Genomic DNA, 129,091 nt, shown 5'->3' with positions numbered 1-129,091 from the left:
AAATCTTTTATCTCTTACACATTTGATAGTAGTTTGAGTTAGGATGCAGATGTAAATTTATGTTCATTATCAAAATCAGTAATGTCAGTAAAAATTGTAGCAACCTAATTTTTATATATTGACAGTGTTGGGGAAAGTTACTTTTAAAAGTAATGCATTACAATATTACTCCCTAAAAAAAGTAACTAATAATGTTACTTAGTTACTTTTCACGGAAAGTAATGTGTTATGTTACTTTTGCGTTACTTTTTAAATCTGGGCAGGGCTTGCTTGTTTGTTTTTAATATAAAAAGTTCTATTTTTGGCAAATGTAAAAGCCTTTTTACACCAAAAGCCTCAGGCTTAGAGAAACGCAAATTCATGTCTGTACAGTAGGACGCAGAAGAAAAATGTCAAACCTCAGCAATAAAAAAAGGAAAACAAATGTTGGATCATCGAAGGTCGGCAGCAAAGACATCGGTTACTAAAATGGGATTAAATATATAAAGAATATTTGTATTAACTAACATATATATACTTGAGCTGAGAGTATAAACAGTCAGAGTGGTGTGCTTCAAATGACTAGCGCTCTTTTGTTACGCATTTGCCGCATAAACATTATACCGAATATTTATCGAACTCTTGTTATCATTTATATTGCGCAATAATTATTATCATCAATTTATCACCCAGCCCTACTGTCAAGTACTATGTCAGTACGCAAATGAGCTGTCTGAACTTGTTTACACAATGCATTTTTATATTTTGGATGCACATGTGCACCACTTATGTGCACCCCTGATTATAATTTTATTTATTTTATTTTTTTTAAGTGTACTATCCCTTTAAGATTGTTAGCTAATGTGCTAAGCCAAAGCCAATTTCAACAAACCTAAATGGAAAAGATTCTATAACATTTCCTTTAAAAAGGCGACCACCCTCAAAGTGATTCTATAATTTGCACATTGGGCTCTCCATCATATCGCCTATGGATAGTGTGGGCAGTTGGGATGTGCGGTCTGCAGAGATGCTACCAGCACTGCTCCTGGAGCCTTCTTTAAATATTTACACTCGGCAGAGCAGAGATAAGGCACAGAGATGATGCGATGGAGAAGACGGCCACCTCCACATGGTATGTATAGGGAGGCAATTCGCCATCAGTGTGTTACTGTGTTTTTATCTTGATTCTCACACACTAACATTGAGTCAGAGAGACTGATCAGGATAAAAGGTGTGAGATAGAAAGCGCGAGAAAGAAGAGAGGTGATAGACGGAGAGAAAGACAACAAGCTTTCGTGCTTTCGGTGACAAAGATGGAGGAAGTATAGTGATACGGCGGGATAAAAGAGGCAAAGATAAAAGTGAGATTAGATGCAAAAAAGAACAAATACCAAAAAACAGTCTGAACATGTGATTAAGGGCTTGATATAAAAGGAAAAAGGAGGAGAGTGTTTGAGGGGACAGTGTGAGGGAGTTCTAAATGTGTCAAATGGATGGATGTGATGCAGGGCTGTGTGGCCCACTCTCCTCTCCCCCATAATGCCGTGAGCATGGCGAGCACCACCGGGTCAGCCTTATAGCATACTAATGAGATTACAGCCCAGTGTGCCACATCAATAGAGCTGCACTGAATCCCCCTCACTCCATACATGCTAAACCAGAGATGCTCCAGCGCACTCTCACGGTTTCGGATCCATTTGGAGGAATTCCAGGCTGAATTTGTATGGCTCCCTTCGCCTAGTAAAAGAAAAGAAGACAGTGATGTTTAGCAGGAATGTTTGGCTAGTCATTCAGGTAATAAAAAACACAATTTCTGAAAGACATGGACTCCGTTTTTTTAATTGCGACTGAACTACGCAATACCTCAAGGTTTCCCGGGCCCTCCTGCACACAGTCAGAGACGACTGGATGAAAGCGAAAAGATAAATGTATTCCCTTTATCATCCAAAGTATTATTCCTTGTGCTAAATTAATCATTCTTTTCTCAAGGGGTCCGAATCTGAAAACCCTCTTTTCAAAGAGGACCTTTTTTGTGCCATAGCGAACCCCCCTCCAAAAACCCGATAATAATGGTGAAGGACGGCGGCCTGCTCTTCATTTCTCATCTCCTCCTCTTGCTTCTTCCATCTAAAGCCACATAAAAGGTGTTGTCTCATGCAAGAGCAAAGGTGTTAGAGATCAGGGTCATTTCAGTGCACGCGCCTGGATGGAAAGAGAAGCGAGGCTGAATGAGGAACAACAACACAGGCCGAGAGATTCTCGGGACATCTACAAGAGGGCCGGTCTAATGCAAGTGGACGTTTTCATCTCCGTGGCAGAGCTCCAGTCCAACCTAATTGGGACAATTCCCACTAGTGATATAATTTCATTCCTACCTCAGTGTGACTCCTATGATCTCATGCTGCAACCTCTTAGTTCTCCTCTGATTCCTCTTCCCGCACTCTGCCACGTCGGCGACCGCCGCATTGCCAACTGGGGTTTGATCTATAACCAAAAGAAAGTCCGGCATCTCATCTGAAATCGGCGATGACAAATTAATACACTCGTAAAACACAGCGCGGTGCATGAAATACAACTTCGCTACCGTCTTATCGTGGTAAGCTTGTGTTGTCACAACCGAGCAAGCAGGATTCATCATAACTAAAAATGAGTCTGTGTTTGCCTTCCTGTTTCATCTCACTAACATTTATGCTATGCTGCGAGTGACTCCACTGCGTTGTGAGCTTGCAGCCGTAAGCGCCCGCTGTGCAAGAACACTTAAAAGGATGTCAGAAAGTCGAGTGTGATCACAGGTCACAGATGAGAGGGTGGAGGGCTGTGATGTAAGTGCTGGAGGCTGGGGGGGATGTCGTCGACGAGGGGTGTTGGGTGAAGAGCGCCCCGGGGTCGGCTGGTAGGGGTCGCTCTGGGAATTGGACCGGCTGTACAGACAGGAGTGGCGCCAGGCTCTCCCCTGTGAGTGTGTGAAGCAGCAGGGTGCAGTAATGGTACAACCCTGTAGCTGCTAGGATCTGTGAGAATCCCAGTGACACGGAAGACCGCAGGGGAGGAGAGTCAGCCCCATGTGTTTATGCAAACAGATCAGTTGCCATGACTATCCAAGCAGCGGCAGATTCGCATGATGTCACCTTGGCGGCGAGGGGAAAACAATAACAGTGAAATGCGGCTAATTTAAGACCATGCAAAGCAGGACTATCAACATAACACCCACAAATCAGATTCGCTGGTGATGTCTTGATTAAACACCACACCTGTTTAAAAAGAGCAGTTCACTTTAAAAATATATTTTTCTAGTATATAAAAAAACTAAGTTCATGCTGCTCTTTTCCATACAATGAAATCATACAATAAGAGGCATACAAAAAAGCACCATAAAAGTAATCCATATGACTAGTGTATTGCATTCCAAGTCTTCTGAAGCCATAAGATTGCCCTTAAATTATTTAGGGCTCTGCAATAACATTGTTTATTGATCTTGCATATCCATTTTTATGTCTTGAAACCTTAAACATTTGTTTTTCTGTAATGTTTTCTACATTGCTGTTGCAGATTCTGCCTGCCAATTGGTCACAAAGATAACGTAATCTAGCTGGCCAGCATAAATGAGGTTTTGTCAAATTTGGAAAAATGATATTACAAATGTGATGAAGAATACAAACCAATCCGTGATGCTTTCCATCGTATGACATTTTCCAGCTAGAGTGTTTGTTAAATGATGCAGTTAAGTTAATTATAGCTGTATAATTTCAGCTTGTTGCCAATTTTCTTTTTGCAAAGAAAATATTTGTGAAGAAAAAATGAAAAGAAAACTAATCTAATACAGCAAATATAACAATGTATTGCCAGAATGAAAATGAATTTATTAATTATTATTTATTCATTCACTCATTATTTTAATTTTGTAATAGGGGAAGTAAAATGCTGGCATGGCAAGTCAAAATTATAAAAATGTAATACTCTCATGCAAGAATGTACTTTTAGTGAATGGTTAAAAAGCAGCATGAACATTTTTCATTTGTGTTCCACATAAGCAAGAAGTGTGGAACAATATGTGACCCTGGACGACAAAACCAGTCTTTAAGTAGCACGGGTATATTTGTAGCAATAACCAAAAATACATTGTATAGGTGAAAATTATAGATTTTTCCTTTACGCTAAAAATAATTAGAATATTAAGTAAAGATCATGTTCCTTGGAAATAGTAAATAGTACATTAGTAAATTTCCTATCATAAATATATAAAAACTTAATTTTTGATTAGTAATATGCATTGCTAAGAACTTCATTTGGACAACTTTAAAGGCGATTTTCTCAATATTTTGATTTTTTTGGCACCCTCGGATTCCAGATTTTCAAATAGTTGTACCTCGGCCAAATATTGTACTATCCTAACAAACCATACATCAATGGAAGCTGTATTAATCTAAATTAAAAACAAAACATTGTAACCTTATGACTGGTTTTGTGGTCCAGGGTCACACAGAGAATGAATAAACCAAAAAAATGCTAAAAATTCTCATTTTGTGGTGAACTGTCCCTTTTAATACCTGTGTGTATGAAGTCCAAAAGAATCATTTCTGATGCTCAGACACAACTACATGTAATATCATGCATCATACATGTAGTTGTGTCTGAGCATAACAAATGATTGCCCTGTTGACGTCATACAGCCTTTAAAATTTAACGCTTCAGCCTCTAAGGTACATGTGTGAGGAAGCAACTGTAGGGCACCCTGAGTGTGTTTTATTCCATGTCCATGGCCCAGTTTGGAAGGTGCAGGGTTTGCCCCGGTCAGGGCTAGGCTCAGTGGGAACCAGCTGTTTCAGACTCGGTGAGACAGAGGGTTAGCGATGGGAGGGAGCGATGAGCCAGTCATCAGGGCTTACACTGCCCAGCTGTGCCACCGAGCCTGGCAGACTCGCACCTGCCCTTAACCCGCTGCGCAATAACACCAAAGCACACACCTGCTTCTACTTTCCAGCCTCCTCTGTCCCTCGGTAGAGCTCTCTGGCCAATGAGGAAGAGGCAGGACTCTGTCTTGTCCCCCGGCATCTGACCCGCTGCATGGGCCTGTAGCAGAGGAAATCACATGCACTTTGACATTCAGCTGCAAATCTTTCAGTGTATATTTCTGATATAGACAGGCTAGTGTGTCTTACGGAGCAGCTTCCACCCCTCCATCCAACCCCCATTCTGGCTAATTCTCTCTGGCAGGGAGACCTGTAAAAATCAATATGGAAAATGTCCTGAAACAGCCAATCTAGCAACCATCTGCCCTGGTACTCCACTGAGACAAAGACCAATGTCCCCTGGGAAAGTGACGGAAGAAACAGACAGCACAACGCACATACAAACTCAATTACTTGCTACAACTAAAACACTCTTTCACATTGCAAAGTCAGGCTTACACTTTTCTACTGCCTGTCACTAATTTTAACTGAAGAAGTGTTTACATTTATATAAACATTGTATTTGGTGTGTGTTTGCAGTGTTACATTTCAAGCAGCGTTTCTTACAAACTACAGCTAACAAGAACAGATTACGTTTATATACTCATTTTAACAGGGAACAATAAACCCGTGTTGGCTGCTGTTGTGCTATCAGAACTTAAATGATTGAATGTAGCATTTGCTTTGTTAATCAAACATGTAATTAAATGATTCTTTATCATGGCATTTTCTCTCACTCAGTCCACAGATTATAGTAATTTAATTGCCATATGTCACTAATTCATTTAAATGAAAACTGTTCGATTTCCAAAGTAATGATGGCAGCTACGAATAAAACAAAGTCAGTTGAATTGTTACCTTCAAAACACACCACAAATACCAGAACAGCAACATACTAAAAATATCTGGTTTATAGATGAGGTGAGTTCTCAGTCATACACACACATACATATATATAGACCCTGTAGTGGTGTGTACTGTTTATGAAGAAAAAGATCTAATACTAGATCACTTCTAGTATTCTGACAGAAATCATTGTCACAAGTTTGTTCATGTCAGTTATTACATTGTTAAGAAATAACAATTTGGTTTACTTCAGCCAGTTTGGCAGGTTGCTGGTTTTTACAATAAAGGTGTAAATTAGACTTAAATGGGGAAAATAGGTTTTACAAATCAAAAAGGAGAAATAATCCATGCCGTTAACTTAAGACGGATAGAAGTGTATTCACATTTCACAATAAATAAAAGAATGTACAGTAACTGAAGTCATTATTTTAGGATAAAGACTGATTGACTTTTCATTTTTTGCACACATTACATGACTACTTATTATATAATTTAGTATATGTGACCCTGAACCACAAAACCAGTCATAAGGGTCAATAAAACATCACCAAAGCTGAATAAATAAGCTTTCCATTGATATATGGTTTGTTAGGATAGGACAATATTTGGCTGAGATACAACTATTTGAAAATCTGGAATCTGAGGATGCAAAATAATCAAAATATTAAGAAAAACACCTTTAAAGTACAAATAAAGCTCTTAGCAATGCATATTACTAATCAAAATATTTTTTATACATATGTTTATGAGAGCAAATTTACAAAATACCTTCATGGAACATGATCTTTATATAATATCCTAATGATTTTTGGCATAAAGGCATAAATCGATAATTTTGATTCATACAATGAATGTACTGTTGGCTACAAATATACCCATGCTACTTAAGACTGGTTTTGTGGCCCAGGGTGACATATGATTATTAAGCACTGTTAAACACTTAAATGTATTTACTTGTAGAGTCCATGTAGACAAAATCTAAGCACAACTATGAAGAAAACATAAGCATTGCAACGAGCCAAAGTCATTATTCAAAAAAATTACACTTTTTTTAGGTTTCGGTTATATGGATTTCAGGATTTAACTGCTTTTAGAAGTGATTCTGGCTTGCCCACAGGGATGAAAAACATCCTGATGAGTCAATTACCCTTTACACAACAATAACCAGATCAGTACTGCAAATCAATGCCATCAGTTGGCGAAATAGTCGCAATTACAGATGTTCTTTGAGGTAATTTGCGCAATCAGAAGAGCTAAAACTCTCATTTCTATGTGTAAATCCTCTTACTTCAGAATTAAAATATTTAAAGTCGCCCTGATCTTGCCTGTGAACCACCTAATCCCAGTGACTGTGGAATATCTGAGAGGATCTCCACACTTATTTCGGCATCTGCCTGTGCCAAACTATTACATCACAACGTCATTCTAATTTTCTGAACTACAGCTTCTGACTTTATCGGCAGCTCTGTGGTGTAAGTTACCCGTAATGTATTATTTCCAACTGATATGACTTCATAAAGACGGAGAATTGCTTCATGTTACAAACTGCAACTTCTACTTCTGTTTGTTGCGTTCTCTCTGGCCGTATGAGAGACGCCAGCTCTCTGCCGCTGCTATATAGCTCTCTAAAAATAGCTCACCTTTCACTGCCTTCTACGGCCTGATTGACAAGTGTCATGAGCCAATCGCGCTGGAATATTCAAATTACACTCCTCCTCTTTGGCCATTTAAGCGCCGCCTTGCTGGACGCCAGTGAGATCATCAACCCTATTTACCGTATATGGTCACGCACGGAATTGATTGACAACAAACCACGCCCCCTCAGTTCCCTTGGCTTCCTCTCGCTCGCGAGACAGCGAGCCCAGCAACTTGCCTTGGTGATCCACGGCATTCAAGAGAAAGGCTACCTGGAATTTATAGCGCAAAAGAGACAGAGGCAATGCGGAAATAGGTGGACAGTTCATGTCACCGAGTTTGCATCCCACTCCCAGGCTGAGGATCTGAGAGTTCGCGGGGATTGCAATTAAGTGACAAGAATTATTTTTATTTTCATTCCTTTTTCTCAGCGCGTAAGATTGCCAGCTTTAAACTACACTTCACGGAGGATTTGAAGCATTCTTTTGCATTTGACATTGGGCTGAGAAGAAAACAAATTATACCTGAGGATCAAAGCAACACTTTTTTTCTTGTGAGCATCAACATGGACGTGTTGGCGAATTACAGTATTTTTCAGGAACTTCAGCTGGTGCACGACACGGGCTACTTCTCGGCGATGCCGTCGCTGGAGGAGAACTGGCAGCAGGTGAGAGAGTTTGCGCGTAACTACTTGCACTGTTAGTTCGCATAAATAACCCATGCGTATTTGCGCACATGTATCTAATGGAAACATCCACAACTTCACAGTGCGCTCTTATGCCCAAACACGCTGTTTTCCTAGTCCAAATTATTCCGCGTAGTGGTTTTAGTGATGCAAGTGCTGTTTTGATTCTTTCACGCTGAAGCATGGCTAGAACTCCGCTCTTTTTATTTAACCAAGTGTCTGTTAGTTAGAAGACTAATGTATAATATGCTTTAAGGAATGAAATGCATATTTAGTACTCTTTTATGCTGTACACTCAAGGCAAAATAGATGTCAGTGACAGAATGAGACACGAGATGATTCATGTGCATTACAGGCTACTTCCAACTGGAACTGACTGAATGGCGTTTTGTTAAGGCGCACGTAATGTGGCTAGAAAAAAATAAGGGCTTGGCTAACAATAAGCGACTTGTTATTAAATAATGCATTCGCATCTGTCAGATTACTTCATGTTTTTCTGTCCGACGATATCAAGAGCAGTTCCCGATCGTCATGTATTATGTATTACCTCCGCCGCGAGGGTGCGCGCTTGAGTGGATGTGAGAAGAATGCATCCCTCTGCCTCTGAGAGCTGGTGTGCATCTGTATGACGATTTGCTGACTCTTTTAGTGGTAGAGATAATCAATGATAATAGTAGTGTTTTACATTTTTATGGCATCCCACTTAAGCCTTCTGCGTAATCTGGAAGTGATGCACATGTGCAAATATCTGTCAGGGTCATGTTTTTAAGTGATGTGGTCTTATGCACATCAATTGCTTTGTGTTCTTGGGCAATAATTGGTTTAGTAGCCCAAAACAGCAATAATCACATTTGGAAGTTCTGTAAATTAAACGGCAGCAATTTTATGTCAAGATTTATGATGTGAGGCAGGACGGACGTCTGGTAATGGATGTGACGACGGACACCTATGCACGCATGCACCGGCTGTCTTCAGCTCATTGCAATTCCATGTGCTCAACTGCAGGGAAATGCAGCGAGTGGTTATTTATCGCTGGTGTGTGAACTTGAAACAGATCTACCCCCACCAGCAATTCAACTGGCACTTCTGCACCAACACAAATATTATCTGGTAGAAAATGCAAATACAGACATGCTGGCATGAGTACAGAAGGAAAATGAAGGTCTGGCGATTTCATCTCGATGATTAGAACAGTAATATGTCATGCAGGAAGGCAGACAGGTCTGGTTCATTTGCTAATTCTGGCATTAATTAACTTAAAGCATCATGGTCATATCAAACAATAGCTCTTGTGTGTACATGGGGCATTAATTCCCTGTGGTATCGTGATCTGGCTGTCCAAGCATACATGGATTACACATGGATTTTGCCTACAGTTTACATTTCTTTGGCAACGCGTGTGAGAGAAAGTGCAAGAGAACGCTAGGAAGATGTGTAGCAAAGAGACAGAACTAAGATTAGCTTAACGGCCTAATGATGACTCGAAAGAAAATAAGCTGTTGTGAGCTTGTACAACCTGCAGATGTGTTCATATGCCACTGGCAAAGACCGTTTAGAGACAGCAGACTCACATTAGAAGAGGAGGGGAACAACCACATGGAAACAGAAAAAATATTTGATGACAAGAAAGGGAGCATGAAGATAAAAAAGGCCCATCTCTGTAGACAGGTAAATATAAAGGTTTTCTTTGAGTGACATCACAGTTAAAGTTTGATGCTTTTACAGGTTGGGATAGTTTTAAAGTGTAGCCCTAGATCTGCCAGTGCTAGGTAAACAGCACCCTTTGAGCGGGAGACAAGATGGATAGCTGTGCTCGGCCCCTTGCGAGTGGAGCATGAATCAGACCTTAATGGATGCGATATGGGTGAATTGAGTTTCAGAGCTCAGGCTGAGACCAGGGATGGGGCGCAGGGGCCATGGAGGGGAGGGTGACGGAGGTGATGTGCTTAGGGATGACGAGAGGTTGTCCGTCGAACGTGATGAAGTCCTCCCAGGGCCTGACGTGCACTGCATCCATTCCCCACGAGGGACGCCGGCTGCTGGCACCGTCTCCCCCAACTTGAACAAAGACGCTATCTCTCACTGTCAAGAAGAGACCCAGAAGAGAGAGAAAGGAACATAGAGGGAAAAGACAGAGCAGGCGGCTCGCTGTAATCACAGCTCGCCAATCTTTCTTGGGGCAGAGAAGGGAGGGATTATTTCGGCGGTGACCCGCAAACGAGGTTAATTCAAAGAGCGGCTGTTTGTGCAACAAGAGAGCCCCTGTTGGCTCTCACCCCCCTCCCTAAGCAGTGCCACCCAGTACGACTCTCAGAGCTCCTCACTGGAGGCTGGAAGAGCAGGTGGAGTGGCCTGGGGAATGAGGCAGAGGCAGTAAACAACACCATTAGAGGCAGTCAAGGCAGCCTGGCCAATTAGTAAGGATCACCTAAGAGACGGGTTGGGGGGCTGAGTCTGTTTGTCTGCATCCATCCATCTGTCCTCCATCAGCTAGTGCACCACGTGGGTCTTTGTTGGTGTGTCGTCCTCTGACAAGCAGGCCTTTTTGTGGGTCACAGCGAAAATGGGTCACTCTCCGTCTCTTTGTCTACAAACTCTGGCAGACCTGTCCTTACAGCACTGTTCTCATCGTCGTCAAGTGTTTTGTTTGGAAACTTTCCATGGGCATCGGTAACTCCAAATGACTGTTCTAATTTCAGAAGCATGGTTTGATTGTTCTGCACCTATCTCAAACCTTTTGTAGGACTACTACTGTAAGCATTGCAGTCCGAACCTATAAGACCTGGTTGTCCTGATAATCCCAGCAACATTTAAAACCTATTCTTTTTTTTTTTGTTCTATCAATAGCTTTCATGCTAAAAGGTTGAGAAATAGAATCTGAGATGTGGTGAACTTTTCAAAGCTTACTGGCAGCTAGAGGGCAGACGACTAACCCACAGAAACACATCACAGTCACTAGAACTGGAACACGTCTGAGCAGGGTCATCTAAGCCCCAGAGACTAGCTGAAGGCAGTGCAGTTGCAAACGTTGAGCTTGGTTGTCCCAGAGAAGCCCAGTTTGACAAGATAATGAATCGCACTGCTTGCATATTCTGCGCTGTAAGTTTTTGCATTTCACAGCCCAGTAACTTTTCGAAACAAAGGGCTGGATAGTTGGGTCGCTGGATGGGGGCTGGGAAAGAGGTGGTGAATCTACATAATTCCATTAAAAATGCATTTCCGTTGAGTTGGGCTACATCAGTGCTCCACACTGGGACTCCAGGAGCCCACCATCTTCACCAGCTTGTCCCTACGCTTTCTTGCTAATTTCCCCCTGCAGCCTATGGTGCAGGCAGTTGGCCATCCGTCCCTTTATCGCATTCCTTCACTGTCCACATTGAGCTCGCTCCAGCTGAAGGCATTCAAGCTTTCTCTGGGCAGTGAACACTGAAATGTGCATTATGTAATACCCTGAGGAACACAGCTGCTTTCTCACAGTATATCTTCTGACAGCACAGAGGATTCTCAAGCCCCTTTTCTGGTCTCTTTCTGCAATTGGTAAAGCTCCAGGACACCAAACTAATGGGCAAACACATTACCTTGTTGACGGCACCAAAGAAAACTCCCCTGAAGTTGTGGAGTGAACGGTAATATTGGGATGTCTTCAGAGACCAAGATACTGTACTAAGCTCCTCTCTATCTCCTGGGAGACTTGCAGGCAATGAAGTTTTCTTGTACTCCCTCAAAGCTTTGTGCTTTCTGCAACAGCCTGAATTTTGTCAGTGGTGATGTCCTCACTTGCTGACCTTACTCTGAGGGAAGAACCTCAACATTAAATCTCAAACCTGTTCTACCGGCCCAACTTTGAAGTGTTAACAGGTCTATCAGTACATGCTGATGCTCAGACATTTGTTGAAATATAAGGACTCCCACGTCAAGCCGTCACAAAGTTATCTTAAACAGATATGCAGTGCATCTGTGGAGGCTTGACTACTTTGAAACCTCCCTTCCCCATCCCACAGCTTTGACCTCAGTGGCCCCTGCTGAACCAGTCAACAGGCTCCATTAGTCACCATGTTGGCTATACACACTTTTGACCCACAATGGAAAGTACCTGTCACTCTTTATCATCCTATTACCGATTTGAACTTTTTATAACTTAATTGATCTCGTCAGCTGTTTGGTTTCCACTGAATTATCGACTGTGCCAAATAATGGCAGGGATCAGCGAGCAGACAGCGCTCATAAGTCACCACTATGTTGCTATCAGTGTGACATCATAAACCATCCTATTGTTCTGGGCATTTCCTGTATGCTGCCCCTGCCAGTGACTAGACAGGTAAAAATCAAGTGCTGTCTGGGTTTAGTATACACTTTGAATCACTGTCAAGTCATCGTCTGAGATTACAAAAGAGTTGTCTTCCCGCCTACCTGTATCTCTCTTGTGATTCAGATTTTATGGTGTGCAGTCATTGGGGAGTATGTGTGTTTACATGCACATTTGGTTTCAGTCGGACTGAAGCAATAGTTTGTCTTTTTAAAAATGGTATTTCAATGCTTAGTCATCAAAGTTAGATTATGTCATATTAGCAAAGTTGGACTAACAGACCTGGCTAATGTGATTGTAGCTCAGCTTTGTTCCAGCTTGTATACACATTAATCTACTACAATTTGCCTTAGGTCTTTGTAATTGCTCCAAAGGTGCAATGTGTATTTAATCCTTTAAATATTTGGTTACACGTTATGTCATGTATACTTGGACAGACAGATAAAGCTAGATAAAACCAGATACACAACTACTACTTGACTACAAAAAAGCTCAAATATAACTACGCATATAAATATTCCTAGTGACTACAGCAAAAGCGGAGCCCCAGACACAGCAGATCACTCAGCCCCCAGACAGCTGACAGTAATTAGGCAGTAGTGAGGGTACAGCAGGGTCTTTCATGTATAAGGCTGAACCAGGTCTCACTTTGATGTGGGGACCTTTCAGTCACATTCTCCTGTTACGTTTGAGTAAAGTTCATAGGTATGGCTGTCTGTGAAGCAACACAACAATTTCATGTTGAATTCCATCTCTTTGTTAAAATAAAGCTGTAACCACAAGCTTGCATGACAGGTCTGGGCAACCTAATAAACAACTGTGGAAATTGTGAAGAAAAAAAGTAATACCTGACTTAACTAGTATTCTGTGATTTTGAGATACTACATTAAAGTGAAACGCCTTTACAAGATCATTAGCATTTGAAGCGCAGCCCTAGCTCACCCTCATATACACGATGTGCTCTGTTTACCAAATATCGTACACCATGAAATTTGGCAATTGCTCTATAATTTATTCTCAGCGCTGAGGTAGATCAAAGACGGCATCAAACTGGCAGTTGGTAGGTTTTTGAACCGTCAAACATAGGTTTGGTGAAATGAGAAACTGGGGGATAATTGGCATCTCCAGAGAACACAACCTACAACAAAGTCAAAGGCTGGAATAAATATAAAAATAAATATAAAAATGTCATATGTTTAAAAAAAATCCCTAAAAAATGTCCCCAAATATTAAAAAAAGGAATATTATGGAATTATTTTCCATTACAATGTTACAGTAGAAGAAACTGCGGTGTTCTTTGCAGAAACCCCATGGTATAAAACAGAAGTGTTGGATGTAAACACAGTCAGGAACATTAAACGGGTAAGGAAATACACTACCAATCAAAAGTTTTAATGAAACTTTTTAAAAAAAATATTTTTACTATTTAAAATAACTTTCTATCTGAATACATTGTAAAATATCATTTATTCCTGTGATTTCAAAGCTGACTTCTTGCCATCATTACTCCAGTCAGATGATCCTTTAGAAATAATTCTAATATGATTTGCTGTTATTTTTGTTATGTTGAAAACAGCTGAATAGATTTTTTTCATGTTTCTATGATGAATAGAAAGTTTAAAAGAAAAGCATTTATCTGAAATGGAAACAGAAACCTTTTGTAACATTATAAATGTCTTTATCATCACTTTTGGTCAAGTTAAAGCATCCTTGCTCAATAGAAGGATTTGTTTCTATAATTTCTTTCCTCAAAAAATAAATAAATAATAATTATACAGTCTCCTAGCTTTTGAATGGTATAGTGTATAATGTTACAAAAGCTTTTTATTTCAGATAAATGCTGGTCTTTGGATTTTAGTATTCATCAAAGAATCCTCAAAAACATTTACTCAACTGTTTTAAATATTGATGATGATAATAATAATAATAATGTTTCTTGAACAGCAAATCAGAATATTAAAATGATTTCTGAAGGATCGCGTGACATACTGGAGTAATGATGCCTAAAATGTAACTTTGATCACGGGAATAAATTACATTTTAAAATATATTCAAATAGAAAACAGTTATTTTACATAGTATAACCATTTCAAAATGGTACTGTTTTTATAGTGCTTTGGATCAAATAAATGCTGGCTTGGTGAGCAGAAGAGACTTCTTCAAAAAACATTAAAAATCAAAAAGTTTTGACTGGTAGTGCAAGTATGAAAACAAGGGTTCAAAAGTGTTCAAAAGAAAACAGACCACTACTATAAGCTATGAGAGTTAAATATTAAGCTTGTGACAAGTTTCAAGGAAGCACTGTAATTTAGTTATGAGAAACGCTGATTTACTAATCAATATACTGATTATGTTAAATCCTACCCATTTCCAGTAAGCACTAGAAGTGATCTCACTTTCGATCTGGCCACGCAAGCTTTGAGGCTCTAATGGGCCATGCTTATCTCCACGGAGGGTGTCTGTTGTTTGTCTAACAGTGTGTCACCTACAATACGTAGCTGTGGGCATGAGGAAATGTGTGGTTACATATGCTGCTTAAGGAACTGCAGAAGATTCACAGCGTGCAGTTGATTCCACAGATGCGTTTTAGGGATTTCTATAGGAAACACTTGCATTGAACCAATTCTTTCTGGAGTAAATGGGTTATGACTATTTGACCCAATGGTAGTCCATGCTAAACTGAGTATACCTACCCTCATTCGGTTTGCAGACGGGGCCAACATGCTAATTATCCCCACGCCTGTGAGTGATTGCTGATGGAGGTGGTCTTTTTATGTAGGGATCAAGAGCTTTTCAGGGGCCATGATTGAGGAGCTGTTGGATGGTAAGGATGGCGAGGGTCATTTGTCTGCCGTCTTCTCGAGAGTCTATCAGCCCATGGAGATGAGAAGCAGCACTAGGATGGACAGAGAGAGAAAAAGACAGAGAAAGATGAGTGTTTGGAATGCATCTTTATGCATGAGGCCTGTCGTCCCCCTTGGTCTCGATGGAGAGGCAGTTTAGCCACTCAAGGATTTGATTAACAGGCTGAGAGGAACCAGCCATTTTTCTCTAAGTGCAAGTGCACACACACGCATACAAACTCCGACTAACAGCCTGATGATATCTCTCACACCACCCTGAAAAAAACACAGCAGATTGGAAATCAATATTTCCTCATTGCAAATGGTACCTCAACGCTATTTGAGACTGCAGCACTCAGTATTCTGCAAATGTAAGAGTTACATAAACCAGGAGGGCATTTTAAATGAATAATAAATATGGTATTTTGTGTATTCCTAACCAGCTATAAGTAGCCCTGCAGAATGTCAAGGTAAAAATAAAGAAACCGAGCCGGAGAGGAAGGCAGAGGAGGGAAGTGAAGGATGTCTCTCATGTTTATTCAAGTGTTCTTGACGTGAGATGCGGCAATGATGGTCCTGCACTCTTTCTAGCCTCTTCTGGCCTTCTGGAAATTCCCTCCACTGACAGTGTCCAGATGGGAATGCGCATAAGGCAAATTCAAGACTGCTGTTAGTTAGCCTGTCTAATGTTCATATTTTGTAGCTAGGGAATGAAAAATGCAAGCCACGTCACCTTATTTGACATCAACGTACACAGTATATTCTCACAGTTCTTTGTATCCAGATATCTTTCCATCAATGGCATATTCTCATGTTTGATATGCAGATGTCGTAACAACACTACTGGCAAATCTGATTCGATGCATTTCCTCTGGAGGAATTTGGATTCTTTTGTCTAGTGGAGATTGTGATTTCAGATTGGGTTTCAGAGTGGCAGGAAGTTCAGGTCTGAGTCAACCCAACACCTGCTGTCAAGCTGCCAAACAAGAGTAGTGAGCTCATTGTTTGTTTTGGTGTTGGTGACATACAATGAATAAGGACAGGTCACAAGGACCATTCAAACACAAAGACCAACAGCAGGTACTTTTCCACCAGGTATAAAATGCCTTAAGGCAGCGGTCCCCAACCACCGGGCCGCAGGACATTCCTAACCGGGCCGTAGCCTACAACATGAGTTTAAAAAAAAATGCATGCAAACTAAATAAACTCAATTTAATTCGCAATAATGTCACGTTTTTACATATATGCAGTTATTTGATTGCACGCATGTTGGCATTTTGCAAGGTCTTTTTCCGTACGTCTGTCTGTCCCGCCTTTACACTTTACATATTGGCTTCAGCGCTGCACAGCCTCAGCTCAGCTCACTTCACTTGACCAGTTCTTGGCGAACGGTAGTGTCACACGAAGTTAGCTAAACTGCTAGAATGAGCAACAAAAAGCAAACATCTTTAGAGAATTTTATTTGGAAGGAGTAGAGGGGCCAGATATCTCAAAGAAAAAGAAGGGGTCATTCAATCGGAAATATGACGAGTCATATTTAAAATATGGGTTCGCAAAGACCAGCATGTACCAAGTCCTTTATGTGTGGTATGTGGCGATAAGTTGTCAAACGAAGCAATGAAACCATCAAAGCTAATTCGACATCTAGGGTCCAAGCATTAAAGACAAACCCCTTGAGTTCTTTAAGCGTAAGAAACGCGAGCAAGAAGGGCAAAAACTAGTGCTTAAAGCAACCACATCGGAGAACGTGGCTGCTCTAAAAGCCTCATACTTAGTGGTTAGTCGGATTGCTAAAGCTAAGAAACCCTTTACTACTGGGGAAGAGTTAATTCTGCCTGCTGCTAAAGACATGTGCAATGAACTACTTGGGGAGGCTGCGGCTAAAAAAAATAGCTCAGGTACCGCTTTCTGCAAGCAAGTTGTTAGCGATCACAGTACAAATTACAGTGAACTCCAAACGAATTACACGAACTAGTTCGTTTACATTAATATATGAGGCATACAAAAAACAGCAGAAAATTTTTAATCAAATTAGATTAAATAAACTACACCAAATATGCCTTTTTCATGGTTTTACCATAACGAACAGAGCTTGGAACAAAAAACAAGAGAGTATATTTGTTTCAATCGAAATATGAACGTACAATACAAAGCCTATACATTATAAATAACAGTTTATCATTCAAATACATTGCGAATATGGAAACACTTGGATTTGTGCCGAATTACAGAGGTACGTGAGCCCAACGCCTGCTATTTTTAGTTTCGCTTTGTTTGAGTTACTTAACTTTATATATTTGTTTCATTCCTGTTCTGTTCTAAATACCGTTACATTTAAATGATTCGTTTTGGAGTCGGGGTAACTAACTTATAGCTATGTTAGTGTTTATAATGTTAATACATAATAATATTTCGCTTGATTTGGTATTATTTCTGATATTACACTTTCTCTCTACACATTCCGCTGCTCATTAAATGCGTTTGGAAAGAGTGGGTTAAGCAGGAAGCAATCAATGAGAGCGATTTTGAACTTAAAAAAGTTGACTGGTCGAAATATGTTAAGGACCGACACACATCCATCAAATACATCCACATAAACCCACGCTTGCTCTGTCTTGCATGCACGCACGCACTGTCACGATTTTATGCACTTGTTAATCCTGGATCTTTAAAAATCCGGCTCAGATTAAGCACTGGTGGAAACGGTAGGCTACAATTAATTAATTCGTTATGAATAAATTATTTAACAACAACCATCCCTCACCCCCCGCCGACGATGCCATCGTCCATCGCGATGTTTCACATTGGACATGGTCCGTGAAAAAAAAAAAAAAAGGGAATCAAACCGGTCCGTGGTACAAAAAAGGTTGGGGACCCCTGCCTTAAGGGTATGCTTTGTGACCTTGAAACAACTCCAAGTAAAAATGAGTGCATTAATACACATTGCCTGAGCTTGCTGATAAAAAGCCATTTGAATTGATTAAATTGCAAAGGGACAAAATTGTTTTTTAATAATAATTTTTTAATAATAATTTCGATTAATAGTATTCCTGTAGTTTAGATCAATCACAAATCATACTCACCCACTGAAGCATACTTGATTGGCCTTTTCTTAGATATATGGAAGCGGCATCTAAAACAAAACATACACAATAGTAACATGTAGACGCTTTGCAATGATACCTATTAATGAAATAATTAGAACAATGTACTCCATGCTAAAACGTGTCTAATCTGTGTAGAAGGTTTAATTATCAATATGGTTCTCAAAATCTCAATATCTAATTGTTCTGACTCAAAAGGAACCCATACTGGCAGACTATAATAATTCGTTTTTGTCTGCTCTCTTTAATGCTCAGAAATAAAACTGTGGTAGACATATCAGCACACCATTACAGCTGAAACCAAACATTTGAAATAAAACATGGAAAATATAAATTTGAATAAAATATTTTAATAATTACAATTTTTGAGAACCTATCATATCCAGTTTACCTTTTTTAATTTGGACTGAGCTATATTGTTTCTGTATTGTGTGTGTAAAAACATTTGTAGTCAATCGAAAATTCTCACCATGAGAGAAACCAAACATCTGTGTGCAAGTGCATATTTGCATATCATCTCTCTCTGATGGTCACATGACCTGGCGTCACTCCAGCCTCCTGTTGTGCCAGTGCAGTTTCACTATACTTGCTCATTTCCAGTAGCTATTCTTTTCCTATTCTCGATCACGATTCTTTCTTGCTCTCTCTCCCAGTTTGACCCTGTTCGCATTGACCTTTAAAGCCCAGCCAATGATTACCTTACAATTTGCATGATGTGGGCTGTTCCAAAGCAAAAATCAAAACAAGATCCTGCGTATCTACATACACTGTATGCCACAAAATAGAAGGCATATCATTACATTCATGAAACAATCATCTTATTATCTACTTGAGTGTTTTATGCAAAATAATGAATACTATTAAAATAGTAAAGCAGTAAAACCACGTCTCTGTGATGCTACTGTATCTGTTCATGTAGAGGTCAAAGCAGGTGTATGGCACTTATGTTGAGAGGTGTGTAGGCAGGGTTGGCATACATCACCCTCGCAGAGCCCTCCACCTAACTAACAACTCTGCTCAGTAATTACATGGGGAGAAAATAAAAAGGGCAGATGCCCCCCTGGCACCGGGCACAGGGCCGGTGTGTATCCAACCTGGTGGTGTGGAAGAGCATACAAGCCTGACTCTTTGCTCCAGCGAGCAGAGAAGCTTGATGCAAATACACTAGAGAGCTGACTTCGAGCACAGTTCAGAAAGCAGAACCGCCCCATCAAGCACAAACACAGAATGTTTGCGGTTCCTCTCCTAGAAAGTGAGTTTCTAAGTGCGTGTTACCACTTCCTCCCCATCCGCTGCCAATTCAGTGGAGGAAACCAAGCCCTTGTTTACCGATGGGATTCTCCACTATCCCCCCCACCACTACCCGCAGGCCCCCCTTTTCCTTCCCCCTGCCCCGAAAGTCACTCCCTCCACATGGACAACTGCCAACATCCTCTCCATTCATCAACCCAACAGCCGTACTGTTACAGTTACACTGGTTACAGCCCCTGATGATGGTTGCTAAGCTAGTGCAAGCACCATATTGTGTAAGCTTTATTTTAAGCCTTTTATTTTAGGGAGGCCAGACCCTCAGTAAATTGTGCCAGGTGCCATACTGTATACCTGATATAGCTCTGGCTAAGGATCTGCAGGCACTGCTGGCTCTCCTTGAGGCGGCTCTGAGCAGCTCTGCTGTGAGACCCACCTGTTCACTATCGCTGGCACTCTCCGCTTTTCCATCAAACTCAGATGAATTCTATGGAAGCGGAGTAAAAACAAAAATGGGTAGTTATGAAAGAAAGTTAATACGATTAAATTATTAGATATAGGGACAGTTTTACTAAACAGGGCCAAACAATTCCAAAACAGCGCCGATGGCCATGAACATTTTTGTGGGTGATTTACTAACAATGCGCAAATTAAAGAACACACACGCAACATGTCATTTACATATCGACCAACGCAATATTCAAAGCGCAACACATATCGAGAAATAAATAAGCCACAGTATGTTGAAAAGAACCGGAGGCCAAAAAATGAAGGGTTACAAGAAGATAGGCCTGGTATTGCGTGACCCCTCCAGGGCTCCAAGTCGTATTTTATTTCCTGAAGCAAATTAAAAATAACATGGCTTGGCAAATGATATGTTCGGATAAAAATCCTCTCCCTTCTACCATGCGATCTCTGCAGTGCCTCCTGCTTGCAACAACAATTCCAGCCATTTCAAGTGCAAAATAGTTTAAGACATGCTTTTTTGGGTATTAAATATCAGTAATTTGAGTGCAAAGGTTAGTAAATCGCGTTGCGAGATTCATTTGAATATTCTCCTCCCATAAATTTTGCGTCTGAAAGTTTTGCATATTCAAAAAGGTCAGGTGCAAAAACAACTGTGTCCACATCTTTTCAGCGCTAATAATAAACTATTTTAACGTTTGCATTGGTGCAAGCTGTTAGTAAAACTGTCCCATAAAGTCATAATTGTGAAATGTACAGTCAAATCACATTGTAAGATTGTAAAATATTGTATATTGTGGCATATAAAAAAACTATTTAGAGATTGCTGAGTCACAATTAGGAAATATACACCATCACTCAAAAGGCTGGGGTAAGCTTTTTTTGGGAAAGATGTTAACACTTTAATTCAACAAGGTTGCATTAAATTGATCAAAACTAATAGTAAATGGTCAGAAATACTTTTTTACAAAATTACTAAAAAGCACTTTTTTCAACATTGATGATAATAAATGTTTCTTGACTCAGAATCAGAATATTAGAATGATTTCTGAATGATTGTGTTATACTAAAGACTGCACTAATACAGCTTGCCATCACAGAGATGAATTAAAATACTAAAAAAAAGTATGATCAAAAATTGAGGAATCATTAATTATTCAAATGTAATAAAATTTTAATATATTACTTTTTACTGCATTTTCCATCAAATAAATCAGCCTTGGTGAGCATAAAGACCTAAAAACTTCAAACTATGGTACAGGCAGAAATGGGTTTTGATAGAATCCATTAAATACTTAAATTTGCGGCATCAATGTCTTACAAAAAATTAGCTGGTAACACTAAAGTTCCATTAGTTAATGTTAGTTAATGTATCAACTAAGATGAACAAACAATGAACAATTCATTTATTACAGTATTTATTCGTCTTTGTTAATCCTAGTTAATGAAAATACAGTCGTTCGTTGTTTCTTCATGTTAATTCAAAGAGCATTAACTAATGTTATTAAGCACAACCTCTGCAGTTGAAATTAACATTAAGATTATTAAATACTGCAGAAGTATTGTTCACTCTTCATTGTTCATGTTACCTAATGAACCTTGTAAAGTTTTACCGATTAGCTCAAAACAAAATGTCAAAGGTTGAAAAAAAAAGTGTGTTTGCCTTAAGAAGCTGAAACTTTGGATTTCTTAATTTGGAGCTGCCCTACAAACACAATAACCTCCCCGCCACGTCCACACTAAACTGTGCTCTCGTCCTGAAGGTTGTACAACGCGAGTCCTGCTGAGTGCTTTTGGGAAGGAGACAGAACAAACGTGCTGCTCTTAGTCCTTCCAGTTTGTTATGGCTCAGTTAAATAGGTCATGCGCTGAGGACCAGCGACCTTGGAGCATTTGTCCTGCTCATTGAGACATTCAGCCTCTTTGTTTTTTACACAGAGACAGACCCACTTTCCACCACTTGCACCCGAGTCTTAATCATCTCATTATAATTTATACAAAAATGGCTGCGATATCCATTTTTGTTAGTGTTACCGAGTTCTTTTAGCACCGTTTTCTCAAAGCACCTGGATGCTATGACAGCGCTCTCACCATCTGGTGCGAACGCAGTGAAACAGGAGTGCAAAAATGACAGCTATTGTGAGGTGTTTGCAGTCAAGAACGTAAAGTCTGCCTTCTCCGATGGGGAGGCTGAGCCAGTGTACAGCTATGTGGGTCGGCTGCTATTTTAATCTGTAATGTTGCCGGGAATACCTGGGGGAACAGCCCGGCTCTGTTGGAATGGGGGCTTGTCTGTGTGCAAGTGCCAGTTCGCGTGTGTACGCATAGGTATGGCGGGTTAGACCGTGCAGATCGGAAAGGTTGTTTAAAGATTTGCTTTAGTACCACAGATGCCTACTGGGCACCTTTCGTACCCTCTTAGGTTCAGTGGAGCAGGCGGTGTATATGTGTGCTTTTAGGCATGGGCCACTGCATCAGGGCAAACCCAGCAGAGACTAGCCAGCATCTGCGCACACGTGAACGCATCACGCTGGCGCTTCCGCTCTTACGGTACCCCCCCCCCCCCTCAGGCGATCCTTAGACAGGCCAACAGCTCAATTCTACATTTTGAGTGCCTGTGACTCATCTCGTGTGCTACGATATTCAGGATGAGATCACCCACTTTGTCAAATGCAAAGTGCTAAATGCGCTCAACTGCACTGTAGATTCCAGTAAAATGGTGAGGTAATGCCTGAGATCCATCCACCTCGTCCTAGCAACGATGCTGTCATTGCGTTCGTGACCTTGTGATAATCAGCAAAGGGTTGGGGAATTTTGGCAAGGTGGTGCCGGAGCTCCTGTACCGGGCTCCCCGCTGCGCAGACAGGTGTGACGGCAGCAGGGACACCTGCCGTTCAGCCGCCCCACCCCGTCTGCGAGCCCGGTGGCTTCAAAAACCCCAACTCCTGGGCGAGTGTGCCAGTCCCGGAGAGGTGCAACTTCGAATGCCCACATACAGCATGTGCACTTGGCAAAGGTCTCCCTCTCCGCAGTTTTCATTGTAGTCAGGAATTAATAGACTGCAAAGGCATTCATCAAGTCCCAGTTAGGTTTCCTTTTATGTCACTGTAGCAGTCTTGTCAGATGCTGGTAATTGGGTTCAAAGTGCCATCACAGTAAAAAGCTTTGTGGGAGTGAGTCAGAAGGGGCGGAACCTCGCCGTCTCAGGTGACCTCACTCTCGGCCCAGCTGCTCCAGAGTGCAGGGAGGAGGAGGGAGGGAGGAGGTGGGGGATGAGGTCATTCTTTTGCTGGGAGTGTGTGGGCTGGATTTGCGTAGGTGTCTTTGTGTGCGTGTCTGCATGCATGAACGATAGACGCTGGAAGTGATAAGGCTGGAGATTTCTGAGCCTACTTTTTGTGACATTATTAAAACAAACAAAAAAAATGAAATTCTAAGCAAAAAGCTTAGGATCTGATCTTGATCAATAACATGTACACAATGAGGAAAAGAAATAATCTAGTTTGGAACACAGAAACGTACTCTTTGTTTTCATGTTTTCGTAAAAACTTTGGTTTTATACAATTTCAAATGAAGTTTAAATGTAAAAAGTGAAAAACATGCTCATTTAAGAGGACAAAAATGTTACTGACCTATCTGCTCGCCTACTGCAAAACATCAATTTTAAATAAATAAATGAACACTAAAAGGACGCTAGTTTTACCCACACTGAGGGGTTTCATCCAGACACTGTTTTATCATCACAACAAAAAGAATCTAGCCATCCCCTGCTTGCTGTTTGATGTTTCATTCCTTACAAAAAAGCTTTTATGCATCAGTTCACGATCAAATGCTCCCTCCCACCTCACTCCATTTATGGCTGACTGGCAGAGTGGCAGGGCTTTGTGTCTGTTGTTAGAGAGATGAGCTGGGCTGATAGCCACGTGGAGAAAACAGGACGGTCTGCGAGGATTGAGACGTCACAACGCAGTGGCGGCTTGCCATTGTGTATTCAGAGCACGCGCTGGAGCGGTGTCAGATCATAGGAGGTATCGGTGAAGCCGACATCTGATTCGAGGTGCCTATGATCGATGCCAGCGTTTTAAAAGCTGCGCGAGGCTATTGTTTCATTGTAAATTCTCCCGTACTCGTCAGTAATGAGACATCAAGATGGAAAGGACAATTTCGCTGCTAGCATGAAACAAAGTCATAGTAGGCTCTCTGAGAGATTGCTTTTGCGATTTTTACTGCAGTCGTCAAAGCTCTAACTCTCGGCTCGTGACAGACGACATCCTCATCACTCCGGCTTACATACTTCGGAAGCATCCGGCAAATAGCAATACTGTGATTTTCATAAACATCCCCAGAGATGGGCTTTCAAAGACAGGATTTATGTTTACCTTCCTGGTGCATGAAAGCGAGAGGAATAGAGACTAGAAAAGAGCAAAGGAGTTTGTTGTCCCATAAAACACCAGTTGTGCGAAGTCTGTGTAATTACCACACTGCAGGATAATTATAAAGAGGACAGATGCAGGGATGAAAAAGCCATTTACGTGCACTTAAGTGAGCGATGGCAATTAACTCGGATGCCTATCCCGGCACTGAGAAATTGGGCTGGAAATCCTCGCAGTCAGTTATCACACAAACCAGAAACGGCCGGCCTTCCCTATCTCTTGGAGGTGAGCCTCGCGAACAGGCTCGAGCAAGTTGTTTAATTTTTTAAGCGGCTTTGCTAATCTGCATTCTTCATTTTGTTTTGGAGCCTTTCGTGCGTGAAAAATCCCCGCAGCACAAAGACTGGTGGGGGCAGCTGCCGGGTTGGGAGGGGTCTTGAATTCCTGTTATCATAACTGCCTTTGTCCATCGCTGCGGCCTGATCCAGGGGCTAAGTTGGAGATTGGACAGGTTACCATATCCATTCCCCTCAGGGTAGCGTGCCCGCGCTAGTCCGCACCGACTCCAGCCAGAAAATTTCTCAGTGCCGATCTTTTTATGTGTGCTTATCGGTAGGATTGCAGCCAGAGGATGGAGGCCCAGCGGGGTTACGTAACTTTTCTCTGCTCCAGTCGTAGCATCTGCAGCAAGGCATGGACCCCTGCATCCCATCTATGCAATTTCCTTTTCCATTTCCTTTCAGCTGGCTGGCCGAGCCGTCGTGCGTGCTACTTGCATGGGACAGGAAGCTCAGATAGATGTAGTGTTTCCTCTCCACGAGGGCTCCTTGTCATTGCTGTGGCATTTTCCTTGCTGCTCACATCCTGTGGTTTATTACAAAGAATCACCCAGGGTTATATATAGCATGAGGATACACTGACAATCAAGCATGGTCAAACATATGGGTGATGCACCTAAACAAACACTGGCCTGAAATGAAAATTCTGGTCACACTGGGTCAAAACTACAAACCGAAAATAGCTCAAATAAAGGAAATTGTAAAACAAAATTATTGTAAATAATTTAATAGTTAGATTTTTTTGTAATAACAATAACATTGCATTGCATTAAATTGATCAAAAGTGACAGTAAAGATGTTTACATTGTTACAAAAGATAATTTAAGAAAGATTAGGATATTCAATATAAATGTTTGTACTGAAAGAATCTTGAAAAAAATGTTACTGTTTTCATCATTGATAATAAGAAGAACTGTTCCTTGAGCAAATATCAGCATATTTGAATGAGAATCATAAGGATATTTTTTTAATTGAGAATTATCTGAAAGCTGAAAGCTTGTTAGGATAGGACAGTATTTGGTCGAGATATAACTATTTGAATATCTGGAATCTTAGGGTGCAAAAAAATGTAAATATTGAATTGCCTTTAAAGTTGTCCAAATGAAGTTCTTAGCAATGCATATTACTACTCAAAAATTAAGTTTTGATATATTTAGTGTAGAAAATGTCTTCATGGAACATGATCTTTACTTAATATCCTAATGATTTTTGGCATAAAAGAAAAATAATTTTGACCCATACAATGTATTGTTGTTTATTGCTACAAATATACTTGTGTGACTTATGACTGGTTTTATGGTCCAGGGACACAAATGGAAGCTTAAAACTTTGTTTTGCCATCATATCTAAAATATATTCTTACCTTCTTTACCTTACCTTCAGTTTTTTTAACTGCAATAATACTTCACAATTTTACATTATTACTGTATTTTTTATTAAATCAATGCAGCCTAGATGAGCATTAAAAACTTCTTTCGAAAACATTAATACATTTTACAGTCCCCAAACTTTTAGTGTAGATGTAAATACTGACTCTTGACTTAAAAAAATGCATTCCCTACAATAATTATGCACAAATATTTCAAACTTATGAGATTCTCTTCTCATATATTATTCCTATCATGTAAAAAATTGTTATTAAATGTTTATGTAACAGTTTCTTATTCCATTTTCTCAGCCAGATAATTAATTTTGCATCCTCTTAAAATACAATTATGCAAGGGCTTTGCAATGCAGCCTTTTTTTTGGCAGCACTGCTATTTTTTTCTTACTTACCAAAGACATTTATCAGTCCATTTTTCTGACTCTGTGGTCAATGAATAAGACTGGCCTCTTCACTTCTCCCCTGCTGCTCCTTGTCTAGATGTGAATTTCCCATGGTTTTATGCCACACAGCAGAGTTTAGAAAGCAGGGAAGCCTGACTGATAGTCCCCACAGTGGGATAGGCGTAATGAGAGCACCTGCTGGGTCCCTGGCTGAGGCTTCGTCCTGCAGAGAGAGACAGACAATGTTAGAGAGCTGACACAGTGAACCCGAGGTCCTCGCAATTTGAAGTCATGTGGGCTATTGCTTTGCAATGACATAACTGAGAATGAGAGAACCCAACCTTTTCACACCAGTGCCAGACTTGTCACACCAGGGTAATTTTAATCTTCTCTCCATGTGGCTTCCCACACGTAATGCACAGCGCAGAAGTGCCGACGTGTGAGGTGAATCCGAAAGATAGATCTTTACCATGAATCATTATTCCGCTCAAGTATGCTTAATGAATATAACAAACACATAGATCAAGACAATCCAATAAAAGCCTTAAATCCAAAGAGCTTCCCTCAAGAAGTTTTATGTTTAATATGAGGTCAGTAGGAGCTCATTTGCATGGATTTGTGTGAACTATCATCAACTTAATGGGCATAATCATTTCTAGTGCTTCAAATGCATTGCCGTGTTTGTCGCCACAACCAAGATAAGAGACTTTCTTGGTGAAATAAAGAGCCCTCTTTATGTCTCCTAGGGGTATAGACCTTTACCGGTGCCTGATAATGGGACTGCAGCTGAAATTGACTCCCTTGGAGAACTTGGCCTATTAGTCATGTCTGTTGCCTGTTACAGTATGGTATGTAACCAGAGATCTCTATACAATGCCCAGAGGGCCATGCATCTTATGAAACAAAACGCCCTCCAACTCAGCCCCCACTTCCAACTCGCTCCTTGACGGCCAGCTCTCTTTTGTTTCCTCGTGTTCTCTTTTGTCTCCATGTGTTGTATCCCCCCACCCATGTGGTATTCTCTATGCATTGAGTAATGAAGATTAGCCTGGCGTCCGTCACAATAGAGCCCCCCATCACTAGTATCCCTTACTTAGACTTCCCAATCTTATAACAAGCTGTTAACCCCATTTAAAAATGTCCCCTTTCAATCGGCTTGTGACGGGGAATAATCCCGCCCGACCGATTTAATGAAAATCGCTGTATCCTGATTAGATTACCCCAGTGCCGCCAGCCAGTGGCCATTAGCCGACCCCGTACACAGATAAACAGCAGCCCCACTCCGCAAATCCAGTTAAAGGAAGACGGAGAGAGGTTTTCTGAGGCTCAGCTCGCCTCTTACCAGCCTGCAGTTTTACTGCCTTTGTCAGTGGGATTATCCCCCATTTGGCACATCTATGGTGAGGACTCATTCAGGTCCTCCTGTACCCACTCCATCCATTATTCTCTCCGCTTGTTTTGTTCTGCTGAGCGTGATCAGCTATGGCATATCTGTAAGGAAGATTTAAGATTTTTGTGATTTGCAAAGAGCATTCATTCATTAGGGTAAATCGTAGATGCACTGATATTGAATTGTGAGGAAGATAAATGATACGTTTATTTTTGTTTATTCTGTTAATTATGGACAATAACGACTTAATGTCCAACTTTTTAAATCTATGCTAAAAGAAAAATTAAAACACTAAATGTTATGAATGACAGATTATATCTCACAGCAGATTATATTAATATTTTATATGGTTTGAAACAATTTTAATGTATAGTACAGTTTGGATTAGAAATAGCTCTTTCTCCTAGTATATATATGTGACCACAAAACCAATCATAAGGGTCCATTTTTTTTTTAAATTAAGATATATACATAATCTGAAAGCTGAATTAATAAGCTTTCCTTTAATGTATGGTTTACAACTATTTGAAAATCTGGAATCTAAAGGTTGCAAAAAAAAAAAAAAAAAAAAAAAAAAAGTAAATATTGAGAAAATTGCCTTTAAAGTTGTCCAAATGAAGTTCTTAAACAAAATTAAAAATTAAGTTTTGATATATTTACAGTTGGAAATTAACAAAATATGTTCATGGAACATGTTCTTTACTTAATATCCTAATAATGTTTGGTGTAAAAGAAAAATTGATAATTTTGACCTATACAATGTATTTTTGGCTATATACCCGTGCCCGTGGTTTTGTGGTCCTGGGTCACATATTACTTTCAAGATCAAAGATATATTAATGTAAATTTTACATATTTTTATTTTAAAAAAAACAACCAAAAAGCAAGGGCAAATAATAGGGATAGTTAAAGGTATAGTTCACCCAAAAATGAAAATTCTGTCATTAATAATTCACTCTAAAACCGTAAGACCTTCATTCATCTTCAGAACACAAATTAAGATATTTTTGATGAAATCCGAGAGCTTTCTGACCCTGCACAGGATCACAACTGACACATTCAAGGCCCAGAAAGGTAGTAAGGACATCGTAAAATAGTCCATGTGACATTAGTGGTTTAACCGTAATATTATAAAGCTACGAAAATACTTTTTGTTGCGCAAATAAAACTAAAATAATGACTTCTTTTCTGTGTCAATTTTCGACACTTGTTCACAAGAGTACCACATTACCTTGCATTTCTCTGACTGAAATCCGGGTTCTACATCAGCAGCACCACGCACTGTCTATGCAGTGTCAGAAAGCTCTCAGATTTCATCAAAAATATCTTAATTTGTGTTTCGAAGATGAACAAAGCTCATATGGGTTTGAAACAACATGAGGGTGAGTAATTAATGACAGAATTTTTTATTTTTTGGTGAACTATCCCTTTAAACATTCTTGTTCAACCAAATCATACTTTGTCATCTCACAGGCTTCGCATTGTAACACACAGCACAACCGCAACTTCATCTGTGCGCCTCTCCCTGCTACAAATTCATCAGGTGTTCTTCACAAACTTAACAAAGAGTTAATAGTGACTTTGTTCATTTGGGAACACGATCAAGGTCACATTATGTCCTCTACAATCCTGTGCTGATGAAGTTATTGAGAGCCGCCATAGTGTCTTTTCTGTTTCTTCACAGCTTCTTTGTCCCTTTTGTGACCTCTGTTACTGAAGTCTCACAATACTTTAAAAGCAAAACCAGTGTTTGTGTACACAGAAATAGCTCTCAGCAGCCCCATACAAGCACACCCAAAGGCTGATTGGCACCCAAGCCGCCTCTTCCATCTTTAAATGGAGGTATTCATTAGCTGCAGCTGCACCATGTCAGACTTAAAGTCTCCTTGTGTGGCTGGATGCAGATGGAGAAGTCGGCAGACACTGTCTTTCACTGTCAATCCTAAATTATTGAAAGTGTCCTATCAAGTAAAAGCTTTGATGGGACGAGGCAATGAAGTCTGGCATGGATGGATCTAGTCTAAAAGGATTTGCAAAACAACCAAAAATACTTGAAAGAAGAACAAGTAGACAACAACCGTCAAATGAATTGCTGACGTAGAATTTGCAAGAGACTGGACAACTTTTAAATATATAACTCTATACATACAAGTCAATGCTAGTTTGCTAATCTTTTGCTGCTAAGTGTGTCATAATTCTCTCAATAACACTTCTTTGCTTGTAGTAGCATCCATCTGTGAAGTAATCCTGCCTCTAAGGGTACAGTGCACTGATGATGTTTGCTTGTTATCTTGCATGATTAGCATTGCTCTTTGTTTCGCATTACATGCATGCTCACTCAACGTATTGTGGAGAAATGGGCCATGTGTCTGTAGAGAATAGGCTCAGTGATATTGCCAGTTGTTTTGATGGAGTGGACGGCAACTGGTGCGTATTTCCTGTTCCTGACCTCACGAGTGTTCTTAATAATAGCATAATAAAGCTGTCTCAGTTATGTCATGAACCTGATCAGGGCCCTAATGTTCCGCCAAGAGCTGTCAGCGGGTATAAACTCGTCCACAACTAAGGCTAATGAATGCTTTTTATCCCCGCACTCCCCCACTAGACAACGAATCTGCCAAATATTTTTATTAGCTTGTATTTTCTCACCAAAAATGGTTAGGTGAATGCAGCGACAATCCAAGATGACTAAAACCTTGCTATTCAGTGCAAAGAAATGTAACTAAATATTTGGCCAGCAGATATGTTCGAAAATCTCTGACTCAGATTCCAATTCTGTTTTCAAGTGCTTTGTCTCAAGTCCAAGTTGAGTCTCAACTTGGGATTTTGGAGGTGGTGAAATAAGATGGCTGCTGAAAATTCAGCTTTGCCATCACATGAATATTTTAGAATGTATTCAAATGGGAAAATGATTTTAAATTGTAATAAGATTCCACAATATTACTGTTTTACTGTATATATGACTGAATAAACGCAGCCTTGGGTCACATAAAATTACTTTTACAAATCTTACAAATGTCAACATTTGAATAGTAGTTTATTTGGACCACAAAACCAGTCACAGCACGGGTATATTTGTAGAAATAGCCAACAATACATTGTACTGGTCAAAATTATAGATTTTTCTTTTATGCCAAAAATCATTAGGATATTAAGTAAAGATCAAGTTCAATGAAAATATTTTGTAAGTTTCCTACCATAAATATATCAAAACTTAATTTTTCAGTAGTAATATGTATTGCTAAGAACTTTAAAGGCGATTTTCTCAATATTTCGATTTTTTGCAGCCTTTCAGATTTTCAAATACAGTAGTTGTGTCTCAGTCAAATATTGTCCTATCCTAACAAACATCAATGGAAGGTTTATTTATTCAGCTTTCAGATGATATATAAATCTCAATTTAAAAACTGACACTTATGACTGGTTTTGTGTTCTAGGGTCACATATATTATAGCACAAGTGGAAAAAGTTCATAAAAAATGATAAATAAATAAATACATTTGGTTTTGTCCCAAGTTCAAAACCAAAAAGTCATCATGTCAGACTTATCTAGTAGAATGTGAATAGTATGTTATCTGTAATACCAAATTTATTTTAAATCAATAGTTTATTCATTATATGTAGGCAAGAAATAGGGGGAAATTTTTCTGTTAATTAAAGATGAATACTTTTTCCAAAATAATGTATCCTTGATGTGTGCCGTTTACGAGTCACTGATTCGGAGCTGAATCTTGAGTCACTTTTTTGTCAATTTGCGCCTGAGTTCCCATTTCTCTTGTCCAGTTACTTGGATGTTCTACAGTTCAGTGTTTCACCAGACTTTGGTCTCACTGTTCTGGCCCTCGCTTGATAATGGAAACAGGAAAATGTGTATTTCTGATACAGGCAGCACTCACAATAATGTCCCAAACCAGTGTCCTGCTGTCTTTTCAAAATTTCAAAACCCAACAATGTGGCTGCAATGGAAACAGCTGCCAAGCCTGTTGTGCTCATCTCTGGCCGAGTTCCTGTCTGTCTGTTTCCTCTCATTTCCCAGAGGAGCTGGTCTGTGTTTACCAGCCAAAGAGAGACACAGGAGCAGGAACAGCACTGGAGAGGCCCTCTCTCACACAAGGTGCAGCTGCAAAAGCAAGAAGGAAGACTAGGAAGGAAAATGGAGGGCAGGGAAAGGATGAGGATTTCAAAACAAATTTGCAAATCGCATTACACGGTCAACATGTAATTAGCTTTGTGTGCGAGTGTAAATATTGACACACAGTAATGAGTACATGGAGTTTACAATAATCTGAAACCCAAAGCCAAGCTTAGCCTTTCTAGAGAGCGCTCTGTACGACCATTATGCTCAGTGGCATTATCCTTACATTGTATTTGCATGGTGCTTTTTATGCTTTTCGAGAAGAGGGGCAGTGTAAGCACTTACTTGTGACAAGTATCTGATTTCTCAATGGAGTCACGTAATATTGTTTCTGAACAGATGTGAACATGCTGAGACGAGGGAAAAAAATGACTCAACAGGAGCGACGAACAGAAGCCACATCAGGAAAACGGCTCCAGACATTACCTTCATCAATATATAATAATCTGAGATTGGAAACATGATAGATATGAGGCAGACAGATGAACAGAGCATTAAAGTAGCACAGATACCACATGTTTTGTTCTGGGTCAAAGAACTGTATTGAGAGGTAAAGCAATAATCTCGATACACATGGTTCCAGATGACGGTATTAGTACAAGCGTGTCTGACTTCCTAAAATACGACTTTGTCCTCGCTGCTCCTGTCAAATTTGTTGTGTGTAAAATAATGGCGGATACAAAATATTCTGGGCACTGGGACCGGGCCAGTGATTCAATTACTCTAAGTACACATTTGAGCAAGGTCAAGTTCAGTACACAGATATTCAAGACATAATGATTTAAACTGCAGCCAGTGTCTTCGTATTAGGCGATAGCAGTCATTACATAACAGAGCACTCAGACACGCACTCGTTCACAGGTTTGGCAGGCAGACAGGCCACTAGACATAAAGAAAAAAAAAACTTGTGCATCTGTCTACAGCAGAGAACCCAGCAGCTAATGCATATATGCTCTTCACGCAAATAAGCAAGGGAGGCCTGGATAAGAAAAAAATAGTACAAAAATAAATCAATGGCAATATTACAAAATACAAGCGTATAAATCAATTTGTCTACTAGTGACACCAGCAAATAAAGTTACAGCGGGAGTCCGCTTCTCTTTCGCCTCCCCTGAGCTCACTGAGTTTTAACAGACATCCTAAAGCAAGCAGTGAGTTTGGTGGGGGGGTAATTGAGAATGAATAGGGGAAAGTCACTTTAGAGGAGGCAATGCCTCCATCGTGATATGATTGGATATGACTGTTTACGTTTGGCTGTGATTGGTTGCGATAAATCCGCCTCTTGTGTTTGTGCATGTTCTATGTTCGCAAATCAGTCTGAATGAACAATATAATGAGAGGAAGACGTTTAAAAAAGTAAACAACTCACACACTTAAAATAACCATTTTGTTACATCAAAATAAGATTTGAAATGGCCTGAATACATGATATGCGGAACTTTTTAGTGAGTAATCTCTGTGACCAGTATTTACCTAGCTTTGATGACTGATGATCCGAAAAATTCTAAATAAGTTAAAAGTTAACTATTAAAAAGAATAGCTGAACAAGTTCACAAATGTAAAAATGTAATGTAAAAATATAAAATAGTAAGTAAGGTTTATTTAACCAAGAAAATGTGATTGGGACATGAATTTACATTTGATTTAAAAAAAAAAACACTTGACCACTGATCAAAATGTATAAATAGGACTAGTAAGCATGCATTATTAAATGTCCAATATTGACAGATACAGATCAATTATATATATTTAAAAAATAAAAATAAAAACTTGTAAATGACATGATATTCTGATAAATCATGCGTCCCTATGCAAGTAATTGGTGACAGATGCCTCATGTCTGGAAGCAACAGAATCCCAATCAGTTCTGGGAGGTAATAGTAGTCAATCATCTGACTTTTTTTTTAATGCACATTTATTCAGTTAATATGTACACAGCATTGTTTCTGTGCATGTCCTCTCACAAAATACACAAGATATGTACCTCAAGTAAAAGAAAATAAGTATTTATATATTTGATTCCATCCAGCATTTTTATAAACATTCGTGGACGGAGACCTGGCTTCTGCATTGAAATGTTCACCGTAAGATATAATTTCCAAATTAGGATGTATAACTTGAGATGCCATAATGAAGAACTACACTGCTGTTATATGAAAAGCGCTTGTTTGTAATCAAGTTGTGTTGTTTCTAAAAGAAAAACCCCGTGTAGTGCAGAGGTGGTTTTGAACAACTTGATGACAAGCCTGTGAAGAAGCATTTGCAGCGTAAGCCTGCCGAATCTGGCTTTTTGTTTGTGTAGAATGGCTCCCTGACAAGCCATGCAAGTTACATTTGCAGATGTACATGAGGGATTTAAATATCATCTGGTTCCCAGGCAACCACAACAATAATGAAACCTATATGTAAATGCAGGACACAAAACCAAGTCATTTTCTCCAGAGAAATCTGGGGCAGAGGTTCTTCCGCTAAAGAGCTGCTCAGTAAATCTGGCCCTGAAAACGTTCAGGCGGTCGGGTTGCCAGAGCCTCAGGCTTATTTGCAGTGGCCCATTCGTCACTGAGTGTCCAGTTTTGCCAACTCGCTAATAGGACACCATCCACAGTGAGTAATTGGGCCTTTTTTTTTTTCAGAATTTTAGTGCAGCTCTGAAGACGCACATTTTAATTTCGCCATGGCAAGAGCTGCATTATTTCCTCTTGGGGCTTTGGTGTCTCTTTTGGCAGAGGCAGGATATTAAAGATCTCTAAAATGGATAATTCTTAACATGTTTGCCTGATGACAGATAGTCAGCTCCAATCCATATAACCCATCTCAGCCTACTCTTCAGCTATGCAGCAAAAGCAGCAGCAGTGAAATCAGTGGCAGGTGGTCATTAGCACATCACTGAAGAATGACAAATGGTTTAGCCATGGCGTTCAAGCAATCATTTTCACTAAAATGACACAATTTTCAAGATCGTTCTCTGCTGCTCAAACACACAGATAAGCTGAAAGCATCTGATCTTAAATGCGTAAATACACTTTCAAGATGACATAAGTAAAAGATTTTCCTTGTTTCCTCCATCTTACATCTTTCTCCTCAGCAAACAAATGCTGCACATCGGAAGACAGGGACCCTGACTTGACAAACGACCTGCGACGAGCCTCCATCCACTGCAACAGTGGCCAAGGGCCAAGGGAAACGGGATTAAATTATCCACCCAAATTAAAAGAGCATATCTGTCTTGTCCCTGCTAACAGCTGTTAGCATGTATCTCCCACGTGTCCATGCCATTCATTCATTTTAAAATCTGCGTTTATCAGACTGACTAGGCCGAAGTGGGGCAGAGGGGACCGAGGAGTGGCGCCCAGGCGCTAATTGTCTCGCCATGCTCGAGAACGTCTGTGTGTGTTCAGAGGAGCCCACTGTTTTGGCAAAAAAGGGGGAGCTGGAAGTATAAGAGGGGGTAGGGAGAGATGACACAGGTGCAGAAACAGGGAAAAAGGAGGGCTATTACACAGCGGGAGAGTCTGCAAAAAGTCACTCCATCACAGACCGCTGATTAAAATTTCATAGGAGGGGGCCAAGGGGCAATTCTGCTGTAGGTAGTAGTAAAACAGTAGAAGTGGATGGAGGCCAGTGGAAGTAGTTGGATTTCCTTTATTTGTGTACGGTTATGGATCAATGACCTATAATTCTCCACAATAAAACACTGGGGGAAAAATAGTTTCTTAGAAATTTACTGTTTGCATTCATGTTAGTTTAAAAAGAACTTCGTAATTCCAAGAAAAGTTTCAGTTTAATTTTTCTAAGAATGCCATGTTGTGTAACCAAGTAAAAATGTAAAAGTGACATCATATTTTCCTCATACTTGAAATATATGTGCAAGTACAAATCTTAACAGTGCCTCATAAAAAAAGGCACATTTAAATAACACACTCATAATAAAAGAGGTCTATTTATAATTCATTGCATGAATGAACTGAGACAAAAAACAAGGTCATGTTTTTTGTACTTACTGGTGAGTAAAACGAATGCATTTCCACAGACGTGGGGTGCGATTACTAGCCACACGGATTGTTTGTTGTCCAAATGTTGCAGTTTAGTGAGAGTGACGGATTGTGGGAAGGCTAGGTCTACGATTTCAGATGCAATCGTGTCTCGGTAGACTCCTAACAAGTTGCTGACATCTCTTTTGTGAAAGTGAGGTTGTAATGGAAGCGGCCGTTTATTGACTGCGCTCTCTTTGATGGGGAGAATCACGAGCGAGATCAAAAGGAGGTGCGGTAGCCGCTCAGGATTGTACCACACTGATGTTTACTTTTCACATAAGAGCTCTTCTATTGGTTATTAACTGCTTTACTGAAGCTCTTTTTCATGCTTTTGTTAGGAGGTCTGCTTGTAAGCGTCTGTAGTTCATCGGTTTTATGGCCACTTATCAATTGGCTATCCTCAACACACACGTGCACGCCGAGGTCCGCAGTAAATCACAAACTGTGCACAGCCTCATGCTGTAACTGTATTGTCTAAATGTCAGGAGTCTCAGAGCAGAGGGGGTGCAGGGGGATGGGACGATGACAGTAGATGAAGTGAAGAGATTCGAGCTTCGCTGTAGTGTGTGTGTGTTTGACAGCTGTTTTCTTCCACACTCACTTCCCCCTCCCTGGACCCCTGTCAGCCTCCCCACCATTACTCACCCCAACACTCCAACACCAGGACAGCAGTGACAGCTCCCCTCCCTGAGCTCAGCCAGCGAGGTGCAGGAACCAAACAGAGAGAGCGGTTGAAAAGGCGAGCGAGATCCGTGAAATCCTATCCATGACGGTGAGGGCCTCAGATGACTCTGATGTCCACCCTGCTGTGATGATGGTTTATATGTCATCGGGACAGATAGGATATGCCTCCGACTGCAAATTTGCAAGCAGCTCGGTATCTCTCTCGGTGCATGGATAGACAGATCCTGGAGGGAGGTCCTTATGGGCTATAGAGTTTCGAAACACTTCGAGGTTGATGGCGAGTGCGTGTGCACTTGGCACAAGCCGTCTCCGAGGGTTCCCGGGTAATTGTCGTGTCATTACGGAGGTAATCGTGCAGGAGCCGTGGCGGATCCCTAAAAAAAGTACTTGAAATAATATAGATAAATGAACTTGGTGTGCAAACAGGCCAAAAGCCCTTCAATACATGAAGGACGCATATTCAGTCTTACAAGGGGGTGTTATGATCGTAAAAGAGCTAATGGCCATGGTGGAATCACAGCACCCTGGGAAATTGTTATGAACACTGCAGGGTACAGAATGATGGCATATTATAGACAGATTTCATCGCCAGATCATTGACAATGCCTGTGCTGTACGGAACAAAACACTGCCAGAGCTGAGGACCAGGTTTGCATTAAGGAACAACCAGCCTGTTCATATTTTTGCATGACATACAATCTTTAAAGCTGCAGTCCATAACTTTTGTGTTCAAAATGTATATAATAAGAGAGTACATCATTAATCCATTTTCCAAACCCTGTTTTAGGTTTACCTGAATCACTATGGTACATCTGTGATACGTTTTTATATTCAGACTATTTTACACTCATTCTGGTAGGAACCGCTGCTGAGTAGCCCAGTACCTGCGTGACTCGTCATAGACATAAACAGAGAGAAGTAGCTCTGGCAACAATGTTTATCTGCGAGGTGCATGCAGTTTTGTTTAATAACCACTAGAGCGTCATAAGTTACGGACTGCAGCTTCAACATGCATAAAAAACATTTTTTTGGGTTCCTTTTGACTATAAATGGTTCTTGTGCCGACTAGTGTTACTAACTAAAGTTATTAACATTACATTATAGGTCATTCAGAACAGTATATTGGTGGAAATAGAGGAAAAGTGAAGCTCACCTGGGTCTTTAAAGCATCATGGATGGAACTTGCTTTTTTTTTTAAGCAAGAACAGGAGAACCGTAACATCTTAAAGTCTGTGTAGAACAATATTAAATATGTTCTGAAAAGTGTTATTAACCACCCAGCCAATTTTGAATGATCAAAAAAAAAAAAAAAGCGAAGTAAATAAAATAAGTTATCAAAATCTTAAATAAGCAGTATTCTCTGCTCTCAAATGCTGGGGGGCATTTACTGTCAGTGCTAAAACTAGGGGTATGTACAAATAGTCGAATATTCACTCTTTAATTATTATTCGTAAAATAAAAACACTATTCGAATTTTACTGTGTTTTGCAAGGAAATTCAAGATAATTCATACACAGTTATAACTAAATGCACTTGGTGGCACTGTGGAGCATGCCAAAACGAGCAGAGGGCAAATGTGGAGCAACAAGGAAGTAAAGTGCCTTTTTAGTGCCTGTTTGCAGGTGGCGAAAATAAAATCATATCCACGCAACAATGAGCCGACTTAAAGCGGTCAGCAGACCGATCAGTGAATGGGTACTTGGTGTCATACACCCGCAGCGCCACTTTAAGTCGAATGTACCTTCTTCGGTGAGTTCCATTATGAAATATACATCATTCAACTCGACCAATCAGGTTGTGAACGTATCACTATGCTTTTAGGTTCGGTATCTTTAAGTTCGCTGTCAAAAATGCCAGTGTGAACGCTAAGCGGAGCAGGGCCAAATGTATCATTTTTCTTTTTGGTCCGGACCAAATGAACCGAACTACAAATGTGAACACACCCCGAGACATGATCCTGAACACAAAAATGGTGAAATTCTGTTTAGCGTTCTAAAGGTCTTTGCACACAGCAAGCATTTTGATAGGAAAGGATGACGAATATGAAAAAAACTTAACACATACCAAAATTTTGTGTGCAAGGACCTTTATGCCAAAATACAGTACTACACAGTTCAGTCTTTGTAACGTGTTTCATAAGTTTCTAGCATTTATAATAAGGATGCACCGAAATGAAAATTCTTGGCCGAAACCGAAAACCGAAAAAGAGGAAACCAAGGCCGAAAACCGAAACACAGAAAGAATTATGCCAATTATTAGTACCATTGCATTTATGGCTATAACTGTGTACTAATCTTATTAAAATCAAGGCATTGCAATTGCATAAATTAATATTAAAGTTTCGAAGAATAAATCAATTATATTAATTTAAACAATTATTATCAATCAAGTATTATATTACTTAAATAACACATACAAATATTTTCTGCCTTTGTTTAAATTGATTGTTTAAATTTTTATAACACATTATCTTGTGGATCCATCAGTTCACATTGCAACTCTACGTGTTTCTCTTCCAGCAAGAGGCGCTGTCAGAATGGTACACAAAGCAGTGCAGCAAATGACTTTGAAACGTGCAGCGCTCATATTTATTCAATGGATAGCCTTTTGAAGTTTCATCGCAATTCTTGTCTTTCAGTCCCTACATTTAAGACCACCTGAAATCATAAATAAGACTTTCCTAACCCCTAATAACACTGCAGTCATCAATGAAAATTAAGAGCTTTATTACAAGAACCAACTTTCAAAAACAAACCTTACACATGTTTCTTTTTATTTCTTTCCCACCATGGTCGGGGCACAAGAAAAATATTAGGGGACTAAATTAATATCAGCATATGAAGTATAATCGTCTCTCATTGTCTCTGAGAGAATGCACGTCAGATGCTGAAAGCACTGTCAGTTTTTACTTTCACTTTAACATATTGCGCAGTTTTCACGTTGCTTGTGTGATATCCATTGGCTCACCATCATGGTTTAAAACATAAATATTTATAAAAATACAATATATAGAAAAGATATATCTCTAAAATATTGCGACGTAACACCAATGTAAAGCCATTGTTTTTCTCTCACTGAAAGCTACATCTGTCTCGATCTCTGCTTTCATCACTGGCTGGACGCATGACTGCAGACACACCCCTCTTGAAATTTCGGCATTAGAAGTTTTGCAAATCGCTATCCGTGGGTCTTTCTCAGATATAATGAAATACGTCCACACCGCAGATGTGTTGCTTCAGACAAGCACGTGCAGGCTCCGGTTTCTGTTTGCGTCAACATACTGTTTCGGCCGTGTTGTTCCGATGAAAAAAGTATTTCGGCCGAAAATTTTCGGTGGCCGAATATTCGGTGCATCCCTGATTTATAATGCGTTTAGGAACAGTTCTCTGAATTGCCTTTACACAGACTTAGTTTTCTTGTGTTTGCTTGCTGGTTTTAAAGGATTTGGGACACTTTTAGTTGGCCATCCTAAAAGAGCAACCAAACCCAAACTAGTGCAGGCTGGAATATCAGCTAAGAACATGCTTGCATTTGTATTTTCCCTCTGGAATGAAAAATTAAAAGGTTCTTCTATTGCATTAGACTCCAAAAACCATTTTTGGAATGTTCATCAGCAGAGCTTCCTACAGTCCTAAAAAATGTGAAATAAATGTATAAATACAGCACTTTTAACTCAAGTGTTGTTCTTAGTCACTACATCTTACACACATACAAGCACACAGACGCACACATACACACTTAGGCTTCCCATCAGCAAATTAACTGAATAAAGAGCCTCTCTTTGCTGGGTCGTTTGAGTGGCTAATTAGTCATCAGCGCATGCTGTGTAGGGTGAGAGAGACGGAGAGGAGCGCAGGAGAGATCGGTTTTGCATCAAGAGGTAGAACTTCAAACGACATCTGATGAAAGCCAAAATGCTTAATTAAAATCTATTTGTATGAGAGAAAAATCATCATAATTTCAATCCCAAAAATAGAGAGGGTGTGAAAAAAAAAAGCTGTTTTGTTAGATGCGGGTGGAGATATAAACACATTAGTTTAGATAATGTGCCGACTTTATTATCCAAGCAGGGAGCGGAGACAGCGAGAGGAACTGACTCTGAGATTGGCGATAATTTCCCCTTTGTGTCTAACTTGGACTGCATCCACATTTGCTAATAACAGTTTTGCGATTCTCCCCCTCGCCTCTCTCTGCCCGCTCTTTGTCTGACATTGCCTCTTAGCGCTGCCTGTGAACCCCCTGGCACTGCATTTATAATAGATGGAGCTCAGTGCGCACAATATAAGCAGGGGCTTTCTACACTAGCAGCCAGTGCAGAAGAGTTGATTCACCTCATCTACATTTTCTTCTCTGTTTTTATTTTTTTAATGTGGCTGCACAGATGCGTGTGAAAATATAGTGTGCTTATGCCAAGTTCTTTCAACCCTCTGTCATCTCTCAGTGGCATTTTGCTTTAAGCTGCATGACACAGAGAATTTATCCGCATGCTATTCTGTGCTTATCAATGCAGGCTGGGTACATCCTCAGAGCATCTATTAAAGTAATAAGGCCTACAAAATGCACAAGAATGGAATAATTCCAGAGGTGCATGATCTCTCTCGGTTGCTAAAATTCCTGCTCGCTAAAACATGGCTAAAAAAGCTTCAGTGTATGGATAATTCATGCACTTTCCAGGTAGTGCTCAGAATCATAAATGAACGCAGAGCTCACAGGGAGAGCTTGCAGTGGTAGATTGTAGCTGCTGCAGTGGACTGCATTTCAGTTATTTTAGTCTTTGTTGAAGGCTCTGCTGTATTGCATAACATGAGTCAAATTGTAGCTATAGAATTTGCGCTGTTCTTTTCGTGTCACCAATGAGGTCAGAGAAAGTGCACAGGAACCATTTGGCTATAGGTTAATTAAATGGTCAATATTTCACTGCAGCAGAAGCTGGGATTGCATTGCATTAGAATTCATCTCATACTGTTAGAAACAGTATGAGATTGCCCTGTATGTACAGGGGTTTTCAAACGTTTTGATGCCCAAATACGATCCTATTAACCTGGATTCTCTAAAACATATAATGAATCTACATGTTACCCTGGACCACAAAACCAGTCATAAGGGTGATTTATTTTTGAAACTGAGATTTATACATCATCTGAAAGCTAAATAAATAAGCTTTCCGTTGATGTATGTATTTGTATTTGTTAGGATAAGAGAATATTTGGTCGAGATACAACTATTTGAAAATCTGCAATCTGAGGGTGCAAATAAAATCTAAATATTAAGAAAATCGCCTTTAAAGTTGTCCAAATAAAGTTCTTATTGAAGTTTTGATATATTTTCAGTAGGAAATTTACAAAATATCTTAATGGAACATGATCTTTACTTAATATACTAATGATTTTTGGCATAAAAGAAAAATCGATCATTTTGACCCATACAACATATATTTGGCTATTGCTTTGTGGTCCAGGGTCACATATATTCATGTATAAAAAAGTATTTATGCTCTATTGAAAAAAAAAAAAACAGACTCCCTAGTAGCCCCCAGACCCCAGTTTGAAAACCCCCTGCGTATGCATATTTCAATTCATCCAAAAGTGCAGCTTATCAGCAGACAACAGATGCTAGGCAAAATCTTCTTTTTGGATGATTTATTTAGGTCTGAGGTAAAGGAGATGACAGAATAAGTTAAGATAGGGCATTTAGAGCGACTGTAATTTACAGCTGACATGAAGTAAAGAGTTGGAAGGTTTACTCTACTGCAATTTGACTGCCAAAGTGCTTTTACCGCAACACAGCGAACAGAACTCTAATATCCAAACTGGCCACTGTGACTGGGGAACAATAATGTTAAACCACTGAAAAAGAAACTGCTGAGTGAGCAGTCAGTGAGCCATGATAGCGCTGTCTTTCTCTTCCGTCCTCCCTCTGTCTGCCAAAGTATTCATCAGAGGAAAAACCAGAGTGAGGGGAAAGGTATCTTAAGTAATAAGACGGTCATTTCCCGCTCAATAAGCGCTGTACGAAATGCACTACACTACATGGATAAATACTGTTCCCTCAACCGCAGCAGGTGAAATAATTCCACAAATGTTCAGTTTCTCTATTAGAAAATCTTGCCCTCCAGCTGCACTATGAAAATTTTCTGTCCAGAAGTTTCTAGTTAGTAGATTTAGTCGTTTACACCTTCCACAGTGTGACCAACTAAACAAATCCCAATTTAAAGAATATTCTGAGGATTACTGTCTCATGTTAATGCTTTTCTGTTTCTCCCGCAGACATGTCTGGAACTGGAGAGGTACCTACAGACGGAGCCCAAAAGGCTTTCGGAACTCTTTGACGAGGAGCTTGACTGCCTCCTTACGCCAGCCTTCATGAAGGGAGACAGCGACGAGGACCTGATGGACCCCCTGCTGCCCAGTTTATCCGATGAGCCCAGCCCGCCACCTCTGCTTGTATCCCTTCCCAAAAACCTTCATGCCCCAGCCAACACCAAGAATACCGAGGCAGGGCTGAAAGAAGCCAGCGGCGGGGTTAATCCCGCTCAGCTAAACGCAGTCACGTCCCTCACGCCGCCTTCATCCCCAGAGTTGGGACGCCATCTTGTCAAGCCTACGCAGACTCTTACCGCCACAGCCGATGGCACGCTCACGCTGAAACTGGTGGCCAAGAAAGTCGGTCTTGGGGCGGCGAAGCTGGTGGCGACACATTCGCTACCTTCGCCACCAAACCGCGGCACACAGAGCGACGGAGAGGGAGGACTGGGAACGGTAGGCGGAGGGGACATTCCGGAGAACAAAAAGAGGGTCCATCGTTGCCAGTTTAATGGCTGTAGGAAGGTTTACACAAAAAGTTCCCACCTAAAGGCACACCAGAGGACACATACAGGTGATTAACTGCACCAGTGACAGGTTTTGTAACATTTAGCATCACATTTTAAGCATTCCTGGAGAAAGGTTTCTGGAATGCCAAGTCTAACTCTGCATGTAATGAGATGAAGTTTCAGAGTTTGGAAAATCTCCTTTGCCAAGGCTCTGATTTTACAAAAGGGTCACAAGAGATCTTGTGAAGCTAACTCGATTTTTGCAGCACAACCCCACAGCAAGATAGCTGGTTTTCTCTCTCCCGCACCTTAATCTCTGACTAAAATGAACCCAGCCACACCATTCAAAACCTGCCAGTGCAGTCAGTAACTGCAAGATGATTGATAGACCGACTGAGCTAAATCTCGTTTCCCAGCTAATTCGGGCTCGCATGCTCCAATGCCGTCGTTTCTGCCCTCTCGCTGAACCTGAGAGCGTGTTGCACTCTGCCGTGGCCCCGAAACCTACTGTGACAGTGGCCTCAATGCAGCGTATCTGGCCCCTGTGGCCGGCTGTTGACTCGGCAGGTTCCTGTGAGCACTGGTGATGCTAATCGCTTTTGGGCTGATTCTAGCGTATAGACGGCGCTTTTGCCATTGAAGATGGCGGGGAAATCAGCAATAGCAGGAAAAAAGGGGAAAATAAAACCCTGAAGAGACATTTTGGCTTGCTGCCTCATCACATTGTGTGTTTATTACAAGACAGATTTATTCTTTTAATTGGCTTAATCATGTTTTTTTAGTTATTATTTCCATAGATTACTAACAAAGGGAGTTTAAAATTAAACAGGATTTAAGACAGGATTTAAGGGACGCCTACATGCTACAGGACCCTATACTGAAAAGTGAATTTCTGAATTCTGTGAAAATAAGACATACAGCTTTTAGCCAAATTGAATATTTTAAGCTAACTTGAGAGGTGGGACTCAAAAAAGCAGATCTGATTGATACCCTTCACCCAATAAGTAAAATTGTGTCATTAATTATTCACCCTCATGTCATTCCAAACCCGTAAGACCTTCGTTCATCTTCTGGACACAAATTAAGTATTTTTGATCAAATCTGAGAGCTTTCTGACCCTGCATAGACAGCAATTTAACTACCACGTTCAAGGCCCAGAAAGGTAGTAAAGACATTGTTAAAATATCCATGTGATCCAACCGTAATTTTCTGAAGCTATGAGAATACCTTTTGTGCACAAATAAACAAAAATATTGACTTCTATGGTTTCAACGCTTATTCACTAGAGCAGTGGTTCTCAGTTCTGGTCCTGGGGGACCCCTGCTCTGCAAATTTTGCATGTCACCCTTATTTAACACACCTGAATGAGATCATCGGCTCATTAGGAGAGAGATCCATGAACTGAACTAACAAGCTGATGATCCCAAATTAGGACTGTTAAATAAGGGAGACATGCAAAATGTGCAGAGCAGAGGTACCCCAGGGACAGGATTGAGAACCACTACACTAGAGTACCAGCTGACATTCTGATGTAAAATGTCCACCTCTTTTAGTTCATAGTCTGTATATTCTGGTTCAAATATGTAAGGCTGGGCAAAAAATTGCAAGTCATCCTGTCAAAATCTTCAGACATGTTTATGAAAACTGTTTCAGTGTGTGCCTTCCTCTGCTTTTAAACAAGGCACAGAGCATCCGGGTTCTATGTCAGAACACCAGCAGAACTGACATGAAAGAGAGAAAATTGTTGAATAAATCTGGGTTTTTTTGTTTGTTTTCTTTGCGCACAAAGTATTCTCGTAAGGTTGAATTAAGGTTGAACCACTGGACTATTTTAACAATGTCCTTACTACCTTTCTGGCCCTTGAACACAGTAGTTGTGTTGCTCACTATGGAGGGTCAGAAGGCTCTCAGATTTTATCAAAAAGATGAACAAAGATTTTACAGGTTTGGAACAATATGAGGGTGAGTAATTAATGACAGAATTTTCATTTGTGGGTGAACTATCCCTTTAATATCTGAACATCTATAGGATACTTAACAAATCAGTATCTATACACTGCTATTAAAAATTCCTACCAAGCTAAAAGCTTTGCTTATGAAAATTAATCACGTTATGTAATGTTACATCATGTTAGAGCACGCATTAATCAGCTGGTGAAATAACAAATTCAACAAAGCTCATGACTTAATTTGACTGGACGCTCCCAAAAGTTTACCAAAGAAAACATTGCATGATTTAACTCGCCTACAATTTCATATTAAAATGGATTGTGTTCAAAAACATCTAGACAGAGAGAAATGGATAGAGCAGAATGCTGAAATCTTGACACATAAGAACTATTTTTAACTTGATGCTGTCTTAAAAAAAAAAAAAAATCCACAACACTCATGCCAAAGAATGCTGAAGAAAAAAAACAACAACCCTGCTTTCTCTGTTGACTGGGATAGAAAACAAAAGCATACTAAAGCGTTTAAGTTTCAATGCATCCGGGAGTTTTCATTCTGATTGTTTTGATACACAGATACATTTGATCAGGTGTCAGAAGTCGCTCAAGTAATTTGTTCCACATTCGCACTCAATCATTTATGCTCATAAATGTGTGGAGCTGCCGAGGAGCCTTGTGGTAACAGCATAGTCCTGCTTTGCCTTGTCAACAATGTTTGCTGAAGTTAATAGCACATCCCTGAATGGGATTTGAAGGGTAAAAGTAGGTTAGAATTAGAGAGCTTATTTTGAAATGCAACATGAGCCACTGGAGAAGATGAAATAAATGGATAATTGGCCACTACCTCTGAAATCTAAACTTCGGAGACAATAATAGCTTACCGCCACTCTGTCCTGAGGAAATGTAATTAACTGCACCGTACACACCTAGGACGCTGGTGCGAGGGAAGGAGCTTGCTGTTTTGGAGGGGGTTCGTTGCTAGGAGACTATATCAAAAGACTGTAATAGCTTGATTATTTGCAGCTGTAGATACCAATTGAAGCGCCAATATGCCAAATCAATCCCACCTTTCCTCTACCCTCTTTGGGTACAGTTGGGGTTGCCAGGCAACTACATCATGCATATCTAAAGCAAGCAATAATTGGTTGGTATTGCGGAGTGTCCATAGGTTGCATACGGACTGCATGGCTCCTTCTCGCTCTCTTCTCTCCTTTTAACACTCTCTCTACCTCTCTCGGCTGGTTGCTAGGCGACTCCATCATGCATCCATGACTCTCCAAGTTATAATTGGCCTGTGTTATGGTTGCCGTGGTTGCAGGTCCAAGCCTGCCTCGCTGCTGTCAGACAGCAAGAGAGGGAAGGAAATAAAGAGGGGGAGCAAGGGGGCTACGGCATAAGGAGGGAGAGAGCGTGAGGGGGTCTTTGGCCAATTATTGTGAGTGTAGTGCGAAACGTTTGCCGTCTCACACCTGCGGTCCCGCCGCTCTCCAAATGACACCGAGATGCTCTTCCTGCGCACTTGTAGCTGTCACAGACACGAGAGCAGACGTGGCGATATTTTCTCCGAATGATTTTATAAATTGAAGTAGCTCAAGGACAGGCAAACATAATAAAATAAACCTCAAGGCACTTTGACCTGCTGTTTGTCTGTGCACGTCTTGCCTGGCAGAGAAAGATGAGAGATGTCAAAGAAGGTCCGCTGCTTGTTCGCAGTATTCCCAGAGGTGAACCAGTGGAAAAAAGGCCAAGTACATTGTATTATATTTAAAAAATCCTCTTCTCTTTATCATCGAAAGTCGAGAAATATGTCTTTGGGGGATGGAAAGAACAACTGGTCAGACGTCTTACTCGGAATCGTTTTCCTCGTCGCCACCGCTGCTGTCGTGTCATTCTTTACTTTGTGTTGCATCATAAGAGACTTCCAGGACCGACCGAGCGATCTAGCGGGAAACCCGACGTTATGTCATCCTTTACCTCATCTTGCATCATAAAGCTCAAAAACGAGACTGGATAAATAGATGAACAGTCTTTGATTTCATTACAGCAATATGTACGCTCATATCAACTGCATACATTTTTGGGATATGAAATATTGCGAAAGCGAATACCTTCCACTTTTCCCCACATGTTATTGGATCATATTTTCCTTACAAAAAAGGGAAAAGGAAAATAACAGCCTGTAATCATTTCCATTCCTCTCTATGATTTTCTCCGTCAGTATCCAGAGTTAGTCGTTGAGGTCCAGGCACATCTTTGCTGAAAGACTAGCACAGAACAGCATGAATTTCAATGCTGGTCAGGACCGGTTAGAATGGTCTTTTAAGTAAGTTTGGTTGAGTAAGAATATTGATTAATTATCAAAAATCTAAATCTAGCTGTCTGGACATCTATACATCTTTGCGCCCATCTATCCATCTTTCTATCTGGCGTCCCAACTACAAACACCATAGAAATGCCATAGGAACCACTTCTCCACTGCGTGGTACGACTTGGCTCGGCACGGCTCACCTTGCTTTACTTTTACCTCGGTTTGCTTTTCCACTGCAGTTTAGTACTGTTTCAAAGTGGTACCTCGTCTACTGGACAAGATACAGCCATTTCTTTTTGCAAGTTGCGTGCAATAGACGTTTAACGTAAGTGTGCGAACAAATGGTACTGAGGTAGCTGTTGCTGACTATTTAAATCTAGTGGGTTTGCAGTAACAAATCCAATGACATTGATAGTGACGCTTCTCTATGACCAATCAGTGATCTGCAGTGTTTAAACTACACATTTTTCAGTACGGCTTACTTGGAACCTCAACCGAGTTCGTACTAAATAAAGTACCAGGTACTAGGTACTGTACACAGTGGAACCACCCCTCACCCCCCAAACTGAGCCATACCATGCAGTGGAAAAGAGCCATTAGAAAATCTAAACAACCACCCATAATGCCCTAGCAACCTACCTACTTTGACTGACTGTAATAAATCCAACAATTGTTTTGAACTTTCAGACAAGGCATTGCCAAGCCAACATTATGTCTTGAAAAATTTAAAGAAGTTCACTTCCAGAACAAAAATATACAGAAAATTTACTCACACTATTGTCATCTAAGATGTTCAAGTCTTTTCTTTTTTTCTTTTTCTTTTTAAACATTTACAATTTATATACTTTTTAACCTCAAATACTTGTCTTGTCTAGTTCTGCGTGTACTCTGTGTATACTGGTTTAAGACAGTTAGGGAATGTCAAACAACTCCCATCTCATTTTCTCCTCCAACTTCAAAATCATCCTACATCGCTGTTTTACCTTTTTTTGTAAAGAGTGTTTCATCTACTTTGCACGTTTACTTTGTAAACACTTGGTTGGTACTTCTGCAGTGATGTAGGATGATTTTGTTGACCTACCCTAACTGTCTTGAACTGAGATACACAGAGTACATGCAGAGCTAGATAAGACAAGCATTTGAGGTTAAAAAGTATATAAATTTTCAGTTTTTTTTTTTTTTTTTTTTTTTTAGAAAATAACCAATAATTTCAGGACAAGACCCTTCTTCCTCGGCTGGGATTGTTTAGAGCCCTTTGAAGCTGCATTTAAATTGCATTTTAGAAGTTCAAACTCACTGCCACCATAGAAGTCCACAATATGGAGAGAAATCCTGAAATGTTTCCTTTAAAAAAACAATTTCTTTACAACTGAAGAAAGACATTAATATCTTGGATGACAAGGGGGTGAGTAAATTTTACCTAATTTTATCTGTAAATTTTTGTTCTGGAAGTGAACTTCTCCTTTAACCTAGATGTCACGCCCACAGACCGTTGGCTGAACGTCTGATGCATATGGTACACAAAATTGGAAGCACTTCAGGATTTTAGAAGTAGCTCTGATTGGGTAAATTCTACAAGATTTCTGGGAGACGTGTGTCACGTTCTTGAATGTTCCGCCTGAAAACAAAGATGTCATGACGCCAAACCCCCTCATGAAAGAAGAAAGCCATTGTGTTTACAACTGTGACAATGAGTGCTTATCAGGATCAACTAAATGCTGGATTTTCAAAAGTATGTGAAATATGTAAAGTTAACGGCATTGACTCTTTAAAATACCTACAAGAGTACAAGAGTTTACATTTCCACAGCCCTAAACATGATGTGGCATAAAACAAAACATGATTGGTTGCTTTACCTGTCAGTCATATGGCCTCTTGGGCAGGCTTCTGCCGTCAGTCTGAAGGTCTAACTAACCTAACTAAATGATTAAATAATTTAATTTAAGAAATAACCAACTTGGTGGTCATCCTAGTTTAGAAGTGTAGCCAGCATCAATTTGGTGAACAACTATTTCCAACTGGGCAACTTAAAATTTAATGGCGCTTTACTCTAGTTAAGAAGATTGGTATACACATTGTTTACTGGAGAAGCTGGCAGCTCTTGTGCTGTGAATATGGCATTGTTTCCCATTAAGCGTCATTAAGACCCCAATTATCATTACCAGCTCCAGATCTGAATCAGTGCCATCGACACCCTCCCCATTCCCACCAAGGCCCCAGGCTGAAGCCCGTTCTGTTCCCCAGAAACACCGCAACTGTGCCGGGACCCTCTCCTCGGGTGCCGAACCCCCCCTTTCTCCCTCACTCAAGGCCATATTTTAAATCTGAGGCATAAAAGTACGGCATGTGGAACAATTGGTATCTCCTTTCCCATCTGTTTAACTTCATTTGAATTTCAGAGCTCACTGGGAGGGTGGAGAACATTTAGCACAAATGGCTTCATTTTGGATACTTGACTTTGGGTTATGAATTCGTTCTGTTATGGTGACTGAGCACATTAAGGCAGCCACTCTTCAATTTAAGAAAAGATGGAAAATCACCCTTGATCGAATCAATTTCTGTATGAAAACGATCGCCTCAGTATAGTTCCTGAGAAGGCAGCGTTTTTCACGTTTCGACGACTGAGAAGGCAGGAGGTTGGGCTACAGAGATGCGATTGGTCGACTGGGAGAGAAAGCGAGCGATCTGATTGGCTGGCTTGGATGTGTGATTGAGAGAAACAGTAATGAATGATGTAGATAATGGAACTGCTGACGGTGCTCACAGTGGCACAGCGGCTGCCTCGCTCCAGAGGTGCACCATCTGTGTACAGGTGTGTGTGAATGGTGAAGCACGGATTAAATGATGTGTGTTTGTGCATGCAGGTGAGAAGCCTTACAAATGCTCCTGGGAAGGCTGTGAATGGCGTTTCGCACGAAGCGACGAACTGACGAGGCACTACCGCAAACACACTGGTGCCAAGCCTTTCAAGTGCAACCACTGCGACAGGTAAGAGACACGCTGCAAAAAGCTGCAAAGCTAATCAATATATGCACATATTTAACTCTTCCTTTTTAGCTCTTTAACACCCCCACACACATTCAAACACACTAGTCCACAGTCCTCAAGCGCCATAAACAAATTCCTCAAGTTATGAGACCACAAGACTAAACTCTCTCCCTTAAAAAGAACCCATGGCCCCCTCCCTTCGTTCTTGTTTTCTCGAATTCTCTCTGATGGCACGCACATAGCAGTACTGCATCGGGCTCATTGGAAGTTAGTGCAGGCCCAGTTCCCTGCTGAATAACTCATTCACAGTCTGGTCCTGTGATACCCATTACCGAATTACTGCGAATATCTCATTCTCACATTCTGTTCCACTTTCCTCCGTCCTCCCATCGGTACTGCGTATGCCCACACTGTGGCTTGAGTGCAGGGAGAAAGAGAAGTTAAAGGCATGGGTGTGCATTCCAAGGTAAGAGAGTTATATAACAGTAATATAAAAGAGCTGGGGAGAGGCACAGGATGAAATGGATGCACGTAGGCCTCTAGAGGAAAGACACAGCATATTTGATGAGGGATTTTTTTTTTTTTGACTGAATACTGAAACATCAGCACACAGTAAGCGTTTTTGTAGGACGTTATGTAGAGTAACTAATCACAATTTGCATACTATTAGAAATGCATTGATTAAAATTCTGGTCAGTACAACAAGCCAACAATTACTTTTAGGGCCCTATGAAATTTGTTAATTTTTTTTCCAAATTCAGTTTTCTAATTTTCAGTTTGTAATGGTTTCAATAAAACTTAGTAATCAAAAGCATCTCTAACTGATTTTGTAAAAAGTTAATTTATTTCTTTTTTCAGAAATACTGTGTTGTGCATTTACATTCTTTTGGTAAATACATTCTGGTAAATATTCCTTAAATTACTTCTATTAGTAGAAGTAATCATTACATTAAGCAATATATTTCTATTTATAAGTTAAACCAAACTTTTATTTTGATGGGTTGCTGTGAGGACCTTTAAGTTCCTGTTTGTATGATATGACGATGTTTTTTTCTCAAAAGAAATGGTAAAATGTTCATAATTTGACTCTCAGAGAAGTTCTAGAGATTATGTTTATATGTTTATGTACTCGTATTGAGGCGGCAGTGGCTGAAAACACAACAAGCGTCTTGTGCGCTTCAGTTCGTGTAGTAAACACACAGAGACACACAGAACATGCAGTTTCATATTTAAATAATATTTTTGGTGGCTTAATATTCACAGACAGTAGTACATATCGTATTTGTATTTAAGTGTACTGACCTTCTTTTGATTTATTCATGCAAAAGTCGCCAAACCCTCTCACAAAAGAACACAAATTCTGTGATATTCCGCGTTACACAGTAAATTCTGTTTTTATGGCTGGATTCCACGATTCCCTTTGCGTTGTCCGCATTGCAGAAATCATAGGGCCCTATATTTTGATGTTATTGCAGATAAATGATAAATTAAATGTGTTTTGTCTATAGATTTAAAATTGGAACAGTAAATAAGTATGTACCTTTCACCAACAAAGTATATACTTTAAATGCATAGAAGTATGCAAATTAGGATGCACACTTCTTAATTATTCAAAGAAAGTTCTCACATCTTTTGACCAATGAATGTTCATGATTAAGTACTATCAATTGCACTTCCAGCTGAAAATACATCTCTATTAAACTTAAATTACAAGTCATAGAGAAAGGCATCGAAATGTCGGGGGGTTGGACGAAACTAAAAAAAAATCAGGAAATCACAATTTCCCTTATATTTCATATTTCTAGGTTTTCCATGACTGTGGGATCCCAGTTTAAATCCTAAGGGCTATATTTTAGGGCACACACACATGCGATGGTGAACATGTGTTAGTGTGTGTGTTGGTGATAAAGAGGTGAAGAGACACAGGAACAGCAGAGAAAAAGAGAGATTTGCATTAGCATGGGGAGAAAGAGTGATAGCCTGTCAGGTGACAGTATTAGGAAGCTGTCACTCGGGCCTGGCATGCGGGCAGCAATTACACAGTGGAGGCCGCGTGCCCACTGAGCCAGCTCCAGGTGGAAGCACAATTAGACACGGCTCCCTGTCTCGCCGTCGGCATCAAACCAACCTCGCTGCAGCCTTTTGAAAGTTGTCCATTGAACATTTCTCTGCTGCTCCATCACAATGAAGCTCCACCGATCCCAGCGGACGAGACGCGCCTGGGACGGCCTCTGTTCTGCAGACTGCTGCTGACACCTGAACAGCGCCGTTTTCCCTCGGGCGTAACTGAGCACGTGAACTCTCTGGGGGAAGGCATGGGGAAATCTGTGTCCCTACACTCATTACTCAGTGTTTGGCAGATATTGCATGACAAAAGGAGGAGGAGCCAGCTTGGATAAGCAAATCTACATTGGCAATTCTTTCTCCCTCATGTAAGGTATAAACAAGGGCATTTTCCGAATTTGGAGTCTAGCCTAAGCAATTTAGCTCCGCTGCAGAATCGCACACATAGACCCTATCATTCCCTGGGAAGCATTTATAAATCGAGCCCTCCCGTTACTCGCTTTTAATACTAAACCTTGAAGATTCTCTTTGGGGAGCGCATCCATTTTTAGTTGCGCATTGCATTAGGGGTGTGTATAGAGTGGAAAAAGTAATGCAAGTGTGAACAGCGATGCTGCTGGGATGTGAAAGTGACCTTGTGCAGCGTTATAACTCTTCACTGGGGCAACAATCAAGAGTAATGTGTAGGAATGACAGTACAGTCTGATGGCAGGAAGAATGCCCAGTTGAATCTGGATGGAACAAGCCAGGGGCTAAAGGTGATTCACTATTGAAAGGATGTGCAAAATGCCCATTATGGACTTCAATTTTGCAACTGTCCTCTTCTTTGGCACTGCCTCCAGTCAGTTTGGGGTGAGCCCTGTAACAGAACTGAACTTCCTGATCAGTCTTTCACCTAAACTGCTGAAACATGAAATAGATTATGGTATCTTTAGAATAGAGCTGAATAGCTAGATATAGCTTTTTATTCAATTGGATAAAAACACAATGTGGCATTTCTTGTACAATGTATGGTGTGGCAGACATTTACAACAATCTTAAGTTACACAGATGGTCCCTCCGGGGCAACCTGAGGTTAAAAGTCTTACTCAAGGCCATAACAGTGATAGTTCAAGGACTAACCCTTGCAGGGTTGAACCCACAACCTTTTATTTCAACTTAAATCAGCTATGCTCCTTGAAGTGACAGTTCACTCAAAATGACATGTTCTGTCATCATTTACTTAGACTTATATTGTTTCAAACCTCTGGCTCATTTCCGCCACTTAACAATAAAAAAAATTGAATTGCGACTTTTGAATAAAAAAAAGATATAAACTTGCAATTGCGAGTTATAAAGTCAGAATTGCGAACCATAAACTCTGAGAAACAAAGTCAGAACTGTGAGATGTAAATTCACAATTCTGACTTTTTTAAATAATTGCGAGTTTATATTTTGTGATTTTTTTTTTCTCAGAATTGCATATTATAATGAATTGCAAAGTCAAAATTGTGAGACACAAACCCGCAATCTGAGAATATATCGGTCTTTTTCCTCCCTCAAAACTGAACTTTATAACTCACAATTCTGAGTTTCTATCTCACAAATCAGATTTTTCTCAGAATTGTGCGCATTTCTGAGAATTGCATGAAATAAACACGCAGTTGCAAGTTAAAGTCAGAATTGCAAACTATAAACTTGCAAGTCTGAGAAATAAAGTCAGAATTGCGAGATATAAACTCACAATTCTGACTTTTTCTCAGAACTCTCAGAATTGCAAGTTTCTGACAGAAAAAGTCTGACTGGGGAGATAAAAAGTCACAATAACATTTTAATTTAGTGGTGGAAGCTGGCTTCCATACAAACCTGTACAATTAAGTGATGTTCTAAAATTACTAAAACTAAAAGAAAGATAAATAAAAGCTAAATATAAAAAAATAAAAGCCAATTGAAAAAATAAAAGCCAATACTATAATTGTCTATAAATAATACCAAAATAATAATAGGTAAGTACAGGACATGCAGATCTGGAATAGCATGAGTTGCATTGTTTCTCTCTTGTAGGTGTAATTACTAACTGCACATGTGTTTGTTACCATCACAACGGGTTATGAGGAGTAACAGTCATGGGCAGTCTAACAGTAAATACAGTCAGCCAACACATACACAGTCATACTGTCTCACAGTCACACTACACACCAGTGTATTGGGCATCATTAATCCTGCCTAATCAAGCACAGCCCCCTGTCGGGTGTTGAGAGGGGTTGAGTGAGAGGTGGGGGGAGGGGTTATGAGATCTAAGGGTGTGCCAGCTGGTGTAGCAGCCACTTACAGTGAGTCACAGGACCATCTGTCCAGTCGCTCTGCCCTGCCTCCAAACACACACACACACACACACACACCTAAAAGCCTAGTCACACCAAGATCGATGCAAATCACAAACGAAAATTTAACCGAGTGTAATATACAACGTCATCCGGCTCTGCCAGAAGTGGACATACCTGAACGTAAGGAAAATGTACGGCTGTCATTCACATAAAACAAATCCACTGCCAGATGCTGTCTATTGGTTAATACTGCAGTCCAGCTGTGCTAAAATTAAACAATTTAAGATATAAATAAAAATGGTCATAGCTGCTACTGTGGCGTGGGTTGTGGAAATATTGCTCCCCATTAATTTTTCACGTTCACTTTTTTATTCGGCTTTTATGAAGGAAGAACTGTGAATGCCAAAACAATGATAAAAATACTATTTTATAATAGTATAATATTTGTAGCAATAGCCAATATGGGTCAGAATGATCAATTTTTCTTTTAGGATATTAAGTGTTCCATTAGGATATTTTGTAAATTTCCTACTGTGAATATATCAAAAAAATATTTTTGATTAGTAATATGCATTGCTAATAACATCATTTGGACAACTTTAAAGGCGATTTTCTCAATATTTTGAATTTTTGCACCCTCAGATTCCAGATTTTCAAATAGTTGTATCTCAGCCAAATATCGTCCTATCTTAGCAAACCATACATAATGGAAAACTCATTTATTCGTATGATGTGTACATCTCAATTTTAAAAAAATTGACCCTTATGACTGGTTTTGTGGTCTAGGGAAACTGTTTTTATTGGTGATCACAATGCTTCACGGAAGTGTTAGGATTCATGGATAGTAAAGTGCTTTTTCACCTGGACAATCTTAATTAAATTCAAATATTAAATACGAGGGTTTTTTTTTTTACCTCAGAGCTCATGGTAGGTCTGTCTTGGTCTGTCATATGAAGAAAATGAATAGGATTGTTACTTCTAAACCCTGGCTTCTGCCCTCATTGGCCGTACAAGTATGACTGATCATTGCAAATCAGATCAAAGGATTTTCCTTGAAGGGCCACACAGAGAAAGAGAGAAAAAAAAAAAGATTGCAAATTTGTTCAACGTTCAGAATAGAATTCTGCAAATCAACTGGGGAAAACCAGAAACCATCCAACTGATATATAATATAGAAAATCATCAAGATGACTCATTTGAAAACTTTTCTACCTGTACATGAACATCCTCTTTCCACCCCAATTTCTATCTTGGCTGCTTCCCATCCAAAAAGCAACAGAGGAGTTAACACTGTGGCTCTTGACTAATTAATAATGGATACAGCTAGAGGCAAATTAAAATTATAATTCTCCACTCCTTTCCAACTCTCTACACTCTGAGATTTATTCATTCTAGTTAAGATTCTCTTTCAAAACTATAGATGTAATATTGTAATCCTCATAGTTGTATAAATGTAACAGATATGACATCACAACACAGTATTTTCTAAGCACGTTTATGTATTGCTCCTACCGGCAACGGCTACATGTGAGCTTAATTGATGGTGACACAAAAAACCCCACGGCCCACAACGAGAAACCAACCGCTATGACTCAAGTGCTACATAACTAATGCGGCCGCACAGTTTAAACAATACCATTTCACCTCCAGCCTCGAAATAATTTCCTAATTCAAACAGGCTCGGTGTGATTTGTTGTCACCATCCCAAAAAATTATTTCTTTCGCAAGGCTCGGCACAGACTTGCCTGCTAACTGCATTGGCAAGATATGCGTTCGAAACGATCTGTCACCAGCTTTAGAGCAAAAAGCTGGCTATGCTTAAAAATTCTTTTTTTTTTTTTTCCAAACGCCAAATGTTGTTTTCTCTGTTCCATCTGTAAAGCTGCCACACGTCTTCCAAGAAACTCAGACTGCGTCTCTCTTTAGTGCCGTGATAACTGTGTTTCCGTAAGTGAATCCAAGCTAACTCTCTCTCTTCCTTTCTCTTTACAGATGTTTCTCCAGGTCTGATCACTTGGCTTTGCACATGAAGCGACATATCTAAGGCCGAGGGAGACGGGAGAGAGAGAGTGAGAGAAAACGAGTGAGAACGAAGAGGAGAACAGGTGTGCACCGCCCAGACGGCAACATTCACAACAGACTTTGGGTGCACATGAGGGGTCTGGCCGCAAACGTCACCAGGAGGAACATGAGAGGCAGCGTGGGCAAACGTTGTTGGATTCTAAAAGTCGAAAAGCCTTTTCATCAGCGATTAGCCATGCCTTACCGAGTGCTAGCTTGGAGGTCAGACACTGCCAAACACCACCGTTTCTTTTTTTTATTCCGTCATTCTCTTTGTGTACAGTAAATCAACCATTAGCATGGAATGGAAACGAAACGCTACATGTATAAAACCGAAACGCACATGTCATTCATCACGTAACATAACGGTTCTACTAGAGAATCATGTTCATTGTACATTCTGGAACTTCCTTTTTCTTTTTCCAAGGACACGTCACAATAACCAACCTGCAGCTATGTCGTATACAGCAAACAACCAAACACGGAAAACAACATTGCCAATACGTTCTGAGGAGTGACCAATGGAACAAGCGGCCAAACGCAACGCCCGGCCCCTGAAGTAGGATCTGCGTGGGGGAAAAAAAACCCTAAAAACTAAAAAAAATACGGCAACGCTCAGGATGTGTGCTGACTTCTCGTACTCTTCGCTCAGGAGCGAACTCTTCTCTGCTCTTCACGCCCGTCACCTCGCGGGCGACTGAAATGATGCGCAGCGACACTTTCTTGCCTTTGTTTTTTTTTTAAAGACAGTGTTAAAAAGATGTTTTGTTTTCCTTCTGAGCTGAAATGTCTTAAACTTCTGAAACTTCTGAAAAGTAAAAACTGGCTTTGTGAACACAAGCATAAATGTGCACATACGGGCAATGGGAGGGAACTGTGAGCCCTTCTCAGTATGCACAAGGTTCAGTGACTGCTATCTGGCACTGAAACGAAACGTTTGAAGCATAAGACGGGAACAGAAAACCCCCCAAAAAAGACTGGGATTGCTGGCTTGGTATAAAAGGACAGAAGTCTTCTGTTTTTCATGTTTTTCATGCATTGCTCTGATTTGATCCGGGAAAAGCGAACCAGAGCACGTCGGCACGGACCTTGTGTGTCGCTCTTGACACTGGAAGAAGTTCTTTTGCTTTGTGTTGATACTGGCACCCGTGTAAGAACGTAGTAGTCCGGTGCGCCGGAGGAGACGTTATGGGGGGGGGGGACAGCTGGCAGGACGTTTGACTCTTAGATTGGAGCACCTGCTGGGATCAGGATCCAAAAGAACTCGGTGGCATCAGCCCAGACAAACTTTGCCTGTTTCGTATCCATTGTCTGCACTGATTTTTTCAATGTTCTCTGTGCTTTTTTTCATACAGTCAAAAAAAGCTCAAAAACAAAACAAAAAAAGCATAAAAACAAAAAACTACTTGGAGGGAAAAAAGCAGAAAACAAAAAATGCATAAAAAAAAAATAAAAAAAACTTCACACACACACCACAATACAGACAGAATGATTTCTTTGCTCTTGGCTTTTTCCTGAGAAAAACTAAAGAAGAAAAAAAAAAAGTAGAACAATAATTACCAAGTTAATGAACAGCGTTAAAACGAAACACTGCATGGCAGCCTCTTTCAGACAGATACACGCGCTCGCACACACACATGCACAGCTTGCCTCTCAGCATTATTTGTTTTGCACCGAAATCTTCACAGCAGGGTTTTAGCAATTGTTGTTTTGTAGGATTGCGTTCCATCCAGACGTCAGACGTTAAATCGAGAGCTTGTTGATACACTCGAGTAAATTATGCTAAGCCGGGCCTAGGTCTAGCTCTGTGTTAACAATCAGCTTCTAAATCGAGGGGACGAAATATATATCATCGTTCCCAAGGTCGTGAAGCCTGCCGTGGCGTCGCAATCAGGGCGTTTCCCTGCCGACCCTCCTCTTCTGCATTGATTTAATGGCTGCAAGGGTGGAAGGGAGATTGAAAGCCATTACGATTCAGCGGTAACATGTTCGGAGTCATCGCAGACTCTACTAAACGATCCCAGAGTATCCCTCGGGGGACCGTCGGAGCTTAACGATCGATACCGAAACTCTCAGTGCAGCACTGCCTAAGAGTGAAGGGTTGGTGCCTTTCTCTTGGTTTGAGGCCTGCTGAAGGCAGCTCTTCTATTACACGTACACAGACTCACACATACACAGACTCACACACGCCGTCACTTCCGTTTGACCACAACTTCACGTTCAATTTCAGTTGTCATTTTCTCCATCGAAATGCAAAGTCATGCCAAAATTTTGACGAAGCAGGAGGTGAATTGGTTCATCTCCACTAATGTACAATCAGTTGTGGTTCGTGGCACTTTTTCCCCCGCAAGAAGCGGCCTGTGTATGTGACGACTGTATGTATGAGTTTCTGTAAAGCAAGCAAGAAGGATGCATTGCTACAGTGTCATAATAATGTTCTCGAAAATCCCACAATTCCACAAAAGGGGCAATTATTGACAGTGTACAGCATTCTACATGTGTCACATTAACTTTAAAGCTTTGAAAGGGTTACATTTCCGTTTTAGCAGTGATGAAAAGCTACATTAGTTTCACACTGCTCTACTCTCCTGTTTTTCTCCCTGACAAAATGACGTTTCTGCTGATTACTTCAGTCACCATATGGAATACAACAGCAGGAATGCTCCTAAAAAAAGCTTCATATTTTCTTTGACAACGACGAACAATGAAGCCAATCTTCAAATCAACACTGAAGATATACATCCAGAGAAATATTCTCTGTTTAAATACAGTGCAAAGCAACGTTAAATGCAAATGTACAAACAAATCTCCTTTTTGCCAACATGCTCCAGACGTTACCAAATGAATATGGAATAGGCCAATCAGATTCATCCGTACATATCCCCTCACATATCAAGTGCCATTTAAACCCCCCGATCTCTCACTCTCAGAACGACAGCAGCGGTCCAGGCAATCGCACAGGCGTCCGATGCATACTTTGCCCAAAGATTTACGCATTTGCAAATAAACTGCTGGGTGCTGAAAGAGAGAAAGAAGAAATTTGTGTTTAGTTTTATTCTCACAGTATCTCTTCTGCCCTACACCAGCTTCGTTCATGAACGTCTAGGTGACCACTGACTTGGTCTAGAGTATGTCAGCTTGTAAAATACGGTTTGAATGCAAAGTTGAGGATGAGTTTAGAGCCTAGCGTGAAGTTCAAACAGCGAATTAGTCGCATCGGTTCTAGCGCTCCTTTAGTCAGAGCAGGTCACGCATGTCTTTAGAAATCAACATCCAGGCGATCGGTTTTGAAACGATCGTCCACGTAATTCCTAACACGATTCTGACTTAGCTGTACAGAAGACCACTTTATCTATCCGTGTGACTTCAAAACGGAGATAATTCCGTGTCGGAGCGTTTTACATGACAGTAAGAATGTTTGAAAACATTCTAAGGGAACAATTTTTAGTGTACTAGATCTGGGCACTCTTCCAGTGAAGCTCCCTTCCCAAGCCGTTTGCTTTTTAGCTTCAAAGAGGCTTTTGGCAGCTTAAATTTTATACAAAAAGATGCTTGAAACATCACAAGGGGATTTTATGACAAAAGGTCAGAGGTGACAACTTTTTCATTTTTTATTGTCCGTATTGAAACAAAACATTTCACTGCATAACTAACACACTTCATTGTTACCGCTAGCTTAGTCTGTTTAAATGACACTGCTGTCGATTGTCTACATAACATTTAGTGGCGTTTCAAGATGCACTTATCGCAAGAACATGGGAACCGCTCATTCTTCAGCTTACTAGATAAAGCTTGTAGGTTCATGGCACAACATAAATTGTCTTTTTGCTCAACAGTGCATCAAAATAAAGTCTGCTCTTTTGCATATACATTCAAACGCTCATCCATATGGTTCCCTCGCAAACGGAGATCAGAGTCGTTTGTCTTGAGACATACTGCATCTTGAAGTGCGTCTGTATCCGTGTTTGTCAAAACTTGATATGTCAGTACATAAGGTTTTCACCAGGTCTTTCCCTTCGGCTTTTTGTGTTCCTCACCTCCCACCCCCATCTGTCCCACCCTGCACCTGCAAAACCACGGTCACTTCCTTTAAAAAAAAACGCTATCACTTCAGCTTTATCCTGCAGTTGTGTGTTACCAGCTGTCAGCGATCTCTTACCTATGAATGTCCCTAGACATCATTAACCAGGGAGCAACCGGCCAACAACAGACCTCAATGCTTTCACAGGTGCTCTCACTCTCTCTTGTCCAAACATGGATCTCGCAGACAGCCGCCAGTTGGTAGAGCAGGTACAAATCTGAAAAAAAGAAAGGAAGAGAAACTAGAACAGTTATGTGCCATCTTGATTTATCTGTATGGAAGTAGGACGACATTTTGCCATATGTAGGCTGAAGCATGTAGTTTCTCGCTAGAGCAGGGACCCTCATATTCACTGTCCTCCCTTTCCCTCGCCACATCACTAACACTCCACCCCCTCACGTCCTGTAATCTTCACACTCTTCCTCTCCGTTTTTTTTTTTTTTTTTCTATTCTGTTCTTTCCTTGTGTGTTTTTCTTTATTGGTTCTTTTGCTGTACAAAGTGTTTAAAATATTATTATTTGTATGATATAATGTTAGTATGGTAATGTTCTTTATTAAGGAAGAAGATGAAATTTATTTTTGTTACTGGTCTGTTTCATAATTCTTTTTTAAATTGGTATTGTAAGATATCTATGCAAGAACTGTTCAGTGGAGCATTTTTATTTAAGAATGTAATAAGTGTAATAAATGGTAGAATCTGAATGCCTCAGACTGACATTTTCTGTGACCAGAAAGAAGAAATATTACTTTGACAGCGAGTGAGAGAGACGCTCTCTTGTCATAACCTTTTATAACCTTTAGTGGAGTGCTTTCAAATAGCCAAGACTCATTACTAGATGGTTTTTGTCACAGAAATCACCACATTGTGACAATGGCTCTGTGTATATTGGCTCAAAATGACTGTTTTGTGTGACGACAGTTCATTGAAATTGGAAAGCCGAACAAAAAGCAGAAATACCAACAAAAGCGCTGTGAAGGTCAAGGACTATCACGTCTTGGAGATGGATATTTTTGTATTTTTGAATTGAAACAAGCAGTGATTTTACCACTATTCACAACAATAAATAAATCAGAAAAGTAAATAATAACAATACTCAGTAGTAGTAGTTTTCAATAAACAATAAATAAATAAACTAGTGCTGCATTGCAAAAAAAAAAAAAATTTTCTTACTTAGAAATTTTTGTCTTGTTTCCAGCCAAAATATCTAAAAATTCTTAAATCAAGAAGGATTTTCTAGACGAGTAAAAATATTTTTTTTTGTTTTCAGTAAAAAAAAAAAAAAAGTCAAAATTAAGCGAGTTTTGCTTCGAACAAACAAAATAATCTTCCAATGAGGTAAGCAAAAAAAAAATCTCATTTCAAACAGAAACGAATATTTTTCTTACCCCACTGGCAGATTATTTTGCTTGTTTCAATCAAAAACGCACGTAATTTTGACAATTTTTTTCTGAAAACAAGACAATAATTTTTACTCGTCTAGAAAATCCTTCTTGATTTAAGAACTTTTAGATATTTTGGCTGAAAACAAGACAAACATCTAAGTAAGAAAAGCATTTTTTGCCATGTGGGCAACGATTAATCGCATCGAAAATAAAAGTTTTTGTGTATATATGTGTGTGTGTGTACTGTGTATATTGATTATGTATATATAAATACACACAAATTCCTATATATATATATATATATATATATATATATATAGTAAAATGTTTATTTTGTGCATTCAGTATATTGGATGTTTATCCCAAGTTTAAAGGGATAGTTCACCCAAAAATGAAAAATCTGTCATTAATTACTCACCCTCATGTCGTTCCAAACCATAAGACCTTTCATCTTCGGAGAACAAATTAAGATATTTATGCAATCGGAAACCTTTTTAACCCTGCAACTGACACATTCAAGGCCCAGAAAGGTAGTAAGGAGGACACTGTTAAAATAGTCCATGTTGCTGTCTACGCAAGGTAGGAAAGATCTCGGATTTCATCAGAAATGTCCTAATTTGTATTCCGAAGATGAACAAAGTCTTATGGGTTTGGATTGACATGAGGGTAAGTATTTAAAGACAGAATTTTCATTTTTACGTGAACTATCCCTTTAATTCCTGTAGCTCCTGGTAAAGCGCTTATATAATTCACAAGCTTATGTAATTATAATTCTGCAATACATTCCTAAAGTAAAAAAGTAAAGCAGCGCACGATAAGGGCAGCCACAAAGGTCCTCTATGCTACACCTTACTCGCCTATTAAAAAACTGTCCTGGGATACCAGCATCAGCCTTGCAGGTGTGTGACTGTCAGCCATTTTACGACGACTCATCCAATCAGATTTTCGAGCCAGAACTGTCCATTTTATAATTTAATTTTTATCACAAATTAATGACCCTCTCCCCCCCCTCCAAACTTCTCTCTGCGGGCCATTTTGTGCATCACATCCTTTAATTAGTCGTCACAGGGCTGCCAATGACTAAGCCACCATTTAGAAACTCGTACCCATGACTCAAGGATTAAAAGGGCTAATCGAATAACTAATGGTTAATTAGAGAGTAATTATGTGAAAGAAAAGGTACTTCTAGCGCATATTCTCACAGCCTTGTAAATGTCTTCCAGTGAGATTTCCTCCATCAGCTTCGCTCTATTATAGCTGATGCTGGTAATTGAAATTCACATTGTCATCGCCTCAAACCAAAAGCAAATGTGAGATTTATGCGTCATCCGCCTCCTGATGCAAGCCTTACTCCTCCTGACAGACACTCGAACGCCAGGACGTTTCATCTCAACAGCGGCAACCTGATACACAGCACATCTGGTGTCAAATGTGTAGAGTAAATCCAATTAATTGCATTGTTAATTTGTAGGAATAGACGTGTCAGCGACTGCGGAATAATCTCACCTAGGCTAATCATGGTGGAAAAAAAGGAATTCTGCAGGCTGCAAATTTCCAGCTCGGTCTCTCGGGATCCGTGTCAGTAGCTTAATGTGCATATCCAGCCCCCTCCATTCACCAGCCCGCTCACCCCCTCTGCTCTTGGCACAGGGGTCGAATCGTCTGGGTGGCGGAGAAGACATTCATCCATGCCAAGTTTATTAATGTAATACGTCCCCGTGCCCTTGTGCGCCGAGACAATGGTACTAAAATTAGTGTGTTGATTAAATGGAAATTATGCCACTGATGTGATTATTGCTTTAATAGGGCTAAACCCCTGTAACTGATGCTAACTAACAAAAGGTCACTTAATTAAGGAAGTGATAGCAGAAGATAATCAAGAATTTACAGGACTCTCGAGGTGGCTGGGGACAGCAAAACAATGTTTCGTTGCGCACAACACGTTCCCGTGAACCCCTCGATCGTGCCGTAGTAAACAATCTCGGATTTTCCCTTAAGACTGCATTCTGGGATGTAAGCAAACGTAGCAGAAGGCATGAGTGCAAGGAATTTCCCATGATTCCACTCTCTGCACAAATTGTATCAGATTCGAATAACATCGTACTTTGATATACCATGGTATTGAATAATTAAATATTAGTTTCCCATGATATTCACATGAGCCAGATAAAAAAGAAATGCCTCCTTGCTGAATAAAAGTGTTCATTGCATTGATCAAAACTGACATTTATAATGTTGTAAAAATTCTATTTCAAATAAATGCTGTTCTTTTGAACCTCCTACGCATCAAAGAATTTTGAAAAAAGTATCACAGTTTCCACCAAAATATTAAGCAGTACACGGCTGATGGAAATCCAGCTTTGTCATCACAGGAATAAAAGATACTTTAAAATATAATACAATTTTACATAATTCATAATATTACTGTGTTTTTGATCAAACAAATGCAGATTTGGTGAGACTTAAAACAAAAATCTATGCACACAAAAATATTATATATAGATCAGTGGTGTGTGGTGGTGTTCTGAAATGAGGAGGCAAAGCCCCAGTCACGTTTTCTTGGTTAAATAAACCACTTACGCTATCAGAAAAAGTTTTTACATTAACAATGTAATTAATATTTTCTTCTTTCACCAAGCTGATAACTCACTAAAAACTTCCCAGATCATGTTTCCTGGCCATTTCAAGTCTTATTTTGCTTTAACAAAGTAAGTATCTAAGTAAGTTGTTGACCTACTTTTTAAAATGAGTCTTCCCATTTAACGCCATTTGGTCTATGAAAGTTACATCACTTGCAGCTGCGCACACATTGTGGTGGCAGAAAAACACTGATAACAAGTGAATGGAATAGGGGGAAATCCGTAGAATAAAAGAAAAATATATATATTGTTGTTATGCATTTGGATGTCAGAATTGGAATGCTGTCGTGTAAGACGCCATTTGAAGCTAAACACAAACATTAAACACAGACAGATTAATGGATGAAAATCTGCTAATAATACTCTATTTTTTTAAACATGAATTTGATTTAAACAGTAGGTCTACTTAATATTTACATATGCAGTTCATATGGGATATATTATAGGGCCCTATGAAATCCGATTATTTAATTAATTAATTAATTAATTAATCTGTTTTAATTTTTCTGGACTCCTTTTTAATGGTAAATTAAAATTAAAAATTAAAACTGTATTAATCAAAAAAGCATGTCTAATTAATTAAAATCATGAAACTTAGATTTGTATTAATCAATTTATTAAAGGTTTAACAAAAACTACATGTTTAGGGCCCTTTTTCTCACCTTATGGTTTATTGTTACCAAATTCTAGTCTTAGTAAAACTTTTATTTATTCTAACAATTGCCTTGTTAATTTTTATCCTCAGAAATTCTGTGTTGTGTATTTATATTTTTCTGGTTATCAAATTTTATCTTTTCTTTAATGAAAATTAAACATTTTGTTTTTTTGGCAAGCAAGGGGGATTTACTATTAAAATGAAAACACGAAAGAAATATTGTGTGATTATTTCTTAAATAAAAAAATAAAGTTTTATTATTTTTTTCAACAGTAGTAGTCATAGTATTACGTACATTCATAATAGTAATGTATTTCTGGCATACATGTCTTCGAGTTAAACCAAACTGAATACTTGTAACTGACACTGGTTGTGGCTAGAAGGGATACATCTGCGGCCAGAAACTAACAATAAATTTTAGCCAAATGGAACGGTCAAATGCTAATGAATTTATTTATGTCTTAATTTATTGAGACAGCAGACGCGTGCTTCAGTATGTGTAGTAAGCAAAACTGCGCATCTGCGCCATTTATTAACACAGAGACATGTGGAACATGCAGGATTCATATTTAAATAGTCTTAATATTTACAGACACTAGTCCAGGGGTGCCCAACCCTGTTCCTGGAGGTCTACTATCCTACAAAGTTCAGCTCCAACCCTGAAGAATCACACCTGAATCAGCTAATTAATCTCTTAAGTAGCACTTGATAATTACAGACAGCTGTATTGGAGCAGGGTTGGAACAAAAATCTGCAGGTTGGTAGATCTCCAGGAGCAGGGTTGAGCAGCCCTGCACTAGTCCATATCGCAATTAGATTTAATTTGATGACATACTTTCGATCAATTCTTCCAAACATTGACAAATTCCGTGACATTTTGTGTTAAATAGTAAAGTCTGCAGCATGAAATACAATTTGATCATTTTACATTTACCTATTTTATCTCGCAATTCTTATTTCCTTCGCAAACGCAAGTTTATATCTCGTATTTCAGACTTTATAACTTAGTTTAACTCAACAATAGCAAGTTTGTCAGTTCTAAAGGGGGAAAAAAGCCAGTAGTGTGGAATATAAACTGACAAGTTGATTTTTCTTATCAGAATTGAGAACTGCGAAAATAATGTCAGAGTTTTGAAATATAAACTCAGTTTTACCTTTTTTATTTCATTGCTTCTATTGACTGTTAATTGAAAACTGTCACTTTCTGCCACCAGATAGGCTCCACCCACAAAAAAAGCATCATCATTGTTTGCAAACACCAAACTGGTCTATTATATAGTTTATTCCGACCGATTCGCGAATGTGGAACGCAAACTAACACAAGAGGCGGGATTTATCATGTCAACCAATCAGAGCCAGTCATAACCAGCCATATCTTATAATATCGCGATAGAGTGATTTTCCCCTAATTATTCTCAATTACCCCCCCATCAACTCACCGCATGCTTTATGGGGGTCTGTTAAAACTCAATGGGCTCAGAGGAGCAAGAGAGACACAGACTCCCGCTGTAACTTTACCTGCTCTTGTCGCTGTTGAACAGTGTTTCCTTAGAAAAAATGAGTGACTTGCCTTCTCGAAGGAAATGCCCCTGATATAGATGTATATAATTGTGCATAAAAGCTGCATGAAGGCTGAAATGAAAGAATGTGAAATGGGAGTCTTGTTTCAAATGTATAAACACTAAAAAGGTCAAAATATGATTCCTATCATTAACAATCTTGAATTGTGGCTTTTTCACTCAACAGCAATTTCACAAAAAAAAATGTACTGCCACCGCAATGAAATATCAAGCTTGATTGAAAATGGTGAAAATGTCAAAGGACTCATAAAAAACTTCTTAAAAGCCCTTCTAAAAAAATTCATTGTATTAGGCTATAATTTAATGTCTGCTTTGCTGTCTGAAGAGGGATGATCACATTTTGTTAAACCTTTAATCTTAAGATGGCAATAAATATGCTTTTGTTTCATTAGCTCACATATAAAATATCCGCTGTTAGGGCACAATGAGCGCTTTCCCATAAAAGCCAGCAATTTATTCCTAACTATGGAGGAGGGGAATTATATTAACTGCCAGAGGAGATGGTATTTGGAGTGGGATATGGTATAAATTGAATGTTTCATGGTTGTCCCAGCACAGGAAATACTTGTATCCTGACAGGCTGGAAGCAGGAAATGATGGCAAACATGGTAGTTTAACTAACATGTGCTTGGAACAATAGCGCCTCCGCATAGACGGATACCACTTCATTCAGTGCGAGCTTGTTTATGGATACACGCACTGGGAGTGTTCGAAAAATAGGTTTTATGGATTGCATTTGTTAGTAATTTGTTGAAACATTGTCAGCTTTATTTATATATTTGGAATGGACTAAACACCTGACAAAGAAACAGGAAAGCAACGTACTTGGTGGCTCAGACAAAAAGAGCGAGAGAAATCCCTGTGAAATGACTTCCGCCTTCTAAGAATAGAGGGAAGGAAAACTATGATCTCACAAGCAGCCGTACAAAAAAAACACGATAAACACTTCACCACTGGATTGTCAAGCACACACACACACACACACACACACACACACACACACAAACGCTTTTCTAGTACCTTCTCTGAATATCTGTTGTGATTGTTTCTGATATGACTGTGCTAGATCTGTCTGTCCTTTGCCACTGTTTTGCTGTAAATAGTATTCATCATCCTTCTGCCAACCACGTGTTTACAACTAAGGGAGGGGAAAAAAACCTAGTCTGGAAAATTTCAATCTGAAGGTGGACCGTCTGAGGATTAAAACATAATTAGCAGTGCTTGCTAAGGCAAGGATTGCTATTATTATTAGAATTAAACTTTGACTCATGTTAGTATAAATTAAAACCACAAACCATAAAACCCAAGCCATGTCTAAGCACACTAGAGCTAGTCGGAAACCACCTAGCAACCACTCAAAACACCCTAGCAACCACAAATCAATGGAGTGCATTAGTGCCTGCCCACTTTTTCAGCTGTATTTTTGTTTCCCCATTCATTTTTCTTTTAGGGATTTTTAAGAAGTCTTTATTAAAGCATGATAAGTCATGAAACAACTATAGTAACAAGGTGAATCGCAATATTACAAACTTTTATTTGAAACAAAAAAAAATATTTAAAAATAGGAAATAGGAAAAAAGCCAATTCTATAATCAAATTACAAAATGAAATATAAAAGTAAGAATTTAAAGTTGATTAATTTGTTTATAGACAAAATATACAATACCAGTCAAGTTTTAAACAGTAAGATTTTTTAAAGGAATTCTCTTCTGCTCACCAAGCCTGCATTTATTTGATTCAAAATACAGCAAAAGCAGTAATATTGTGAAATATTTTTACCATTTAAAAAAACTGCTTTCTATTCAAATATGTTTTAAAATGTAATTTATTTATGTGATCAAAACTACATTTTCAGCATCATTCCTCCAGTCTTCAGTGTCACACGATCCTTCAGAAATCATTCTAATATGCTGATTTGCTGTTCAAGAAACATTTTTTTATTATTATAAATATGTACAACAGTTAAGTACCTTTTTTTTAGGATTTGATAAATAGAAAGATCCAAAGATCTGAATTCAAAAAGAAATTCTAGAAATTAATACTTTTATTTAGCAAGGGTACTTTAAATGCTGTTCTTCTGAACTTTCTGTTTAAAGAAACCTGAATAAATTCTACTCAGTCGTTTTTAACATGCTACTACTACTAATAATAAATGTTTCTTGAGCAGCACATCAGAATATTAAAATGATTTCTGAAGGATCGTGTATCACTGAAGACTGAAGTAACAATGCTAAAATCATGAATAAATTACATTGGAAAATATATTCAAATAGAAAACAGTATTTTAAATAGGGAAAATATTTCAAAATGTTACAGTTTTGTAGGCTTGGTGAGCAGAAGAGACTTCTTCTTCAAAAAAAAAAAAAAACATTAAAAATCTTACTGTTCAAAAACTTTTGACTGGTAGTGTATTTTAAGTTTATTGCAAAATATGTACACAGTTTCAACAAAAGCAACCCTGGAACTCACAGTAGGTCTGATTTTAAAGATTTCTTTTTTTTTTTTTTTTTTTTTTACAGTTTCCCTATGGAGACAATAAATGGGGTTTTTACTTTCGGAACGCCACTATACAATTTAAACAACCAATCACAACACCCTAGCAACACCCTTTCAACTAGGACCAGGACCATGAATAGAGCTTTCATGGTTTTATTCTGATTCGCTCTTGATTCAATTACATTTCTTTTGAGTTACAATGAATTTTTCAGTTAAAATGTCCATTTTGTCTGCTAATGCTGGAAATGATATATTTAAAACATGTTTTTGTAGTCCTTTTTTTGTTAATCACAACACATTCTGCGAATCTACATTCACAACATACACAGTTCAGCAGAACGGAGTGACACCTGCAGGACAGGATGCCCTGTACAAAGACATTTATTTATTTTTAATCTTAGGATTTAAATTTTAATAGATTTCATGAATGTTCAAATAAAGATTGTGATTAAATCATGACATCTATATTTTTCAAAATCTATATTAAATGGTCCTACTGAAGGCTAAACATCTGAACACTAACACTTCTTTAAAAAAAGTAGTTCAACTTTTGTAACCATATGTGTGATCCCACCAGAATTTTACTAAAAACAAAATAGACAAATCTGTTGTGAATAACATGCAGTTTTCCTTTGGGAAATAGCAGCGGTATCTTCACAGTGCAGACATCCAGAAATGCTGCTGTTTACTTCAACGTCAAAGGTCAAGATTCAGCAGGGTCAGGGGTCAGAGAAGGGGTCACATATGCACAGCATTTTAGCCAGATCTTACCATTAATCCTGATAAAGTGCTCAGGGTAAGAGAAGTAATTACAAAAGGTGCATAAGGATTCAATACAATAGAAACTTATCTCTGGATGACAGTAGCTCAAGAGCAGATTTAGATGGTCCTCTTTCACCCTGGTTTTCAAACTCATTCAGTAACTCACTTACTGACTGACTGACTCACACACACACATACAGTATTTCCTGCCCGTTTTCCTGCACATGCTTTCTCTCAGTTTCCTCAAGGAAAATCTTAAAAGCAGCTGAGTCCAGTCCAATGACTCACGCTCAGGGTCACATAGGGTCAGAACCCATTCAAAATTCCCCCATAATTCAGACCAAACATCTGCAGATTCCATTGAGCATAAGTTCTGAGCAGTGAACTTCCTGCATGGAGTTTGAGTGGGTTTTTTGCATGTATAGCAGTGTTTCCTGCACCACTGCGAAATCCGCAGTACAACCAACATGAGCTCTTGAGAATGCGTATGCATTTTACGTAAAATTTGGTTCTACAAAACGTACATTTACTTATGTTTTCACAGACACTAAAACGCACAATACTGATGCATTTACAGCATTTTAACATACAATACTGACATATTGACGACAGCTAAAATGTGAATTATGTATGAACAAACTTTACAGACTTACAAATAAATCCTTATGAATATTGAAATCACGGAATTAACTTTCTATTATATTCAGTTGTGTTATATTTTTAATTGCATTATTCATTTACTTAATACAAAATGATAATTCGTTCTGTGAGATTTCTGCTGCCAACTCGTTTCGATGTTACACAAGACTACACATTTAACCCCTAAAATGAATAACATTTCTGCAATCGTTTAACCAGTACTTAATATTTGCTTTGTTTGCCGTGGGACACAATACACATTTTCTCTGACATACTGTGACTAACAATAGAACCATAAAATACACCAAAATGCAACATAAATGCAACAAAAGGATCAATTTTATTCATGCGCTATAATCAAAATCTTTAGAATCCATATGACTGCGAGGAACAGAACCAAACTAAAGCCTTTATTCCACAATCTTTACCTTCATCCTGAGCAGTAGACATCAAAACCTGCGCTGATGGATTTGTTACAAATTCAAAACTTGCCACTTCAAGAGGCTTTACAACAGGTTTTACAGCAAAAAATAAAAAAATACATATATGTGACCCTGGACCACAAAACCAGTCTTAAGTCGCTGGGGTATATTTGTAGCAATAGCCAAAAATACATGGTATGGGTCAAAATTATTGACTTTTTCTTTTATGCCAAAAATCATTAGAAAATTGAGTAAAGATCATGTTCCATGAAGATTTTTTGCAAAATTCCTACTATAAATATATCAAAATGTAATTTTTGATTAGTAATATGCATTGTTAAGAACTTAATTTGGAGAACTTTAAAGGTGATTTTCTCAGTATTTTGATTTTTTTGCACCCTCAGATTCCAGATTTTAAAATAGATGTATCTCGGCCAAATATTGTCCTATCCTAACAAACCATACATCAATAGAAAGCTTATTTATTGAACTTTCATATGATGCATACATCTCAGTTTTGTCAAATTTAACCTTATGACTGGTTTTGTGGTCCAGGGTCACATATATATTTTTTTATATCAACGTTCACTGGCTCTATGCTGCCATGTTTTGGTAAGGTGTGTTTGAATGAGAAATGTGTGCCTTCACGGAGTGGATCAGGATAATAATCTGGATAATATTTTCAGCTATTACCATATTATTATTTTGACATTTTTGCAATAAATAAATTATTGTGATTGCACTTATCTATTTGTCATGTTTTTTTCTTTTTTAAAAACTGTACAGAAATAGTTATGGTTACGTTTAGAGGTAGGAGTGGGATAAGAGACAATAAAAATATCTTTTTAATGCTATATCGTTACTAAAATTGTAATTTCCCTGGATATTTCGGTCAATTACATTTTATGGCTTTTTTATATTCGCTATAAAAAAATGTGACCCTGGACCACAAAACCAGTCTTAAGTAGCTAAGACATATTTAGCCAACAATACATTTTATGGGTAAAAATGATTTATTATTAATGTTTTTTATGCCGAAAATCATTTGGATATTCAGCAAAGATCATATACCATAAATATATATATTAAAACCTAATTTTTGATTAGTAATATGCAATGCTAAGAATATCATTTGGACAACTTTAAAGACGATTTTCTCAATATTTAGATTTTTGCACCCTCAGATTGCAGATTTTCAAATAGTTGTATCTCGGCCAAATATTGTCCTATCCTAACAAACCATGCATCAATAGAAAGTATATTTATTCAGTATAAATCTCAATTTCAAAGAAAAAAATTGACCCTTATGACAGGTTTTGTGGTCCAGGGTCGCCAAATGTGTAGATTTAGGTTTGGGGTAGGTTAAGGGGTCTAAAAAACTAAATCGCTTATCGATAAAATGATAAAATAAAATAAAAAAGCATTGATACAAATATCTTAAAGATATAAAAGATTTGTAAATATTTAACTTTTTTTAGCTAAAAATCTGTAGCCATTTTTAACTATAACAAGTTAAAATACGTCCAAATTGTACATTTCAGCATCAATAAAAACCTATAAAAATGTTTGTGTTGTGTTGTGCTTCTAAACGTTACGTAAATAACTAACACAACTTTCTATTGTATTGTCCACTCTGAGATCAGTCATACTGCTGTAGTTTTTCTTGCTTCTAATATATTTAAAAATATATCATAAAAATAAAAGATTTATTGAAATCAATGGCATTTAAGAATGTGTTGGATAAAATAAAATAAAGTAAAATCAATTAAAATAAAGATTAGCTGAAACCAATCTCTCTATTATTTGCATTTTAAGAAAAAAAAAAGAAAAAAAAACATTATACAAACTTTACATTTGTCAGCAAAATGCCACTTTACATGGTTGCACAGGCTAGGAAAAGAAACAGAAGACGAAAAAACTGCACTACAAATTGACCTCATCATGTCTCTGTTCTCTCTGCTCGATTTCAGATATGTATCTGCTGAGATCCACCATTATGGCCCATTTCTTGCTCTGCTGAGTAGTCACATCAACAAGCTCGAATAGCCAATACCAGCACTTCAATTGCTATCTACTGACTGCTCAGACTCATTAATGTCATACGCAGTCTTTATCAGACAGTTGCTGGAGTGTACTGCTTAAATTATTCAGAGTAAACACATGCACATCTGAAGAGGACCGAGGAGGCTTATCTCAGAGAGCAGCCTGTTGTTCTTCCACGTTTCCTTCTCAGTGCATATCAATTCGGCCCGTGTCAGGAGGAATCATCCTGATCATCCTGTGTCTCTGAACAAACTGTGGATCACTATATCTGCAGCTTGCTCTCCGTCGCAGCAAATCCACATTGATTTTAATGCTATCTTTATATCCGTCTTGTCTATCAGGGTGCTTTTCTGCACATTCAGTCCTTAGCTTTCAATCGCATTATGTGATTTTTGCATTACATCTATCTCTTAAACTTTTATAGGCCTAGCTTCAGCAATCGCCGTAATGAAAGATCGCACAATGCATTTGAAATGTGAAATAAAGCATTTGCATTTAAAATCTGCCTGTCACTTTTCATCCCTAATTTGCATAATGTTAAAAACGCCTCCACTTTTTGATGCTCTCACTACTTTGATGCATTATATTTATGTGACAGATTATGATCTAACCTTAATACACAAACGATATAGCAAAATTAGTTTCAGACTCATGACAGCCACTCAGAACACAGATCAGATTTTCTACAGAAAATGTAAAATCTTCTGCAGATTTTGCCAATGAAATGGACAACCCCATCTTCTTAGGCTTCAAAAAGAGAGTGGGGCCATTAATTTCCCCTGAATCAGGTTTCAACTATTAGATGAGCCTTTGAACACGAACTTAAAAGGAACTTGTCCCACTCACAAGTATGCCTCAACCCCTTTTCTTTAAAAAAAAAAAAAAAAAAAAAAAAAAACTAATATCCCAGACCTGGTTCCTCTAGAGGGAAAAACAGCACTGCACATACATACAGCCTCATCGAGCATGAGGTGGGAACAATGTTCCTTTGTCACCAACCCTACCTCAGAACTAATCCCCTTGGCAGAAAAAGTGTAAAAAGAAAAAGCCCCACTGCCGTTTGTCTTGTCTTTCATCCTGTTTCCCCCCTCTCTCTTATCAAGCCTGAGAGGGCAGAGGAAAAGGAAGTACACACACAGAGAGAAAGGTCTGCTGACAGTCACACGTGTTTCCTTTTTCTCAAGGCCTGTGTGTATTGTTGTGGCCACAGGTGTGGGGCAGAGGGCAAAAACTGCAATTTCTTTCCCTTACTAGCTAGGTCAAATACCATTCACATTGCTGGACCTTGTGAAACACTGCACAACACAATCTGTGCTGTCACACTTTTTGTAGATGAAATTCTCTCCACACTTCTCCAACTCTGGTTTATCAATATGTCATTTAAAAAGAAGTTGAATTAAATAAAAATATAAAATAAATGATTTAGTGAATTACTGAGTGATTAAAGGGATAGTTCACCCAAAAATGAAAATTCTGTCATTAATTACTCACCTTCAAGTCATTTTAAACCATTTTAAACATTAAAATATTTTTGATGAAAGCTGAGAGCTTTCTGACCTTGCATAGACAGCAATGCAACTGAAATGTTCTCAGACCCAGAAAAACCTGCACCCGGTAAAATCACATCAGTGGTTCAACTCAAAGACTATAGAATACCCAAGACATGTCACTCGTGTAGATTTGAATGGGGAAAAATGCAACGCTTATTATGGCCGCGAAGCCCCACCTTCTTAGTGAAAGAGCCAATAGTTGATTAGAAAAGTCAGCGCGTCACTGCAGCTGCCGTTAGAAGTCCCGGTTATTATAGAAACAATCGGCGCTCTAAAGGTGCGTTCACACCGGACGCGAATGAAGCGGCAAGCGCTAGTGATTTACATGTTAAGTCAATGCAAAGACGCGAATACGCCTTATTCAGCCAGCCGCCATTTTGAATCGAAAACGAGGCTGTGAGGGATAGCAGTCCAGCAGCGCCCACTGTGGCGTATTGTTGCGTACCGGGATGTAGATTGTATAACCGTAAAATAATACGTCATTTCACATTTTTCCACAGGACAAAGAACTCCAGAAAACGTGGATTGTTCGACAGTAGGGCTGCAACGATTCGTCGACGTTGTCGACAAAAATCGATAATAGAAATAGTCGACAATGAATTTCATTGTCGATGTTGTCGCCAGACATGTTTTCTCTGACCGAGTGAGGCATCTCTCTGCCGAGAGTCGCACATAGGCATTAGCTTCTATGCTGAGCGATAACATACAGAAATGGCGGCGTCCAATGCACTGAATGCAGCAGCTGCGCGTACCAAAACACGCCCGTTTCACACATACTCCGTCTAAAGTGCGTATTTTTTTTCCACACCCATGTTAACGGATTACAACGTTCACAATGTACGGACTGTAAACGCGTTCTGTGTGAGCGCAAAACGAGTCCGTGCTGCTTCTGCACCGCATACGTAACGCACACGGACTGTAGACGCAATGCAGACTGAGTATGTGTGAAACAGGCATAAAGTTTGGGAGCATTTTAGCCTGCTACGGCGAATAAAAAGATTACCTGCATGGTTTGTAAAGCAGTCCTTGTGCATCACGGCAGCACCTCTGTGATGCACGAACATTTAAAGAGAAAGCACGTCGGACAGTTAAATGAAACCAGTTTGGCTGGCCTCGGTAAGATTTAAATAACATGGAAGCCAATACGTTTTGTTTTGGATATACATGTTTGTTTACGGTATTATTGCTGCTGATGTGCCTGCCCCTGGTTTACAGGAAGAAAATGTTTACTTGATTTTAATTTATTTTTTCTTATAAAACAAATGTGCCTGTCCTTTAAAAAGATTATAGAGTTTCTTAATTTATGCATTTATGTCTGTACTGACCGATTATTGTGCCTAAATGGTTTTAGACAGGGCATTTTTATTTACTTTTAGTATGAATTGGCCTATCAGCAGCAAAGTTCAATAAAATATGCATTTTTCATTGAAGTACCCCCTTCTTTCTTGTATTTACTATAATTTTCCACATAATTAAAGCAATCTCATGCTAAATTTGAGAAAAATTGAATAATTATCCGATTAGTCGACTAATCGTTTCAATAGTCGGTGACTAGTCGACTATTAAAATAGTCGTTAGTTGCAGCCCTATTCGACAGGACATATAACCTAACTTTCAGGTAACAATATTGCATTTATTTAAGAAAATGACTGTGGAAAGACTGCTAATTTCTAATGTGAGTATGTTTATCTTCCTTTAAACGCTTATACAGAGTTTTTCAAATGATGTTATATAGATTAAAATGCTTAATGGTTTGTGTTAAGAGTCTGCAGCTAGGTCATAAGCGTCTTCCCGACCTTTATTATGAAATTACGATAAACATGACGTTTTCCTTGTCTAAAGCAAAACAGAAACAAAAAATAATGTTCTGAATATCATTTTGCGATTTTAAAAGGGGTTGACCCCAAACTCTACACGGCAAACTAATAAATAAATGTTATCTTTTGATCGCTTTGCATAAAAATAAACTTTCTACCCACTGTTTTTTGTATGACTTAACATGTTGTCTGAAAGAGGCTTACGATCTAACTGCAGGCTCTTAACACAAACTATTAAGCATGTTAATTTTTAAAACGTCATTTAAAAATAATATCTTTTTCATTTACGATCGCAAGGTTTTCTTTTCGTGAGGTCTTTGAGTTCAGGTAAACACAGACGGAGCTGAACCCTCCTTAGGCCGCGATCACACCGAACGCGTTTTAGCAGTTGGAGGCGCCTCTTTTGAATGGTTTTCTGTTGGCAGTGAGCGTTCTGCGCGCCGCTTATGCGCACCGGGCGCCTCGCGTTTTCGCCGCCTGCTGCGCCTCGCGTTTTTGCGGAAGCGCTCTGAGCGCCTGAAGTTGAAAAAAAATCAACTCTGAGCGGAAAAACGCCCAACGTCATTCGCGTTCTTTTCCATTGACCAATCGAATGAATGGAGAGGCGGGCCTTCTGTTGTGGTGATGAAAGTTTACCGTTGCTTAAAAAGTCCGGAGACTGCAAGAAATAGAGGAGAAACCTTTGGTGTCTATCGTGGGTAACCCGGAGCTGTATTATTTAGGCTTTCTGCTAATATGACAGTTTACTTAACAGCAAAAAACTAAGATTTTAGAGCGCTCGCGCTATAATCCTTTGATTTGACTGACAGGACAGCTGTTTTGGTCGTTGCTTAGGAACATAAAAAAACCGCAGCACACTGCTCTTTTATTAAAAGTCACCAAACAAGGCAGTGCTGTGCGCCTCGCGTTTTTAGAACAAAAAGACGTGTTCGGTGTGATCGGGGCCTTAAGCTTCCTAATTCCAGTCAGTGTTTTTGAAAAACAATCCTGAGTAAAACGTTGAGCACACTCTTGTGTTCTTTGTAATCTATACAAAATGTAGATATTTAGTTTAGTTGTTGTAGTAAAACATAACATTTTAGCTCTGCGTAAACTTTTAAAGGAAGATAAACATGCTCACATTATAAATTAGCAATTAGCCAACCGGCTAGTTTCCACAGTCATTTTCTTAAATAAATACAATGTTGTTACCTGAAAGTTAGGTCCTATGTCCTGTCGAACTTTAATAATACACATTTTCTGAAGTTCTTTGTCCTGTGGAAATTAGTGAAATTATATTTTCTCTTTATTTTTATGACTAAACAATCTACGTCCCGGTACGCAACAATATGTCACAGTGGGCGCTGCTGGACTGCTATCCCTCACAGCCTCGTTTTCGATTCAAAATGGCGGCGGGCTGAATAAGGCGTATAGCCATCCTGCGGCGCGAAACGCGCGAATAGCGCGAATGAAGCGGCGCGCATTGAGCGTTTCAAGCGATTGCCGCGCCATTCGCGCGAGTTCAAAAATCTGAACTTTGGCGAAAATCCACGCCGCGTTAACCAATCAGGAGTTTGCTCTAATAGTGATGGAGGCAGAACTCCGAAACAACAATGGAGGACAAAATCACCGTTGCTGTCTGTGATTACTCGGAGCTGTACGATACATCTTTGGACTTTTGTAGAAACAGGAATAAAAAGGATCTTGCTAGGAAGAAAGTGAGTGAAGAGGTCGGACAATCTGGTTAGTATTAAAAAACGCTCTTTACTCAATCTGACCTACATATACATACATATTGAGACTACAAGCAAGCTAAAGCTGGCAAATTGAGCTCATTCACCTATTTTACAACTACTTTCCCGCTGACGAGTGGCAGAAGCCCCTCCCATGACGCGAATTTGCGTCTGTTGTGAAGAAAATGTCACACGCGAATGACGCGAATTTTACAGCGCGAATGGCACGAGTAAACTCAAATGTTCAAGCGTTCAACTACGCGCGAATAGCGCGTTTTTTCCGCGCAAGTCGCGTCCGGTGTGAACGCACCATAAGACGTGCGCTCTGTACTGCGCATGCGCACTGGCTCATCTAGCCGAAAAAATAAGCGTTTTTCACGCTATTGGAGCACAAGGAACCATATTTATGAGGCAGTTCTTGTTGGATTTCTTTGGAGATTTAAAATATGAAATTTAATCGTAAGCTTGGTGAACAGTTTTGGAGAATTTGATGTTTCCCCATTCAAACAGATAGGAGCTGCACTTGTATGCCCGAGAGGCGTTTCAAAGATGGCCGCCGAGTGACATGACTTGCCTTAAAGGGACTTTGGTTCAACTGTAATGTTATAAAGCAACGATTATTGCATTACTGTCTATGGAGGGTCAGAAAGCTCTTCAAAAAGATCTTAATTTGCGTTCCTAGGATGAACAAACTTAGTACGAGTTTGAAAAGACATGAGGGTGAGCCTTTTCTCAACACCCAACACATAAAAAACACATTATCACACTCAGCTGAGAGATTTAAGTCATAAATAAATATTTGATATATGGATATTCAAAGATTAGAATTTACATCAATACCAATTTATACAAAATACCACTAACAAATGGCATCCTAAAAGCTACTGGCTTACACTCTGCAAATTCCACTCTCCTCCGGATGAGTCTGCAGCGGCAAGACCAGACCAGAGTGATATGAAGAGAGAAAGGAAAACGTTCTTTAGAAGTATAATGAAGGCTCTGGCCAAAATGGATGTCTTTTTATATGACTTAAAGGGGTCATCGTGAGAAATAAAACTTTTCCTTGATCTCTGGAGATAAAAGAGTTCATTGTGCTATGAAAAACATACTATAACTTTTAGAATTTAAAACTTTTGTCCAGTGGGGAAACAAGACCATTTATTAAAACAAAGCTGCAAAAATAGCTTTTTCTGTTCTTATGCAACTTTCTGACATCAGACAAATGAATATATCTGAAAACCTGAACGCCATTATGCACCATTCAGAAACATGGCCCGAGAAGATGACGAAATGGCAAGAAACCTGGATAGATTCTAGGGGTGTCACAGTATACCAACCAGTACTGACAATAACAGCAAAATTTAAATATGAAATCGATAGTTGTGACTAATATGACCTAACATTAAGGTTTTTAAATATACTTTTACATTGCAATAATTTCGCATTCAATCTTCAAATTAATGTAAAAACAACATAAATACAGTATATTTGTTTAATGTAATTTTTTATGACTGAACTTGAAAGCGAGTAACACTGATACTAATACTACTGATGTCTCTAGGAAATTGTTCTTTTCTTCCCTAATATTAACCACTGACTATAGCCATTCAACATAATACATTTAAGAGCTATCAATTTTAACATGTATTAGACTTGTATTAGAAAATGGCAACTTCTCATTTAAGTGAACTTAAAACAATCTTTACATAAACCCATTATAATAAATCTCATTTTACCTGTGCCCTTCAGCAAGTAGGAAATACACAGAAATTGAATAAAGGTATCAAACACTAAATTCTAAATTAAATATAGATCAATCCTTAAAGCTACAAAAGTATTTGATTTCCTCTTTTTTCGTTTATTCTTTGATTAACAGACATCACATCAACTGAGCTATAAGGTTATTTGGCTGCTATTACTTTAGGAGCTGCCGCTGCTTAATGTGACACGGATCTGCGTGTGCATCTGAAAAGTCTCCTTTTTGATGTGGCAATAAAGACATCCGTGTCAAAATAAATGCAATTCTTGTCAAAAAAAATAAAAAAAGACAGAAGCAGCAGTTGTGAGTGGGGTGGCTGACGGTAGCTCCATCCCTGCATTAACTGTGTTAAATATTTTTAACTCCATTAACCTGGAAAAATGTATCGCCTGTGTTAACACCCTAATTTTGACAGCACTAGTTAAACACATGATAATACCACAAATAATCCAGTATCAGTAAATGGTTTAAACTCCAACATAGTAGGTGGCAGTATTGCGCCTTAATGCTAGTTGCCATCCATCATACGAAAGGACAAAATGCAATGACATGGTATGTAGTGATTACTTCAGCTCAAAATTATGTTAGAGGAGATGACAGGAAAAAAAAGTGAGCCACCTCGTCAGAGTAAGAGTGGTTTGGATCCCGTAAAGACAATTGGGTGTTACACTGGACACGAGTGATACAACATTTATAATCAGTGATGCTGTCTGTCTACATCGTATGTAGTAACAAGCCACAGACAGTAAGCTGATTCCTTGTTCTATTTCGGACATTCTCCATCTGATATGCTCTTCTTCCAACAACAGGGCAAATGAATTTGGAACATTCTCTTAGACACTGTGTTAGACACCACAGTCTACAGGAAGTGCCAATTAACAGTACCACCAGTTGTGTGAATCTTTTGTTTATCAGTTGATCTGATTGCCTTTTAGTCTACTTTCGTCCTTTTTGTACTCGTTTGTACAGTTATGGTTACAAACACTGTCTTTGTATCCCACCTTTTTAAAATATACTGTTATATTGCAATACTTTCACATTCAATCTTCAAATGAATGTAGAGACAACATAGAGAACAGTATATATTTTTAATATTTGTTAAATATTTTTTATGACTGGAGGTGAGTATCACTGATAGCAATATTACTGATGTCTCTAGGAACTTGTTATTTTTTTCTAAGCTGCCTTGTCACCTGTACCTTTTCCACACTTGTTTAAGTTGTGTCTAAAAAGTCTCCAGTTTGATGTGGTTGGAAATTACTTTTTCTGACTTAAGTTAAGAACATGGGTATTATCATGTTGCGAGATTTTGATATCATTACATTCCTAAAAATCAGTCAAATATGAGCAGTTATTGACTGTGTGTATAGCACCTACAGCTCTACATATCCTCCTAACAGATTCCAACATTAGACATGAAATGCAAGGTTTCTAATCAGTTTAGTCTGAACTTCATGGTTTCACAGAATTATTTTGTGATGCTGTCAGTTATTGAATTGCGTGGTGCAAACAATATTGAAGCCAACAGAAAACCTACAGCCTGTGAGAAATAGTACTGCAAATATACGCATCTGATTTCACAGATAAAGAGGGCTTTAAGTACAAAGAGGCTCATTAAAAAAAAAATATATATTACATCTGTTTTTATAAACTCTGATTATTTTAGGATGTCAGCAGAACAATGAGGCATAAAAAAAACTGTTCATTAAGGAAATATCCCAAGCTGCCAATGGCTAGGGCAGAGAAGAGTCAGGGCGAGGATGTAATTATTCCATTATCTAACTGTCAGGGCACATACAACTATCTAATTTCATCTTCCAACACAAAATGACGCCATGGGGCAGAGAAGTGGTGGCGATATGTGATACAAAATTCAATGCACATTTTCACCCACTTGGGTAAAACTAAAAGCCCAAAAAGCCGCAAGAAATGACTAGCTTTCCAAGAAGTTAAAAACCTATTTATGTTGTTTTTGTCAGTGAACTAATCACATTTTAATTCCCTTTTTTTTCCTCTAGTATTTTGTGTTTCTGCAGAGACAATGATCCAATTAAGCTGAGGCTTAGAGCTTATCTCTGTGCCCGTAGCCTGCAGAAGTGAATGGGCTCTAATTGTCTCTCTTAATTGCCACGCTGATTCACCTGCAGCTGGGAACGGTTAGATGGCAGTCTCACACCACCCTGACAGACCTGGAATGGAAATGATGCTCCTAATGAAGATACTGGGCCGAACTATTCCTCACAATGACAGGAAGGAAATACACATCCAGGAAGACTTACAGGTTCCAATAGGGATTAGAGGGCTCCGGGGTTTCTCTCTATTGGGCCTATGTTCTCATGGGCTTTGGCTGTATCTCAGCGCCATTATCGCAAACTCAAAGCCTCTACTATTCACAGATTAGTGCTGGAGGGCAGCTGACTCCCAAATCACACATATGCTCCTCTGAATGTCGCCTTCCAAGCCGAGTATTGATTTGAGTTCATATGTGCATTGTATCAAAATGAGATGAGATCAATATGAAAATACACAGCACTTAAAAGGCTTTATCAATATGAGTTTAGATGAAAGTTTCAATGAAATCAAATTTTTTTTTGTAACTTCTTTGATCATGACATTATTTGTTTGATCATGGCAAAATATGGAGATCAACTTGACCCCAAATTAGTGTAGCTTCACTGGTGTTGCCAAACAAATACAATTTAACACAAGGAACAATTTTCTTGGTATCCACATCAGTCGTTGCATTAACTGAACATTTCAGAAGCTCAGTATGACTTCTACAGTAGGGCCCTAGGATTTCCACAATGTGGAAAACACTGACGGATTCACGGGATACAGTCATAAAAATGGAATTTACTGTATAACGCAAAATGTCACAAAATTTCTAAATTTTGGATAAATAAATAAAAAGTAGGTCAGTCAATCAAATTGCGATCTGGACTAGTGTCTGTAAATATTAAGCCACAAAAAGATTATTTAAATATGAATATGTTCTGCGTGTCTCTGTGTGAATGAACGGCGTAGACGAAACAAGGTTTTAGCTACTACTTACTAAAGCGTGCGTGAAGCTCAAATTCTTTTCAGCCTCTGCCGCCTCAATATATGAGTACATGAACACATAAACAATCTCTAGAGTCCACTTCATGACCCTTTTACTGTTTCTTTTGAGAAAAAAAATTAAGGTCTTCTTCACAGCAACCTATAAAAATAAAAGTTTGGTTTAACTTGCAGAAGCTGTGACAGAAATATATTACTTAATGTAATACTATAACTACTAATAATAAAATTATTATTAAAACATGAATTTTAAGGAATATTTATCAGAAAAAAATTATTAACCAGAATTTATTTACCAGAAAAATGTAAATACACAACACAGTATTTCTGAACAAAATTAAAATAAATAAAATAATAATAGTGTATTCATTTTATAAAATTAATTAATTAGAGATGCTTTTGTGAAACTATTCAAATGGAATCTAGAAAATGAATGGAAAATAGTATATGCTAAAAATACATCTGAATTTGAGAAAAAAAAACATTCATTTCATAGGGCCTTAAAAATTACATTTTTGTCAAACTTTTAAAAACTTGCTGTTAATAATGTATGTTTAACAATTTAAATTAATTAGACAAGCTAATTTTGTTTTTATTTAACTATTAAAATAAAGTCTAACTATTAAAATAAACTATTAAAATAATTTGAGAATTTGGAAAAACTAAAAACAATTTCATAGGGCTCTACTACAGCAAACATACATCTATTCAGTATCTTTGATACTTCAATTGAGGGCTTTTCTCAGCAAATATTGGCATATGCTGTAATTTCTGATTAATTTATCAGCATAAAATGTAATTAGATCCAAACTGACAGCCTTAGAAAAATTAACAATTATTCAAACGTCTGGGATCATGAAAAAACATGCATTAAAAAGAGTGCATTGAAGGGATAGTTCAACCCAAAATGAAAATTCTCATTATTTACTGAATAAAAGAAACTCATACAGGTTTGGAACTAAGTAAGTAAGCAAGCAAGTAAATGACAGAATTTTCATTTTGGGGTGAACTATCCCTTTAAATTGGTCAGAAATTACATTAAAGACCTTTAAAAATGCCAAAAGGTTTCCACAAAAATATTAAGCAACACAACATTTTCAACATTGATAATAAACACCCAATCAGCATATTAGAACGATTTCTGAAGGATCATGTGACACAAAAGACTTGAGTAATGATGCTGAAAATGGACCTATCACACATTACCGGGTTTCTCAGCAGGAAGTCATCATAAGTGGGTAAGATCTGAAAGCAGTGAATGGTAAAGTACCACAAATATATTTTTTGCATTCCCATTTGCTCAAATAGCAAAAAAACTCTACGATAGTGTTTTCACGACTTTCAATCAAAATTAAAAATTGATATCAACACAGTCATCACAGTCTTGTGAAAAGGGTCCGTTAATCTTCGCCATACAAAAACTTTAAAACTTTGAAATGTATTAATACAGAGAACAGTTATCTTAAATTGTAATAATGTTTAACACTATTAGTTTTTACTGTATTTTTAAATAAATAAATGCCGCTTTTGTAAGCATAAGAGACTTCTGAGTCTTCTGAAGTACTGTTTTCTTTAGTGTCATGACTAGTTAAATGTCCAGGCGCAGCAGGTTAACAAAACTTTCTGAACTTCTTCTGTGTCCTCTACTTCGCCCTTGGACTGATGCATGGGACACAACATGGCGCTAATACTCCATGATGCACCATAGCGAGCAAAGGGGTATCAGAAGACACTTCAGTGCCAAAAAGCCTGGATTGAGCAAAATTTCTCAAAGGGCTTCTGCACTCGGGCCAGCCTCCAGAACCCGTCCCTAGCAATGGTCGCTTTGGTTCCAGCCCAGCAGGAAGACCAGAAGCCCAGGTGTGGATCAAAGCAACACTATAAGACCCTGCAATCCTAAATGGGAAGCCCACGGGATGGACTGACCAAGCCACAACTGTGCTGGGTTTGATCAAGGATCACAAAGGTGCCTCAACCATGACCTCCAAAAGTGTGCGTGCGAGTTACTATTACGCTTCCAGGCTTGTGCAGGCGATTAACATGTCTAATGCCTCAGTGACAGTACGGCTGAGAAGGGGGAGATGGGGGTGTTTGCTGGCAGAAGAGTGTGAAATCCGCTAATTAACGTGACCTGCCTTTGATCCAAAGAGAATACACAAATGACATCTGAATCAGGAGGAGCGCTAGGCAAAATGGGGGATGTGCCCCACCCAGGCATGCTGGGGCTTGGCGTGCGACTTCAACTCTCCGTCATATTACATATCCTACTCGAAACAAAGATGTCACGGGCATCAGCTTTTCTTTTAAGCGCATCCCTCCTTCAAAGTTTTTTCTATCTCGGTCTCCCGCCGTTCTCAGGGAACATGTGTGGACCAGGCGGCATCTTTTGCGCCAGGTCTGGAGCAAGTAGTCCCCTCCCCGTCCCCACAGATGGCCCTACAGGCCCCTGCCTGACGACATGTTGTTGTGCTGTGCACTCAAGCACACTTGATTGAGGGAGGAGGTCACGTCTTTTCCTCTCTCCGTCCACCACATGGGGCTCACCGAAACATTCCACCTGCTACTCAAGCATCAGCAGTCACACGCTCCGGACAGATTGCGGAGTGATAGGTAGCAGGAGGGCGGAACGGCAAGATTTTGTCGACCACAATTATATTCCTTTTTTTTTCTCTCTTTTCAAGAGACTGCTCACTGCAAGCCATGCCAGAAGATGATTCTGGGGTTTTTTAGCGTGGCCCCATGTGCGACTCGCATTGCATATGTAGTAACAGAGAGCCAATTTCCCAAGCTATGTCACTGGAACACATGGGGGCGTCTCACAGACATGTCACGATAATGACTGTTTACCTGCCCTCTTCCTGTCTCCATTTTCCACCGGCTGCATCCCATCAAACAGAGAAAGACAGAAATGGAGAGCATAACAACATTTGTTTGAAATGGCATAATACTCATATAATATGCACTGTATAAAATTTTACTGTTTGGAAAAGAAATTTCACCCCTTGGAATAGCTGATCTAAATTTATACATACAATTACAGTTTCTGTGACAAAAAATGTTATTACAGTAATATACTATTATTGTACAGGATTGTACTTTTTTAAATAATAATAAATTAATTCTAATTTTTATGCATTAAAGGAGAAGTTCACATCCAGAACAAAAATGTACAGATAATTTACTCACCCGCTTGTCATCCAAGATGTTCAAATCTTTCTTTTTCGGTCGTGAAGAAATTATGTTTTTTAGGCAAACATTTCAGGATTTTTCTCCATATAGTGGACTTCAATGGTGCCCTTGAGTTTGAACTTCCAAAATGCAGTTGAAATGCAGCTTCAAAGGGCTCTAAACGATCCGAAATGAGTGTAACGATCTGTTAATTTCTTTAAAATGTACAATGTAAATGCATTTTACCCTCAAATGCTCATCTTGTCTAGCTCTGCGTGAACTCTGTGCATTCCAGGTCGATACAATTAGGGTATTTTGAAAAACTCCCATTTCATTTTCGTCTCCAAATTCAAAATTGTCCTACATCGCTGCAGAAGTACCGACCCAGCACTGAAAAAAATAATTCATTGAATTTACATTTTTTTAAGGCAAGTGATTACAATCAATTTATTTTAGCTGCTTTCAAATAAAAAAAAAATGTTGAAAGTTAGTAAATTAAATTTATTTAAATGTAGCTAAAATAAATTGATTGCAACCACTTACTTTAAAATTTTTAGTAAATTCAATGAATCATTTTTTGTCAGTGTGTTTACAAAGTGAACGAGCAAGGAGGGTCAAAAAAGGTAAAACAGCAATGTAGGGCAATTTTGAAGTTGGAGGAGAAAATGAGATGGGAGTTTTTCAACATACCCTAACTGTCATGAATACACAGAGTTCACCCAGACCTAGACAAGACCAGCGTTTGAGGTTAAAAAGTATATCTATTGTATTTTTTTTAATTAACCGATCGTTTCGTTAGATAAGACCCTTCTTCCTCGTCTGGGATCGTATAGAGCCCTTTGAAGCTGCATTTAAACTGCATTTTGGAAGTTCAAACTCACGGGCACCATAGAAGTCCACTATATGGAGAATATTCCTGAAATGTTTCTCTCAAAAAAACAACTTTTTTACGACTGAAGAAAGAAAGACATGAACATCTTGAATGACAAGGAGTAAATTATCTGTAAATTTTTGTTTTGGAAGTAAACTTTTCCTTTAATTTGGTAACCACAGTTCATGATAATAAATTTGTATTAAATCATAAAACTCAGAATCCACAAAAATTAATAAAGTACAAGATTTCCGAAAATCATAGGGCCCCATAACTGTTTTCATTTGAATAAATTATTGAATGGTTAAAGTTTAATGAATTCAATTAACCAAACATGCTTTTTAAATTAAAATGCTTTTTTATTAAAAATTTAATTAAACCATTAAAATGGAATTCAGAAAAAATGGAAAATACAGAATTATATATTATATTATATTATAATAGCTGGATGTCACTCTCTGAGGTCATGTGACAATGCAGCATACTACAGTAAACTATTACTACATACTGTACACATAAGGCTAAGATGAACACTAAAGGCTGGAATACACTACATAACTCCTTCCCAGATTTGTCCTGATTTGCAATCTGGATTTTGCAGTCGACACTAGTTTCCGAACATCAGAGCTAGTCTGCACATTTCGGGCAGTTGGACTTGACAGATTTCACAGAAAACTGTATTTTGTATCATGGGCACAGACTGCGACTTTTTTAGCTTCAGACTATAACTTTATCTAGTTGAAGGATATCGAACATGTTAAATATTTAACGCCAATTTTAGAACACATGTTTTCATTTGTCACACATCTCGCAGTCCCCAACAATGAGAAATGTGTTTCTGCATGAGTTTGTGGTTAAGAATAGCATGAATGTCTGGTAGTGTGTGATTCTCAGTTGATTAGAATATGTTGGTGGGTTTTCTCTGGAACCATTCACAAAGTCAGCAAGTGTCTGTTAAAAGGTAGCAAAATCTGAAGAGCAGTGTAGTGTATTCCAGCTTTAAGTTTCAAAACACAGACAACCCAACAATCACTAAAACACTGAATCTACTGGGAAACAACAGCCTTACATTACAAACATAACTGATGTTTTTCTTTTTAATCTGATCTTTAGTCAGTATGTTTATTCAGATGGTGTAGTCAGTATCTGTTATATCTACATTGGTTGTAATAGTAATGCACCAAGCATCCTCATGGCGCTGAGAGACTTTCTTCTGATTCTTGCTGTCATTATGTACAGCAATGATGAAAACTGGATATTCTACCAGACATAGGCGAAACAGCTTGCGCGCCTATTGGCTGCTCTTCGGCAACTGCAGCAGCCTATAGAGCGAGGCCTGGCGCGACTCCAGATCCAATGGGGGCATTTCGCGCCCACTGCGTCGCTTCCCGCCTAAAAGGGCGTGGTCTAGGCCTATAAATACCGCTCGCAGGCAGCTATTATCTGATTTTTCATCCTTCAAGCGAAGCACACGCATCATGTCTGGGCCACCAGCGAATATATGATGAACTCCCTAAAGGAGTATTAAACACGATCATGCAGGCTAGAGCCCCTTCTACGAGACAGCTCTATTCCTCAAAATGGTCAGTGTTTTCGGGTTGGTGCGCAGCCCGCGGCTCGTCACCCACTGACTGTGGTGTGACGGAGGTGCTTTCCTTTCTACAAGAGCTGCTGGACAAGGGCAGAACCCTGTCCACGCTCAAAGTCTATGTGGCGGCCATAGCAGCGTTTTCGAGGACAACGCTAGGTCAGTCAATAGGAAGGAACGATTTAGTCATTCGCTTCCTGAGGGGAGCTAGAAGACTGAATCGCCCCAGACCTCCCTCAGTCCCCGTATGGGACCTTTCTGTGGTACTAGAAGCCATGAAAGGTGGACCATTCGAGCCTCTGCAGACGATTGATCTGAAATACCTGTCTCTTAAGACTGTGTTTCTGCTGGCTCTCGCTTCAGTGAAGCGCATAGGGGACTTGCACGCGCTCTCCGTGGGCGCGACGTGCATGGAGTTTGGACCTAATGACTCTAAAGTCATACTCAAACCCAAGCATGGTTACGTTCCAAAATCCCTCAACACACCGTTTAGGGCACAGGTCATCGCTCTGTCAGCCCTACCGGTCAATGATGAGGAAATGGACGCGAGCCTCCTATGCATTACGAGCTTACGTGTCTCGCTCGTCTGCTTTTAGGCAGACAGAACAGCTTTTTGCTGCTGCAACGCGCTTTACATTATTTAAAAATTAAGGATAATTTTTGGCTTCAATATCTCGCAGAAAAGGATTTTCCCCTAGCGTAAGATACTTACGTAGTACGAGAGACCTCTCATAAGAGAACTGGATATTCTACCTCTATCATGACCTCCATCTAGCTGTCCATCATGACACCATGTTAATGATCTCATGGAAAGACAACATTAAAGTACATTATATGCATTGTGTCCATGGCAAACGCTTACTATAGGAAAAAGGAAGGAAGTCTGTATTTTGGGCACAGTTGTAGATGCTACTGTGCAGAGTGTATGATGTTAGACATACACTGCATCCCAGATGACAACTACTTGGACTTCGACCTGACCATTCAGACTGAAGCTTGCCAAAAATCCAATTTTAATATTTTGAAGCACCTACAAATGCATTGGTTAAATTTCAGATCATTCCGTTATCTTTTTTTCTGCTCAGATTATGAAAACCAAACTGTTAGATATGCTAGGGGTGGGCAGAATGAACAAAGTCTTATTTTGTTAACAGTACAAATAATTTTGTTGTTCATAATGACAATTCAAAGAAAAGGATATAAGCTGTATATGTACAATGAGGTAAAGCCTTGAATTTTTGAATAATCAAGCCAAACAAACTTTACAATTTCCTAGCTTGGAGTAGCTGCATGATCTAAATTTATACATTATGTTTTCTGTGACAGAAAAAAATTGATTTAACTTGAAATTATTACTGAAATATACAACTATTGTACAGAAGATTTAAAGTAATAATACAAATTATTTCTTCATATTATGCATTATGTTGATAACCATGGTTTATGATAATAAATTTGTATTAAATCAAAAAACTCATAATCCACACAAATTAAAACAGAGAACACAAGATTTCTAAAAAAAAAAAAAAAAAAAAAAAAAAATCATAGGGCCCTATTATTGTTTTCGTTTTAATAAATTATTGAATGGTTAAAGTTTAATGAATTCAGTTAGGGCATGCTTTTTAATTATTAAAATTTAATTAGAAAAAGAATGGAAGCCACAAGATTTTATTTTGCCCTAAATTCTGTACTTTCCATCTTGTCTTGTCTGTTTTGATTTGTGTGGATTCAGAGTTTTAAGATTTAATACCAATTCATTATCATAAACTGTTGTTATCAAATTACTTTGAAAAGTACAATCTACTGTATAACAGTAGTATATTTCTGTAATAATTTCAAGTTAAATCAACTTTTTTTGTAAAACCATAAATATGAAGAGTTCATTTTCAAAAAGAGATGATATCAATCAAACTGCAGTCGGGTTGTTTTGATTGAATAGTAATAATAATAATAATAATAATAATAATAATACGGCTAACTAACACGAAAAACACAAAAACATGATCACACAATAAAAACATTATTATTAAGAGTTATCTGTTTTTGCAAATGAACTCTGCATGTACAAATAGTATACACAGTCCCTATAGGATACATCCAAAAAAAAAAAAAAAAAATTCAGACTTTTGCTGCCCGTCTAAACAAAGGCTATTATTCCTGAGATCAGGAGTAAGGTTTAAATCAGGTTTGTTAGACTGACCTATCTGGAACATTTCAAACTGCATTACTATCAGTCCAATCCATATCAAATGTGAACACAAACCTTGTCAGTACCGCTCCATGGCAAACAGAGAAAGTGTTGCAGTAGCGGTTTGGGGGATGCTTCATAAATTGAGCAAGCGAGGAGGAGCACTGGACAACACAGCACACAGTAATTCACTGCATCCTCCTATCAGACACGTTCTGTCTATCTGCTTTTAAGAATCAGTAGGGACTGTCAGATCTCTGGCAGGCTGTCGGGAGCAGATTAAGGACACTATCTTGGCATCGAGCTGGGTCTACAAGCCCAGCTTCTGGAAATAGATAGCACATGCGAGTCTATAGCAACAGAACACACTGCAGGTGCCCTGGATGGGGCTGTGTCCAATAGCATGAGCCTATTCATAGAAGACACCAGTCTGTTTGTAGGGGAAGTGCCGCAACATTAATGATTAATTAATTAACGCCACAGATTAAAGTCCTGGACAAAAGAGGATTTTGATATTGAAGAATCTTCCTTGCTGTGATCTCTGCTTTGTAATAATAACTCTCACCCACAGAGGATCATCATTTATAAATGCTAAGACTTCATTTAAATGTTAAGTGTATCACTGAAGTGCCACCAGTGGCCCAAAACATAATTACGAAAGTTTCCAAACACTTCTATCACCCCTCATCAGACATTACATGAAAATAATTATCAGCATTGATTAGAATTGTTATATGGGTGAAACATAGGAGGCCCAAACTGAGCAAAAAAGTATGTTATTTGTAAAGCAAATAAAAAATGCTTATAATGTAAATCGATGAGACTTTTATAACAACATAGCAGACTACTTGCATGAAAGGCTTACTTTAAAGGCCGAAGAAAAGTGACAAATGCGGAAGTGCAGATGAGAGAGCAAAACACAGGTCACAAATTAAAAGTACAATACGAGATTTGTAAAGAAAAATATTCTACCCGATTTCATGATAAAAACGTACCGGTGGAAACATGACTCATGATGAAAGAGCTGAAAGATGCGAGACCATAAAACAAGCTAAAACGGTACGCTTGCTATTGCGTTTTTTTTGCGTCACATTTGCTTTTGTGCATACTATTGGGTAGGTTTAGATGTAGTGCAGATTGTACATTTTAAGGCTCTACAGTGCGACCAATCCAGTTGCATTTGCGACTGAAAAATACTGTGTGCAACTATATGAAAAAATATTTAGGAGATGACGATGAACTAAAATGAGTGACAGCTTTTAATGATTTTCAAGGGAGTTTGTAAATAAGATAATGATTTAATACAACAGTTAAATAAACAGGAAGTTAATATTAAGTGACTTACATTGTCTGACTTCAACACTATTGCCTAATTTTGCTCCAATTCATTGTCAAAGATTAGGGTTGCATCGATCCGATACTCTGGATCGGTATCGGCGCCGATCCAAGCTTTTTGAATGGATCGGATATCGGAGATGCGTGACCGATCCAAATTCGATACCGTTACCAGAGTTTGATTAAATAAATGGCAAGAAATAATAGTCTACTGTAAAAAGTAATAATTCATACAATAACACAATTATTTTAAAACATTGGCTTAAAAATAAAATACATTTAAAATACGTTGCGCTGCTTACACAAGCATATGTGACCCTGGACCACAAAACCAGTCATAAGGTTAAATTTTACAAAACTGAGATGTATACATCACATGAAAGCTTTCTATTGATGTGTGGTTTGTTAGGATAGGACAATATTTGGCCGAGATACATCTATTTGAAAATCAGGAATCTGAGGGTGCAAAAAAATCAAAATACTGAGAAAATCACCTTTAAAGTTGTCCAAATTAAGTACTTAACAATGCATATTACTAATCAAAAATTACATTTTGATATATTTATAGTAGGAATTTTACATAAAATCTTCATGGAACATGATCTTTACTTAATTTCCTAATGATTTTTGGCATAAAAGAAAAATCAATAATTTTGACCCATACCATGTATTTTTGGCTATTGCTACAATATGTGACGTGAGTGTGACAGGCAAGTTCAGAGGGAACTTTCACATGCAAAGTCTACCTCCTGATTTGGAAATATTTTACTCTTGATACAGGAGCTAGTAGCACTGCAAATTGTAATATTTGCAAAGCCAAAGTTTCAAGAGGTGGAAATAGTGTGTCGAATTACAACACCACAAATTTAATCAAGCATCTTCAAAACCATCACGCAAAAGAACACAAGGACTTTGCGCAAATCAAATGGAAAAAGGATGAGTCAAAGCAACTAACCTTGACAGATGCGTTTCAGTGGCAAGAGAAACTTTCAAATCAGAACCCTAAGCTGTAATAGAACGAAAAACAGGGCCCTACAGTGCAACCGAAAATTGCGACTATGAAAAAATATTTAGGAGCATCATGTGCGACTGGCCCGATCAGCATATTTGTGTTTACGCTTCAGGGAACTTCAAAGGTTTCTACGTTTTTTTGCAATGATGAATAAAGTAGCACAGACATATCTCACCAATCCTTTCATAAACAAAGTGTAGAGAGAGTGTATATAAGAGACCTGACGGTGCAGTATAGAGAGCTTCGTTGATTATAATAGAGCTTTGTGATATTGTGAACCGAGTGACAGCTTTGTAAATTAGATATTTATTGTTTAATACAGCAGTTAAATAAATAAGAAGTTATTATTAAATGACTTGCATTGTCTGACTATAACACTATTGCCTGATTTTGCTCTATTTCGTCGTCAAAAGTAGTCTGAAACAAGTCACAACTAGGGTTGGGTATCGTTTGAATTTTATCGATTTCGATTCCGATTCCGATTCCACTTATCGATTCCGATTCTTTTCAATTCCCAGTTTCGATTCCAGTTTAGTTAAAAAAAAAAAAAAAAAGCCAAACATTAATATATCAAACATGTTTATTTTCAGTGCTAGCTTGCAACATATTATTTTATTACAGGGGTTCTCAACCTTTTTTATATCAGGGCTCCCTTCTTCTTGGGTCAATTTTGCAAGGCCCCCCTATGCCTGATATTTCCTCTAAAGGTGTTTATTTTTGAATATACATATACAGATTTAAAGCACCTAAATTATTTAATTCAGAAATTCTTCACAACTTCAGAGTACTCTTTCTTAAGTGACTGAATATCTACTGTTTGTATTTATTATAAAATAAACATATAAATTAAAAATACAGTAAATACATAGTAAATCTGTTTATGTTGGTGCTCATATGTGCATAAACACCACTGACCCTTACAAGATCCACCTCTATGGGTAAGCATTCATTATAAAAAACTCACAGGACATTTATTTTGAAAACTATGCGAATATTTCGAAATTTCACGCAAAAATACTATGGATCAGAGTCCCGAAAGCATGAATAGTTTGTGAATCACCAGCGGACTTATGCGTGCCTAATGTACGACTCCGATTTACAAGAATGAATACATTAGGCTCGCGCGACTTCAATCAAATTCGTTACTATTACTCTGGTCATCTTTGCCTTTACATTACTGGGAGGGTTTGTTTCATGCAGCCAAGAGATGAAGTAGATACCTGTCTTCCCGCGGGGGTAGAAGTTACTTTTATGTGGGCTTTTGCGGAACGAAATAACATACATTCCTTCTGGAGCGGGCGGGCACAGGACTAAAATCCGTCCCTTGAAGATCTCTAAGATGAAGTTTGCGTGCAGCGGTAGATTTGTCTTCGCTTTTTACAAAGCGTAGACACACTTTTAAACGCTTACCGCGATCCATGGGAGGGATGTTTACATTACCGCGTAAGGTCCTGGCAGGTTGCACGCGCGGAAGGTCCTGGCAGATCGCTAGATGAAAAAATGCACCTAGGAATCGATAAGAGGAATCGAAATTTTTATTTTATAACAAGTATCCGATTCTTTATCTTAAGTATCCGATTCCAGAATCGGAATCGATTTTCGATTCCCAACCCTAGTCACAACTGAGCCGCTGCGCATCTCCACTCAAACACAGCGGTGTTTCGTTTATGAATGAATGTGCGTTTTTAAACAAATCTAGTGAAATGATTCAATTTCCCATTCAAACAGAGAGTCACTTGCTTTATTCCTGAATGAACCAGCTGTTCGAACGAATCAAATGAATGAAATGATTCAGTAATTAATTCAGTGTCTTGCCGCCATCTGCTGGCAGATATGTTCAGTTATTTTATATCTGTAATATTTTTTTCAAAATGTTATTTTTAAAACATTAATCTTAATATAAATTTATGAATTTGATTGCACTCATGCATGCATCTCTTTTTTTCCCCCTTTTTCATCCAACAATGTGCAAGCAGATTTGGTATTTCTTGCTTTACCTAAAACAAATAAATCTTAATGACAAAGTGAATTGTATACATTCTTTAGTTTCGAAGGTAAAATACCCCCACTGATATCGACCTGGTATCAGTATCGGCCGATACTCAGAATTTTTGGTATCGGATCGGATCGGTTTTGAAAAAAATGGTATCGTTGCATCCCTATCAAAAATAGTTTGAAACAAGTTAGAACTGAGCCACTGCGCATCTCCATTCAAACTCAGTGGTGTTTCGTTTATGAATAAATGTGCGTTTTTAAATTAATCTAGTGAGTCAATGAATCAATTACCCATTCATAACACCAGTCACTTGCTTGATTCCTGAATAATTCAGCTGTTCGAACGAATCAAATGAATGAATGACTCGGTAATTAAATCAGCAACTTGCTGCCACCTACTGGCAGTTTTACTTTCATTTTTGAAGTATCTTTCAGTTATTTAAATCCTTCTGTATTCAAAATTGCATATTTAAAACATTAATCTCAACATGAATTTATGAATTTGATTGCACGCATACCACCTCTGAGCCTCATTAAACATGAAAATACACCTACAAGCCACTTTTGTGTTCTTCTGTGCCACCTCTGAGGTACAAATTCATTTTGTTAATACTGATTTCATTTGATTGGTAACTTATTCTTATTCTACTTGTTCTTATTCTGTTGTTTTAATTAGAAATTTTAAAAAGCTTATAAAATATAATTTTTTTAAAAATTTACAGAAATTATGACATACTTCTAATAAAAGTTAGAAAAATGCCATTACAAAGCTAAAAACAAAATTCTCCTTTAATTAACTTTAAGGAGTCAAATATCACATTGTAATGGAAACATTTTTGATCTGATTTTTTGACTATTGATTAGAAGGTGCTCCTAAAATTGATTCTGAACTTAAATTTTTTAAGTTAGGAGCACAGATGCTCCTAAAAAGAAAAGTAAGCATAGAGCCCTGCATTATTTTAAAACGTCACGGATCATTAGAGTTATAGCACCACTCAATGAACATTTCAAGTCAGAACTGTGGTGACATGTACAAAACCAACGTCACATAAAAAATACTGTACATTCATCTGTTCCGGGGGGGGAACTAACACTCTTTTAGTGCCACTCAGTGGACATTTCACATTGGATGTGTCACGAAACGTACATGGTGTTACATATTTCACATCTTGCGAAAACAATCATGAGTCATGAGTCTTGAGATCAGGTTATCGATTCACTTTAGAAGGCCTTTATTAACCCCCGGAGCCATGTGGAGTACTTTTTATGATGGATGGATGCACCTTACTTTGCTTCAAAATCTCAACCACCATTCACTGCCATTACAAAGCTTGGAAGAGCCAGGGCATTTTTTAATATAACTCCGATTGTATTCGTCTGAAAGAAAAAAGTCATATACACCTAGGATGGCTTGAGGGTGAGTAAACCATGTGGTAATTTTCATTTTTGGGTGAACTATCCCTTTAAGGCAAGAAATTTCATGAAACTGGAAGAGACGCTGAAATGAAAGAGCTCTTTCCAAATGAACGGATGAAGATATTTTGTCAACATATTAGAACAGAAATTCAGAACAGTTTCTTGTGCAGCGGTTTAAAGGTCATTTTCAAAAATGACAATGCATATTTATGCTGATGTTTGTATAAAAGCAAGGTGGGCAAAAATCTAAAGCTGTTGCATGTGTGAACAGCTTTCAATATGTCAGTCTGACTGCAATTTAGCGGGTTTCATGTGTGAAAGTGGCTAATGATACAGTGCATACTTCACCTTACATATTCTCGCCAAAGGGACTGTAAGAGTTTTGCTCAGTCAAAGCAGATAATGCAAAGCACTCTGTTCCTCTACAGGGGGGTTTCTGGAGGAACGCTCCTCATCTGCGATAGCATCACAACAGCATGTTGAAGCCACATGGCTCACTGTGAATTAAAGGATCTAAGAACATCTGAGTGCCAATACATGATGATGTACTGCTTGATTTACATGTTTCATTCTAGCTCACTTTAATTAGGAATGAGCAATCAGCTTTTGTGTCATGAATGAAGCACACATGGCTCGGAATTTGCAAATCACATAAATGCTTCAAATCCCAATGCAGCAGTAACACTGGACACACTGCGCCGTAATGCACCATATGCTTAACTATACAGGCATTAAAACGTAAAGGCCTCTAATATAAAGCCTGGTGATTAAGTGCCTTAGGAAGCAGATTTCAAACTGTTCTTTTAGTGACACTGGATATGGTAGGCAATAAAACAAGCATCTGTTTGGTGCAAGTGTCTTTTCCTAATGAAATGTTGAATCTCACACCTGCTACCTGTCTCCTTCGGACCAGAGGGGATATCCTAAACATATTAGACGCCACAGGATATAAAACTAACATTGCATGGCAGTTAAAATGCAGTCGATCTCCTTTTTGTAGGTCATTTTGGCTGTGTATCGTTTCCTTGCTGACTGTAATGTATTCATTTACCAAGAGCCCAAAGCAGAGAAAGGTCTAAATATTTCCAATTATCGAACAAAGTGTCAGACAGACCTGTGGTAATTAAAACCCAGTTGACATGGAAGATAGTCAGCGCTCTCATAGGTCACCACTGCACCCGCTGCAGGCTGCTCAGTAATTGCCACCAGATTTAATTGTTTTTTTTATCTTGATATGAAACTGTGATAAACACCTGTTAGAGACAGTGTAAATCATGCATTTCTCTTTTCCATTTATGCATTTTTTTTTTTCAATTGCAGGGCTCCAGACTGTGACTGAAATAAAAATATGCAGCTATAATTTAAAATCTAGTCAGTTGGGAAAGTATTGTGCTCCCTATGCGACTTCATTCAAATATTACTTTGTTAATGTGCACGCCAGTGTTATTTGCGGGTAATAGAATGCAACAGTGCAGTTTAAGAGTTTTAAGCCATGAACCATCATTACAAACTTTAATTTAAAGCAAAAAATTGAAAATTGGGCAAAAAGACAAAGGTAGCTACAACACTTAACCCCTTAACTGTCACTGTCCCACCTGTGGACAAGATTCATCCTGTGAAAACCATTTTGAAATTGGACATTGCCTTACCATGGAAAAGGTACTTTAAAATAGTTTGACAGTCTCCTCCCCCTTAGCGGTGTCATATTACAAAATGCATTACGGTCTTTTAGAATCACAACTTTTTACAATCTTGACAAAAAAAATATCATTGGAAAGGTCTGAGTCTCAGGATTGCATATTTGCTGGTGGTAGAATGAAAGTTTTCTAAAAAATGTAGACTTTTGTGACAGAAAAGTACATAAAAAATATATATGGCATTTGGATGGCACCCGGTGACTGTTTGTGGTATAATGCCTTAAACAAACTTTCACAGGAACCTAGATTTTTTTTCACATCAACTTCAAATTTGGAACATAACTTATTTAGATGTGAGGCTTCAATTTGATATTTAGGATAAAACCTTTTATGTAAAATATGTATTTTATATAAAATATAATAAAAGCTGTACAGTCGTGGCCAAAAGTTTTGAGAATGACACATTAGTTTAGTATTAGTATTTAGTAGGGCTGGGTATTGTGACCAATTCGGCGATTCGATTCGATTCTTATTTTTATGGTTTCGATTCGATTAGATTCCGATTTCGATTCGATTCGATCCAATATCGATTAGCTATCAATATTTCATTTAAAATGTTAGTTTTGCAGACATGGGATCCATATTTTGATATAAATGCTGGTAACTGAAACTCTCCTACTTAAGTTTATTACTGAAATACACATCTACATTAATAATAGGGTGCACACAGTTGTTTATTTTAAACAACTTTTATTTTAAATGAACACTGTAACAAGAAGTCATAAATGTGTGCATCCATTGTACACCATGTAAACAAACTGCCAAATGCACATTACTGTAAACAAATAAAAAGACTGTAAATGTGCAACAGTGAAATCTATTAAGAACTTCAAACATGTTTAAGAAATAAAACATTTTTCTAAATTCAAAACAGGCCCATCATAAAGCCCTTGTCTGCATTTACAAAACATTCTAACTGTCCATAAAACTAACAGTTCTTAACTACAGCCTTATCATTTTTGATCACCAGATTTTTCTGCAAAAAAAGCAGCTGATCAACATGTTCTGATAGCTCCTTTGCGCTGTGATTAGATCACCAGCAGTTGAGAAAACTCTCTCAGCAGGAACACTAGTGACACCTTCAGGACGAGAGGTGAATATTCATATCCTCTTACGTGAAGCACTAAGTTGCTTCAGAAACTTACTGCGGTATAAAAAACAAGCATAGAGTAGATAGCGCCGCTGATGTGTGCAGTGAAAATGGGTAAGAGATTTATTCATCATACAGTGTACATAGATTAAGTGTAGACTTAAGTGTAGACAGTCATTAGGATAACAGAAGTAGTAAAATGTGGTTTAGGCTGAAATAAATACGATATATCAGAATCCGTCTGTATATGGGAAACATAAACACTCACCTCAGTAACATCTTTACGATGCGATAAAATGGTGCTAAACATATGCACGTGAATTACACGCACATCGCTTCTCCTCATTCTATATGAACTGAACTACAACATGAACTGATGACAAAGATCAGACATATTGCGGAAGCATTATCGCAATATGACAGGTAAAGAAAGATACATTCATTTCCATTCAGGCACGCACATTTACCACTCACTGAAGATAGCAGAGAATGAAACCGAAAGTAAACTTGAACAGAACTACCGTCAGCGCTCTGTACGCACAACTGTGTCACAAGTCACATGCACTACACTCACAAAACGAATAAGGAATTTATTACATATTGACACATTTACATATTATTAAATTAGCACGATAGTATCGTGTATCAGCGATCTCACAGGCTGACGATAGGACGATATGAAAATTGAGCATATCGCCCAACACTACTGGGCATGCTCTCAATCAACTTCTGGGCCAAAGCTTGACTGATAGCAACCCATTCTTTCATAATCACTTCTTGGAGTTTGTCAGAATTAGTGGGTTTTTGTTTGTCCACCCGCCTCTTGAGGATTGACCACAAGTTCTCAATGGGATTAAGATCTGGGGAGTTTCCAGGCCATGGACCCAAAATTTCAACGTTTTGGTCCCCGAGCCACTTAGTTATCACTTTTGCCTTATGGCACGGTGCTCCATCGTGCTGGAAAAAGCACTGTTCTTTACCAAACTGTTGTTGGATTGTTGGAAGAAGTTGCTGTTGGAGGGTGTTTTGGTACCATTCTTTATTCATGGCTGTGTTTTTGGGCAAAATTGTGAGTGAGCCCACTCCCTTGGATGAGAAGCAACCCCACACATGAATGGCACTGGTGGCACTCCGATCCCGCAGCTGAATCCTCTTTAGGAGACGATCCTGGCACTTGCTGGACTTTCTTGGATGCCCTGAAGCCTTCTTAACAAGAATTGAGCCTCTTTCCTTGAAGTTCTTGATGATCCTATAAAATATAAATTGTTGATTTAGGTGCAATCTTAGTAGCCACAATATCCTTGCCTGTGAAGCCATTTTTATGCAACGCAATGATGGCTGCACACGTTTCTTTGCAGGTCACCATGGTTAACAATGGAAGAACAATGATTTCAAGCATCATCCTCCTTTTAACATGTCAAGTCTGCCATTCTAACCCAATCAGCCTGACATAATGATCTCCAGCCTTGTGCTCGTCAACATTCTCACCTGAGTTAACAAGACGATTACTGAAATGATCTCAGCAGGTCCTTCAATGACAGCAATGAAATGCAGTGGAGTTTTTTTTTCGGGATTAAGTTAATTTTCATGGCAAAGAAGGACTATGCAATTCATCTGATCACTCTTCATAACATTCTGGAGTATATGCAAATTGCTATTATAAAAACAGCAACTTTTCCAATTTCCAATATTTATGTAATTCTCAAAACTTTTGGCCACGACTGTACAGTGCATTTTATTTACAGTAAATTTAAACTTTGATAATTTGTTGATACTTCATTTTTTTGAAAATATTCCACTTCTGCAATAATCTGCTGATTGTCTTCTTTAAAAAAAAACTTTAGATCTGTATTCTAAAGTGTTCATGAATTACAACAATTTAAGTTTGGATATTGCACTTTCATGCCTATTTCAAAAAATTGGGGTGACAGTTAAGGGGTTAAAGCAACAGGTCACCCAAAAATGAACTTTGCTAAACATTTACTCCAAGATCAGGACAAATATGGAGAAATTTAGTATTATATCACTTGTTCACCAATGGATCCTATGCAGTGAATAGGTGCCAGCAGAATGAGAGTTCAAACAGCTGATAAAAACATCACAATAAATGTTTTATTAACAAGGTTCGGGAGGAGCACGAACAGATAATCAATCCATTCGGCACAGGTGCAACTCGTTTAACCAATCATTGAATTAGCGCATCATCTATATATTGCCAGCCGTCTTACCTCCATCCAGTGACAGTTTCTTGGCATCCCTCCTCCACCCCTACTCCCCACTTCTAATCTGTTTCTATCCTAATCTAGCAGGGGGAGTTCTCTGGGTCCGGCCTGTATTCCGGGCCCGGAACCCTTCCCCAGGACAACACGCCAAAATATGCTTATTACTCGCTCAAGCAGATTAGATGTAAGGGCGAACTCGTGAATCAACAAGTAATTCAAACAACTCCAGTCCATCATTTTGCATTTTTTTTGGCTTTTAGTATGAATATGCTAGCCTTAAGGTTATCTGTAAGCTAGTGTGCTCCAAAACAATGTCAAAATTCACATTTAAAAGATATAAGCATTAAAACATTCAGTCTCCAAAATCATTGATCCATATTTGGCGGAAGTTAATGACATCATCCTGCACTTCAGCTACTTATCAAGCTTTCTGTCCAATCAAATTCTCTCTAGAATCTGACGTGTCCCGCCCCCTACACTATAAATAGACATTGAAGCTGTGGCTGAAATTGGTCACTTGTTGACAGAATTTGTATTTTCTGTATGGTAAATGGTATGTAAATACGCATTCTGTTGGGGCGAATGAAGTCTGGTTTTGCGTTGCGTCACACACAGCGTGCTCCAATCCAGAGACATAAGAGCACTGAGCAGATCATATGTGCGAGTCGGAGCAGACCACAAAAAGTATCGGACACATTTGAATTCTACACAGAATGCTATTATATATATATATATATATATAGATAATGCGATATGGATGAGATTGCTGCTGTCATATATGTTTTCAAATGTGGCTTTACCAAGCTTAACGGCTCTGGACCAAGCTCTAATATAAATGAAATGCTATTGGCTATTTAAAAAAGGAGGCAGGACTGCTGGATATGTCCCGCAGTCTTCCTGTTTCAGTTGAAATTACGTCAACACATTAGGGCTGTAACAATTCCTCGATTCTATTTGAGTATTCGATGTAAAAAATCCTGATTGCATTTTGCCCGTGACGAGTAATCTTAAAAATACCAGAAGTGACGCATTCCACATATTGAACTCATTTAAATATCATAATAAAACATAATACTATTAAGAATTCACAAACACTATGATTCAGTTAAATATATAAGCATATATATGCGATACAGGTTTAATATATGTGCTTTAATTATTTACATGCGTGTAGGTTATGTACGTGCATCTCAGATCGGCTCCATTCACAGTAAAGGCTGCTACACAAGCTGTTATCATTTACATGTGTGGGGCGTCTTAAACTCCAACTCTGCATGTTGTTGTTAGTTTGGGTTTATAATAACGTTCATCTGGGAACCTAACATATGTTATTTCATCAGATTTGTAAGGTAAATCATTTATAAACCTACGCAAACACAGGAGTATACATCAGTAAGTTTCTCAATATGCTAACTGTTCATCGCAATTTCAAAATAAAAATTTAAACATTTTCGTAAAGAAGTTTAAACATTAAAGATTAACTGGATATTTGAATTAAATGTGTATTAAATGTGTAAATTTCAATTAAATTGTTGAGTCAACATTGGACAAGGATTAAACAAAGATTAAAGTGTAAAAACAATCGTCAGGCCATTGGTGCCATCTGCAGGCATTTTTTTATAATGCGGAATGTACATTAGCTCTACTGTTTATAATACATTATGTGTTTTAACAGTTTTGATCAATAAAACCATATGACTACTTGCTTTGATACTTTATTTGATCTAATTATTATTGCCTCATTGCTATTATATATGCATTTTAAGTCATTTTAAATGCTATTGTTAAATTAGGTCTATTTTATTATTACTTATTATTATTATTTTATTATAAAAAATTATAATTATCCGATTACTCCATTACTAAAATAATTATTAGTGACAGCCCTACAACACGTAGTGGACCTTTAAAAGCTGTGTTTCTTTCCCGATTCAGACAAAATTACTTTTTAACTGAAAAAAGCATTATGGAAATACTCATATTTTAGCCAGAAGCAACTGTTTCAAGTTAAAAACGTCTTACTTATTGATTTGTTTCGAACATGCAGCTTTTTGTGTCACAAAACATTAAGGATTTTTACATCTGGAATCCTACAAACGCAGCGCGAGCCACGGTGAGCAAATCATGAACAAATTGCTCTTATAAACTGATTCTTTCAATGAGGCTTTTGTGAATCTTTTTGACTGATTCGAGCTCCTGTTTTAGTTAGCAGATTGAATCAGATTCACTCACTCAATACATGGTTCAGAGCTATTACTGAGTTAACAACCCACTCCTTTAATGAACAATGATTCATCTTCTGTTTAAGTCAAAGTCCAAGTCAAAATGAACTGTTGCTGTATGCAATAAACTGAAGCACCTCTGAACAATTTATTGAATGATTCTGTACTCTGTACAGAAACAAATAAGTAATTTGGCATCAATGTTCCTTTGTCTGGAGCCCATGTTGCTGTTGAGACCTTTGTATATTTAGTATCTTTTTTAACACAGCACATAGAAGGTACGCTGTTTATAAATACATCAGGTTTTAATGAGCTCTACCTGGGTGGTGCGTTCAGAAGAATATTTGACACTTCTGTCAGCCTAGCTGAAGAATACGGCTGTAGTCAGAGGGATTTTCAGCATGCGCTGTGGAGAGAATAGCAAAATTTATAATTCAAATCCCTTTGGGTCTAAGTGTTCATGACGTGAATGACTGATCTGTTACAAGGTCACACTCACAGAGAGCTGAGATGAATTCATATACAGACAAAATGATCAATGGTCACAGTCATGTCCAAATAGGCATGAATATACTGGGTATTGAGATGCACATGAATGCAACAATTTCTTTCTTATTTTTATGAGTCATGAGTTACTGCAGATTTTTATCACATTCAATAGCACAACTAATACATTATTCATCCCAAGCTTATGATTCAGATGACCTCCTATCTAGATGCCCTTAATATGCTGATCTAAGACCCGCTTTCACTAAGTCGTGACCTTAACCATTACCAATAAACAAAACCTTCAGACGACAATAGGATTTTATTGGTATTCACTTGGTATTAAATTCCCATATAGACTGACTTTAAGTTGACTAATTAATGTGCAGCTTTTTATTAACACACTACCAATGATCAAATCAATCAAATCACAACTTTCCAATTTCCACATCCTAATATAAACCTCAAAACTCAAACTCAAACATAAAACCCTACAACAGATAATGAAGACCACAGCAGGTGCAACAAGCATAGAAATCATGTACAGAAACACATCATGTACAGGGGGGTTTGGTTACCATAAATACTCGTTCATACTGAGAGGGAAAATAAGAAAGAGCCAATTTGGCTATTGCTAGAAAAAAAATCATGCTTTAAAATATGCTTCAAACCTAGAAGGTCTGATTTCACAGACACATCTTTTTTGGTGGGAAAAGAGGTGCACATAAATGCATACTGGACATTTCTCTGCATTTTCTCATAGAAATACACTCTTACATTAGACAAGAGTGAAATGAATTCTGTCTCTATGGACCATGTGAACAGGTAACCCAGATCAATACAGTGTTTTTTTATGACGCTTCATCAATCGGCCATATTGGCGGCACAGAACGTAAACAATGCCGCTGAACCTAACTAAACTAAATATTTTGCTGATTATTGCTGCTGAAAGTGATCAATTATTGTCATGTTTTGGGCTGTACTAATTGGTCGGACTGGGAAAAAACCATTTGGAGTACTAATAGACTAGGGCTGCACGATTAATCGAACGATGTTGTGAGGTGCGTTTAGTCAATGAAGCCGGTACTTTGATTAGTAGTAAATCTCCATCATGTGCGTTCAGCTGGAGCGGCAATTAATACACAGAGACGTAAATCACTGACAAGCTACGCCAAATCGCGTTCAAAATCGCATTCGATTTTGAGCGCGATTTGGCGTAGCTTGTCAGTGATTTACGCCTCTGACGCTCAAGCTGAACGCAGCTGAACGCACATGATGGAGATTTACTACTAATCAAAGTACCGGCTTCATTGACTAAACGCACCTCACAACATCGTTCGATTAATCGTGCAGCCCTACTATAGACTGCCAAAAGTTATAACAAATCAATGAGAGTCAAAAAAAATCAAGAGTGCAAAAAAAGTGCAGTTTGAGGGACAAAAGGCGTTTGTTGTTGGCTAAGGGCAAGAATTTTGACAATATCGTGTTTGTTCTTATCATTTCCGGTCAAGTAGGTGAAATATTAGGCTAATATCTTAATTAATACTCCTTGTACGTATTACCACTTATTAACTTTAGTTTGTCAAAATATTACACCCTTTATGCTTACAAAGTCTTTCTCAATACAGTTTAGCACCTTCTACACGTTTCTTCTGTGGTTTACACAGCATAAATGAGCAGATCAACTACTCAGTAGTGCATTAACCGTGCAATCCATGCTGTTGTTTACATCCGAGTAATCACCAGTAAGGCCAGGTAACTGGGCAAATCGGCACAAACCCTCTATTCTGGCCCTGTGTAAACAAAGCAACTACTTCCCCAGTATTTTATATGCATTACATTTAAATGTATGCATTTGTCAGACACTTCTATTCAAAGCAACTTACACTGCATTAAAGGGTACACATTTACATTTTATCAGTTCTCGCTTTCCCTTGGAATCGAACCCATGACCTTGCCGTTGCTGGCACCTTGCTCTATTATACCATTTTGATGTTATCTCTTCAGAAACATTGAGGACGCCTAATGTAAAATAAATGAAAAAGCGTTTTTTATCCCTTATCAGCTCAATACTCATACTTTCTACCATTTTTTATGACTTGACTGACACCAAACGCACGTTTATGTCATAAATAAAGCGGACTCACCTAAACATACCAACAGCACTGCTCTCGAATGCACCTGCAGGGAGACACTTTTGCTGCAGAATGCGATTGTCACTCTCTTTTAAAACCTGAACGGTTTATTAAATTAATTTAACACTATAAACAGGAATAACAACCGTACTGTGCAACGGTGTCAACGGAGCCCGTGAGACCCACTACACTACATCAATCAATCAACACTGAATAAATTTAATACCAGAACAAAATACTAAAACAAACCGTAAAAACACAGCAAAAGATTAATAATAAACCCAAACTAGTGACTCACCCTGCTTGGAGTTTCCTCACAACAGATAAAGTGAATGTACGCCATTTCATAAAGTTTAATCTCATTTATTCCTTGTCAGGATTGTCTTTCAAACACCGTCTGATTACTTTAGCTTACCTCAGGCAAAACAACTTCCGGTATGCGCACGTCAATACAACTCGTTATTTAACCCCACTTTTGTTTGTGTTCTGTTTGATGTTAAGTATATTGGTATATTTGTTTTTAAAAGAGAAATTAAAAAAAAAGGTCGTTATTTAAAGGCACACGTTTAAATTTTTGAGAAGAGACTGCTTCACCAAAGAGTAATTTGGCTTTTTTGAGGTAATATTAAAAGACGAACTATGTTGAGTTATTGTCTACATAAATATCGCGATTATAAATACCATGACATTCTGTTGTTGTTGTTTTTTTATATATACTTTGGCCATTTTTAATGTCTTTTTTGAATGAAATAATTTTATTGTTTCAGTCCTACGACTTTAATATTTAAAAATATAAATGATTAGGCTACACGTGTAAACCTGTGATGTAAATAGAGGGTTTGCACAGTTTGCAAGTTTGGAATGTGTGGAAGCAATATTTTGACAAACTAAAGTTGATAGGTGGTTAAAATATTAGTCTAATATTTAAACTGCTTAACCGGAAATTATAAAGAACAAACATAAATGTTATCAAGATTCTTGCCCTGGAAAAACTGGTTCAGTTTGACCAACCACAAATGTCTTGTTTCCTCAGTTTTTGGCAGTATTCCAAATGTTTTTCCCAGTCTGACTGATTAGTAGAGCCCAAAACATGACAATAATTGACCATTTTCAGCAGCAATAATCAGTAAAATATTCAAGTTTTGTTCGGTTCAGTGGCATTATTTTTTTATTATTTACATTCAATGCTGCAAATATAGCCGATTGATAACGCGTCATGAAAACATTCTACAAAAATTAAATAATCAAAAACTATTTAAACATTTACGATATCAAATAAAGACTGTCCCATTGCTATGGCATCATTCCCGCCATAACAAACAGCTTTATCTAATAAAGTTGTTCAGTGTACAATACATGTTTAATTAGGATACAACAGTGTCAATGAGCTTGAGATGAAATACGAAATGTGATGTGTGGGGGGAAAAAAACAAAGTATCTTTTCTGCATAATTTATAAAAAATAAAAAAAAAACGCTGTAGTCAAATTATGCAAAATGCGTGAAGAGATTATGTAATTGTGTCTACGCAGGATATGGAATTAGACTTAGCAAGGAGGTGGTCATTTTATTTATTTAAGTGTAAAAGTTTAAGTGTAAAATGTCATTTCCACCACTAATTGCTAATAAACAATACATAATCTGAGGAAATATTCATGGCTTTTAGAAAAACATGACAAAATCTCCTCTGATGCATGCATCTACACACATTTAGTCATTGTTAGAAGGCAAATTAAATAAACTACTGTGAAAAGTTCATTTGCATGTCAGTTATCAAAGTACCAGTGTTTTTACTTACATCCTTAGGCTATTCCCACTTAAAGGAGTAGGTCACTTTCAGAACAAAAATGTACAGCTAATGTACTCACCCCCTTGTCATCCAAGATGGTCACGTCTTTCTTTCTTCAGTCGTAAAGAAATGATGTTTTTAGAGGAAAACATTTCAGGACTTCTCTCCATATAATGGACGTCTATGGTGCCCCCGAGTTTGAACTTCCAAAATGCAGTTTAAATGCTGCTTCAAAGAGTGTAAGAGTTTAACAGAGTTATGTAACTACAGAGTTTATGTTGGAAAATAAATGCTAATGTTATATTTGAACATTCAATGTTATTCAATAGTATCCATTCTGTGTTGTTGGATATTGTTGTGAGGACTTTTATTTTGACGGGGGAAGTTGGGAGAGAGGAAAAATAAAGGAGAGATGGCGTTAAGAAGAGCTCGTCCGTGTCTGAGGGTTTTACTTTATTAATCTTCTAGTTTACGCAGAATTAAAGCCCCGAAATCACCCACAAAGTATTACAAGAGCTCTAAATAATCCCAGTCTTATCTAGCGAAATGGTTGAAAGGGTCTTATCTAGCGAAAGGGTCTTATCTAGTGAAACGGTCGGTTATTTTCTAAAAACATTTACAATTTATATACTTTTTAATCTCTACACAGAGTACACACACAGAGCATTTAAGGTCAAACAGTATATACATTTTTTTTAGAAAATGACCGATCTTTTTGCTAATTAAGACCCTTCATTCATTGGCTGTGATTGTTTAGAGCCCTTTAAAGCTGAGTTTTGGAAGTTCAAACTTGGGGGCACCATTGAAGTCCATTATATGGAGAGAAATCCTGAAATGTTTTCCTCAAAAAGCAATTTACTTATGACTGAAGAAAAAAAAGACATGAACATCTTGGATGACAAGTGGGTGAGTACATGTAAATGTTTGTTCTGAAAGTTAACTACTCCTTTAACAGACTGTATCCAGTTCTTGACTAACCTTGTGTTTCTAGTCCCTCTCTGTGTTTGTAGTAGTCTATTCATAGACTGGCAAACAAGTTGTTTCTGGGTTAATTTTCCATAGGCACTCATATATGACTGAAGTGAACAGCTTTGGATAAGACCAAATGAAGCTAACAGAGCATTACTGGTCCATTTCCCTTGTAAATATTAATAAAGCATGTTTCTGTATCTTCCTCAGTCGGTGCTGACGGCAGCACAGTGTGCACTGCAGACTTTTACAAACTTTTATTGCCCTCGAAGAGCATACTGCTTTGAATTCTGACAACTTATTGCACTTAAAACAAATATCTACTGAGGTCTGTACTAACTTTGAATTAATATCCAGTGAGGCTTGAACTTCACACCTCCTATTAGATGTAAACTGGGTCTAAAGCAAGGGTTCGGTCAGCACAGCGTGATGCACAGGTCTAGAGAGAGCACCTGGTTGTGTAACACCCCAGTGCCGCTCCACAGGGGCCATGCATTATGCAGCGATTGCATTTCCATGCTGCTTCCTCCTGCGCAGCAGTAAAAATAGAAACGCAGACCTCGGCTTCGTTGTTTACGACTGCGCCGTCCTCCTTCGCTCCTGAGCACAGGCGGTTATTACTCAAACACCCATACACTCACACGCCACCTTACCAGAGATATTAAGATCAGAAGAGGTCAGGCTGCTCAAGGAAACATCATCCTGAGATGTCAAAGATCCCAAGCCAATGAGCGTTTTATGGCTTACTTATTAATAAAAACACTTTTGTCTTCATATTCCCACTCTGAATGGTTCCCAAGGTGTTGAGAAACGGGGGTAAAGAAAAATCCATAAACTGCATAAAGCTATGACCTCACACTTCACTGATGCTTCATTCAGTGCTTGATACATTTTGCTATACAGATTTTGTCTGGTAACTTGGTATGGATTTACATATTACATATTCAGATTGATGTTTCTGTGGGGGCTGTGAGTGTAACTTTGCTTGCACTACCAAGTTTGTGTTTTTTAAACAACAGAAAAGGCCAATGAAATTTCCTCCGGGTATACAAAATCTCTATCTACTCTGTTTACTGTTGTCACCATTGCAGTTCTAGTGCCTATTATAAGGAACAGCACAATATAAAAAGCGAGTGCAACTTCACTGACAGCTACACTGAGGCAGCCTTTGAGCCCACGCATCAATAAAAACTGTGGCTCTTACTTTCTCCAAGTCTACCGATATCAACACTGCAGACACAAACAAGAGAGAGAAAAAGACATGACTGAGAACTGGGGTACATACCCACTGAAAAATAGTAAAAGTCCATCGCTTATTGAGAGAAACAAACTTTTCTGTGTTTAAAATAATAGAACGAAGAGACTTACAAAGTAAAAACCATTAGATCTTTTTTATTTCCATTTTTTATTGATTCTCCCGTGTGTGCATGAAAAAAGTTGAATTTCTAAAATTAATTTGTGTGTTCAGAGCAGGGTCAGAAATTAAAGTACAGCTTAAAAACAGTAATGAATTCTTCAGATTTTATTTGTAACATGTATAGTCTTTATATTATATGTTATATTCTACCACTAACTTTGGCCTAGATCTTAGTAACCATCCATAGTCCATCCATAGTGACAATTTTGGCAGTCTTCTTTAGGTTCATGTATTAATACATGCATATGCATTAATATGTTGAGTTCATGTTGATTTAAAGGGATAGTTTACTAAAAAAATGAAAATTACGATTTACTCACCCTAAAGCCATCCTAGGCATATATGACTTTCTTCTTTCAGACGAATACAATCAGAGTTATATTAAAAAATAATGTCCTGGCTTTTCCAAGCTTTATATTGGCAGTGAATGGGTGTTGAGATTTTATAGTCCAATAAAGTGCATCCATCCATCATAAAAAGTACTCCACACGGCTCTAGGGGTTAATAATGCTTTCTGAAGCGAATCGATGTGTTTTGTAAGAAAAATACCCATATTTAAAACTTCATAAACCATAATCTATAGCTTCCGCTAACTCCACGAACGTGTGTAGGACAGATAGTGGAAGTTAGAGAATATGGTTTCAAAATTTTTAAATATGGATATTTTTCTTACACAAATGTATCAATTCACTTCAGAAGGAATATATTAACCCCCAGAGCCATGTGGAGTACTTTTTTTTATAATGGATTGATGCATTTTATTGGACTATAAAAATCTCAACACCCATTGACTGCTATTATAAAGCTTATAATTCCAATTGTATTCATCTGAAAGAAGAAAGTCATATGCACCTAGGATGGCTTAGGGATGAGTAAATCATGGGGCAATTTTCATTTTTGGGTGAACTATCCCTTTAATTTCACGCAGCTGTGACATGTGACTCTCCAACAGTTTTTAGAAAACAATTTTTATTAAGAACCTTTTGTGCAATGGAATCATTCTGTGGATGTTAAAGTTTTTTTAATGGAACCACAGATTCTAATAAAGAACCTTTGTTTTTAAAGGTGTATAAAAAACCCCTGAAAGGAAAATATCGCCCCTTAACTTGAAGTTAATTTCTCAGAGCTCAGAGCTGTCATTACCTTCCACAAGTCTGTGTTAAATTGCCATACAGTGTGGGTTGCTACTCAACTGGGAGAGCTCAGTCTTGTTTCCTCGAATTGTTTGGGTTGCATAATTAGTTGGATATAAATCAGTGAATAAAACCCAATCTGCAATTCCAACGACAGGCTATTAACTGCTAAACACATTAGCCTGTTTTCTGATTCTTTTTGAATGACTACACTGAAGAGAATTTTCTATAAGATGCAAATAGGATGATCACAGATTTAATTTGTTAACTTTTCATTAATACAACTTTTACGAATCACAGACCGAGCAGCAGTGTTTGAAGCCCAGTACGTCTCACATCACAAATGTAGCACAACCAGCCACCGGCTCCTCTGCTTCCTCTGGCGACGTTTGATGAATTTTCATTTGGTGATGTGCAGGGTTTGCAGTATTGAAAAGCCTTTAATGTATCCAGCATTGTTTTCATTCTCGCTCTTTCTTTTTTCATTTGTTACCTTTTTTTTTTTTTTTTTTTACCTTGAGCACCCTCACTGCACCATCAATGGAACAGTTCCCCAAACTCAAGCACACTAAGTCCTGCTTATCCTAATGGGTCCTCTTAGGCTGAGAGGAGATACAACCGTGCCAGACTCAGACAAGAGACTGAGCGAGAGTGTGCGTTCACTCGAGGGATGATGCGCAGCAGGAGCTCAAAGGAGAGGAGAAGGTGGAGGAGGGAGGAGGGGTGAAGAGGAGGAGGAGGAGGGGAAGAGAGTCTCTATGGCCAACTCTGAATGTAGTTCTTTTTCAAGGTCAACCTCATACACATTGGAACGGTTCTACAAAAACAGAATAAAAGCAGGCTACATGCAACGTGCACTTTCATTGGAAAGTGAGAATAGCTTCACAAAAAATGCTTGCTTCGAGATTTATGTTTTCAATAACAGTTGCCAATGCCTCTGTATAGTAGGGGCTGAGCGGCGTGCGCGACGTGGGCAATTTGAACGTGCCGGCGTTGTGATAACGGAGCAAATTCTTTTATTGATTTTGCTGTATATCACAAGAGTTTCCCCTTATCATCACTCTATAGGTCTACTGTCAGCCCACGCAGCCTCGTAAAGATAATTTCCCATATTGCACAGATTTGTCACTTTTTCCCTAAAGACATCCACCAAGCACAAATTCATGGTTGTTCATTAACAAGACGGTCAATTCCCCAAACAATGTGCTTCATGTCACAATAAAAAGCAGGTTTTATGGCTTGTAGCAGTAAAGCGCTATTAAACAGATAAAGCACACCAAACGGGCATCTGGAGGATTATAAAAAGGGTTGCCACACGAATAAACTCACACACCCCAAACCCATAGCCATCCAGAGAGAGGGGTTATTGAGTGCATGCTGGAAAAAAATGCGTAAATGCTGCCCCCTTCAGGAAAACGTCGGAGCGGCCGCAACACTGTGTAGGTTAAGGAGAAAATGGTGAGTTTTCTCTCAAAAGAGGTTTACTCCTGCCCCCATGTGTTAAGTGTGCGGCTTTACGTAACCTCTGAAAATAGAAACATTTCGCATAAGAGAAATTCTGAGAAATGTAATCGTTTCCAGGGTTAAATAAATCAATAAAATAGAAATATATTAATATTAACAAATTGATGTACCTAATACACATACTGTATACAGCTGAAATATTATATTACAGCATTCTCTATCAAATTTATTCATTTTAATTAATACTAATAATACAATTTGAAATGCTGATCTTCTCAAGTCTTCCAAGTACATTGACAAACATGACCCTGGACCACAAAACCAGTCTTAAGTAGGGTATATTTGTAGCAAAAGACAAAAATACATTATGGGTCAAAATGATAAATGGCAAAAATCATTAGGATATTACGTAAAGATCATGTTCCATAAAGATATTTTGTAAATTTCCTACTGTAAAAGCATTTTTTTAAATGTTTTGATATATTTAAAGGCATTTTCTCAATATTTAGATTTTTTTGCACCCTCAGATTCCAGATTTTCAAATAGTTGTATCTCAGCCAAATATTCTCCTAACAAACCATACATCAGTGGAAAGCTTATTTGTTCAGCTTTCAGATGATGTATAAATCTCAATTCCAAAAAATTGACCCTTATAACTGGTTTTGTGGTCCAGGGTCACATGGAGACAAAGAAACAGCTTACAGAGAGAGCTTGTGCTGTGGTGAAGCAATAACAGTTTATCTCCTAATACTAGTAAAACCCAAGCAGTAATTTTAGATTTCAGTAGGTGTCCAGTGCCCACTATTCCTCCTTATGTTTAATAGGGCCCAGTACGGAGACTCAAAAGAGACAGCATGAGCACTACAAAACTTGTGTGGAAAGAATCCAGACTAGCAACATCACGGGTTCATTTTATTGGGCAGATGCTCTGCTGTGGGCAAAAAAGCTAAAAGACTTTTTTCATGCAGCTTGTCATAGTTTGTGTATACTCTGTGTGTTGTGTATATGTAACCCTGGACAACAAAACCAAATACCATGGGTATATTTTTAGCAATAGACAAAAATACATTGGATATTAAGTAAAGTTCATGTTCCATTAATATATTTTGTGAATTTTCTGCTGTAAATATAATCAAAAAAGTATTTTTTGAATAGTAATATGCATTGCTAAGAAATTCATTTGGACAACATTTTCTGAATATTTTTATTTTATTTTTAAATCTCGGCAAAATATTGTTCTATTCTTACGAACCATACATCAATGGAAAGCTTATGTATTCAGAAATTCAGATGTATAAATCTCAATTTAAAAGAAAAAAGAAAAAAAAGACCCTTATGTCTGGTTTTGTGGCCCAGGGTCACATATAGAGTTTGTCTATATTGTATACCAAGGATATTGTATATTGTCTGTAGTGTGTATATGAGCACCTGCAGTGTTAGAAATTAACTTTTTTATTAAAGGCCAATATTTGCCCCCAAGGATTGATTTTCCAGGGGATTATTTTTAGCTTCATGAGAGCATGTATTTTTCCAACCTCATAAAAACACTGAGTCGTCCATTTAGGTCAAAATGCAATCTACTTAATTGAATTAACATCACATGCAAACAATATCATGACACAATAAACACTCTGATAAAGCATTTTAATGTAATGAACTTGTATACAGTATTATAAAGTTCCCTTAACAGAATTAAATTTGAATGTAATTTCTGTTTTGGGGATTGGAGGATTTATTTCATGTTGAGTTTTTCTTTATATGATTAGGATTCTTCTTCTTATTATTATTATTATTATTATTATTAATAATAAAAACATGTTCTGCACTGTGGCTCCGGAGGTCATTGTATTTCCTCTATTAAAGGGAAACAACAATAACCTTGTTCTGACGTTGATTCAATTTTAGGATATTCTATGAATACACATACTGTCATTTAATAGGAATTATAATAAAAGCAATTTAACAAAATTGTCAATCATGTTATTCCTCTCCCTTTTCTACAATGACAGTGTGTTTGCCAACCCTCAGCATATTCATTTGGAAAAGCCAAAGTCGACCACGGTGCTAATAATAGGGGTGATTTGTCTTTTCTGTCTTGATAATTTATGTTGAATTAATTATTAATTGATGAACATGACGTTTTGCAATATTTTGTGTATGATAGATTACAGAAAGCCTACTCTGTTAAAGCTTTCTGATGAAATATGCTGGTTTAAGCTATTATTTGCACCAGAGATAAAATGGCTTGGTGGTTCTAACTGATCCAAGCCTGGTCAAGCTGTCTTTTGGCTGGTTTAAAAAAAAAATAGAGACCATCACAGAATTTGTAATGGTTTTACTGGTTATATTGAGAATTGTAGCCTACTTTTAATGGAAACTGTAATGGTGCCTGTACTGGTAATAGTCACCTTCTCTTGGTGGCTTGTTAAAACCGCTAAATCAAACATGTCCAAAAAAGGAATGGTTAATGTTTGTAGTAGGTAGGCTATTTGTAATGATTTGTAGTGGAAAGCATTAGCATTTCTGTGAGGGTTTCTATTGTTTGTTTGTTTTTCAGCATGGAAGTAATTCAGGGTACTTTTCCGTCAGGCAATACAAGTTTACTAGCCAGGCTGTAAAACTAGTGTTTATATTTTGATATGTACCTGGTATTTATCTATGCTAAACAATGTTCCGTTTCAAAAGTCGTGTTCAAGTAAGTCGTATTCGCACTATTTCGTTAAACTTCGGCCGCGCTTCGTCTGTATCCGTCACCACTCGGCTTTTCCCGCCAAGCTCTCGGCATCACTCGCTCAGTGCAGTGGGGTTGATGATCGGATTTTCGTCTCGTTCTCTGTGTTGTTGTTCTCGGTGACGCGACGGAGGTGTAGCCTGACGCGGTCTCTTACGTGTCGGCCTGAATAAAAGTGGAGCTCCGAGGGCTCGAGAGTGACGGAGGGAGTCTGTATCGGTAAGAGGAGACAAGTGTCCGGAGGGAAAGGGCTCGTCCCGAATGGCTTTAGAGTGTGGTTTGGGTTCGGCCCGTTGGAAACAAAGAGATCATGGCGGCTGTAGTTGTTGCATGCAGAGGGAGGGGAGGCAAACGGGAGAGCAACACAAACCCAGGGTGGGAAATCTTGATGCATGGCTGATCATTTAAAATGCAAGGAAATATGGATGCACAACATCTCTGGGTTTCTCAATGCATCTGTGCAGATCATATATGCGGGGTTTCCCCTTTCTTGTTAGCTTCTTTCACACACTGGCTAGACAAAATGTGTGCTGCTGGGTGGATTCAGGGTGTAATACTCTTATATCATTCAGGAATAATTTAATCTTCTCTGATGTCCTTGTTGCATTGTGCGATTTATTGAACGCTCCCTGATTATATTGCAATCCTTTAGGATTTGGTTATTTTGCACCGTTTCATTATATGCTTTTCAGTAAACTGTGATTACACATCCTCAAGCAAATATAATATAGGAATATAAATATAATATAGATAACCTTTTACCTTCTGTACATTGTACATGATTAAATGCAGTATTCTATTGCATATTTGGATATTTAATTGCATAAACCTATTCAAATACAAGTCAACTTGATTATGTTTTTAAGGCACTACTTCTAATCTGTCCACAGTGCCAAAAAAAATCAAGCATGTTTTTTTTTTTTTTTTTTTGTAAAATCTCTAGGCTATCTTTTAGATCAATGTTTATAGTTTTAGATGTAAAGATCTATAAATGCACAACAGCTACATGTTTCCTAGAATAATCTGTCTGGTAGAAAATAGGATTTGAAAAGTAGAGGGAGAACTATGCATGACCAATCAAACCACAGATAGACTCTGAGCGTCATGAGATCACATTACTGTCAGTTCACGCTTTCTGCCATGCTGGAGCTTGCTCTCTCCCTTTCTTATATTTTTTCTTTTTCAAAGTGCTTTGTTGCTCACATTGTTTCAGACACAAAAATAGCCACTAATGGTAATAAAACGTTGTGTTATTTGTAATATATTTTTTAATATGTTTTATCACTATATATTAATATTGCATTCATAATATATTGTCACATTATCTCTTTAAAGCCTTTTGGCAATTTTTTCTTGACAAGTTTTTAATTATTTTTGGTTTTGTAAATTTTTTTTGTAAGTTTTTTTGTCTGTTATTTGCTAGTAGGTAGGGCTGGGCAATTAATCGAAAAGTAATCGAAATCGACATTCAGAACCTATAATCGATTAAATTTTTCCAGGTCAATTATTTTGATTACTTTCCCTTTAAAACACTACCGCGTGTGGAGTCACGTGACCCCGCTCCGTTCCGTTCCGTTCTTCCGCAGACATCTCGATGGAGAGCTTAAACAGTATTTATTCAGTAAAAAAGTATTTACAGGATATACAAGAGTATTTTTATTTAGAAGAGATACTGCTTATTTTCTACTTTTAATATGAAAAATATTAAAAATAATTTATTTTGTTTCCAAAAGTGCAAGTTATTTATTTTCACTTATTTAAGAAAAATGTGACTTTTCGTTTTAAGCAATGTGTGCTTTAATTTCAGTTGTTCAACACTGATGTTCAATAAATAATCATAGATAGTGTGTGTTTCCTTCAATTATTTTAAAATCAAGTAATGCACCCTTCATTCAAAAATTTCTCACTTGTAATATGTGAGCATATTTAGCTACTGTACAAAACTTGTCAGTGAACTATGAGGGCAAAAAAAAAAAAATTATATAAATATAATTGTATTAATAATTAAAATAATCGTTCATTAATTGTAATCGAGTTAAAATGTTCAGTTAATCGAGATTTTGATTTTAGGCCAAATCGCCCAGCCCTACTAGTAGGAATTGCATCTAAGATTGCTGAAGCAAGTCACAGGTTCATTTATGAACCTATAGCCTCGCTAGATGTATATGGAGTAAATTAATCCAACTCTTCCTCTCAAGAGGAAGAGGCCATACACTCCAAAATCTACAAATGCTGAACAGTCAAGGGAAGCCAGTACTGCATTCACAGCATATTGTGATACACTTTCAATTAAAAAAAAAAAAATGCTATATGATGACACCTTTATTGCAGTACTTAATTTTTATCACTGGCTAGTGCACTAGTAACTTTACACTCTAATATTAGATGTTATTGTGGACCAATGCAGAAATAAAGCTTTTCAGAGCACCTTGGGGTTACACACTGGGACTTTATTTAATGAGAACCTACAAACTCTTTAAATTCACACTGGGATTTTGATTAATTTTTAGTGTGGACTGCTTCTCTTAGTGTGGCGTATGTTTCTAGAAAGACCGGCCAGTATTCTGTACTAAAGCATCAAAGGTCAGAGTTCATTGTATCCTGATCTTTAATGTAGCGACTTTAAATGAAGACAAGACATGTTTTATGCAATTTCTTCCTTGGATAAGAATGGTTTCTGGGAAGAAAGATTATCAATGGACATGCAGTGTTGCAGTTTCAGTTTTTAGACCAAACGGCCGTTGTATTGATTCATAACTGCGCTTGTCTTGAGTGCAGGAAATTTGCACCCTTATTTCCGACATAATGTCAAATGATTAAATTAAAACTCGATATAGAGTTGCAGCACAGGAACAATTTAGCCACACTTAACTAATGTGTGGCTATATTTGTACATTCTAAAATTAGCTTCCCTTTCCAAGAAAGTCTAGAGCTTCATTTTCATTTGCTTGTCTTATAAAACGGAACTGGACTAAACGTTTTAGTGGATATTAAACTTTGTTTGGGTTGGGTTTTTATATCTTGATCTTGTTACAATATTATACCAGCTAAACTGTATTAATAATACCACTAGCTTGGATTCAGTGGTGGTACTTATGTCAAACTTAATGCACATTTATTTATAGAAGTCAAAGTGACAAGGAAGAAATGGACTAATGTCTAATTTATTATTTATTGGGGAATCAACCTGCTAATCACTTAGATTTGCTTCTGTATAAAGCTGGAATAGATTTAAGTATTTTTACATTGCAACAGTTACACACCTGTCATTTACTTACCCTCAAGTTGTTCCAAACCTGTATGAATGTCTTTTTTCTGATATTTGTTACTAATTACTGATAAGATATTTTGTGTAACCAAACAGTTGATGGTCCCCATTGACTTGCATAGTATTTTTTTCACCATCAACCATTAGTTACCCATATTCTACCCCTCTTTACGGTGGCCGACAGAGGCCAACGTGCTGCAAACAAGAAAACACATGCAAACAGAAAAAACAACAACAAATTAAGAAAACATCTTCATCAGTTTGACAACACAGGCGCTGCAAATCCTCGCAACGCAAACGCAAATACGGAAACGCGCTGCAAATTCTCACAACACAACCAAACTCAGAAACGCACTGCGAACACAAGAGGGCGCTGCAAACTAACAAACGCGCTGCATATAGCTCGGTCCACAACGGAAATGTTTCAGGGGGACCTCAAAAAGTGACGAATCTATCTGGGACCTGATTATTTGTTCAGTGGCTGTTGGTCAGAGCAGAGGTGTTATCGGTGAACTATCACCTTTTAGTGATAGTATAGTATCATTTAAAGGTAATAGTGATATAAATAATCAGGTAATATAGTGATATAAATAATCAGGTCCCAGATGAGTTCGTCACTTTTTGAGGTCCCCCTGAAACATTTCCGTTGTGGACCGAGCTATATGCAGCGCGTTTCTGAGTTTGGTTGTGTTGTGAGAATTTGCAGCGCGTTTCCGTATTTGTGTTTGCGTTGCGAGGATTTGCAGCGCCTGTGTTGAAGATGTTTTCTTAATTTGTTGTCATTTTTTCTGTTTGCATGTGTTTTCTTGTTTGCAGCGCGTTGGCCTCTGTCGGCCACCGTACCTCTTTTATGTTCAAGAAAGAGACTTAAACAGGTTTGGAACAGCCTTAGGCTTTAGTAAATGATGACAGAATTTTCATTTTGGTGAACTGTTCCTTTAATTGATGTGACTTTTGCCAAATACTGTATACCAACAATAGTGTTTGGCAAAAAAAATTTTCTTAGTATTTACGTAGTACTATGGAGGATGATTTCAAAGTACAAATGTCAAAGTTACAGCCTAGTAAACTGACTTTTCTGTGTTTGATCAGATTTTTGCTGTAGCAGAGTGAAGACTCACCAGGGTCAGTGGACGTGAACATTTTGTCTGGGTTTCCCTCCTATAGGTATGTACACTTCATCAAAGGTTTGAGGTCGAGACTGTGAAAGTAGTGTTGATAAACAGGAATTAACTCCAGAAATATTAATCGTTTATGTAATTCAAATCGTAGTGAAATCAAATTTCTTATTTGTGGCCCTGGACCACAAAACTAGTCTTAAGTAGCACAGGTATATTTGTAGCAATAGACAAAATACATGTTATGGGTCAAAATTTTCATTATCGCATTAAAATTATTATCATATTGTCATTATTTTACATGTATGTGTTACACCATTTTAAAATATATGTCTCTCCAATCTTTCCTTTCCAGAGAATTTTGCTTACATGAATCAATCGCAGCAATTAACAAAAATCAGTTCTCAATAAATCAAGTTTTTTTCCTTGGTTGAGAAGCTATTTTACTTGCATATGTACGTCACAATAGGTAATAAAAGTTTGTTGTAATTTCTGTTGTAATTGCTCATGCTGACTTTAAGATCATATAATGAAGTGTCTTTTATGATGTTAAAGTGATAACTCACCCAAAAATGACAAATTTGTCATCATTTACTCACCCCCATATTATTCGAAACCTCTATAAGTTTGTTTCTTCTGATGAACACAAAAGAAGATATTTTGAAGAATGTGGGTAACCAAACAGTTACAGGCAGGTATTGACTTTTATAGTAGGAGAAAAAACACTATACACTGACAGTAAAGTCAGTGGCTACCAGCAACTGCTTGGTTTCTAACATTTTGTGTGTGTTTAGCAGAAGAAAGAAACTCACACAGGTTTAGACCGAGTAAGTGATGACTTTTTTTATATGATGATGATTAAAAAATATTTAATATGCAACATTGTCAGCACTTGCTTGTTATAATATTGATGGTTTTTGTCTGTTTTTGTTTCTTTGTACCTGTGGCAAAAATGTAAACTCAAGATATATAAAATTGGCGCTTTTCCACTACACAGTACCAGCTCGGCTCGGCTCGACTCGACTCAGCTCTGTTTGGTTTTCCACTGTGTAAAAGTTGTACCTGTACCTCTACAATAGTACCTGGTTGTCATAGCGACGCTGCAAGAAACTGCCGTGATGTAATCTTCTACGCGACACACACCCGCTGTCTGCACCTCCTCGTTTGACCACGGCGTATTCTTCCGAGTTGCCATAATATGTAATGGATTGGATATGACACGCAATCTCTGGCCAAACTTTTTAAAAATGGCGGGGTTATTCTGGATACTATTGCTGGCGCGTGCAATGATGACGCAGTGAATAGTGACGATTCTCTCTGACCAATCAGCAGTCTGCTGTGTTTTCACGTCACATTTTAGTATCGCCTCAGCTCGCTTGGAACCTCGCCGGAGGTGGTACAAAAAAAGTACCTGGAAGCCGGTACAGGTACAACTTTTACACAGTGGAAAACCAAACAGAGCCGAGCCGAGGCGAGCTGGTACTGTGTAGTGGAAAAGCGCCAAATATTTACCATTCTGTTTCTTACCAGCTAACTCAATGACCATGGAGTCGGGAGCCGATGCCCAGCAGGGTGCAGACACTGCGGTCTCTGAAAGTGAGAGCCAACAGATCACACAGGCCCAAATTGCCACTCTTGCACAGGTAGGAATACAATCAGTTGTTTACTGCTTGTTGTCAAATGAATGAAAAGCTAAAACAGTCAATCAAGAGTCTGACATTAGATACAGAATGATTGCGTTTTAATATGTGTGTGATGTTGGATAGGTAACGATGGCTGCCGGACACGGTAGTGCCACAGCGCCCACAGTCACCCTGGTGCAGCTGCCCAATGGTCAAACGGTGCAGGTGCATGGAGTGATTCAGGCTGCTCAACCTTCAGTCATTCAGTCGCCACAAGTGCAAACTGTCCAGGTAAGAAAACTTAAAGTAGTAGTTCACTTCCAGAATACAAATTTCTTGATAATTTACTCACCTCCATACCATCCAAGATATTCATGTCTTTCTTTCTTCAGTCGAAAAGAAATAGGAAAGAAGGTTTTTGAGGAAAACACTCATTTATCAACAGTGCGTACACACAGATGTGTGCACAATGAGTGCGTAAGAACAGTTTTGAGATCTACCAACTTGTACTTATACATAGAAATGTATGTAAATAAGGGCAAAATATAAAGTCGTTTTTATGCAATGTCGATAAATGAGGCCCCATGATTTTTCTCCATATAGTGGACTTCAATGGGGATCAACTAGTTAAAGGTCCAAATTGCAGTTTCAGTGCAGCTTCGAAGGGCTCTACACAATCCCAGCTGAGGAATAAGTGTCTTGTCTTATTTAAAAAAAAAATAAAAAATGTATATACTTTTTAATCACAAATACACGTCTTGATCTGTGATGCGCATGCAGGTCTTCACCCATTACATAATTGCGTTGGAAAGGTCACGCATGGTTAGTACTTCAAAAATATAGGGTAGGATGAAAAACTCTTTTTTTTTTTTTTTTTTTGTAAAGGTTGTTTTACCTTCTTCGCTTTGTAAACACTGGGTCAGCATTTCCACCTATGTTATGCATGCATAATTACGTAATGCATGAATTCAAGATAGGGCAAGATGAGCATTTGTGGTTAAAAGGGACATAAATTTTAAAGTTTTTTTTTTAGAAAATGACAGATCATTTTGTTAGATAAGACCCTTATTCCCTGGCTGGGATTGAAGTTGCACTGAAACTGCAATTTGGACCTTCAACTTGGGCCAACCCACCATTAAAATCCACTATATGGTGTAAAATACTGGAATGGTTTCCTCAAAAACCTTAACTTTTCGACTGAAGAAAGAAAGCAAGACATGAACATCTTGGATGAAATGGTGAGGAGTAAGGAGTCAGGAAATTTTTATTCTGGAAGTTAACTGATTCTTTAACATTTCCAACATCTCTACATTTTTATGCATTTCATCATTGATGCATTCCATTCAGCTCACATGGTTCTCTTAACAAGCAGTTATGTGAAATCGGTGCCATATAGTCAGATCTAAATATGACAGAATTGTCTGTTGACCAGATTTCCACAGTAGCGGAGAGCGAGGACTCGCAAGAGTCAGTGGACAGCGTGACGGACTCTCAAAAACGAAGAGAGATCCTTTCTAGACGCCCCTCATATAGGTATGTATACGTTCTTCATTGGTTTTGTGTCAGGTAAGCACATTTTTTATAAGGAAGGTCAGCAGCTGTCTGTGATCTACAGGAAAATCCTGAATGACCTCTCATCAGACGCTCCAGGAGTTCCGAGAATCGAAGAGGAGAAATCCGAGGAGGACACTGCGCCTGCAATCACTACAGTGACCGTGCCAACCCCAATATATCAGACCAGCAGCGGCCAGTACAGTAAGTCTATGCCTGAAGTTTTGAGATATTTTGGGGTTCAAACCTACACCTCCCACTGCTCAACATTTCTGGAGCACTAATAACTCCCAACATATTTGGCTCTTAAACATACAGTTCCATGTGCACAGCTTCTCACCAAATCAATGAAAAAAACTCTTGATTGCCTTTTCTCCTTCAGTCGCCATTACACAAGGTGGAGCTATACAGCTTGCGAATAACGGCACAGATGGAGTGCAAGGTTTGCAGACTCTCACCATGACCAATGCAGCAGCAGCCCAGCCGGGGACCACCATCCTGCAGTACGCCCAGACCAGTGACGGTCAACAGATACTGGTGCCCAGCAATCAAGTGGTGGTACAAGGTGAGTGGGACTATTTTCTTCAGATTTTTTCCCCCTGAAGATACAATCCAATTTTAGGGTTACAAATTGCTTAAGTAAGTAAATAATATCAATTTTGGTATTGTTCTTAACTTTTTGCCGTACTAAGTTACTCTGGGTTATTCCCAAAAGTTAAAGGTATCCATCAGTATTCTATGCTTTAAGTCAAAACTTTTGATTCATTGTTTGTTGGTTATTTTTTGTCTGCCCTAAAGCTGCTTCTGGAGATGTACAGGCCTATCAAATTCGCACTGCCCCAACCAGCACTATTGCTCCAGGTGTGGTCATGGCATCCTCTCCGGCCCTGCCAAGCCAAGGAGGTGCTGAAGAGGCTACACGCAAGAGGGAGGTCCGCCTCATGAAGAACAGGTAAAAATTAAATGTTTTTGGTAAAAGCAAACATATGAACCTGTACCACAATCACAATTAGTCAACCTACGGATACCCTCTTACATATGTACAGTATCGTTTGGGGTCATTCAGATTTTTTTTTTTTTTTTTGAGTCTATTATGCTTACCAAGGCTGCATTTATTTGATAAATACAGTAAAATCAGGAATATTGTGAAATTTTATTGTAATTTAAAATAAATGTTTTCCATTTCATTATATTAAATGTAAAATTTACTTTTTTAATATAACAATTTATTCCTGTTATGGCAAATCTGAATTTTCAGGAGCCATTATTCCAGTCTTTAGTGTCACATGATACTTTAAAAATCTTTTATTTTTTCATTTATTTTTATCAGTGTTGAAATCAGTTATGCTGCTTAATATTTTTCGTAGGAACAGTGATATACAGTAGTCAACATTTAAAGTAGATCAAAACCCTTCAAAGTTGTCCTAAAACCAAAACAATACCCATTCTTGTCTTAGGACAACTTTGATTAACTTTTTTGATCCATTTCAAATGTTGAATACTGTGTATGTATATATATTTTTGTTAGGATTGTTTAAAGAACAGAATGTTTAAACAAAAGCATTTATTTGAAAACAGATTTTTTTTTTTTTACATAAATAGTCTTAGTTTTGTTCAGTTTAAAGTATTAGTTCATATCCAGAAATTCTGGAAGTCTTTCTTTTTTCAGTCAAAGAGAAATTAAGGTTTTTGAGGAAAACATTTCAGGATTTCTTTTTCCAAAATAGTAGGCTTCAATGGGGACCAGCAGTTTGAAGTTCCAAATTACAGTTTCAGTGCAGCTTCAAAGGGCTCTCCACAATCTCAGCCGAGGAATAAGGGTCTTATCTAGTGAAACGATCGGTCATCTTCACACATTACGTAATCACGTCGGAAAGGACATGCGCAGTTAGTTCTTCGTCCTGCACTTCCGTTCAAAAAGGAAGGGTAGAGCGAAAAACTCCTTTTCTCATCCAACTTTAAAATCGTCCAACATCACTGTTTTACCTTTTCTTTTGTAAAGGGCATTTGACTTTTTTTTGCATGTTTGCTTTGTAAACACTCTGTAAACGTGACCTTTCCAATGTGTCAATGTAATGCAAGAAATCAAGCTAGTGCAAGAAAAGCATTTGTTGTTAAAAAGTATATAAATTGTACATTGTTTTTAGAAAATGACAGATTGATTCGCTACATAAGACCCTTATTCCTCAGCTGGAATCATGTAGAGCACTGTGAAGCTGCATTGAAACTGCAATTTGGACCTTCAACCTATTGGCTCCCATTGAAGTCCATTATATGGAGAAAAATCCTAGAATGTTTTCTTCATAAACCTTAATTTCTTTTTGACTGAAGAAAGAAAGACTTGAACATCTTGGGTAACATGGGAGTGAGTAAATTATAAAGAAACTGTTATTCTAGAAAGGGAACTAAACATCCTTGCTGAATAGAAGTATTTTTATATTTTTATATCTTTGTACTGTTATCAGCCATACAGATTACTGACTAATTTGAATATTTGAGAGCTGTTTGACAGATGTATTGAACACAATTGTAAATATAGCCAGTCTTGTGTGAACAGGGGGACAAAAGAGACCAAAAAAAAAATCTGATTGTCAAAATACTGGATCTGTAGTAAATGCATCCTAAAATACCTGCTGTTTTTCCATGTTGATAATATTCATCAAAAAATATAAATAACATAAAACATTGGCAGAAAAAACAGGTGATACATGAAGAATGCATGCAATTCTATATGTAAATTTAGCTTGTTAAAGTGCTCCTATTATGCCATTTTAAAGGTAGCTAATATTGTTTTATGAGTCTCTTAAAACAGGTTTACATGTATGCAAGTTCAAAAAACACTTTAGTTTTCTCCAAAAATAGATTTAATTTTACCCCGTTTCTAAATGATTCGTAAACGACTCGTGTGAAGCAGTTCGAAGAATCGGTCTCTCTAAACCCCTCCTTTCCGTGAGCCCTCACTGCTGTGATTGGTCAGATGGTGCAGTCCTTCATGATTGGTCTACCGCTACAGCGCAAAACGAAACGCCCATTGGCATAACTGAATGACACAAGCTACATGACACACTACATGAAATATCATATTTGAAAAGGCATAATAGGGGCACTTTAATATGTATAATAACACCTCTTTAAATAAAGGCATGTGCAGTACAATAATCTTTAAAGAAAGGGATGTTCAATAGTGCATTTTTACTTTAAAGAGAAAACTTGAAATTTCACTAGTACTTATTTTGACGAATCATTTTGGTTCAAACAGGGTTATCAAAACATCTGCTAAGTAGATCTTGAATTTATTTCCCCCCTCCAGAGAGGCTGCTCGTGAGTGCCGTCGGAAGAAAAAGGAATACGTCAAGTGTCTGGAGAACCGCGTGGCCGTTTTGGAGAACCAGAACAAAACTCTCATCGAGGAACTCAAAGCACTCAAAGACCTGTACTGTCACAAATCAGAGTGATGTACCACCTGTCCCCCCTTCATTCTGGCAGACTTCCGTGTACAGAGACTAAAGGGCGAGTCAGCCAGACACGGACGCATGTTTTCTAAATGTTTTCTTATTTTAAATTGCTGCAGACTGCCTGTATGAACACACAAGTATGTGAGGGAACTGAACAGAAGCCCCCTGGCCAACACAGATCTCCTCTAGAAATATTGGATCATGTCATTAAAGACAAAAAAAAAAAAATGCTGAAAACTTTACTGTGGACATAAACACACAAGTACAGTCTCAGCCATCTTCGCTTCTGGACTCAAACCGAAACTCAAAGGAGGGGTTTGTGGGAAAATGTTTACCTTTTTTCCAGTGTGCTGGTGTTTAAGTCATCAATAACTTTGAAAAGAGATACAAATAATGTACAATAATAATAATTTAACAAATTTCAATAGCCATGGAGAAAGATTTTGTCTTGGAGTTGGTTGGCATCATTCCCTCTTGAGATTCTAAAGGTTTAACGTGTCTGACTGTTACTTTTATTTGGTGTATAGTGCTCTTGTGTTTTTAAGTTGACATTTTTACCTTTAAATATGAACAAACTATAGAAAATTATGAATATTGATTTACAGAATCTATGCCATTTATAAACAGAAATATTGTGTATCATATGCAGAACAAGATTATAGCCCATGTATATTTCGATTTTGACATTTTCCTCATTTTAGATAACAAATGTACCTAAATCGTTTAATTCAAAAGTACTGCCATTGCAGTGGCAACAGTTGCACAAACACAATATTAAAAAGGTTATTTTAATGCAGACATTTGGTCACTTATATACCAAAATTCACAGGAATTTTCCAGGTTGAAACATTTTCACATTTATGTTGATCATATTAGGCAGATCACTTTTGTGTTATGCTTGTATATCATAGAGCTATAATTGGATGAAATACAATCCAATACATTCTATCTCTGGCATTATAAACTAAAGCATGTTTTATAAATATTACATTAGCTTTGATATCGTTATATGGTCATTTTCTCATTTCAACACTAACAACTGGGAGGCAGTGTCTTTGTATTTGATAATGTGATAACATAAGTCAAGAGTACATGATATTATAGCATATGCATTTTTGGCAGCTATTTCATATAAAAAAAGATGTTAAAAGGATTTCTCTTGGTTTCATTTTTTTCTTTGTCCACATTCAGTTGCTTCTGAAAGTTTAGGAAACAACAACTGAACAGTTGGTAACTTTAGTTACAGTTTGCCTTCATCAACGCAAGTTGGATTTTGTTTACAAAGCTGTC

At 38.2% G+C, this 129,091-nt stretch overlaps 2 protein-coding genes across 3 annotated transcripts in view; both read left to right on the top strand.

Annotated features, from left to right (window-relative positions):
- Positions 1-7,648: 7,648 nt before the first annotated feature.
- Positions 7,649-62,049, top strand: klf7b (Kruppel like factor 7b). Its single transcript, XM_073845873.1, has 4 exons — positions 7,649-8,076; positions 43,048-43,657; positions 50,711-50,834; positions 57,197-62,049. The coding sequence occupies exons 1-4, from the start codon at positions 7,975-7,977 to the stop codon at positions 57,246-57,248; spliced, it is 888 nt and encodes a 295-aa protein (XP_073701974.1). The 5' UTR covers positions 7,649-7,974; the 3' UTR covers positions 57,249-62,049.
- A 54,820-nt stretch (positions 62,050-116,869) lies between these two features.
- Positions 116,870-129,091, top strand: part of creb1b (cAMP responsive element binding protein 1b) — a 13,149-nt gene continuing 927 nt past the window's right edge. Inside the window, exons 1-10 of one of the 2 annotated variants that reach the window (XM_073845604.1) lie at positions 116,870-117,006; positions 121,148-121,222; positions 121,529-121,642; positions 122,704-122,816; positions 122,940-123,086; positions 124,228-124,328; positions 124,411-124,550; positions 124,729-124,911; positions 125,145-125,298; positions 127,657-129,091. The exon at positions 127,657-129,091 is cut by the window's right edge and continues 927 nt beyond it. In XM_073845604.1, the coding sequence (XP_073701705.1) occupies positions 121,627-121,642; positions 122,704-122,816; positions 122,940-123,086; positions 124,228-124,328; positions 124,411-124,550; positions 124,729-124,911; positions 125,145-125,298; positions 127,657-127,801 (999 nt within the window). In that variant the 5' untranslated portion in view covers positions 116,870-117,006; positions 121,148-121,222; positions 121,529-121,626 and the 3' untranslated portion in view covers positions 127,802-129,091. The remainder of the gene's footprint in view (positions 117,007-121,147; positions 121,223-121,528; positions 121,643-122,703; positions 122,817-122,939; positions 123,087-124,227; positions 124,329-124,410; positions 124,551-124,728; positions 124,912-125,144; positions 125,299-127,656) is intronic. The other variant, XM_073845605.1, reaches the window with a different exon arrangement.

This window comes from Garra rufa, chromosome 8, assembly GCF_049309525.1.
Source record: "Garra rufa chromosome 8, GarRuf1.0, whole genome shotgun sequence".
Classification (NCBI taxonomy): Eukaryota; Metazoa; Chordata; class Actinopteri; order Cypriniformes; family Cyprinidae; genus Garra; species Garra rufa.
The sequence above is the reverse complement of the archived record's forward strand: the minus strand, read 5'-3'. Positions and strand labels throughout refer to the sequence as shown.

What these genes read in the sequence shown, in the direction of transcription:
- klf7b (XM_073845873.1), top strand. Translation starts at nt 7,975, where the DNA reads ATGGACGTGTTGGCGAATTACAGTATTTTTCAGGAACTTCAGCTGGTG. An exon ending in TGGAGGAGAACTGGCAGCAG is followed by an intron (nt 8,077 to 43,047) that starts GTGAGAGAGTTT and finishes TTTCTCCCGCAG; the next exon opens with ACATGTCTGGAACTGGAGAG. An exon ending in AAGTGCAACCACTGCGACAG is followed by an intron (nt 50,835 to 57,196) that starts GTAAGAGACACG and finishes TTCTCTTTACAG; the next exon opens with ATGTTTCTCCAGGTCTGATC.